At 39.6% G+C, this 144179-nt stretch overlaps 4 protein-coding genes across 9 annotated transcripts; 3 read left to right on the forward strand and 1 right to left on the reverse strand.

The window, feature by feature from the left end:
* Positions 1-14581: 14581 nt before the first annotated feature.
* Positions 14582-59776, reverse strand: ranbp10 (RAN binding protein 10). The gene is made up of 15 exons (XM_085360102.1): positions 59415-59776; positions 49525-49636; positions 42658-42710; positions 28049-28216; positions 27903-27925; positions 25507-25691; positions 24456-24568; positions 24164-24272; positions 23877-24025; positions 23578-23788; positions 22172-22311; positions 21869-22017; positions 20602-20713; positions 18616-18757; positions 14582-18292 (listed from the first exon to the last, which is right to left on the reverse strand). The coding sequence occupies exons 1-14, from the start codon at positions 59611-59613 to the stop codon at positions 18627-18629; spliced, it is 1854 nt and encodes a 617-aa protein (XP_085216228.1). The 5' UTR covers positions 59614-59776; the 3' UTR covers positions 14582-18292; positions 18616-18626.
* On the forward strand, positions 58366-67466 carry tsnaxip1 (translin-associated factor X interacting protein 1). Of its 4 annotated transcripts, none has more exons than XM_085360105.1 (10): positions 58366-60465; positions 60597-60705; positions 60891-61028; positions 61128-61221; positions 62125-62321; positions 62628-62769; positions 63584-63747; positions 63834-63947; positions 64226-64335; positions 64606-67466. In XM_085360105.1, the coding sequence occupies exons 1-10, from the start codon at positions 60410-60412 to the stop codon at positions 64703-64705; spliced, it is 1224 nt and encodes a 407-aa protein (XP_085216231.1). In that variant the 5' UTR covers positions 58366-60409; the 3' UTR covers positions 64706-67466. The 4 variants fall into 4 exon arrangements, 3 of the variants coding, with proteins under 3 accessions (XP_085216231.1, XP_085216230.1, XP_085216229.1); XM_085360104.1 differs by lacking the exon at positions 58366-60465 and having other exon boundaries at positions 60661-60705; positions 60832-61028; positions 64606-64667; positions 64945-67466; XR_014906425.1 differs by lacking the exons at positions 58366-60465; positions 60597-60705 and having other exon boundaries at positions 60730-61028; positions 64606-64822; positions 64945-65006.
* A 428-nt stretch (positions 67467-67894) lies between these two features.
* Positions 67895-75889, forward strand: nutf2 (nuclear transport factor 2). 3 transcript variants are annotated; one of them, XM_085358594.1, is made up of 5 exons: positions 67895-67957; positions 69072-69193; positions 71181-71252; positions 71564-71662; positions 75043-75889. In XM_085358594.1, the coding sequence occupies exons 2-5, from the start codon at positions 69095-69097 to the stop codon at positions 75154-75156; spliced, it is 384 nt and encodes a 127-aa protein (XP_085214720.1). In that variant the 5' UTR covers positions 67895-67957; positions 69072-69094; the 3' UTR covers positions 75157-75889. The 3 variants fall into 3 exon arrangements, with proteins under 3 accessions (XP_085214720.1, XP_085214722.1, XP_085214721.1); XM_085358596.1 differs by lacking the exon at positions 75043-75889 and adding an exon at positions 71969-72100; XM_085358595.1 differs by lacking the exon at positions 67895-67957 and adding an exon at positions 68126-68179.
* Positions 75890-76763: 874 nt separating this feature from the next.
* On the forward strand, positions 76764-108125 carry edc4 (enhancer of mRNA decapping 4). Its single transcript, XM_085360106.1, has 30 exons — positions 76764-76955; positions 78491-78650; positions 78764-78875; positions 79352-79451; positions 80774-80960; positions 81180-81327; positions 81637-81741; positions 81906-82018; positions 82136-82219; positions 82342-82437; positions 83108-83207; positions 83514-83694; positions 83845-83911; positions 84642-84733; positions 84980-85164; positions 86282-86361; positions 86740-86869; positions 86962-87257; positions 88174-88404; positions 88639-88740; positions 89209-89352; positions 90495-90531; positions 90759-90906; positions 91157-91312; positions 92700-92815; positions 92944-93109; positions 94407-94593; positions 95285-95504; positions 96393-96556; positions 106039-108125. The coding sequence occupies exons 1-30, from the start codon at positions 76868-76870 to the stop codon at positions 106220-106222; spliced, it is 4179 nt and encodes a 1392-aa protein (XP_085216232.1). The 5' UTR covers positions 76764-76867; the 3' UTR covers positions 106223-108125.
* Positions 108126-144179: the final 36054 nt, after the last annotated feature.

The following is a 144179-nucleotide window of genomic DNA, read 5'->3' on the forward strand; positions in this document are numbered from 1 at the left end:
TTGGTGCCAGGTGAATGAGGGAGACTTAAGTGAAGCGCGGAACAACACGCAGTCTTTTTTTAAAAGCCGGATTTCTCTCGGTCCTCTTCTCTTGCGCCGCTTTCCTCCCACGTGTGCTTCACCTTTTCCATATGTCGCTCATTTGAGCTTTAATCCCCACATAACACCTTTTCTTTCTCTTGCTCTCACTCCCCCCTTTTCTCTCCCCTCTCTTGCACCTCTCTTACAGCACTTCCCTCAGATCTCCTCTCCTCAACAAGGCACCCCTCATCCTCTCCTCCTCCCTACCTCCTTTCCGTGCATCTCCCCCGTTCTTTCCATTCGCGGTCCTTCCACTAACCCAATAACCTCGGCTCTCAAAGCTCCCCTCGCCTCTCCACCTCACCTTCCCTGCTGCTTTTCCAGCAACAACCAGCCTCCCCCTCAAGCCACCTGCACGCCGCCCCCACGTCTCTGGCTGCTTCTTCCCCTGCGGCGAGCCCCCATCTCAGGCCACGGTGTACAGGATGCTCCCTCGGTGAGAGGTCAGTGGTCTGGCTGTTTTTCCTCTGTTCTCCCCCTCAGCGTTTCTCCAGCCATGACTGCAGATCACACAGTCTTTCATTCACTCTTGAATAGCCTGCCAAAGGGTTACATATATATTTATATGTCCAATATTCTTTTCACAAATACAGTTTAGCTCATAATACTTTAGAAAGCTATTTGATGCTGTATTTTATAGTCAGTGGTAAGTGCGATCTCCTTGGGGATGAGGTGATTTTATAGCCACTCTGATGTGAATTATTATAATTAACTAGAGGAAAGATCTTACAGTTTAAATAACAAATTTTAAATATAGCAAAGTAAAGACAAGAACGTAAACCTAAAACTTAGCCAACGAAATAAAAATGAGCTTCTACATTCTAATCGTCGTTCGCTGCGATTGCCATGAAACAGGAGACGTAGCCTGAACTGATGCATTCACATTTCTGTCTGTCCTATAGGGCTGATTAATTGTAAACCAATTTAAACACTGTTTTCAGTTGCAAAGAGATGAGAATTACCTGAAGCACAAAAAAGAAGAGAGAGACCTAATTGCTGAACCTGCTAATTTAACATTCATTTGTTTAAATGTTCTTTGGCAAAATTTATCTCTCTATATAAATTATCTTCAGAATTGCAAATCATAATGTATGCCGGTGGACAACGGACAGAGAAATCTGTTCTGTCACCGAGCGAATAATGAAAATGTGTCATCTTGGACGAGGACGGCAGACGCACGGCGCTCTTCAGAGAATTCCATTTTCTAATTCTCTGACAGACGCAGAGGGGGAGCTGAGCACATGTAACTCCCCCTCACATACACCAATTACCGCAATGAGCAAATGAAAGGCTGTGTCCCATCAGGGCCGCCGTAGGGGGTAGAGAGAAAGAGAGGGAGAGGGGAAGGGAATGCATGGAGGGGAGGGGGGGGGGGGGGGGGGTAATACATAATTGCCCCCCCTCCCTGCACAGACACACATACATCACCAACAATCATTGTCTGGTGTCTGTGTTGTCGATAATCCCACAGTTGTCTGTTACAGCAGATCGGCCCTCCCCGCCTGCACACGCTCTTCTTGGGGTTTTTTTTACGTGTTTTTTTTTTATATTTCTGTCTCCATTTCTTGTCTGTGTTTCTCCATCATGCCATTTTACCCACTCCACAGATCCCTCCGTCTCCCCACCTCCTCCTCATCAACTGTCACCATGCTCAGTGACATTTTGCCTGCCTTAGTTTTTACAAAATAGCAGTCAAAATATGTAGAGAGAGTCTGCAGGGTCAATCAGTATTATCTGAAGCTTCACATCACCCGAACGAAAGACAGTGATTGACTGACTGAAGCTTAATTACTGTTAGTGCCAGTATCAGGCTTTAAAAATGCGTTTCAACACTCATTTTCAAGTACACGTTCCCGTTGCAGAGAGCAGGCAGACTCCTGAGCTGAAGGCAGCAAAATCAAACTTTTGTGTCTAATTTACAGCCGCTCTGCATGAGCCTCTGGGGTGCTAGAACTTAAACCTAACTGTAAATCTGAGAAGTGTGAAGCCCACCTGACTGCATGTTCTCACTGTGCTCGGCTGCAGCTCAGTGCCTCAGCAGGCTAATTGAAGTCAACCACAGGGCACTGCTAATGATCAGCCCACAGCGACCCTCGATCGTCTGTCACCTTTCTGTCTGCAGCCCTGTGTGGTATTTAGAGACATCCTGACGCTTGGCAGGAAATGAGAGAAAGGCAAAAAAGCAGTGTAGAAAAAAAAAAGAGAAAAGACAAGGGAGAGGTGGTGTCGGTGGTGTGGACAAATGACCCAGGTGATGAAATGACCATCGCGCTGCGTAGGAAGTAGCCACGTCCGCCTCTGCTCACTTCCGCTCAGTGGCCAATATCCATCCTCCCCCCTCCCGAGCTCCCCGTGGCTCCAAATTCACTAACACAAAATCGATACGAGCAGGTGGAGCAGGAGGTGGGAGGACAGGAACTGTGGATGAGGTGAGAGGAGCAGGAGGAGGGGTGCAATGAGAAGAGGAGTGCGAAGAAAAAGGAGATAAGGTAGAAAAAATGAAGGCAAAAGAAGAGAAAGAACAAAGGAGGTGAGGAGGAGATGGAAGGAAAGGAGATCATGCAAAGGAAGGGGAAAGGGGGGGATCAGAGTGAAAGGACAGAAGATGAGAGGAAAGACAAGAATGAAATCGGAAGAGGAAATTGAATTGAAGGAAAAACAGGAGAGAGGAGGAAATAAAATTAAACAAAGTAGGAGAACGAAGGTAGTGGGAGCACAAAAGGAGAAGAGCAGCAGATACAGGAAGGTAAGAATGGACAGTCAAAAAGAAAGAAGAAGAGAGAAAATGAAAAAGACAAGTGGTGGGAGAAAGGGAAGGAAAAGTGAAAAGGAGAGGACAGAAAAGGAGAGGACAGGGAAAAGAGGCAAATGGGAGATAAAAGACAGAAAAATGAGTGAAGCAGTAGTAGAAAGGGAAGTTAAAAGGAAAAAAGATGGTGAGCAGGTGCTATAATTTCTTCTTTCGTGCAATCATCTGAATAAAATCTATCTGACCCTTAAACCTGGAGAAGCTCAAGCGTGTGGAACAAAGGACACAAATCTGTTTTGTCCGTTTGGTGAAGGCTGTGCTTTTTTTACTGCCACCACAAAATGTAACCAGTCAACTGGAGTTTATTTCTGCCACGTTTGCCCCCGTGGCATTTGGGTTTATGAGTCGAGCCTTGGCAGTTAGATATAACGAGCGTCAAGGCTCCGCCAACCAGACATAATGTCCTGTATTACCACGAGAGAGTCCAACCTGAGCCCGAGGACACCAGAAAACCAGCAAATTATTGCCCACTGATGCCGTTTGCTTCTTTCATTCCTAATACCCAAATACAGTTGACTATTTGCAGCATTTTTGTATTTATTTTTGTACATTTCAGTCCAATAAAGAAAAGCAACAAAGCTAGAAATAAAAAATAATAAGACGCCTAATGTTTTGGCCAACAAAACAAAATATTTTTGTTGCTGCTTTTGGATCAATTTAAAAAACAAAACAAAACAGGAATTTAAAAGAAGGTTTGTGATTGATTATGCGTTTGTTTGCTGCAGATTGCAGCAGAGTGAGCTGAAAGCAGACAAATCTGCTTATATATATATATATATATATATATATATATATATATATATATATATATATATATATATATATATATATATATAGATATAGATATATATAGATATATGTACACACTGCACATGTGTGTGTGCACAATAACAGCAATGCAATCCAAAAGAACATCCCTGCAGTAAATATCACTTAAGCCTGAGCTTTAATTTTGCGTTACATTTCAAGCCATGCATGTTTTTTAAAAAGTTTTTCTCCAAGCATGCACACGGCCACTGCGATATCGCCACATTAAGAGCCTTGTCCATGTGAAGTGGCGGCACGAATTAAAATAAACTCTTGGGCACTACAGCAGCTCTGTTTCCCTCTCATGAAACCGTAACCTATTTGAATTCATCATCATGAGCGAATGGTTAATGATTTGATTAGCTTACCATACATGTAAAGGGAAATTATTCATGTCCGATATGATGGAATATGATAAAAGGCTTTTTTTTTCCTGCACTGTATAAGAATTACATTTCACTAACAGGCCTTGACAACCTAATTGAACATTAGTCTAATATAGAACATTACCAGAAGAGAAATGAAAGCCTGCTGTCCTTGAACACTCTGTCAGCTTCATTGTGAACACTACTGTCTTCTCCCAGTTATTTCTCTCTTTGGCTCTGAGTGAAAGGACCTTCATCCCAAAGTGGATAGCATAATTTAGCCTGCTCTAATGACATAGAACTATTCAGCAGGCTGCCCATAATTGTTGGACCAGGGCTTGGAGAATAATAGTCCCAAACTCTCACCCTCCGAGCTTTTCATCCGTTCAAGTCTTAGTACACGCAGTGACCTAAGTCCTCTAGAAAGACTGAGAGACTGAGATAACTAGAGCCAGTAAGTTATGTGAACTATGGAGAGCCCATTATTTCTTAATATGCTTTTTTAATGTGAAAATTAGAAGCAGGCTGGACGTGGAGCTAATACCTAATGTGTCATTCTCTGAGTGTGTGCGTTCATGGGTTTAACCAGGCAGCGTGCCCTTGTGTGGTGATCTTCAGTGTTCCTCGACTAATACCTGTAACTCAGTGGCTCATAGTGGACGTTAATGAGTACCGAGAAGGGCAGAGGGAGAGAGAGGGAAAGGGGAGCAGTGCTGGTCTAATGAACTCATAGCTCGCTGTACGCTGTCAGTCTCCTGCTCAGCACTGTGACCTGGACAATGCAGCCACATTGTTGCTCCGGCATTGTGTGTGCTAACCCAGGCAGCCAGCGCCCCATAGAGAATCAATAGCTCCTGTAACTTAAACTTGGTGGCGGTGCGGGCCAGCGAAGGCAGCTGTCACTCTGGCATTGTTGGCTCTGACAGCAGTCGCTGATGAGGGCATTGTGAAGAGAGAAACGGCAGAAAACTACAGACACGTTGTGATGAAATGTGGAGGCTACAAGTTCAACGTGAGATGATCAAGATTTACATCTAGAGCTGCAGCGGCGAAGAAAACGGCAAAGTTAGGGAGTGTGGAGAAAATATTTAGAGGAAAGCAAGGTCAGAAAAGGGGAATAGTTTTCTATTTATTTCCCCAGATCTACATTATATTTTTAATTAACGTAGGTTATACACGTACTGTCTTTGTACATGGACAGTGTAATTGTGGATATAACTTGATGCAGACATTATTTTGGCTGTCCAAATGTCTCTCACTAATATTATTGTTGAAATTTGGCCAGGCCAGTTAAGATGTTTTCATTTTTGCTCTAAAATGTAGGATTTATATTCATATTGTATTGTTCTTTATTATTTAGGCAGAATACTTTATTCTAAAAATACAACTAAGAACAATAAAATGAATTTTCAAAATTTGTATCTCACAGCTACACATGCATGAAAGAAGTAAAACATTCATGGGTTAGGAACAAATAAAAATACTCAAGGCTTCATTTGTTTAAAGTGGTCTAGGCGATCGAGCGTGCTGCTTCCATTCAATGCTACCGCTATCCAAAATAAACATTTAATGATAAAGCTTCAGATTTTGTGAAACATAATCGTGAGCCCCTCCCCAACTCGGTAATTTATTGGTCCAGAAACGTGGCAGCTGAAGGCTTTTTGCATAGAGAGAACACAAATTGTTAAAATAAAAGCAGCGTAACCAGGGAACTGAATCAGTAGTGACTATGTGACCAGTTTAGTTCAACAGAAATCCCAGAAATCCCAGATCCAGACGAAGACTCTTTACAGTCTCAGAAGAGAGGAACCATCAGGTCACTGAGGTATTCAAAAACTAACACATTTCTTCAGATGCATGGCAGCTTCCTGCTCAGATTCCTGATGCCTTGCTAGTGTTATGATGTGACGCTAGTGCAGACGTTGGTTGTGACCGAAAAATCGATGAACTGTCCAATCAGTCTAGAATTGAACCTTAGTAGGTCTGTTTTCCAGCTTTGCAAGACCATTTCTGCACATTATGACAAGCTGTAAAGTGCCACTTTTGCTGCGTTGTGTCATCGTTTGGGTATCAAAGTGTCAGGAAAAGTGCTGTTTACATTTCACATTTGCATCTGTCAGCAAAATGAGGCCATGCAGAAAGGAGAAGCTGAATTCTCACCTACTGTCATCACTCAGGAACCAAAATCACAATATTGCACATCCTTAAATCCTTAAGGGAGTTTTCATAGTGTCAACAACAAGGTTGTTTTTTATTTTTAAACTTGGCCTTCAGGTCTATAGCACTAACCACTAAAGCCCATTAGGGTTTGGTGAGTGCCGTATGTTTAAACCCCGTCTTTGTGGGGGCTATTTTCAGCCACTGATTAACAGGTTTAAAAAGAAAAAGCCAATTTTCATGATAACAAGTGCAACAATGTGTCTTTGATAGTTTCTGGGCAACAGTGGAGCTCAATGGGCCTCGAGGAATAGCTTATTCATATAAGCTATTCCTCGCTGCAGAGACAATATTGGTTTTGGTCTTTTTGTGCAGTGTGTTGACTCTAAGAGGGCTGTGCAAGAGAACCATGGAGAGGCAAAGAGGAACGGCACGATGCAAAGGAACACTAAAGCTTCAGCCAGGTAATAATCAGGATGTGAAAATCAATTTAAGAATTAAGAAAGGAACGTAGGGAGTTCTTCTTCTTTTTTTCACGTTCTTGCGAAAACTGTGATTTTACAATGGTGTTTTTAAGGTTGCGAAACCCATTTTCTTATGCAAACCGGTGAAAACCATTTATCCTATGCCGTGATTTCAGACATCAATCATGCATGTCATGAGCAAAATAAGAATGTGTTACTTAATTCCTGGAGAAAAAGGTGCCTCTATGAGATACGAAATTTTTTTCCTCCAGCTTTGGTAATATAAGACTTTTAAATTATACATTTAACAGCTCAACAGCCTCTGGTCCTGCTCCTTAATGGGCTTTAGACTGAGGTTTGATTGGATCCTGTAGTGCCTCGGCCCCTACGAGGACCCTGAAAGGCTCCGCGGAGCAGAGCACCCAGAGAGCAGGGATGTGAATAGAAAGGTATTGAAGCAGGTATTGAGGTCCTAAAGAGGTGTGTGTGTGTGTGTGTGTGTGTGTGTGTGTGTGTGTGTGTGTGTGTGTGTGTGTGTGTGTGTGTTCTCTAGGTGAACTGACCTGACACACAATGTAAAAAGATATATAAATATATCAGGAAAAAAAAGGGGGAACCACTCAAAATTGCTCTTTATTGCTTCGCTGCTGTCTCCTGCTCCTCAGCATGTCCATTGCATTAAAACCATCAGTCTGGGCAAGATGGCCGTCATTAGAAAAGTGGTCTTGACCACTTGAGGTTGTAATTAAAGAAGTGCAATTCGTCGAGGGTTGGAACGCACAAAACAAATGGTGGCGAAACAATATAGACATCACAGAAGCTCCACATCCCCAGTGCAGTTCAGAGAAGCCACGGATTCTGCTTGGATCCCGTTTCTCCTCTGGGACGGTAATGAGGAGGGAAAGCCACGGCGGTCAGCGTGTGGCGCGGGACCGTTTACCCGCCATTAAAGATTAATAGAAATAGAAAGAACGGCAGAGAGGTCAGCACGGCCGAAGCCAGCGATATTAACAGGAAATAGGATGGAGCAGAGCCGCTGTAGGCGGGCTACATCTAAACAAGCCATTATCATTCATTTACAGGATATTTGTCATTCACAACACAACCTGCACCCACAAACCGCGTTGCGCTGTTTGGTTCGAATTGCAGACAACCGCTGTAAACAGTTATCTCGCTGCTTTATTCACACTCATCTGCACTTTGCTTTTTTTTCCCTCCTTCCTCTCCACTTATTCCTTCTTCTTTTTCATTTCCTTTCCTCCCCTCCACAGCTCCTCTCATTCTCCTTTTTCCTTAATTTCCTATGCTCTCATTTTCTCGTTTCTTTTACTTTCTCTCCTTCCCCCCTCTCCTCGTCTTCTCTCCCAAATCTTTTACTTTCCTTAATCATTTTATCCAATTTTTTTCTGCTTCTTGCTTCTTATTTTTGTTCCATTTTGTCATTTTTGCATCTTTTACCTCCTTTCTTATGCTTTGTCATTCTTTCCTTTTCCTTTAATTTCCCCTTTTTTCCGTTTATCTCCTTTTGTCTTTTCCAGTGATGTTCACGTCTTCAGTTTCCTTTCCTTCTTCCTTTCCTTCCATGTCCTTTCTTTTCAACAACTGTCCCAATTTCTTACCTACTTCCCTTTCTTTTTCCTTCTCTTATGATTATCCCATCCCTTTATTCCTCCTTTTTCATTCCTCTCCTATTTCTTTTTTTTCTCCCTCCTTCTTACCACCCCGTTTCCCCTTTCCTTTAATTTCCTCTTTTCTTTGCTTTCATATCCTGTTTCTTTTTTACTTTTACCTTGCTTTCCTTGCCTAAGTTAACTTTCCTTTCCTTCCCTCCTTCCTTGACCTTACCTTTTTTCCCTCCTCTTGCTTCCCTCATCCTCATCCCGCAGAGATCCAGCTTTATTGGCAGAGCTTTACAGATCCAATACCAGGAGATTAAACTAGTGTCCTTTTCCTCTTCTGTTATTAAAACAGCCGCTCAGCAAAGAGGGATCCACGGAGAAACATCCACGGTGAGACTTGTGTTTCTGTGTGAATTGCATGTGTGCTGTACAGTAGTTATCGGTGCATTATTATCCTAGCAGCTCACAGGCCAGCGGGGATGCTCCCCTAAATTAATTCATCAAGGCTGCTTCATCTCTCCCAGAGTACGTTTTTTCTTTTCTTTTCCTGTTTGCATCAACATGAACAGATCCCAAGTGCCTTGATGTTCCTGGATGTTTACACCATGTGTGAAGAAGGAATAAAAGAATGTTGATTTATGTAATGAATGCAGTGAAATAAAGTGCAAACACATCTAAGTCAGTCACACAAGTGTGTGATTAGCTTGTGTGACATATTCATGTCATTTGCTGAACTGTGAGCGGTAACTTCTGCTCTTTAGATAGAATATGATCATTCCTCTTCACTGCAAATGTGTTCGTAATAACTCCTCTTTTTACACAGATTAAACATCACGACAGTGTAGTATGCTGTGGAAGACTAGTGATTTTGTTGTTGTAAATTCATGTTTTTGACAACAGAGTCACAGTCTACCTCGGTATTCCACACCTGGACATCTTTCCTTCTAATTTCCAGTCAGCCCCTGGATGTTTTTCTCTTTGAAATGTGAATCCACGTTGCTGATTCATATGGAAAGCTACACTTCAGGTTTGCTGTTGGTAATGTTGAGAATGCCTTGTCAGTATATACAATACACACCTGGATTATGCACACCAGCACTGGGATCAGTGGGAGATGGTTGGGGTGGATGATGGGCATATGAAGCTCCTGCATGTCCCACTTTTGCATTATACCTTTCTCTGTGTTTGAGATTAAAAGCACTGTGGTTCCGGTCTGGAAAAGACTGTAATCATTTAATGTAATGAAAAATCATGTGTCTGAGGATGTGTGTACATTTTTTTTCCTGTATTCTCCTCTGAACTGAACTGTTTGTCAAATATTTGCTAAAAGTTCTGCTGCCATTTGAAGAATTTTGCAGAGTGCATTCAACAATAGATGTCTACCACTGCCACGGTTAATTTGGTGTAGAATTGCTGCTTTTGGATTTAATTTGCTGCAGTTGCAGCTGAGATTTATTTATTTATTTTTAAACTGGTTCAGACGTGTTTTAGACCCTTAGTTCATTTCTAGTGAAACATTTTATTTTGGAGCAAGTAAAAATTTGAGTCTTTGCTGTTCAGATTTTATTATGGCCTTGTGATGCAGTCCTGTGGTATTTTAGTAGTCTCCCACGTGTCTCTTATTGATTGTTCACTTTGGCCTCACCATTGTGGTCACTGACTGAATTTGGGGATGTTTGCAAACACCTAAAACTTTCAGTTATATTTACTTGAAAACTTCAAGCAAAATACTTTTTGCTCTCCAGGTGTCATCTGCCTCAAATCTCCACCTGTTTTCTTGTAAGGTAAGTACTGTAAACATTTACAGTTCCTGAACTCGCCTCTTTGTTGTCCTCGTTGGGAAAACTGCAGATTAAATAAAATGTTGAGGTAAAAACTTTGCTCCCAGCATTAAAGTGTTTCCTGCGCACTCGCAGAGCAGAGAAAAAGTCATGTTTCTGTGCCGACACTTCTTGTACATGATTTGTACTGCCATGTGTACATTTTCACCTGTACCTGAAATAAAATGAGAGCCTAGAGCCCTTTGGTGTGAGCTGATTAATGTTCCGCGCTCTGCATATTCCACCCCATTGTACATCTCAGCCAGACTCCAACTGTGGCAATCAATTCAATCAGCAGTGCTTATGAACCCATTACAATCTAGCTGAGAGCAGGCGGGGGCTGCATCCTTCGACTGGCCTCAGAGTAATTACTATTTAGTCAAGCCAAAAAGGATGGATGGATGGATGGATGGATGGACTAATAAAACACATCCTTAATCACTTCATGTGACTATGAATATGCATTACAGTGACTAGGCAATAGGAGTGGGTGTTGTGATATTTACACCCCCTTTGAGAACGCCATAGCACGTTGCCATGGTGACTAACGTGTCTTCAATTCTGAAGGCCAGAGGTCTTGCGGTGTTGCGAGGATGCCTGCAGGCCTCCAGGGTCTAATATATGATGTTGGAAATTCACGGGCGGCAGCGCAGCCAGAAACAGCCGAACCACTCTCACCTCGCTCGTAATTACAGGCTCAGCTCTCGATCTGCACAAGAAAGGGTATTTAACAGCGCCGTGAGTGAAATTTTCAAGCATGTGTTTGAACCTCTGACCTCCCGATGACCAACATGCATTTCTGTGTCACTCAAGCAGGAGTCGTACTTCTAGGGGCTTCTGAGAGCCGCACACGTGGGAGTGCTCTGATGAGGCATTTATTGTTTACTGCTTCTTTTTTAACCCCTCAGCATCCACTTTTTAGACCTCTTTATTTCCCCTTAGGCAGCTTCAAGGCTGGCAAAATCCCATTCACGGCACTCAGTACTCATTTCACTTTGTTTCTACTATTCATTACGTGTTGTTTCGTGCATCACTTTATACAGATTTCAAACAATTTTTTTTGCACATAAAACCTGCAGCGAAACAGATCAGTGGGGTTAGAAAGGTGAAGTGTACCAAAGCAAAATTTACACTTCTTTACATATTTCTATTCTGTTCTGCTGCAAGGACACTACTCTTTACAAGAGAGAACCAAATGCACCCACTCCTTAATCAGCCTTGACCTAACAGCTACTGAAATTTTTTTTATTTGTATTCAATTCTTGTAGATTTAAAAGCCTCAATGCACAATCATCTAAATCAACATGTGGTGAGAAGAGATGAAATACTGATAGAAAAAAGTTAAAAGTTTGGTTGGTTTTAAAGCTTAGTTGAATATTTTGAGACCCAACCCTGTTTCACTGGCTCTCCAGCTTCAGAGTACACAGACTGGCTCGTTACAAAAAAACATTTAGTCACGCTGGAACAACACATCAGGAATCTAAGTGACATTTTTACTCCATATAATGATTATTTTGACCATATTGATGAGCATTAATGAGCACTACACTTACCTTTTTATATGTTGTTGTTTCTTTCTTTGTTTTTGGTGCTTTAAGCCAGCTATGACGCATACTGTAGGTAGTCTGGGTTAAAACGTATGCCTCTTGTGATTATGAAAAATATCTTCCACAGGAGAACATAAAATCAAACACCTTACCTGCAACTGTCTTTGTTTTCATTTAAAAGGGCTACTGCATGAACTGAGTAAAATATGTGCTGATCTGATTATGCATAAAGCATTCCCAGCCTTCTCCTGCCCTCTGCTGTTCAAAGACTGTAAAACAATGTGACCCAATTATAAAAAAAAATATCTGCAGACTGCTTGTACCACCACATATTTGCCATAAATGCTGGTTTGTATGATAGGAAACCAAGTAGTCATCCAGAGGGAACATATATTCAAGGTCTTTAATGTTTACTAGCTTAAAATGATGTTTTCCAAGTTTAAAATAGAAATCATGAGATCCTGTGAAATCCCTTCAATCATGAACCATATGGTAGCTGAAGGCAGAGGAACTCAGTATTGCCTTCTAAGAGTTTCTTTGAACCACTGGACCATCTTATCCTAGAGCTTCGGCACTTTATAGGGAATGACCAGAAGTTTATGAAATCCATCGTCTAACTCACATATTTTTACACATAAAGGAAAATGAGGTACAGTAGATATTACTGAGCCATAACTTTGAATAATGTCAAGGCTGAAGTTTTTCTCCAAACACAGGGGCTATTTCAAAGCAAAAAAGATTTCTCCGTGCAATCAGAGATATTCTCCTTAAATACAGTGACATGGTGGAATATCTTGAATATTTACTGCTTATTTGGAACCACTTAATCTTTAATCATACATTTATATATATTATGGTACACAGAGAAGACGTTTTGGCAGTATTATGATATTCCCTCCACCTGTACTTTGGACCCAGTGCAGACACCACTGAGTCTACCTGCTCTATGCTCCCTTATAGTTGACATCAACTCTTTCCTGGAAGCAGGATTGGTGCCTTCCAACATTAAAAGTGCCTCAGTCACTCCCATCCTCAAGAAGCCAGGTCTGGACCCTGATGACCTTAAAAATTACTGACTGATCTCCAACCTTTGTTCTTTAGCAAAATCTTGGAAAGCAGCCACCCAACTCAATCAACATATGTCCAACCATAAGGTGGCAATCTGTCACTAAAGCAGTGGGGTTTTTTTGCACTTAATGAACATCTCTTAATTTCGGTCATTGCTCACTGACTCCATAGCAGAGCCCCTCATCCATGCCTTTGTTACCACACAGCTGGATTACTGCAGTGGGGTCCTGTTTGGGATCCCCAGCAAAGCCCTGGACAGGCTCCAGTATGTCCACAACTCAGCTGCCAGGCTTCTAACACACTCTCTGCCAACATATCACCCCCACCCTCATAAATCTCCATTGGCTCCTGGTCAAGTCACACATCATTAACATCATCATCTGACTTATAAATCCCTCAATGCCCGGGCACCTCAGTACCTGTCCAACCTCCTTCACCTTTGGTTTCCTGAAAGGCGTTATACGAATCCAAGTCATTATAATGAGAGCCAAAGAATGTGAAAGGCTATAAATGACTTGATCAAAAAAACAAACTCCAGATGAGTCTAAACAAATTCATGGTAACATAGTTTGAAGAGTTTCATGAGAGGTGTTGTAGTCTGACTTGCACCCCATTTGAATGAATCCATCCTCTGCAGTACTCTTCATTAAATATGGAAACCTAAAACCAAAGAAATGCATTTAGTGAGTTTTAGTGTAAAACACTGAGACTGAAAGTCAAGCATGGTGCGCGCTTTATGGTGTCCAACTGTGAGCAGAACCAGGAGAGGGCGATGTAGCTCTATGTAAAGATCACAGCATATATTCACATAATCAGGAAGATAATAAGCTGACCTTACCAGTGCAATGAAATAGATGAAGTCAAATTATCTACACCGGGAGATAAACAAGACTCTTACTCTTTGAGCTGTGCAATGGTCATTGCTTCAGAGCCTGAAGTAGCTGAAGCCGACACTGCTTAGAAGAGGTAGTTGCTCTAATCACAAGTCAAAGAGGCCAGACTGAAAAACAAAATGAAGACCCTGCAGTCACAGTGGCAGGTAGGCTGGCATTTAGAAATGCTCAGTTAGTATTAAGGAGCTCAAAATATGGCAAGAAAATATCCCCCATAGCATTACACCATCAGGCTGAAAACAGATGGGTACACACTTTTGTGTTTATGACCCCACCATCTCAATGTTAAACCTGAGACTCATCACAACATTTTTACCAATCTTCTGGCTTCAGTTTGGGTGAGACCATGAAAATTCTTCTGCTTCTGTAGCTCATCTGCTTAGCAGTCCACATGTTGTGAGTCCATAGATGCTTTTTAGCATACATTGTTTACAGCCATTAACAAGGCATGACTATGCCTACATGCCTAAATGCACTGAGGTCAGGCCTGGACTGATAATCTGGCGTACCGGGGATTTTCCCCCGTAGGCCGATGCACTTTTGGGCCAATGAGCCAGTCTGAAGAGCCCCTGAGCAGTCCATTGGTTCATTTTCATGCTGACACTGGATTGCCCAATCAAATCTCTTAATACAACCAGCCCCTCTCCTACCTTTGCTGTAGGAAGACACAAAGAAGCCATTGGGTTGGTTGATTAAAGTGCTATAAAGTGCAGTTGAATAGGTTTAACTAATGAAGTATTTGGTGAGTTTATTATTTATAAGATAACAACAGTGAAATAAGCAGATGTGTCTAAATTTTTAGATTATACTCTACTAACATTAATGTTTTGTACAAGTGTTTACAGCTGTCATTGCCTCTCACTCACAAACGAACTCAAATCCTGAGAAAAAAAAGAAATGACACCAAATAAAAACGGGACACCGATCATATGCTTATGGATGTATTTTAATAAAAATAATTCTGTCAAAATTAAACAGAAAACATTTCTTTTTTTTAACATAGTTCCAGTACATAGTTTTTTTTGTAATTATCATTTTTCCTTTTTTTTTATATTGTTTTAAAGGTTTTACAAGTCATGCTAAGTAGAGGGTAACTCATTTCACATTTTTAAAACATTTTTATTTTTTTCCTAAAACTCAAAAGTGAAAATCTGAAACCAAAATCATGATAGAAGTCAACTGTGCACAGCTGCGGCGCCTAAATCAGTTTCTCCGGCCTCTCGGGAAGCCTCGGAGGCCTCGGGCTCGTTTCTACAACTGCTCGCATCTCCTTTCCTTCTAACGGTCACTGAGCATGTCAGTGGCTGGATAATGGGGATAATGGGGGAAAGCTGTGTGGTAACACCGCTGAGATGCAGCCCAAGTCCAAAAACAACAGGACAGCAGCAAGATTTTTTTTTCCCCCCCTACAGGTGTGTAACAGAGGTTTCTCTTTCAATAGTGTGTAACAGAAGTCCTGTACAGCTGCAGAGGCAGATGCTGTGGGTGTGTCTGTATGTGTAGTTATTAGAATAAATCCTACATTAGCAGAAGGTGTTTAGAAAAACAAAAACAAAACACCAGCTCCACTTTGTAGAAAAGAAATCATTTCATATGTTTACAGAGGAAAACATGTTTATCATTAAAACCAAATAATGAAACACATGTGACTGGGGTGGTAGTTAAACTTAATGCTTCCGACACACGGGAAAAATGAAGTGAATAATGCTGCAGCGTGAGCCAACTTTACAGAGCTAACATTGTGAAAGTAATTAACGGGTTAGTTACTCAATTAATGTTTTATTCTATTGTGACTGGCTGCCATTTTTGTTGTGTAGAAACAGTATCAACCTGAGAAAGTTGAGTTGATGAAAACAAAAAGCTTTGAATCCACATATTTAATAGTTCCTGTGAAATCCCTTCAAGATTTCCATTTTAGCTTTTCCAAATACTAAAGAACGGAAAAAATATCAGTGTTACCTCCAAATATATTCTAACTCAAGTGTGGCTCCTGTAAAATAAAAATGAAGCCAAAAAAGAGCCATTAAAGCATAAACGACTGAACTTCAACCAGGCCTGCTAACACGTTAGCTCATGTGTGTTACAGAAAGGAACACAGTGGCTTTTTGGTCTTTTTTGTTTTTGCAAACATTTAAGAAATATTTTAGAAATAACGTTTTGTACTATTCGGCTATGTGAGCTTAAAAGCAGCTGAGCCCGCTAGCAATGTAGCCAGGTAGCATGTGGTCTTGCTAAAACAAAGGCTAGTTACTGTACAGTGTGTTGAGGAGCAGCAAAATGATTGGCTGATTCAAAAGAATCAACCTCGTCAGCCACCAGTTAGTGAATTAGTTTGTGTTTTAGCTGCGTAGTTTCAAACAAAGTCCTTAGCAGACAAAATAAAGATGGCTTCTCTAACATGTAGGTGGTGAGGTACAGCTAGTTAGTAAAAAACTAGCTAAAGCACTAACCAAAACTTACTTGATGATATTAGTGAAGCCTAATAGGCCTTTTTCGTCCAAGCAGATATTTTAAGTTGTCATGAGAAAAGTTACTTTTGGACCAAGTTTTAATGATGGCTCAGTTCTATTACACATAAAAATGGAGCCTTGTCTGAGTGGTTTCATTTGTTTTCTTACAAATTATATCTGTGTTTATCTCATAATAACCCAGAGTCTCTGCTGTGGAAAAAGGTCTAAGGGTGCCGAAGCTGACATGAAAACTGTGAACTGACCGTGTAAAACTGAGTAATTTAAAGTCGTAATATCTTCTTAATTAATTTGAATATCAAGCCAAGTGAGAAGTGTCTGGAAGCGGTATTTTGTACTTCTGTTCGTACTGATCTGACTCATACCTGCCAGCATTTTGGTCTCGAACACCCAGAGATTTGTTGATGTCATGCACTGTATGACATCTACCACCGTCTACCTCGGATCATGGCTTGCTGCCCTACGAAACTTCTTACCCTAATGTTCTATTTCAATCTGCAGTGTTTGTACTACTGCACTAATATTGACTGCATTTACCTGTCACACACATCCTGGTTGTTATTCTTTAAGCGTGTTTTAAAGTGGTGCTCTCGTCTTTGTTGACGGGTAAAGCATTAAAGGAGCAACAGCTAACACAGGAATCCTGCCTCTGCAGGGAGCTGTTGCAAAGACACGCCTTGAATCTGTTTTGGCTGATAATATGTGTAGTATGTGGACTGCATGTAGATAGTAATTGAGAGACAGCTAAGAATACTCGGACAAAAAAAGCAAACTTATTATGCAGCTTTAAGTATGAGGGAAATATTGTAAAAACAGGACTGTTGGCAGGTATAACCTGACACCAAAACAGGAAGTAGCGGACCTGAGCACTGTCTTTACTTGCATGTAAATCTCATTGTGGCCAGCAGCTAGCCTGAAGGGTAAAATGACTGTTTTACCATCATGTTATTGTACATATTGAAAAGAACTCTGGGACTAATTTGTTTTACAAACCTAAAGGGCTCTGTGTAAGGCAAAAAGAGAGAAACTTTCCCAACAACCAGAACTGGTTTTCACAATCTTTAAAATCAAAACGAAAGATCACACAGTGCTCCCTAAAAAACTACACGTGTGTTCGGAAGATGGTTTTCCTTTTTTTCTGAAACAGTGTTTGCAACAGCACATGCACACAGCAGGTCAGGCTGTGGAGGATGGCGAAGGAAAAAAGGGCAGCAGTAATTAAATCTCAGGGGGAGTGCCCTGAATACATACACACACACACACACACACACACACACACACACACACACGTTAAGCTGAGTTTGATACTGACTTCCTCAATACTGGCATCAAGGTGGCCATTAAAATAGTGTAAGACTTGGTCCTGAAGGCGGATGTTTTCGGTGCAGCTCTTGCCGAGCTCTGCCACCTGCAACCACATCGCTGATTGGTCGACGTTGTGGTTGTTACGGTAAAATCAAGGCTCCAACACCTCCAATATTCCACTGTAGTCTCTTGTCATCACCCTCTCTCCCGGCAGCGTTCGCAGCTACAGAGGACCTTCAATTATGTTTTTTTTCTTTTACATGGGTAAAGTTTTAAGGAAGTCTCCTATTCTTTGGGTAAAAAATTGCTAGCTCGCACAGACATATTAGAGTATGACTTGGAAGCTTTGTCCAGTGAATTTTGATTTTCTTTGACTTTCTGGAATAATTTTCATGACGAGTTTGAACCCTTTTGTATTTCAAGATCCGCCGTGTCTAATTGAGAAAAAAAAAAGGCCTATAGGCGTCACGATGACTGTGGAAACCAGCTTTTGGGTATTGTGGTCTGTGATATGGTAAACAAGAACATCAATACTGACAGCAGGGAGAAGAAATCCACCCGTTAAAACAGAAGGGAAGAATCAGAAGGAGGTTTACAATTTCTTTGTTCCAGGATGAGCACAACAAACTGACACAAAAGAACTAAAAAACAAAAGAAAAAAAAGGCTAGATGAACAGAATAATAATTATCTTTAAATAGTGTCACACATTTATTTATTTTATAATACTAAATAAAAAGGAACCTTTCTTTTCTCTCTCTCTCCTCTGCCTCTCTTGCCTGTGCTGCTGGCTCGGTCTGATGGACAGCCAAATGCACCAACGCTCCTTCCTCCGTTGCCATGACAACTACCTGCTGGACATGTCTTCTCTCAGTGCTACTTAACAATAACCTGTGGGAGAGATGTGGGGTAATGAAATGAATGTAGCATGATTGATAGAAATACAGCGGGAGAGCATTTTATCCTTTTTTTCCCCCCCCATTTGAGGCATGTGTGCACATTAGCTGTAATTAAAGACAATAACAGATGGAGATGAAGGTTGTCCTCCATCCATACCTTTAAGACAAACATGCCAGTCACCATGCAAACCTTACTATGAGTCACATTCAGTGCCCCGTTTCAGACCTCAGATAATTACAGGATTTATAGGCTAAGCTTATTTACAATGTCCACCTCACATAAGGATGATTACTCCTAAATATGAATTTACACACCTGGACCTGGGCTAGTGCAAAAAGTTGTCTACTCTGGCGAAGGAGCAGGAACCAGACCGGACTCGGGCCATGAGCTGAACACACTCCGTGGCCTGACCGAGCGCTAGCATCAGCGGAGGCTGTTTAGGCAGATTTTGAGACTCTGATGAAGAAAAACACAAAGAATCACAAAGAAAGTAATCAAATATTCTTGCTCCTTTCTGCTTGGCTTGAGATAGTTTAGGTTTGCACTGATCATCTCATCTCATTTTTAACAGATATTACAGCTGTTTGTGAAAGGCAACATTTCTTACTGGTGGCAGAAAATGACAGCTCAATATTCATATTAATATGAACCTTTGTATGCCTTGGGGGAAAATCCAGTGAAAATATTAATAATGTCAGGATTGATTGATTTTTTATTTGTTTTTTAGTAAATTTGCTACCTATGGCTAAAAGCAAGGAAATAAAAAGCAGAATATGTGAACATAACAAAGTTATTATAGTTTACCCCTTTCAAGTTGGTTTTTATTTTTGGTTTTATTTCAGTTTGTTTCCAGAGTGAATTTTCTTGTTGTGGGTTAGTTTTTATTGTTTGTTTAGTTTAGTTTCTATTAGTTTCAGTGTTAGTTTTAGTTTTAAAGGAAAATCTGTACAGGTATTACAATAAAAACAGAACTTTCTGAAGGTGTTTCAGGGTATTTCTTCTATATTTTCATTTCATTTTAGTTCGTTTTCCAGGTTCAAAATATCATTTCAGTTAGTTTTATTTATTTATTTATTTATTTATTTTTTCAAAAGTCTAATTTCTATTTTTTAATTTAGTTAATTAAAATGTTTTTTTACACCTAGCTTTGAGCATAATAACCTTGGTACAAGCGATACACACTGTTCTAATACGTGAACATTAAGGGAATTAAGTGCTGACTTTCTTAACCACATGTCCTTTTGATTCACTGAATGCTTGTATAAATGCTGAGCTCTGTTAAAGATAGGAACCACCACACAATCTGGTTTGTTTACATTTAGCTCATTTAGCTAACATGCTAATGTTTTAGCATAATATCTTTTATAATTTTTAAAAACAACTTTCTTTAACCCTTTTCATTTATCTTTAATAAAAACAGTGCTCGCTTCCACTTTATGTGTATTCAAGATGTCAAGCAAACCCTGAAAATCTTGCCATACTGCAATCTGTCTATTGAAAGGTTTCTAGCCATAAACCTCTGTTCTTGGCTTTGAATGGTGTTTGATAACAATATTCTATAAAGACAAAGGACATTTTTTTTGGATTTCTATTCTTATATTCAACTGAAAATCCTTATTCTGTTGATCTTGTTGGAGTTGCATATGGAACTGCTGCAACAAAACAATGTCATCTAGCAAAAATCACTGTGTGTGTTGATTTAATTCTTGTAAAAAAGAAAAAAGAAAAAGACAAAAAGCAATCTTTGTAACATCAAATTAATTAGATGGCCACGAGACTTTATAATACCATCTGTTGCTGCTTTCCTTGATTTAGAGGTAAACATTTTTGGCTTTTAATCAAAGGCAAAACCAGAATGAAGGCATTCTCTTAAAAAGTTTGAGCACATACGGTACTGTGTAAAAGTCTTCTCCATCATGTAAATCAAACATTAAAAGTAATTCTGCAGGAGCTAAACATATTATTTGTTGAATAAAAGAAAACCTACTTTATAAAATGTATTAAATATAAAAACATTCTTGTATTTCTCCAAAGTAGGAAAGCTTAAAAGTGTACAGTTTAAAGCTTGTCAAATGTTAGAACTTGGAGGCATATTCGTACATTTTCAAGAGAGAATGAATAGTTTACTATGTTGTCGGGGCAATTTACTTAGGGGTCTAAATACCAGCACTGGCCCCTTCAGAGCTCTGATATTATCATCGTTAAGGTGAAGAAGACAGAAAGTCATATTTGTCTTTTCTTTGCACAGTTTTGTATGTATGAGCGGAACCCACAGAATATGTTTGTGCTTTGCTCTTTACCCAGTATGGCGCTGTTGAGGGCAGAGCAGAGTGACTCTCTCTGCGTAGGGTCTAACTGCTGGCCCACGGGGCAGTTCCAGGGATCTGAGTACGCTAGCAGGCTGAATGCATCCTACACAGAGACACAGCGAGAGACGCACACACACAAACACACACACAGATCCTTTGTGAATACAACACAGCTGAATCCCTGCAGTGCAGAACACTCTCCAGCTTTGGATTTCCTTAATAGCCCTAAAGCTACAAAGTATTCATTAACATTCTGGGCACCAGCTAACGAGACACAACTGTTTGGCCAGTATAAATTATGAAGACAAGTCATAAGAGCTACTGTCCTGCGTTTACTCATTTCATAGTCTTTCCTGTCATGTCTTTATCCTATTATACCGACAGAAAACTACTATAACACTTAGAGTTAGACAAAAAGAGAACAGGCGCCTTAATCTATCCTAACCAGGCTCTTTTCATTTTTTGTTTCCAATATTCACCAGTCCACAAACACTAAAACGTGGATAACCTAATGAGTGATCATAATATAAATAATACAAACAACTAATAATGCTATTCTAAGTATTCTTACTTTAATGAGGGTGATGACATGATAATGTTGCCTGCTGAGTATGCAAGTGGGTATTTAATGGTATATAGGCCTACATTTCTGCCCCCTGGTGGACAAAAATGAGAATGCCAAAACAGTGTCCCAGCACATCATTTCAATACATGCATAACCCTCTTTTGAAGTTTTAAAAAGAGGGGTATGTATGATAATATCAATACAAAATGATCAAATGATACTGGAAAAATGTTTGTTTTAAAACTCAAAAAAAAAAAAAAAACCTGAAGAAGTTTCACATATCCAAAAAAATCCAGAGATAAATGGTTTACTCTGGTCTTTTTAATTAAATGTTTTTTATTTACTTTTTCACCATTTTTATTTGTGTTTCCTTAAATTCTTGTCAGTCACCTGTAAAACACTTTAAACTGTAAAGATGAAGTGCCCTGCAAATAAAGACTGATTTAGGATCTTCCTGTACATTGGAAACTACTGCTTGTCAGAAATAACTTTGACTTTATCTGTTTTACAACAGCACATTATAAATCATAAGTCCGTCCAATTTCTGCAGCGTGCACAGAATACTATAACCAGGACTTTAACTGGTGCCAGCAGAAACAAATCTCCTCAGCCCACTCCTTGCATCACATCTGTTTTTTGGCATTGTAGCTGTTTGTTGAGCTCGAGCCCATGTGCAGTGGAATGTGTGTGTACCTGTAACATTTTCTTGTGTGTGGTATTCTTGCCGTACTCCTGACACAGCTGTTCGTTGAGCGCCTGCAGCTCCCGTCCAAACTGGATCATCCTCTCTGTGGCTGCTTGGTTCCCACCACAAAGCTGTCTGCTGTGACTACAAACCTCATCTGGTGGAGAAACACACACAAACGCACTGTAAAAACATCCTAAAGAAAGGTGGATCAAGTCTAAAGCAAGAGGAAATATAAAGGCTAGAAGCAGTATAAAGACCAAGACATTTTCAGGAGTGTGACTGAGTGCACGTGTGTATTCTTCGTGTACCTGTGACTCCATTGCCAATGCTGTTGTCGTCTGGCTGAAGGATTTCTTCATGTTTGTATGTTCCGTTCATGATCCGCGCCGAGGAGCCCTCAACAACGCCGTTGGTGTAGTGCTCTGCTTCGATCTCCATCTCACTGTCACTGCTCACACACACACACACACACACACACACACACACAGAGTGTAAAAGACAATATTAAGGAACATTTTAGGCCTGGGTAGTATCACAATAATGAACTATTTAGAAAACATGCGATCTTTACTAACACCCCCCCCCGTGCCAAACACCGCATTTGGAGCATCTGAACAAATATTCTGCACCCATTAACACCTTTATTAGCTTATGTTATCTATCTCTTATATTTATGCCTAAAATTAAATAATGAAGGGAAACATCCCCTGCCATCACTGAACGAACAACTGTCAGCAAACATAATACAACCTGCATCACCTCAATGTTTTGGTTTAACCTTGGGTTTGGGTTGGTTCACTTCTTATCATTGCCATTTTTAATCCAGCTGCACACCTAACCCGCTTCAGATTAGGTTACATTCAAGAACAACAACTCTAAACAAGTGCATACTGACCAGTTAATCTCTAGAAAATAACATCACCATTCCAAGATGATCCCCCAGACAATGTTATGCACATAGTCTATACTTTCTAGAGATTTTCTAATGTCTGTGTTTCTCTGATGAACATTAATAAGAAATATAGATTCTTAGCCATTTTTCCTCCTCCTGGCTGCAAGCGATTTAATTTTCCTGCAAGCGCTGCAGTCATCAAACAGGGCGGCTAAGCCTTTTACTTGTTGACCTTATATAACATTTGCAAGTAAGCTTACCTAATGGTTTGAATTATGCTTTTATATTTGTTCTGTACTTGCTCTCAGACCGTTTAAAGGGTTGTAGCTGAAAGAATAAGACTGATAGTGCTTTACAAGCCACTGTTCATTTAAATAGCACATTAAGTTTTTTAAGGTGTAATGACAGCCTTAACAAGCAAGCTGTTGGGTGCCCCAGCAACAAGTTAATTTAATGGAATACACAGCTGTAATTACAGTCCAATCTTCCTGTTTCCTAATGACAGAGCCGTGATACTGATGAGGCTATAAACGCACATTCTTGCCTCCTTCCTTTCTTGGATTTAAATGTGCTTAAATTAATATCATGTTTTTCAAGTCAAAGCACTTAAAGTGTTTGACTTTGACTTGCATGTAAGTAGACTTGCAGCTAGATTTGGTATCCCTGAATTATCGAGTTGATAACCACTTAGCTGGATTCCAAAAGTTAGGGTAAGTGAAATGAGATGAGGGAAAGATATCCTAGGCATGCTCAACTTGCACCACAGTACAGACTCCAGGTCTACACGTATCAGCTGTAAAACAAGCTGTCAGGGCTTCTCACCTGGTTTCCTGGGTGCTGTTGGCACTGTGCGGCTGGCTCTTGGTGGAATCGGAGGAATTGGACTCAGAGTAGTTGATGGATGAAGGGGAGGAGGAGGAGGAGGAAGAGGCAGAGGAGGATGCGCTGGGGTATTTGATGCTGCCGCTGCTGCTGTGGCTCTTTGACTTGTTCGGGGGAGTCACCCCGTTACTACAGGTGGGGCTGTCTGAACCTGGTAGTGAGTAAAGTAGGAGAGGAAACAAAGACCTATAAATAAACTTAAAGGTAGAGGGAAAGCCAGTCCTGTTTGTGTGATGTACCTCCGGTGTGCAGGTGTGTGTTGCTGGCTCCGTGGTGGGGGCTGAGGCACGGTGAGCCGGGGTAACTGTCCTGGGACTTTGGGGAGCGAATCGTCAAGCAGCGAACCTCACTGTCCGTACCGTTCACCATCTCCACAAACTGGCGACACCTAGAGGCCAGTTTAATCAGTGTTACTGGTATTCACCGGACAATAAGCCATTTAAATATCAAGCAGATTTTACGTCCATAATAGCTGTGGCGGCAAATTCATGCTTGCCTTTGAACCCACCCTATACAGCAGACTTACTTCAACATGAATAGTAGATTGGGGTTGCGTTCTAACAGACCGGGATAAAGCTGCTGAGTTGCTTCTATGGCCTCACCAACCCGCCCTGCCAGCACTAGCTTCTGTATTCCTATTAGATGAAAAGCAGAATGGTTTTTACAATATACTCAACATCTGGAGAATTCAAGCTTTCAAAACAAACATTTGAAAGAGGCCAATACATCAACAGAGACAAGTAACACCCCACACCCTCTAATATAATAGAGAAAAATCTAATGATTCCCTTTGAGCACACACTGCTGTGTGCACTCACTCTGTCTGTTCTTTATAGATGTCTGGTCCTCTTGTATCATGGTCTCTGTAGCTCTGGCAAAGGCTGTTGCAGTGGCACAGTACCCATGGTGCACCAAGTAGCTGGAAACCATACTAGGAAAAAACAAGGTATATAATACAAAATAAAAAATATCTTCCTTCTGATTCCTCCTCACTAACTTTAAGATTTTTATATCACATTTATCTTTCTCTGAAAATATCAAATTAGAAATATTTCATCTGTACGACGTTTACACCAAGAAAGGCAATGTGAATATGGACAGAATGGTTTAGGTGTCTTTAGAACTTTGTGACTGTGGCATACAGCTTGAAAACATCTGTCCAGAGTCAAGATAAATATTTATACACACATGTAGTATTTTCACTGTTTCATACAGGTTTAGAAATATAATGAAACCGCCGGCCAGCATTGCTTTTAACAAATATCAATAAAACAGGGGAAAAAAGTGTTTTAGAGATTGTTTCTCTAGTGGGATTTTTTTTTGCAGAAGAAGGAGAATGTACGTAGGATGACATGCCAAAGAAATATTCAGTGATATCAGTGTGGCTCCGTGGTGTGTATTTAACAGTTTTAGAATAACAGTGGAGCTCTATGGTTAAAGAAATAAGATATGCACACACAAAACTTAGTGGGCTGATTCGTTATTCATTGTCAGAATAAGAAACATTTTATTTTGTTTTCAAGAAGAAAACATCTTTCTGGGTACTTCCTGTTAAATATGAACTCAGCTGAGGGGAAATATTACATGATATCATTAAAAGTGCTAATGGCTCCAGAGAGACGAGCTCTCTTGAAAGGAAATATTACAATATGTTTTTATCCACTGGTCCTCCTCCACTGTAGATATGCTACTGGTATTTTTCCAATATTTTTTCTACCACCATCCTGCACAACATTGCTGCTGTCATTTTTATGGCTTTGAGATAAAGTATTATGGTGTGTGTGTGTGTGTGTGTGTGTGTGTGTGTGTGTGTGTGTGTGTGTGTGTGTGTGTGTGTGTGTGTGTGAAGGTGTTGGAGCTGAATCTTACTTCTGTAGGACGGCCTGCCACTCCCCCAGCCGCTCGCCTATGGGAAAGCGAGCGATCATGCCGTGGATCTTGGCCCGCCATTCGCTCATGTAGTCCTCAATGTCGAAGACAAATGGCTGCTGGCCAAAGTTGGCGTCTACGATCTCACCGGGGGTCTGAAGCCCCACAGTGGGGTACAGGTTGGGCTGGTAGAAACGTAAAATAGTAAACAGAACTGATTTGGCACTAAGCCACAATAATATTTACATATTATTAAAAAAAAAATGAATACATTACAGCGCTGCATCAAACGCTTCAAAAAACAAAGCCTGAAGGGGAATTTATCATATTTTCCCCTATTTTATAGCATATCTACACTTATACAGTTGTTGGTGATCATACTAACAGTGATGATTTCCAACAATCGGGTCAGAGTACCACCACAAATTTAAAAGGTTTGGGATGCTGTGCAACAAAATTCAATGATTTGCAAATCTCATACACCCATATTTTATTCACAATAGAAAATAGAAAACATATAAAATGTTTAAAGGCAGACGTTTCATTATTTAAAAAAAACCCAAAAAAAACCTAACTAATTTTGAATTTGATGGCAGCAACATGTTATAAAAAAGTTGGGATGGGACAACAAAGGGTAGTAGTACTTTATTTTTAGTAGTACTAAAAATAAAAAGCTCCAAATAATTTGATTAATTGGCAAGAAGTCAGTAACACGACTGGGTATAAAATGAGCATCAAAACTGTTTGAACAAATTATGGAACATTTTCAGAATAATATTCCTCAATGTAAAATTCCAAAGACTGACAATATATCAAAAAATTGAGGAAATCTGGTGAAATCTTTGTGCGCAAGGGGCAGTGTTGAAACTCTATAGTGGCCTGTCTTTAGTTCAAAAACTGAACACGTTTGGTGAATTGCGTCTTGATGCATTCTCAATTATCCAGGAAAGTAAAGTTGATTCTGTTCATCTGGACGTAGCGTTTTGTGGGAGAAACGTTTCGTCACTCATCCAAGTGACGTCTTCAGTCTCAGCTGACTGCAGGTTTCCTCAATCTTATAAACAGTACATTTGCATAATGACTGAAACCAGCCCACTGAAGGAACAATGCGCTGGGAGGTTGTTTATAAGACTGGGGAAACCTGCAGTCAGCTGAGACTGAAGACGTCACTTGGATGAGTGACGAAACGTTTCTCCCACAAAACGCTACGTCCAGATGAACAGAATCAACTTTTTGGTGACATTTGGTGAATAAAAAAAAATCAACACAGAAGATCCAGCACCCTGAATGCTACATCAGACAAGATTGGGACAATATTCCTCCTCAGTTTTCAGACTGTTGCTAAAAGAAGAAGGGATGCCACGCAGTGGAACATGGCCATGTCAAACTTTTTGAGAGGTGTTGCTACCATCTAATTCAAAATGGTGCATTTTGTCAATTTAAACATTTCACATGTTTTAAGTGTTGTGTTGTGAATAAAATATGGGTTTATATGATTTTCAATTTACTGCATTTCATATTTATTTGCATTTTACACTGCGTCCCATCTGTTTTGGAATTGGGTGTATACCCACCAACTCTGTGATGTGTGATGAGCTGTTCATGGCAGTTAAATTGTGACAGGATAGAAACACTGATGGTGTCTCTCTTAGGCGGAGCTTTAATGCTAACTAGCTGCACACGTCTGTATTTTAGTGGCTGTAAACAATCGAAATAGTTCTTACATGAAACTGCTCAAAACAAAGTCTGTGGACTTTTGATGTAACTTGGTCACAGTTTTTGAAAAGACATATTAATGCAGAGTTCCCCAAATGTATTTTTGTGCATTAAAGACCACAAAGTGCAAATTTGTTTTACAAAATTAAAAACTTGCTAACTGAGTAACCCACACCAAAACGATCTACATGGGTAAAAATACATAAACTTGATTTTGGGTTGTCCCAAAATCAAATGTCATCAAAAGCACTTTTGTTATGGAATACCTCGGGTTCCATAATAGACAAGAGTCACTGGACAAACAGCTGTTTGTTGGTTTTTGCAAAAAACAAAAAAACAACCCACTAACAGGATATGAAACTAACATCAGCACTCAGATGAAGGCTGCTTGGGTTAGATCCTGTTTGGTTTCTGCATGTACAGCTACTTTGAACTGTGGAGACTGTAGTCTAGTTTAAACCAATCTTTCCTTTTTGAAACATTCCAGTCATATCAGCCACTGGATCCAAAAACACAGAAAGGGTTTCTGACCCCAAATGGCAAAATAAACTGCAATTAGATGGGCAGCTGCACAGTTGATATCACTTACACGAAACAAAAATTATTAAAATTGGGCTTATTAATAAAAGGAAAGTGCTGAAGGGTTATGATGGGAAAACATGGCTATAATGAATACTTACGGGGAGGTCTGTGAAGGCAACACCTAAAGGACAGAAAGACAAACCCAGTTAGAGTTAAGAACGTACACACACATTGGTTCCAGTTGATGCTAAATGACATTCTATCAATTAATTTAAAATAAAAGGATCTTAACATGTACACCAACCTAAACTGATGCCATTTTTGGTGTAAAAGCAAGTGTTGTTAATGAGGTTGACGCAGCAGCCAATTACATCACCCGTGGTGAATGTCGGCCCGTATGGTTGGCCGGTCCCGGAGGAGCAGAAGGAGTGTCCGTCATCTCCATGGTAACCGTATGAGTGCTTGTCCCATCCTAAAATAGGACAAGGATTAGGATTAGTTCTTGCATCTCATACTTGAACCATGTGAAAAACGTGTCAGTAATCAAAACCTCGGTGACAAACACACAGTCTTACTGCTGCACGCATAAATTGGGAGCAGCTCAGTATGAAAAGTATAAGCAGCTGGGGTGAAGTGGCTTGCTTGAGGTCACTGCTAACAGGAAGGAAGACAGTTACTCATTGACTTCAGCAACTCAAATTTTCCCATCTGACTGCCGCTGCCTACAAGGCGGCTCATAAAAACTGACACTTTCTGAGTCTGCAGGCCGTCCTCCCGGATGGCCAGCAGGAGGACTTTGTCTGTGTAAAGAAACTGGTGAGTCACTGCCAACAGGAACAGCAGCACAGGAGGCTGCACCAGAAGACTAAAGGGCACCAGGGGAAGAGAGGAAGATCTCATGATGTACTAATTACATAAACCAATTTCTTGTTCCTGCTGGTAGTGATGCATGTGTATACAACAAAGGTGAGTCACTGGTAGCTTATTAAGGCAAATGAGTAAGAACTTAGCATACAGTGCAATAAATTCTATATTTGTTGATATTTTTCAAGTTTTTACAGATCTGGAATTTCTACAGATAAGCAGAGTGTTAAATTCCAGGCTGATAACGGTGCTTAAAACAACAGCCAAAGCTGAAACCGATGTTATCTTTATTTTTAAAGATTTTTTTTTTTATCCTTTGTATCAAGTCAACAAAGTCTGAAAATTTAACACAACAGATATGTATCTGCCTTTGTTATCGGTAAATACAATCTTATACGCTGATATCAGTCAATAAGGCTAATATCAGCCATTACTGATATTTGACCCATGTATCAGTGCATCCCAAGAAATTTCCTAATAACATGCTAAGAAACTTACAAAGAAAAGCCATCTACTTGAGTCCTAGGGATGGGGGAGACAGTCAATACAGCTTGTTGTGGTATGAAAACACAGGCATGACTGATCCCTAATCCCTCTTATACACTCTTGTTTTACCATTGTGAAATAATGTTTCCAGTGAAATAAAATACCAGTTGGTCACATTCCAATTAACTGATTCATTTGGACTTGAGAGCCCTTCGGATTAAGCAATATGTTCTTGTGACACAGCATCAACAGTTATAGCTATGTCCACAAGCTTCAAACTACATTTATAAACATTTAGCATCTTAGGCTTCTGAATTAGAAACCTAACATTTGCTAATTAGTAGTGCATTTACAGTTGAGGCTAATGTAACCACACTAAAAATAATAGTGCCAAATAACAGAATGAAAAAGACAATCCTGAATCAAATATTAAGTACAAGATGGTTTCAACTAAAATTGACTAGCAGTTGCTGACATACATTGTTATGGACCACAAAAAGACACATCTTATGCCTTCTAGGCTCATCGTGGGATCACTTGGGAGGATCCAGTACCCCAGGCATGCAACCAAATGTTTTAGTGTGTCTACAGCTGACCTCATAGACTTCTGTAAGTCTATATTCCACAGTTTTTCGGAATATTCAAGAAGAAACACTAAAAAGTATATGTGAAGGACACTTTACAGAAACCTTTATTAAAAACTATTATTACTATTACACATGTAATAGTTTTTAAATTGCAATTGCAATGGATTTTCTAGGGAGTCCACTTTTTTGTGTGTCTTTCCACATCATTTATTTCATCAGTAATGTCCAGACAGTTACTCCCACTTTGCTCAAGTCTGCCTCTTCTGTTGCAACTAAGACAAGGTAGCTTTCCTCAGCTCTTGTGTGTAGCCAAATATAGCACCACAGGGTTCTTGGGTATTTCATAACCTATTATCAATGTTAACGCTACCCATATGTCATCTGTTTATTTTGTAATTGTCAAACATTCACTTTTCTCAAAACAGCCTCCAGCGTGACAGTTGTATAGATGAATATCTACAACTAGTATTAAAGCACCTGTGTTATGACTTGCATCTTTCTAAGACACTCCATTTAGTTCCTGTCTTGCTACAGCTGCCCTGTTCAAAAATACTCTTTCCCATTTGTCTCTAACACACCGTGGATCCCACTTTACCAGCAAAGTTCTTGCAGTTAAAATAACTTAATGCAAGTTTTTCATGATAAAACTACAATTTGAGTCTGATTACAGTCTTAAAATTCTCCTAAAAAAGCAGCTTTTTGCTTAAATCAATCAGACATGTTTTAAGAAATGATGGGTATTCCCTATAGGAAATTGCCCAAGAAAACCTGAAGATTTCATACAGTGGTTTGTTCTACTTCATTCACAACCAGGATAATAGAAAGAGAAGTGGCACAGCCCAGTCCACAATTCAGAATGAAGACGTTGGAGATCAGCACTTCTATTTTGAAAAATAAACATAAAAACAGATGCTTCACAGATGTGGTATGAAGGTAGTAACTACGGTTGTATGACTTTATTTATTAGAAGATTGCTTTGATGAGTTTCCCCTTTTGAGGGAAATTTTTAAGAGTGCAATTGATCCTACCATGGATGATGTTGTCAATGCACATCAGTTATCAGCTGTACTAACTATTCAATAAGAATTATTAGATGATAAACTTGCACTAGTTCAGTGGTTCCCAAACTTTTTTGCGTGGTCCCCCTTTGTTTTACAAGAAAAATGTTCGCCTTCCCCCTCAAACATTTAGTAAACAATTAAGCAAATACAAGTAACCTGCAATAAATTACAGGTAGTAATAAAATAAACTACTAACTCTTTTACGCTACGTCCACACCTACACGGGTATTTTTGAAAACACAGCTGTTTCTGTTACTGTCCCTCCATTTAGAAAGGCAGAGGCATCACGGTGTAATTATTTTACCTGCAGTTGTTTTTTTCCCTGTGTAATAATATTCAACATTGCTATCAATACATTTTTCACAAAATGCCTCTCTGTGCAAAATGGGTTCAAAAACATAAACAACTGTGGGATACTGTTTGTCCGTGATTTGAACCAAGGGAACAAATCGTGGCAGGAACGACCTGATGTTATTTGTATCTGCTGTAACTAGAGCTGGGCGATATGAGATTTTTTCATATCACGATATGTTTTTTTCATTTCAGGCGATAACGATATCTATCACGATATAAGCCAAATAACTATATTTGTAAGATTTAAATGTGCCGTTGCTCACAAGTAAAATGTGAAATAATCAGCAGCTTGTTTTTATTTAAATATTTATTTCCCATAATAAGTTCAACAGGGTAGATGTACTTAAGGAACATGAGACTTTTTCAGATAAATAAAGGCAAATATTACAAACTACACAAAAGGTATGGAACGCCAGGACTGCCATAATGAATTAATTAAATACACCATTAAATAATTAATTAAATGTGGCAATAATTAATTAAAATTGGAATTAATTAATTAAATAAATAGTTATGATATATGTAATTAATTAATTATTGACACATTTAATTAATTATTTATGTATTTCACGTTTTAATTAATTATTGACACATTTAATTAATTAATTATTGACATATTTAATTAATTATTTATGTATTTCACATTTTAATTAATTATTGACACATTTAATTAATTATTGACACATTTAATTAATTATTTAATGATATATTTATTTATTTCATTTTGGCAGTCTTGGCGCCTGGCTCTCATCATGAAATAATTTTATCTGTCAGCCTCACCCATCAAACTCAGGGGGCGGGGTTAACGCTGATCGAGTCAAAACCATTGCTTTGGCCTGGTGGCCATTGTTTCTAGCACACAACAACCGGCATGTGGAAGCTAACAGAACTGAGCTTTGAAAAACCCTGTTTGTGTGTTACCAAATACCGTTTTAATATTTTTTTAGCCGAGAATGTAGTGGTTTAATCTTCATGTGTCTGGTCGGTTTGTCAAGATACAGCCTCTTTGCAAAAGTGTTTCGATGATTTCGGAGATGTCTGCCCAGTCTCACGGCAAAGCGTGGGATAGACCCGCTCGCCTCGCAAGCAATCCCACCGACAAAGCGCAGGCCCCGGTACACAGCTGTAGTAACCCCCGCTGACTTCTTTTACTGAGGTTATATTTATCGGTGTTTTATTTCCTGATGTTCTTATGTGTCCTACGTGTTTCAGTCGCCAATTCTGAATTATAACTAACATTAAAAACATGTTTAAGGAGGAGAGAGAGCAAATAAATCTGTTTAACATCTGATCTTTGGGTTTTTGTTCAGTAATCAGCCTGACCTGTGTATAAACACATAAAAGAGATAACGTTGGTGTTTCCGTCATGTAGTAACTGCTGGCTTTAACTGTACAAAGGTTGTTCGACACTATGAAACACATACAGACTTCATGATGTTCGGCTAATATTTTTATTGTGAATATTAATCATGCTGACCTCGCTCTGTACACCACGCAGCGAGGTCAGCATATCCACGATATCCTCAGCTCCATGAGTTAACACAGAGTTTCACAGCTGACTATCTAACTGCCAACTATTCCAGAGACGTGAAAATATACAGCATAAAGAAAAGTGTAAGAGACTCAGCAGCAGATTAGAATAACAGTTATACATTTAATAAATCACCAAATGAATCCAAGAAACGAGCAAACCTGTTCCGACAATTTGAATTTGTATTCCCTCAGCTGCAGACTCGCTGCTGTTTAAATGTTTGAAAAGGAAGATTAGATATAAACAAACGTCAAACATAGACTCAGTCTGCCTTCACATTTGATATGAGGCCAGCACGTATAGTGGCCTCAGCAGGCTATTACTGAAATACACGTGCTATATCTTAAACTATGATATAAACAGGGAGGTCCTATTAACATGTTTAGTTTTAAAGGACACCTTCCTGCCTTTAGTCTCATTCATGAGCAGTATTCGTTTTCTTCTAACATCCAGAAGTCTGCACAATGTGTTTCATAGTTTGTAACAAGCCTTTGACAGGTAAACATAACATGACCGAAAAAGCAAAAAAAAAAAAAAAAAGGGAGAGAGAGAGAGAGAGAGAGAGAGAGAGAGAGAGAGAGAGAGAGAGAGAGAGAGAGAGAGAGAGAGAGAGAGAGAGAGAGTGTTGACATAAGAAGAGAAAATGCTCTCAATTATGGAGACAGGCAAATGGTTCATTTATGTTTGATGTGTGTTTATTCCTCCCTAAATATCGTCGGTGAAGTTCGCCATGCACGTCAGATTTTCCTGCGCATTTTTATACCTCTGCCAACAGAGAGAGAGAAAAAATCACATTCTAACAGACAGCTGGTGCTTAGAATACAGTTGAATAACTATTAAAAAACAGATGATATTTAGATGATAGTTCAGTCTAACACATGTGCCAGTGAACCATTAAACGTCTGTGAAACTATGCAGTTATGAAACGTAACTTTAACCTCAGCCAAACCGATTTGCTCAGTTGTAAATAAAACAGCGAAGTAAACGTGACCCGACAGACAGAACCTGAGTGAATGAAGTCCAGCGTTTAACCACTGAGAGCTAAAACTCAGCTGAGGTTTGAAAGCTGTGTGCTGGTGATTGGACATCAGCCGCTGATAAAGCTGGCTCGCCTATAAAGTGCTCTGTAAGGAAACAAGCTCCAGCAGCTCTGCGCTCGGGGAAAATACTATATTTACTTATCTTGTGCAGAAAAATGCGCTGACATTGCGTTATATCGAGCACCGGCTGCCCAGTTAAACTGTGACTATCACCAGGTAACTAGGCGTGTTTCTTGAATTAGCAGCAGGTGTTAAACAGCTGACAGATGAGGAGGAGGATGCATGCAGGTAAACTGAGGGTCTGCTGAGCTGATCGCTGGTTTCGTGAGAAAAGTGTCAGCTCGTTCTTTATGTTACAGAAGCACAGAGACACAAGACCAGGCGGAAAGAGACGATCGTTCGGTGAAAATGAGAATCTGCGAATGCAACATGTGGAACACGGAGAGTGGAATATGTAAACAAACCGGTTAATGTACCCCCTCGGTGCGCTCTGCATGCTAACTGTTAGCAGAGCTAGTGAAATCTCTGAAAACATCTGAGCACTTTTGCAAGCATGTTCTATGTTGACAACCTGACCAGACATACGGCGCGACATTCGCGGCTAAAACACTGTTAAAAGTGTAGCTGGTGACAGAAAAACGGGGTATTTTAAAACTACACCACCACCATTGCTGCCTGTGATTTGATCTGCATTCTGGGATAACTGGCTGCCCCAAGTCTACACAAGCAATCGATTATCTAGGATCGACCTGTTTTGACTTACTTTGCACGGCAACCAATCAAATGTTAGAGAAGCTGCATGGGCAGCGTTAACCCCGCCCCCTGAGTTTGATGGGTGAGGCTGACAGATAAAATTATTTCATGACGAGAGCCAGGCGCCAGGACTGCCAAAATGAAGTAAATAAATATATCATTAAATAATTAATTAAATGTGTCAATAATTAATTAAATGTGTCAATAATTAATTAAAATGTGAAATACATAAATAATTAATTAAATGTGTCAATAATTAATTAATTGTGTCAATAATTAATTAAAATGTGAAATACATAAATAATTAATTAAATGTGTCAATAATTAATTAATTACATGTGTCATAACTATTTATTTAATTAATTAATTCCAATTTTAATTAATTATTGCCACATTTAATTAATTATTTAATGGTGTATTTAATTAATTCATTATGGCAGTCCTGGCGTTCCATAAAAAGGCAGCCGCTAAAGCGTTTAAGTTTCAAAATAGAACAAACGAAACAGACTACTAAATTGTCAATTCCACTTAGAAACAAAATATTAATTCTAAAAATAAATCTTAGTTTGTTTTACAGAAGAACAGACAAAATTGACTAACTTTTGTCAATATGAAATAAACTGAGAACTAAAAGGAAACTCTCAATCTCTCCTTGTTGTATAGCTTAGCTTTTCAAACAGTTTTAACAGTTACTTTAGTCTGACAAAAGCCGAATGACGAATTAGCGCTTCCAGTCAGAGACTGAGGCTACGTCCACACGTACACGGGTATTTTTGAAAACTGAGATTTTCCATTTTCGTTTTAAAAAATAATCCCGTCCACACATAAAGGCAGAAATGAAGGAAAACGCTGCTATGAACATGCCAAAGCAGCAGGTGGCGCTAGATTCCTAACCGTGCAGAAATGTTGGCCAATCAGAAGTCTAGAAGCCTCGGTGGGAAAAAGTAAACAAAGCTGGGGCATAGAAGCAGAACCGAGTCGTATGTGTGGAGGGACAGTAACTGTGTGTATATGTAAGCATTTAAACACTGCAGAGAGTAGAATTAACAGTAACAGTATTGTAGAAATTCATTTCACCGAAACAATAACGTGGCGCAGTGTGACGCATGCACCAGTTTATTGTATTTCCAGACTTGCTTTCGGCACAATTTACAGTGCACGCTACTCTGTTTTTTGTCAGACTTGAAATAGCCGAAATACCTTCACACTACGGAACTTCTATGGCTCTTCCGTTCGACAATCTCTCCGGCGTTGGAACCATCATCTGTTTTCTCTTCGGTCACGCTCGGTTGATTTTTCTAGTCGGCACACTCATTTCCTCCATTACGCGCTGGCTCCATTACCCGCTGGCTCCATTACCCGCTGGCTGCTCTCAAACAAACACACGTGCGGCTTGGCACTTGTGCTGTACGTAACAAGTGACGCTGCGGCTGTGATTGGTTCGGCTCTGTGCTACTTAATTTGGATTGACTGACCTTTTTTTTTTTTTTTTTAAGAGGACAAGAGCGGCGAAGTCTATCGCGATAGTTTAATTTCTCTATCGAGTAAAAGTTATATCGCGATACATATCGTTATCGTTCTATCGCCCAGCTCTAGCTGTAACTTTACTGTATAAAGAGCTAACATCTCCAAAATGACAGGAGTAATTAGTCATTACAACAAGTGTGTGTGAACTAAAAATCAAGAATGTGGGATACTGTTTGTCCGTGATGTGCAGAGCCCAGCGCGTGCTCCCCACGAAGGGAAACACAATTCTGCAGGGGAGACCTACCTCGGCACTTGTGCAGGTGAAACCAAAGGGAAGATATGCCTCACCATATTTTCTAGTCTTTGGCTTCGAATGAAGTTGGTTTGGAAACATATTCAGCGATGCTTCATCTCCTGCTTTGCGTTTGAGTGGGCGCCTCGTGCTAGCAGTGTCCAAGCGTTTTTGTTTTCCCCTTTTCATACCACGCCCCCCCGCAATGGCTCTGCACCCCCCCTAGGGGGAGGGCCCCACAATTTGGGAAGCTCTGCACTAGTTAACCCAGTGTGCTACCGGACAACTTGCTGAAAATGTGCTTCAGTACATTCCTATTAAAAATGTTCTTGTTTTTATGTTTTATGTGTTGTTTGGAATCATTACACAAGTAAACACCAATAAAATAAAGTGGTACAGTATAACTGACAAAAGTGGGACCAGCAAAGCCAATAATCCAAGGCAATAACAACCCGTATGACCCTTCAAAATAAAGGTATAAGCTTTACACACAGCTTGGCACAGTATGGAGTGCTACAGACTGCAAGATGCAACCACCATAAAGTACAGTTTAACCTAAATAATTCTATACCGCTCTTTGAGAGGATGTAAAACGACCATATAGGATGACATGTCTGTATTATCCTGCCTGTCTAAGACAAATAAAATGATACTAGTATCGATCTGTTATTAATTCCTGTATCTCTTCCAAAGCTAAAATGCAGTCTCATACTGTCTGAGTGAGAAAGTTACATAGATCTTCGCCTCTTTGCCCGAGTGAATTCATATCAGCTGTCTGGTTAATCGCACAGATTTGATCTAAAGTTATATGGAAGTATTCTTCTATAGCACAAGGGAAATCGGTAAACTTCACAAAATCAGACCTTGACTTTAACTCAATGAAACCTTAAGTTTTGCATGAATGGCTCACTGTGAACTGAGCACCCTGAAAGTGACCTGAACTGGACTGTGTTCAGCTTCAGCTCTGTTGTGTTTCTCCTCACTTGCAGCTTACATGTTGTTGCCAAAAAGCAAAGCAGGGTTAGGAAAAGTAGGTCATGGGTGAGCCGAGATATTAGATGCGTACTTGTATGTGCACATGTGTATCTGTGAGCATGTCATAAAGTACTAGGCTCAGCTGGACATGCATTTTTGTATCTGTATCCTGTGCATTGGGGCATTTCTTTCAACTTACACAACACATATTGTCCTCTGTCCCTCCATGTGTTTTTTGTGCATAAGTGTATATACACGTGTGTGTGTGTGTGAGCGTGTGTGCGCGGTGAGGTATTAGATTAATCTGCTGACAGGGATATTGCCTCTAAAGCCAGGCTCGCTGCTCCAACATGCTAATGAAATGGGCAGGCCTCCACAGCAGGATCAGGCACAGAGGTCAGCAGTGGAGAACATTGTACTATCACAGGACGCACAAACACATACACAAGGACAGTACTTTATTACATTTTTGATGTATAACCATAAAAAAAAGGGATGCTGTGTAAGATGTAAATAAAAAGAATGCAGTAAATTGCAGATCTCATAAACCTATAACACATCTGAAAAATTAAACAGAGATCTGTTATTATTTCATGAAAAAATTAGGTTGTTTTGAAAATGACGGCAGCAACATGAATGCCATGTTTTCTGATTAAATAGAAAAATGACCATCCAACTTGTTACCAGCACTAAGGTCAAAACTTATATCTGACTGTGACGAAATGCATTACTGACTATGGAATTGGCAGCTTGCACATGTGGAAAGACATTAATGCTGAAAGATATATACAGGTTTTAAAGAAACATGCGCTCCCATCTAAAAATGTGTCTTTTTTAGGAAAGGTATTTCATAATTCAGCAAGACCATGCTAAGCCACATACTGGATTCATAGTAGAAGAGTCCAGGTGAAAAATTGGCTTGTTTATAGTCCATATCTTCAGTCCAGCAGCTGATCCTCAGTTAATGTGTACGGACTGTTGTTAAAAGGAGAGGGGATGCTACCCAGTGGAAAACAAAGCCCCGTCCTAAGTTTTTAAGGATGTGTTGGTATCATTAAACATTTGATATAATTTTTTTAACACGCAAGTTTAATCTTCTATCATGCATATTACTGTATTCTGTGTTTATTAACATTTTACACAGTGCCCCAGTTTTTTTACTTACTCGAGTAAAATCTGAACTCACCTTTCACAAAATTTATTTCAAATCCAATAATTTTATAAAAATTTATATTTTACATCAAAACAGGAAAATAATATGATTTATGTGTAGTTCCAGATCCCATAAAAAATGAACATCCACAGTTGTGATGTAAAGAAAACCACAGAACCACATGACCCAAGGTAGCTCCTGCCGGCAGTGAGGACACAAGTAATACCTACACAACACTGGTTTTACTTTCATTTCTGAGCAGTTAAGAATTTTTTTTTTTAAAAAAGAAGAAACCAATTGACAAACATATATTTATTAACTTTCTTGGGCTTTTCCTCTGGCCCTGGTTAAAATTTCTCTCCTCTGAAAATAGAAAATCCCTAACTTAGAATATTTGCAGTTCTATAAAGATGCATCTTCAAAGATCTGAAACTTTACAAGCATGAAATACTCGCTCTTTTAACAGACTTTTCAGAGATGCTTGAATCTTCAGTTTCAGCTTTGAACTCTGGTACATCTGACAGGTTTTCTTTTTTTAAGATATTTTTTTTAGCACTTTGCCTTTCATTAAAGAGATGCAGCAGAGACAGACTAGAAAAGTGTTTTTTGTAAAGCAGACAGGGCAAAGTCATGCAGCAAAGGTTGAGCAGAGAGTCAGTTGCTGAGAGCATTTTTTAGAAAGTGGTGTGTGCCCTAGACAATCAACCATCAGGTCACCCCATCAGACAGAGTTTTAACAGGATAAATGAAACCAGGAAAGTGTGCTATTCAGCATAGCAATTTCAAGACCATAGCTTTCAAAACTTAGTTTTGAATCTTATGATTTATGATGGTAATTCCACCTCACAGGGAACTTATATAACACTTCAGCGCTTTAACTCAAGAAGAATTTCTGAGTGCAAGATTTTCAATTTCGCAGGTCTGATTCGGGTGTTTTTTGCCATTACTAGCAAAAACTAGAAAAGTTAAATACAACAACCTTGCTTAAGGATGTCATATTCAGTATTTGACAAATAAGTGTTAATTTAGCAGTTTGATCATTTTGGATGCTGCAGTTCGTGGGCTCAGTTCTATTGCATTAAAATAACCGGAATGTCTAATATTATCTCCATTCAAAATTAAAATAACAGAAACACATCTTTGCACAAAGACACCTTCACAATCACCATACATATACTCACAGCACATATAGAACATTATACACTTCACCAGCACACACACAACATGTGCAGCATGCTGTGAAAGGATGCACAGATGAGTGGGAACAAACAAACACTGAGAGATGCAATCAGCGAAGCCCAGGACACACAGAGATAAATCTCCACAGTTTGGGACAAACACACACTGGCACACAAATACGCCGAGTTAGTCCGAGTTAAGGCAATCATCAGTAATCTGTGTACCAGGGCTACACACCATCTGTAGTAAAATCCTAGTTACAAAAGATACTTTCATAACTGATCTGTAACCAGTTGTGAAAAAAGCATCCATCCATGCAATGCTTTTCCACATTGTTCCGGGCCTTTGTGTGACGTCTAACACATGCGAATCAAGAAGAGAGGAGAATGAGGGATCTTTGTGTATGTGTGCATCTAGACTCTGCTGAACTGGCTGCCACCAGCCTCCACAGCATTCCACAAACCTCAGCCACCGCACAGATCTTAACCATTCAATAAGCAAATAGCCCCACACGGGCCCTGAAAACCACAGGATATGATTGGTGGAAGCACATACATGTTCTCACTGGTTGGGGAGAGGGAAGGGGCTTAAGTGAGGTTATCGGCAGCTAAGTGGCCACTATGTTTCCCCCTGTGTCACCCGAGGTTGCTGGACCATTAACACACGTCCAGATAAAACAAAACAATACAAAATAATCAGTGGAAAAGTGGAGGACAAGGAATAAAACTGATATGTTGACCTCCCATATGAATGCATTGCCTACTGTCTATGTACAGCATTTAGACAATAAAATGTTTATGTGTTAGCAGACAAAGGCTTGTTTCTTATCAAATCTTTATAGCAGCACCTTTGTTCTCGGAATTATAGAAGTGACCGCTGTCTGAGCTGTTCACACAAGTAAACAAAGTTAGCAGAAGTGTAAGACAACTGATTTGTTGAGTAGGAGATTTTTATAAACAACTGATTTCATTAAAGCTGCAAGTGTAATTCTCCACAACTTTATTCATCTTTATTGTAGGAATCGAATTCTTCTCGATAGAAATAAATACTAAGCTAGGTGAAAACTGGTGGAAAATTCAGTGAGTAATGATGATTTTCATTGTGGGCTGACCAGAAATGTACATTACGTGACATGTCATCACCGTAACAATATAACCACTGCACTGAAGTCACAGACAGAATAGGCTCCAGTCACACAGGCCTAGAGACCAGTTTATGAGCTCAGCATTCAAAGTAGAGAAAAATGTGTATTCACTAACTGGTTGGCAAGTGGCTACTGGAAGTTGCTGGCTATCAATCAATGAAAGCCTTCTTGTGGTTGGGGTAACCATTCACTTTCAAAGTAAAAGCTGTACATTTTGGAATGTGTTGGTTGCAGTGGTAAGGCACAACTTTTACTCTGAAGGTAAGCATTCTCTGTTTCTGGTTTGCATTGCACTTTTTAAACTTCCACTGCGGCTTGGCAGGTAGTTGGCCAGACAAGTCGGCATGTTCCATGCAAACTATGGCCATCTACCTATCTTCTGTGTCGAAAAAGTGAAGCCAACACGCAAATGCTTTAAACCTGCATTCTTCTGAGTAACCAGCGGGGGGGATTTCTGTGTTTGCCATGAGTACAATGGTACTGTCTATGCTTGAAGAACTAGATTTAACTGAGAGGTAACTGAGCTAAACCAAATGCAAGATGGGTACAATTGTTTTTTTAATGTTTTTAAAAAGGGTCCAATCACTGCAGTTTCTTTATTATCTGAAAGCCCCATAATACATGATGTAAGGTGAAACTGCCTATGAGGACACCCTTAGATTGACACAAAACCCAGTCATTGAAATCTTTGCATATAGTAGTAATTTCACTGGGTGTTGGCTAAGGCTCTGGACCAAAAATAAACTCTACATAAAATACAAACCGAGCAATCTGTCATTACAAAGTAATAGGTGGATCACCACGAGGGTGCAATAAGTCCACGTCATCTGTCACTGATCTGTATGACAGCTCAGTAACATGTCCTGACATGTTACTGATCTGTATGACAGCTCATTATCATGTCCTGACATGTTCTCTACTGCAGCCGTCAGACAAACTGCATCTAATTACGGCAGAAACCCTGAGCATCATCATCTCCACCTGTTTTCATTCCTGCATCTCAGAAATGTTGGTACTTTTCCAGCTTCTGATTTATCCTCAAAAATCAATTTCTTCTTCATCCCTTTCATCCACCTTTAGTATATTCCCTCCACACATGCATCCACATTATCTCCACTGCTACTTTAACTCTAAAAATATCTCAATTTCCTAATAATGAACTCTTTACCAGGGTTTGCAATATACATGAGAAAATAGAAACAAGGCTAAAGTAAACAGTGTTAGTCTTTGATTGTAATCTAAGCCTGTAAGGGCTGTGGGTTAAGGCTGTTCGCCAGTAAGTAATTAGAAAGGTTCAAGGTTTTGGAAAGCCCCTCTGTAGCTGCTTCATTGTATTGAGTGTACTGTGCTGTGTGTAATCAAAATGGAACAAAAAAAAAAAAAAGAGTGACGCAGGATGTTCATCTTCCCAGCCAGCCAAAGCACCCGTCCACTCTGACTGCTAAGTGGCAGAAATGCTGGCATCAGATCAGCAAGCCAATGTTGTTGGTGAACAATGGCATGATGACGCTCTTGCCATACCATGAGTTGTTGAATAAACTAGGGAATCCTTATTTAACCCTATTTTGCTAACTACTTCTAACACAGATGCCAAATTGTAGGCCTACCATCTTTTCATTAGATATTCTGACAGCTATACGCCCACTATAACATTCATCCATCCATTTTCCTAACTGGTTATGCATCTTAGCTGGGACACATCCCAGCCGTCTCAAGGTGAAAAGCAGAGTACACTCTGGACAGGTTGTTGGTCCATCGCTAAAGTAAAGAGACAGACAGCCACACACACACCACTACATCTTCTGCCAATTTAGACTCATCAATCAATCAACCTAACATTCATGCCTTTGAAATAAAGACAATTTCAGAGCAGGATATTCAAACCTTGCATCTTCTTGCTAGCCACTGCACCACTGTGCTACCTTGACTATAATATATTCATCAATATATCTAAAAAAAAAAAAAAGGTCTCTCTTTTCAGCCTCCTACTGGTTATAATACAATGACATTATTCAAGTTGTACTCACCAGGCAGTCTGTTCATGTTGACTCCCTGAGCAGACAGGCCAATGCCCATGTATCTGCACACAACAAGAGACAAAAAAAATTTGATTTACATGTCATTACTGAGCGTCCAGCACATTTAAACACTCGGATCAGCTTCTTCTCACATCTTTAATCCAGCTAGCTTTGCAAATTCTGAGCTGATGCTCATATATTCATGGGGGTTGGCAGGAGTAGAGTGTCTTCAGATTCTTCTGACTAGTCATTGTGATTTACTGAGTCCATGAGCTGAAACATCCAAAGTGGCAAACAAGGATAAGCAGTTGGTCTGCATCATTTTCATGTAGACCGGCTTAAAAGGACAGCAAAAAATCTTTTTACTCATTTGAACAAGTCAGCATTATTGCCACTTGAATGCATTTGGCATATTACAAAGTAGTAATAACATAAACATCAGTAATAAATGGCTGCTTTGGGCCACGTGGTTGGTCTTATTCAAATGTTCCATGCTTTTCAAATAAGTTACATTTACAAAGTAAGAGGAGTAAAAGACACATCAGTCAAGTCTACAAAAACTCAGGGCTGTGTGAACACAGCTAGACATGCTAGCATCTCTGTGATGCTGGACTTTGTCATAGCAAGCTTTTGTGCTCAACAATAATAGCAGGTAAACTTAAAATGCACCTGATGCTGGCACAATATAAAAAATTAAAAGATCACCAAAGTTATTAAGCTCTCACTTATGTCTGCATTGATCTGACTTATCTAGCGTTGGAATAAATAATGAAAAAGACTAAAGGAATACATCAGCGGGTTTCATCTTCAAAAGATGAGAACAAAAATATCTGCACAGAACTTTGACACTCCATCCAACAGATGCAGAAATATTTCATCACCAAAGCTATGAACAAAAAGACTGATGCACTCTCTCTCTCACACACACACACACACACACACACACACACACACACACACACACACAGACACAGACACACAGACACACACACACACACACACACACACACAGCCGCTAGGGCTAACATGCAAATCTATTAATATGACTTATCACAGTAATGAAATAATAATGAAAAAGAAATACGTAGACATAAATTTTAATCAAATTTGCAGCAGCACAGCGGCCTACAACAAATAAAACATCTGAAGAGAGAAATCCAAATAAAAACAAGATTATTCTTAGTCAGTGCTCTACAATCATTTTTCAGTCAAATTAAACCAGTTGAGTGTCCATGTTAATTAATCCTCTCTCTGCTTTCTAGATTAATGTGGCCAATCTGCACAAAGTCAGCAGCACTTTTTTTTTTTAAACCAAAAAAGCTTTTTCCAAAGAGAGTTTAATAATTCCACTAGGATATGGCTAAGGAAGGTTCTGTAATAACCAGTGATGATGAAACCAGTGACTAAGCCATTGAAGCAACTCAAATAACACAAAGTAGTCTTTTACGGTGGCTCTATTTATACTTATTTTACCAATGCTTTTTCCTTTACCTCTGACAGATATTCTTCACTTCTTTCATTTAATTATTAGTGTTCAATTTTATGTTCATGCAAAATAGGTTAGCCTTAAGTTTCTGCAGTGGTATAGCTTGCCACTCTAGGCATGGTACCAACGGTTCACTGCAATATTCATGCTATAAAATATGCGCAATATTATTATTTTTAATTAAATGACCCACAACAACTTTTAATGATATTTATGATAATAAATTTTTTTTGAGTATACATAGACTACCAGTCAAATATATGAAGCATGTAGCAAAGAAAAAAAAAATGATAATAAATGTGTTATATTTTAGATTTCTGGCAGTAGCCACCCTTTGCTTTGTTGACTGCACTGCAAACCCATGGCCTTTTCTCAATGAGCTTCATGATGCAGTTATGCCTGAAATGGTTTCACTTCACAGGTGTGCCTTGACAAGGTTTCTTTGTGGAATTTCATAATAATGGGCTTGGGACCATCAGTTGTGTTGTGCAGAAGTCAGGGTTGTCAGCTATGTACCAACCTATCTGACAACTGTTACAATACATTTTATGGCAACAACCAATCAGCTAAGTAAAGGACAGGTGCCAGTTCAGCTCACAGGGATGAGCGGTGCTGCATGGCGGAAAGCATCTGGCCCGGGTTCGAGTCCGACCCGCGGCCCTTTACCACAGGTCTTCCCCTTTCTCTCTCTCCCTCTGCTTTCCCATCACTCTTCACTGTCCTGTACAATAAAGCTGAAAAAGGCCAAAAATAAGGTATTTAAAAAAACAGAAACCACAGGCCATTATTACTTTAAGAACTGAAGGTCTGTCAGTTTGGAAAATTGCTAAAAAACAAACGTGTGCCCAAGTGCAGTCACAAAAACCAAAAAGCGCTACGACGAAATTGGCTCACATGAGGACCATCCCAGGAACCTCTGCTGCTGAGGATAAATTCATCAGAGTCACCAGCCTCAGAAATCGCAAGTTAACAACACCTTAGATTAGAGCCCAGATAATTTCCACACAGAGTTCGAGTAGCAGACTCATCTCTACATCAACTGTTCAGAGGAGACTGTACAAATCAGATCTTTGTGCTCTGATAGTTTGGGATGAGATGGAGTGAAGGCAAAGGGGTCAATAAATACTCAGCATCTCTGGGAACTCCTTCAAGACTGTTGGAAAACCATTTCAGCTGACCACCTTATGAAGCTCATCAACAAAATGCCAAGAGTGTGCAAAACAGCAATCAAAGCAAAGGATCGCTACTTAGAAGACTCTACAATATCAAACATGCTTTGAGTTATTTCACATTGAGTTGTTGTTTTTTTTTTGTTTACTACATTATAATGCCTTCAGTGAGAATCTACAATGTAAATAGTAGAGCTGGGCGATATATCGAGTTTTTAAAACATATCGATATAATTTTATACGAGATATAAGATGTGACAATATCCTTTATATCGATATAGTCTATGTTACGTTATAATTATAGTTGTGGAGCCGCAAGTTTGCCTCTCTTTCGTCCACTTTTGTCTCTACGCAACGTTACTCCGCCTCGCCTTCACTGAAGACAACTCCCCCTCCTCCCCCATCGCTTCACGTGCAGGCAGCGACAAGATGGACATGGCAAATCTCCGTTAACGAGTTACTGCGCATCGCCCTATGCGTGGGGCTGGACGGCGTCAACGTGCTAACGAGCTAACCGCGCTAACCCTAAAATCCTTTCATTCTCTCAAAAGTTGATAGCGCGCCTTATGTATGAATTCTGGTTGTGCTTGATGGCCGCGAACCGATTTTATGTGGTACACGGCGCTCAGCAATCTGTCAAAAATGTTTGAGTACGACTTTGGTAAGCTACGGAGCTGCACCGCTTGATAGATTGTCGGCGCATTACGGCTACCGAGGAGCTTCGCGGAGTGATACGTACTGTGCTTCAACGTAATATTACCGTATTGTGTGTGTATAAGGACCATAAATGGCACCTGTAAGAGACGTGGTTATGAAGCGGATTTCAAACTCCAGGCTATCAGTCACACAGTAAAACTCGGGAACAGAGCAGCTGTGAAATCTGTCTGTCTTTGTTATTACGCTCAGCGTCTTTTAGTTTACATTTTGACTGCACAATTGTGAGCTCTTTGTTTAGCACAAAAACAAAATTGTTTTCTTTTATTTATGGAGCATTATTATTTAATAAATGCTCATAATTTAATTTTGAGTAATTTTTCATGTACATCTGTGCTGTATGTTAACAAAAGTGCCTGTGTGACATCTGGGACACAGCTTTGACTAAGAACTCTCTTTTTGTTCTTATTTTATGGCTTAAAAAAAAATATCGAGATATATATCTTATATCGCCATCCAGCTAAAAAATATCGAGATATGAATTTTGGGTCATATCGCCCAGCCCTAGTAAATAGTCATAAAAATAAAGAAAAAACATGAAATGCAACAGGCTAAAGAGTCACTGTAACACCAAATTCTCTGACTTTTCATGGTGAATTGCAAAACAAACCACTGAACTCTCAGAATATTTTCATTATGTCATTCAATTGGCTAACTGCTACACTAGAGCATTTCAGTAAAAGTGATTTAATTCATCTACATCTACGGCAGTGAATAAAAAGTTGGAATTCTATTTAGTTTCAGTGTAAGCAGCTTGAAGCAACCCAAAGCTACAGATCCACAGCTTAGTTCTGCTACACATGACGCCACCTCATTCAAACTGACGGATTAAAGAGCATTGAAGTCCATGTGATTTCTGCTTAAACCAGTTTAGATTGATTTAAAAAGTTGTAAACAAAAACTTTGATCCAGTTGATGAGTCAAATCATCGACTTATAGGCTGCAGCCCAACAAAACTGTAGAGATACACCAATCAACTGCCCAGGGACTGGAATTGGCTCATATCAGTGATCAGGAGGTGACCCTCTGATTTCTCAAGACAAATAGTCATGCACACTTACAGCCACATGCTAACATATTGTTAGCATGAAGGCTCTTTACTGTCAATGAAGACACAAAATCTGCCAAAGTAGAGTCCGTAGGGTACCAGTGTGGAAAACAACAACAACAAAACAAGCTAAAGCTATCCACATCTTAGCAGTCAAAGGGTCAAGGTACTAAAATTATTAAAGTGAGTGAAAAAGGTAAAAGAGCCAGTATCCTGTTATCTGGTAAAATAAGCAGCAACTCATTTTCAGTTAATTATCTGATCCCCTTTCCAGTGTTAGAGCACTTTATATTTCAAAGTTGCCTCAGTGAGAGAAGATAATGTAACTTATTACACTTACTGCATGGAAAGTTCAATAATTTATTTTATTCTGGAAATTGCATTGAAGAAAAGTTTGTATATGCTGTCAGTTCTCACAAAGAAAACTAGAATCATAAAAATGAGTATTTTCAGATTACACTAATACGAATCTGGACTTGGAGAAGAAAATTACAATCAAGATATCTCTACGAAATTTTAATGAATTCAAATTCTTGAATTTATGGCTTTTTCTCAGTACTGTCTGAGACCCGAGATGTGAGCTTATTTTTAAGTTTCAAAACGACTTATTAGCTTATGGGTGTAACTTGAAATGTATACACAGAGTACATGTTATTCCCGTGGCATTCCACGACACATCATGCAGCTTCTAGCTGCCTAAAAATGAAAGCCATACAAACATATTTTGCATCACTTCTTTTGTATGCCTAGCTGTTTAACTGGAAATAGGGAATGTTTACTGTGCAATTTGAATTTTTTAAATGGAGAGGTATTTCAGCTCCAATCAAGTCACAAAAGAGAATCTGAAAGCCAGACATTTAACCACATGGCAAAATAATTGCAGAGACTAACCTAACACTTACTCATCAGCAACCTCAGCAATCACTGAATTAGCTGAAAGGCAATGACTCTCTTTTGTGCGGTATGGCCTCATTTGACAATAAAGATCTTTGCATATTCATTTACATATGGAGTTCATCTTTGACTGTTTTATAATATAGAAGTAAATTTGCCATTCAGGTCCTTCCAAAGAGTCCTGTAATAACAGAACTAAACTGGAGGAACTTTCTTGCTGTTAAATTCCATGTGGCAACTTTTTCAGCAACAGTGCACAACGTTACCTATTCTAGCTGCCAAAATGAAGCAAACAATTCCAGACCCAGTTTATCTAGGAGGATACGCTTGGTGAAATAGACTTCTCTTAGTACTTTTAAAAAAAATGTATCAATTTGAAACTGTGTGTGTGTGTGTTCCTGTCTAGCTATCTTTGTGAGGACCGAAATCTGCATTCTACTATACTTGTGAGAACCAACAGTCACTTGTGAGGACACACTCACCGGTCCTCACAAGTTTGAAGGCCTTTTTGAGGCTCAAAATGTGGTTTTAGTGTCAGGGTTACAATTAGGTTATGGTTAGGGTAAGGGTTAGGCATTCATTTTTAATGGTTAGGGTAAGGTGCTAGGGAAACCATTATGTCAATGAAGGTCCTCACTAAGATAGCTGAACAGGCTTGTGTGTGTGTGTGTGTGTGTGTGTGTGTGTGTGTGTGTGCGCGCGCTCTGATTAAATAATCAATTCCCACAGGGCCATGATGAAGAGGCAGTCTGGGCTCAAAACGTTCCATATTTCCTAATTCTGGAAATGACACCCAATTATTGTAATTCTAGGGCAACTAAGAAGAATATCTTGACTATAAGCATACAGATCTACAATTTTCAGGTGTAGTCCCTCACATTAGATGACAGTGATGATTACTAAAACTGTACTTTTAAGGCTGGCTACCATTTTCACTGGTACAGCAGATGAACAAAAACACCCCAAAATTTTCCACTGATGTAACTCTCTCTGTCGTGACAAAGGATTTGGACAGTAATACGATAATTGATATAAAGACTGCTGTTTTGATACAGACTCAAGGTGGAAAAAACTTTGCACAACCAAGTTAACAGGTGTAAATGCAAAAAACTGACAAAAAGGAACAAAGACATTGTTACCGACAAATTTTGCACCAGTGCTACAAATGATTGTCATAAAAAATACTATTTTTATAACCATCAAATTAAATGTTTAAATGTTAATTAAAAATCGAATTCATGTAATTTATTTCAAGTTATTAAAGTTGGCTATTTTTTTCTTTAAAATGAAACAATAAGAGGCAGGGTTTTACATATACACACATATATAAAACCCTACTCCTCTGATAATATCCTCAGAAAACAGCCAGTGCAGTGACTCATGGACCTAAGCTTCAAAGTCAGAATATAATAAAAACTAACAGGAAATACACAAAGTTACTGCAATTTTATTTTTGCGTGGGCACACTGAACATGTTATGAATGACCCGAGGGGGGGCGCTAAGTCAGGTTACCATGGTAACATAGGGCACCAACTCTAAGGTTTTAAAAGTTGCATCTGCTTACCCATCTCGACCTTTGCTGACAATCTTGACTTCAAAGTAGTAGATCCCACAGGCAGCAGGGATTGGGTGTGTGGCTCGCACTGATGCTGCATCTTTGTGGTTCTTTCCATGACCTGATAAAAGAGAAATACAAGGTGTACATGAAGAACATGGTAGCCTAATACAAAAGGACTTTAAAAACAAAGAAACACTGGGCTTGCATTTGACTCCTGATTGTCTACCAAAGTCTCATGATATGGCACTGACCTGGATTCTTAGTATTTACATAGTTTAATTAGTCATAAATTTGCTATCTGGTCAAAAGAAAAAAAAAAACACATAAAAAGTAGAACCTGACATTTAGAGACAAACACACTGACAAATAAACTTAACTTAGACTAGATGTTAAACTTAACATATAGTCTAGTAACTAGTAGTGCAAATGACGTTTTCAAATGTAGATAAATAACTAGGTAGAAGTGTACAAAAGGCCACCCCCAAACACCAGGTATCCATGGACATTGCCCATGGACTAAATTGCCTTTAAAAAGACACTGGTTTACATCTACATTTGGTTGAAACGTGGCCTGTTAAAAGTTGACCAAATTATGTTTATTTTTGTGACCAAATCAGTAGATTGTCCGAGGCACTGTGGAAGTAGAGCGCCCTTTATAACTTTTAAACCTTTTAAAGGATTTAGATGTAAAAGGATGTCTTTTTGTAAATGTCTTTTGAACAGCCTCAGAAGCTGACTTTTCACCTTCAACTTTTTAACCTAATCTCAGCATTCTTCAGACATCAAAGCTTTCTTCAATGTCTTTTCAACGTCTTTTTATTAAGGGGTTTTTTTCTGTGGAAGGAGGACTGGATAATGCATAGGCACATCTCTATAAATATGACAAAAAAAAAAAAGAATGTGTATGCGCATATCTGCCTTAGTGTATACACACAGTTTTGGTTGGTAATATAAACAGAGCTTTCTGCATCTGGCCCCAGGTCTTTTGCAATAATGTGCTCTGAACAGACAAAAGATAGAGTGGTGTGGCCAGAGTAACGGCAGACATGTTTGATGAAGACCAAAGGCAGCTTTTCAGAAGAAGCTCATCTAATCTGAATATGGCAACAGAAACAGCTGTAGGTTTGATAACTAACCTAACTGCCATCAGTTTTCTTATTTATTCCCCCTACATTTCCACAAGGCTGTGTTGGGCTTGCACCACAAGGCTGAGTGATCAGTGAGGCTCAGATTAGGCTCAGATACGCGTGGATTTCTCAAATAACATTCATCTTTTTGTTAAGGTGACTTTTCTATGAATAGGTTATACAGGACATTGATTTAACACAGTCTGGTAAAGATGTAGACAATGAGGTCACAGGGCTCATGTATTTTGTCTGGACCAATTAGATTTGAGCACAACACATATTACTGTCTGTCATTCTATATTCAGATTATATTATGCAATCCCTCGGGTCATGAGAGAGAGAGACTAATATGTTCAGTACTGTTGTATAACTGCAATCTAGCCTCTACAGTAAGCATGTGCATCTCTTTCTGTTACATGTAATCGCACCATTGACTGAGCTCACCTGTCACCACACATAACAAGTCACTGAGAGCTCTGTGTGTGCATGAAATGTAGACATGCTGTAACCTTAAACGAAGCAGCTGGCTGTCAGCAGACACCTTGAGGCTGTTGCTGTTTGTTGTGTGTGAGGGGGACTTAAGTGTGGTCACTAAAATAAAGTTATACATACTATAGAGTAGAACAGGAAGTTAGAAATATACTGGCTCGATGTGTTTTCATTTTTTCAAAAAATACTCTGTAAAATACTCTTAGTATAGCATCACTTGTATAGGTTTACAGTAACAACACCTCTTTAACTGTGATCCTAACTCTTTTAATGATATTTGTTTTATATTTTTTTAATAAGGGTGCAACTATGACACTATTAAAAGATCACAGTGCCATAATTAATAATGAACTAAAGCATGTTAGAGTCTGAATTACATTAACACTATATAAAATATCCACATATGCTAGCCCATTAGTGTTTTTTAGGAAGCACAAAGTGACAGGACATTCGCTAACACTCATTTTTGCATCTTTTTTGACCCACAAATCCACTATGCATGTTCTATCATGTTTACACATGTGACTGGCGTGCCTGTGCGTGTCTGTGTGTGTTTGTGTGTGTGTCAGCCAGTAGTCTAATTTTAGACCTCAGTAGGCCAGCAGGTCTCTTTGGGACTACATAAATGGGTATGTGAGATGGTTACTACCGTTAACCAAAATGTCTGGTTTATAATTCTGCATTCATGCTGATTCATGCTGATTAGGCCGTTGTGGTTTTTTATTTGTATTAGATAAGAAACTTAGAGTGTAACAGTGTTGTAAAGTTTGAATGAAAGGCCATGTGATTTAATATTAAAGCCCTGGCAGTATTAGACATTTCTGCTCTTGTGCGACTTTAAACCTTTCCACAAGAGTTCAAGGAGCAACTGTTAATGTCCTGTTCCTCTTCACCCACAGCACTGTGTGGCCTTAATTGCTTACTAGAATATCAGCAGTCTGCCTCCAGGGTGTATTTTTGACCACTAGCAGAGGCAAAGTGCAAAATCTATCTGTTCAATAATAGCAAGCACAACAAAGACCAAAGCAACACGTTGCTAAATGCCTCACAGTGTCAAAAGAAGCAGAGTCCATATCACTATGTCAACATCATAATAAAATTAGAGGATTTATTTATAGTATGAGGAAGTACAAAAATTCTTATAGGACTTCATGAGGGAATTAATGCCATTTATATTAGACCCTAGCTGACAACACCGCCACCATATACTCAGTTATGATACTACTAAGCTACAGACCTTGCTAGGTATTAAAAAAATGAATTCAGAGCTGCTTTCCTGTTCAGACTCTTTGATTACATCTTTTATTTAACTTACTAAAAAATAACTAAAATTTTTTGGACTGGTATAGACTAATACATTGGTTATCAAATGTGTCTAAACTAAGAAAATACTTCAGTCAAAACAAAAGTGAATATAACACTTTGGGCATGTGGCCATACAGCACAAGGCTACATATTACTTGTTTGTGTGCACAGATACACCTGGAACTTGTGCTAAAAGGTTTGTATCTTCTGTTTTGGTCTCCCTGAGGCAGATTATGCTACACAGCAGCACTTCATCACTGTGGCCTCTAAGAGATATGATGGCCTAGTTAATAATAAATGGAAATCTGGAAATGGTATTTTTCCAAGTCAGTGATATTAAGGATTTTTAAGTTACTTTATTTCCCATCTGATGGGAATGCTGATAAAATCTCATACAGTTAAAGTTAAATAAAATCTCAAATTAAAGATGCTATAACCTGTTTGTCTTAAGTTAGCAATATACTACAAATATACTATGAGATAACAACATTGTTACCATTCTACTGACAATACATGAATGCAGCACAAAGGTTAGGGCCACGTGACCTTTGAAAACATTAATCTCTGAACTTTAATTATGTGTCTTCTGCCTAGATAAGAGCTGAGGCAGAGGTATGTTCTCATTGCGATTTATCTACCTTTCTGTCAGCGGGATTATGCAGGTCAAAGTTAACAAAACTTGGTGGAGAAGCTGAGCATGAGCAGAGAAGGAAACTAACTAAATTTTAGCCTGTATCTAGATCACGTCCTTCCTAGTGTGCTGCAGGAATGAGTCTTAAAAATTCATAAATGAGACAGGATTTTTCATTTCTGGTTCCATTTTCTGGATCAGATTTTTGTTTAGATGCTGCAAATATGATAACGAGATGCTTTAAATATTTTCACATTTTTTTCTTAAAACACAGAAGTAAACTGAAGGTATTACATGAACATGTGTTAGCACATAAATGGCTAAATAAGGCTAGAGACTTCAGGGAAATTCAGCACCAACTGATCACGCTAAAAACACGTTCTTAGTAGTGTTTATATGAACGTCATGCAATTGATGTGTAGTTTGTTTATAGCCTAACAATTGAGTTCTGTATCTCACAATTGTATTTATGCTAAAGAAATTTTTAAAAAAGTAGCATGACTGTGGTATTCCAGTCATATAAAGCTCCAAAGTAAGGCCAGAACAGGCAGTTATGACTCTACAGAAAAACCAAGTACAACCTTGACGGTCCCTAAGAACTAGGAGATCAAGTAGCAGCCAAGTGCTGCTATTCAAATGAACTGGTTTAACTAATCGTTAAGCATGAACATCTTTATGAAAGCAGATGTTTTGGCAGTTTGCTGGTCTGGAGCATTCATTTGTGTTGTACATATTAGAAATTGATATTAGATATTAGAGAATGAACTAAAACAGGAAACAATTCTTTAAGGTATTGTTGTTCTACAAGCTACTGAACCACTGGATTGAACTTACTCAGACTTTTTCAAATCACAATAATTCTAGTTTGAAAGCAACAGGTGTCTAGTTTCAATATAGATGCAACTTCATACTGAAGCATAATGACCAAAAGTATAAAAAAAAATACCACATATCGTGATATATATACACACTTATTTTCAGTTACCGTATGTCTTATTACACATCTTCTATCCATTTTTAACCAAGTTTAGATGGTGACTAAATGACATTTCCTTTACTCACTTTACTTTTGTTACAGTTAGAGAATTTACACCTTTCTTTCTTAGGCAATAAACCAAAACTAAACAATATTAGAGTTTAAATTGGTTTGTGGCACAATTTCTAGCACACACTGACAAAGCAGATTTACCATAAATGTGTTTGGCTTCCTGGCTGGTAGCAGCCGGCATTCCGAGATCTTCAATGAAATATACATCAACGAGTAAAAGGAGGCAACAAGCCAGCTATTCAACCTGCTAAACCTCCTGAGCCAGAGCCAACTCCAACTCTGTCATACATAGAGTTTGGGCAGCATAGCTGTCCCAATTTTCATGGTGCATTTGGAAATTTCAAAAAAATTATGATGGCACTCATTTTGGACCACTTCGGCCAATTCCAATTACCATGACTTCATCGTGATGGCAACAAAAGTTAGCATAATATAGGTTCTGAAACATGTAACATAATGATGCTTGGCAGGCTATTATGCTCATTTTATAACTAAACAGTGCTGTAAATATTTACATGTCACCTGTCGTAAGAAGACAATTGAAAATTTTCAACCTCTGAGTTGAATCAGAAAATCAGCATTAGCGAAAGTTAAATCAAAATGTAAAAAACAAACCATTAGGTCTTTCTGAAAATACCAACAAATTTGTCTTTAAAAGTGTCAGTTCAAAATATGTCAAAAGTATTTAAATACCTGAGTATGCAGATCAAATACAATATAAACCAAATATATAAACCAAACAATATAAAACCTTTAGTAGACCCTTTAGTAGACTCACTGCACAAATGTACAGTGCAATAACAAATAACCTCTGAAAATGACGGCGAAGTGTATCCTTAATGAACTCTTATCTAAGATTTCTACCTTCTGTATCTTCCAGTAACTTTCCTTGTGATTTTCCACTAAAATTGCACTGTGTTTAATAGACTTTGCTAGTTCAAGTTGTCCTGTAGGAGCAGCTCTTCGGACAATTATGAGCAATTAGGTCCTTGTACAGTGGACTCAGGGCCTTTGTCTAGTAAAGTATGCAGGGTGTATGCCTCCACAAAAATCTGCACAAATCCACCTATGCAGACAACCAAACTATAAACAGTAATGTCATCTTAGGCTTTTGAGGCTCTGGATAACACCAGGGTGGTGAGGAGTGACTATGGAATAAGCTCAAGGAAGAATGCCCATATGGAAAAGATGTATATAAATCTTATAAGGTTTGCATCTGTCTTATGTGAAACTTGTATGAAAAGCATACAAGAGTGAAACCAGACATAAGATCCCTTGAAAAATTATATAAATGAAACTTGTACGTTTTGGATACTTACTAAAACAATATATGAAAGTAATGAGAAAGTGTCCACTTTCATGAGTAAATCATATAAGCCTTATATGATTCACTATATGAAGTAGACCACATCTTATGCAAGTCTTTTATAAGTTCTTTCTATTTCTTTTCCATATGGGTGTAGTTGCCACACACCTGTTCGTGTACAATAGTTTGAAAAAGTTATTGCCCTCTAAACCTAATAACACTTAGCAGCAAAAATTGCAATCAAGTGTTTGCAATAATGGCCAAGGAGTCTTTTACAGCACTGTGGAGGAATTTTGGCCCACTCATCTTTGCAGAATTGTCTTAATTCAGCCACATTGGAGGGTTTCCCATGATAAACCGCCTTTTTAAGATCATGCCACAACATCTCAATCAGATTCAGGTCAGGACTTTGACTAGGCCACTCCAAAGCCTTCATTTTGTTTTTCTTAAGCCATTTAGAGGTGGACTTGGAGTGTTTTGGATCACTGACCTCTTCCAAAACCCAAGTGTGCTTCAGGTTGAGGTCACACAGATGGCCAGATATTCTCTTTCAGGATGTTTTGGCAGACAACAGAATTCATGGTTCAGTTTACCACGGTAAGTCTTCCAGGTCCTGAGGCAGCAAAACAGCTCCAGAATATCACACTACCACCACCCTGTTTTACTGGTGGTATGATGTTCCTTTTCAGAAATGCTGTTACTTTTACACTAGATGCAATGGGACACACAACTTCCAAAAAGTTTAAGTTTTTTCTCATCAGTCCACAAATTTTCCTAAATGTCTTGGGGATCTTCAAAATGTTTTCTGGCTAAACTGAGACGAGCCTTTTTGTTCCTTTTGCTCAGCAGTGGTTTTCATCTTGGAACCCCGCCATGCAGACCATGTTTGCCCAGTCACTTTCCTTAATGTGGAGTCGTGAACGCTGACCTTAACTGAGGCAAGTGAGGCCTGCAGTTCTTTGCATGTTGTTCTGGGTTCTTTTGTGACCTCTTGAATAAGTCGATCTTGCACTCTTGGGGTAATTTTGGTCGGCTGGCCACTCCTGCGAAGGTTCACCACGGTTTCATGTTTTCACCATTTTTGGATAATGGCTCTCACTGTGGTACGTTGGACATCTAAAGCTTTAGAAATGGGTTTATAGCCTTTTCCAGACTGATAGATCTTAATTACTTTGTTTCTCATTTGTTCCTGAATTTCCTTGGATCGTGGCATGATGTCTGGCCTTTGAGGATATTTTGGTCTACTCCACTTTGTCAGGCAGGTCCCATTTAAGTGATTTCTTGATTGAAAATGGGTGTGGCAGTAATCAGGCTTGGGTGTGGCTAGAGGAACTGAACTTAGCTTACCAAAGATGTGATACACCACAGTTCATTTATGTAATAATGGGGAGGTACGCTGGGGTCTAAGTGACGTAAATGTCATTATCATCTGATTTCAAAGACGTATAACAGCAATTACTACTCCAGCTTTTGGTGTCTGTACACAACAGAGAATGACTGAGGCCTTAGTTGCGACTATTCCGCAGCAGCATCTAGTGCAGCCTGTAGGTTTCTCTATTTGTGCACTTTAATTTCAACATGGCTCAAACAAATGGATTGCAGTTTGAAATAAATGAAACCCTAATAAAAATCATGATCCTATTTAGATAAATGCTTTCCTTTTGCTCAACTAAATTTCGTAAAGTATGTGAATTTGAAATCCCGTACTATTCCTTTAGTTCCACGTCAGTCTTGTTATGGTTATTCACAGTATATATTAAAGTGCTTCTCTCAAAGGTCAAAGAAATGATTAGTTGACTTTTTTGAAACTATTTGCTTGCGAAAAGTTTTGCTCAGTTAAAAGTTTGCTTGGTACACTGACATTGTGATTACTGTAAGTCATAAAACATAAATCTACAGCAAAACAATTAGTATTCCAACAAAATCCTTAGTCAACAGCTTGGTCTTTCATCAGGGTGCAGCTGAATTTATTATGTGTGTAAAAGTGCAAAGAAAACGCTATAGGGTGTGTTACAGAACATTAGATTTATTCCTACTATGTATTCCTACTATGCAACTGTAACCCTCTCTTTATTTCTAAGTTAATGATAAAATTATCTTTGCATCTGCAGAGGTGTAAAAATTAACACCATTTGCTGCATTTATTGGTACAAAGTCATTAAGTTTGTTTAAGTATCTATCTTGCTGCTGAGGCTGCGAGGATTAATCTCTGTCAGTGCGCAGCAGGACTAGGTAGACACTGCATGGCCTTGAACAGAGAAAATTGGCACGCTGGTCAAAATAGCATCCAAACCACAAGGGTGAGGGAACAGAGCAGGAACAACCAGGAGCAGAAAAAAATATCTCACACACTCCAGAACAAACCTATTTATATGTCATGCCTTAACAATAGTGCAGTGTCACTGAATCTGTGCACCTTTCATAAACATAATGACTCAATGTCCAACATAACCTCAACAAGAACCCCCCCCCCCTCATCCTCAGCAATACACCACTTTGAGCCAGTGCCAGAGCTGTTAGGTAATTCTAGACTAGAATACAATTATCTTAACAGTACTGATTATAGCAAAAGGTAAATCAACATTCTCAACATAACAGATAAACTGAATGGAAGCTCATATTCAACTGCTCATCAGCAGGGACCTGATCAATTATGCATTAAATGATCTGCGGTTGTATCTGGCATTAGGCCCGAGTCTACAAATAAGAGGCCCTCCCTGCTATTTCCAAACTGTAGGACCACCACTCCATCAACCTCACAAAATGGATTACACAACCTTAATTTTGAATTACACATCTTGCCTGTATCCTCTCACCTTCTACACGGGGCCCAAAGGAGCCTATCAATTGGGATTTTTCACAGTGTGTGATTAAAGTCTTGTAGTGTTTTCCTGTTTTGGTGTGTGTGTGTGTGTGTGTGTGTGTGGGGGGGAGGTTTGTCTGAACAGCACAGAAGCCGTCACACGGATGTCACCTTGTTTTGATATAGGTGGTTGCTAAATTGAGACGGCTAAAAGCCCTGCTGTCAGCTTTTATCCATCTGAATGAAAGACTGACTGAACCGTCTGGTTGCTGTTAACGTTAAAATGCCAGAGCCCGTCGATACTCCGGATTTATTACCAGAACGGTGCATTTTGGCCTAATGTAATGCGCAGAGGCCTTCCTCTCACGGCAGCACCTCTGTTGCCTGCTAGAAACTGGACCTGAAACTGTTGTTAGGCTCGGGGCACGCAGATCTGAATGGAGGTGGACGGGAAAATGATTGGAAAAGACTTCTAGAACACTGCTCTGAAATCACATGAGAAACACAAAACAATGCCATTTTATCCTGTTTGCTATAGCACTGTACAGCGTTAATATTTCAACTGATACTGCACTGGAAAACAACAAGTTCTGTTGGTGTCCACCTCGGAACCTACTGTCCTCAATTCAATATTAGGAACAGCTAAGTTGGCTAACGTTAGCTAGTTAGCCACAAGGCTAAGTAATGTGTTTGGTTAACAGCTTTCTGTTAGCAAGCTCCCGTAAGTTAGACAGGGGTTTGCCAATAAACTATGCGTCGTTACTGCTACCAGTGTCCCCTTCCAGTACAAAGCGAGGAGAACGTCAGATGCAGTGAGTTTACTCCAAAGCAGTAACGTCATAAACAGTAAATAAACAAAGAAGAGCCATGATATTGAAGATTTCAGTGTGACGGTAATGAGACCGATGGCCAGGGTTAGCGAGTTCACTGTCACCCATCTGGGCATTCCTCTGCTCATTCGTGAAACAAAGCAAGGTTACAGGACAGGAGAGGCAGCTCAGACTAGATTTACCAGGACTGCACACGCACATACACAGTCAACATAATCGCATACTGAGTGTGTATGTGTGTGTGAGAGAGAGAGAGAGAGAGACCCCCCCCCCCCCCTTCGGCAACAACACAGACAGATTTGAACTGCTGTTTTGACTACACACTTAGGCCCATCAGTGATGAGGCAGGTCTCTAACCTTTGTAATGGACCCGTAGGTTGTTCTGTGACAGCCCAATGTAGCTGTATTTATCCTTGGGGCTCCAGGATCGGGGTAAAGGGGTCTCTTCCTCGTTTACAGCCGGGTAAAGCCGCTTCAGCCTCTCGTTAAGCTCGTGCTCCTGGTAATTAAAAGCAGGATCTCCCAGCGGCAGGCTTCCCGCTCCGAGCTCTGTCATTTTTTTTGGCCTCCTGTTTTTGTATCTTATTGTTCGTTTCTTTCTATCCAAAGCCCAGTGTCAGTCCGCTGGAGCTGTAGGCTGAGAGTGAGAGGGACTGAGGGGAGAAAATAGCAGCGGTGTGACATCCCCGGATAAGCAGCAGAATGTACTGTAGGCTGAAATAGTGTCGTATGGGTACTGTAGTTCAGCTGCACGCTCGCTTTTATGCTAATGTCACTAGAAATGACTACAGAGTTCCACTACTGTTAGACGGGTTTAGGGCCTTCCAGTGAGATAGGGGCTAGGAAATGTAGTTTTCGTCTGTTAAACTTACACACGTTTTCAGAATGTTATATAATTTAAATTTGAACTTTACATGGTAAAACTTGTATTTATTTGTAAGTTAAAGGGTATTTTTACAGTATTAATAGCAGTGTTATTTCCTCGGCGAAATATGTGCCTGTTCATAAAAACACTGTGTTGTTTACTAAGTTTTATTATATTGTAATTAATATAGCAGATATGTGAAATAGCCTTTATAAAACACGTTACCATATATTAGTTATTATATATCAAAGTTAATGATTGAGTTGAGCAGATAAAATCATTGCCATTTTGAAAATTAGTTAGGCGCACACCGGGCAACTACGTGGGGTCTTGTTGCGTAGTCAGTCGTCGTTACCATGGAAACCCTGCTTCAAATGTTGTGCTGTGCGACGCTAAAGCCGATCTCATTGAGTTAAACTGACGAAATACAACAGTTTCAAACGGGCTAAGTGTTTGTTATTGTCTACCCCTTATATCAAAGCTATAAATGTCACCAAACAAAGATATAAAATTTCCACCTCTAACACCGTCACAAAAAACAAGGCAAGTGATGAAATGACTTCCATTTACACCAAAAATCATGCTACGTTTGTTTTTATGTATAAATACATTTGTATTTCAAAGCTTATTTAAAGTACGTTTAAGGCAGACTGACTTTGTTGTTTGCATATTAGACTTACATATGAATACAATCTACAAAGTTACACAGCCCAGACATCAGAGGAAGGACATGAAGAGGAAAGTGCTGGTGGTGTATCTGTCCAACCATGTGCAACGAGAAAGGTACGTAAATCAGGTAACATTACACAAACAGCAATCTGACTTTGTCCTGCCAACATCTAAAGTCTTTTAATTGGTATAAAGATCATCTAAGAACTTCATGGCATCTTTATAAACTTTATCTTTCAGTGTCACAGGAAAGTTCCTTTCACAGTACTGTGTGTGCTTTTGTGTGACCAATCATGTAGTGCTGGACAGGAGGCAGTTACTTTTATGCAGGCCCAAACAGAAAGCCACAACTTCTGATGCAGCTGGAGAACTATGTGAGCAAGGAGCTTCATACTATCGACCCACATGAGCCAAAATTTCAGGAGCTGAAACTTCAGGTGAAATGTTTTTGTTGATTGTATTTATGTTTAGAAGATATATACGTATTTTCTTGCTGCAGTCTAAGTACTTACAATCTTACTCTACTTTGCCTACAGGTCTACCGCAATGCATTTGAATGTTTCATCACTGCCTTCAAAACTTACCAACCCCTTCTGTCTGCCATTAAAAAGGAATATGAAAACACCTTTGGTCAGTGAGAAAGCTAGTCTGATTTGTATAGATTTTATAAAAATGCTATTTAAAAAAACAATTTATAACAGATTTGACAAGGTTTTGAAGCAGATTAGAAATGGCGTCCCACAAGGTTTTTGGGAAAAACAGAAAAATAAAACCTTTGGGTATAGAATTAAATAAATTAAAGTTTTATATTTACAATACATAAATATCAATATTCTCTCACATCTAAGTGGTAAATGTCTTACATCAAACTAAATTTATTGGTTCAAATGAACATGCAAAGAGAGGGTGTATAATAGTAACAACAATGTAGATATCTCTTTAGAGACAGAAAAATATAATTTGATTAGCCCTTTCTTGCAGTCATAATACACAGCAACCAGCGTGGTTCCATCCAGCCTTGCAAAGTAAGGCAATATATTTCTTTGTAAAAAAAAATGTATTATTCTGAATTAATTTCTCAAAACTTTGTGACTTTAATATTCAGTAACTATATTAATAATTTTGAGTCTTCTCCAGGTACTATTCTGTCTCTTTGCCATTCACTTTTGAGTGTTTTCTTCTAAATCATCCTATACATAGTCATACACTTTTCTTTGTTGTTTGTTAAGGATTCAACTCAGCATTTGTGAGAGCAAATCTGGGTTAAGAAGTTAATAAAATTAGTGGAAAGGATTCCACTAGATTCCAATAGCCTTCTAAAAGGTCCTAGCAGTTTGTGTAGGCAGTAAAATGATAAGTTCTATTGTAGCATAGAAAGAGTTGGTTTCAACATGTTATTCTCACCTAGTTAAAACTAATTGTCTATTCAGTAAAAAGATGAAGTTTGTAGAGGTTAGCTTTTCTTTGTATAAAGACTTTATATCAGGGAGTTGATTATTTGTTGTAATGCATGCATTGTATACATCTTTTCAGTTCATCAGGGAGAACAAATCAAAAAGCTGGAACCACTGCAGTCCCATCTGAGGCTGGTGACAGAGGAATGTGACAGAAAGATTCAAGCTCGCTGGGCAGAGGAGCAGGCTGAGATTGCTGCCTTGAAAATGGAGAAGCAGAAGCTAAAGGAGGAGATTGAAGCCATGAGAAAGAGAGAGAAGACAGTGCAGGCAGTGGTAAATGGCATACTTTTAATTTTATTTTTGTTTAATTAATCATGTGACTTTTAGTCACTTGGATGAGTGACAAAACGTTTCTCCCACTGAAAACGCTACGTCTAGATGAACAGAATCAACTTTTGGAGATTTATTTATCTGGATGATTGAGAATGCATCAAGACATGTGACTTTTAAGGCCATGAAAGCTTTTATGAAAGCATAAAAGCTTAAGGGCATGAAAGCATACACACAACCCTGCGCATAAAGGAAATGCATCCATCAATTATCGTATCAGTCACCCCATTGCCTGTTGTTCCTCTTAAGGTGGATCATCTGCAGTCAGAACTGTCTGACCAGTATCTGCAGTACCGGGAGGAGCGTGATGCTCGCAGGTTGCTGATTTGGCAGCTCAATGACATGACAAGAAGTAGTGTGAAGGAGCAGCGTTCTGCAGACAAAAGTACAGGTATAACAACATCTATTACATCTTTAACTAGTTAACAGTGAACTGAAAATAACTTAAGGTCCTTTTTTTTTTAAATGTGAATTTAGATGTGATTTCTTCCCAAAATAAACATGTATGGTTTTAAGACAATATAACATATTCTTTATTGGGATTAATTAATTAATTAATTTTATTTTATTTATCAAAGGGATTACTTTCTCACACGCTGACCAAATGATTTGAAGGTTAATATGAGGAGTCACCATAGCAACAATATATGTACGATGGAATTAAAGGAAAAACAATTGATACCCTTTAAGTGATACTGAAAATAATAATTTGTTTAAACGTTGAAACTGTCAGTATCTTTATTGGATGGTATTCCTTAGGAAACATTTCCAGTGACTCACTAGAGACTCTCTGTAACTATAGTAGTAATGGAGAATAACTCTGTAAGTAACTGTGTTAAACTCCATATTTTGCATTTGAAAGTTAAAGTTAAACTCCATAAAAAAGATTATTTTTGAGATTGAAAAAATTGCAGAAGTAGTTTGCAAATTCTGTTCGTTTGAGTTTTATTTCACTACTTTCCAACTTTTTGTATTATTATTATTAAATAATTGATAAAAGATGGTAGCGTGTGATCAGCTTCTGGTGTGGGGCATGCCAGAAAAAGTTTGAAAACCTCTTTGATGGAAAAGGCCCAACATTATCTATATTTGAAAAACCCAAGTACAGTAACCTCTAGAGCTCAGCAAAACATATGTTTTTATGTTTATAAAATATAAATGTCTATAGGGAAGTGTGTCATGCTCTTACATGTGTTTCCATTTAGATTGGAAGGATCCTGTGGAACTGCAGCTCGCTCTAAAGGTGTGTCGAGAAGACCTGAGGAAAGCCCAGGAGGAACTGAACAGAATGAACGCAGAGTACTGGGGTGTTGTGCCCCAGTGTGACTGGGACGCCCTTGAACAGAAACACCAACGGACCGAGCTTCAGGTATCTCATGCTGGATACTATATATAGACTTCATGACTTAACATCTCAACAGTCTTTGGTGACTTTTTTTTCTTTTTATTGTGAAGTTGAAGACACTCCAGGATGACTTTGATCAGTTAAAGAGTGAGTATGACACACTGCTGGAACTCCACAAACGAGGCAGCATGCAGGCCAAGACACACGTCTCAACCTCTGTCCAGGTACTTTACGTATGTAGAACTTGAACAGATTTTCAATTCTATGAATATTCTAATAAATGTAATGTGTGTGTCACTATCTGTCTCTAATCTAATAAATGTCACCTGATAAAGCTGATAAAGAGCCTAAATATGAATAAATTAGGGTCCAGAAGCTCGATACTGCTATTCCAGCAATAGAGACAGCTTGACAAATGTCATCGTAAACTGACAAATATGAAAGTTGGATCAATCTTCTCAGCAAAAGTAACGACCAACATTGCCACCAAAATGTTTTTCAGACTGATGAGAGTGGGTCCCAGCAGCAAAGCCACATTCAGTCCCAGCAACAAGAGGAACCAGTCACCTCTGATGCCCCTGAGAGCAACATGTTCCCTGTCCATGAGTCTAGGTGATAAAAATAGATATACATTGAAACACACACACACACACACACACACACACACACACACACACACACACACAGTCAGTTTTATTTATACTGCATAAAGTCATAATTTTGCCTCAAGGGGCTTTAAAATATGTGCAGCATACACTACTGCCTAGCCTTATACCATCAGTTCAGATAAGCCTTGAAGGTTATGAGTAATTTTCTGTCTGGTTCTGTTTTACTTTGTCAAATGAGAGCCATGTGTATATATGTGTGTGTTCATATGTATAGGGAGGCCCAGAGGACAACATATTTTGGAGAGGAAACGGATCCACGTTTGGCCTCATCTCAAGGTGAAGCAGGCAACAGTGGTGATCCCATCTCCTCTTAGAGCCTGCGTTTAGTGGCTGGGGTCTCAAGTTTGAGCCTTGATGTAATTCACAACATGTGATCAAAATTGTGAAGATGCTGAATTAAATATTAAAAATTGTGGCCACTGAGACCACCTGTGAGTTTTCAAGCTTTACCTTCAGTTCCTTGACAATTCAGTGGAAAATGTACCATCAAATCTTAAAACCACTTTCCTAACAGTGAGTGAAATACTCGTATCGTATTTATTCTGTATTACAGAAGCCTGCTTAAAAAAATACATTCATTTACAACATCCAAGTCACCAGCTCTGACGCTTCTTCTCCAGCACACCACAGCAAAGTACATTGTGCTCACTACAACTGGCTGATGGAAAATCCCCATGATTTTACTCTCATTTTGCTCTCTTCATTAGGAAGTAGAGCTTGCTCATCCTCTTTTTGGATACAGCTTCTGTGTTGGTCTTCCAGTTCAACCTGTTGTTGATATGGATGCCTCTGTATTTGTACTCCTCCACCACATCAGCATCCTATCCCAGGATAGACATGGGTCAGTTGTCCTCTTTCCTCTGAAGTTGATCACAGTCGCTCTGGTCTTATTCACATTTGGAAGCAGATGAATCCTCCCAGGCCAGTCCAGTCACCCAGTAGTGCTCTGTGCTCCTCTTCCCACCCACAACTAATACAACCAACAACCTCAGAATTGTCAGAGTATTTCTGTAGATTGCATTGACCACAATTGTACTGAAAGCCTCAGGTGTACAAGGTGAGCACAAATGGAGATGACACAGTTCCCTTTGGAGCTCCTGTACTGTACCGTCCAGTCTCCCAAATTGCAGTTTGTCTACATGTATCAGGTAATCATTAATCCAGGAGATGGTGGACATGTTTGTTAATATTTCTGGTAGCTTCTGTATGCAAACTGCAGAGGGTCACGAGATGTTTTCATGTTGGACAGTACTTATCTCTCGACAATCTTCATTAAATATGATGTAATGGCAAGTGGTCAGTAGGCTTTAAATTCTTAATAGTGTTGAGGTTTTTGGTACAGGAACTAGACAGGATGTTTTCCCTAACACTGATATCATCTCCTGTTTCAAACTTTGGCTGTAAATGTGACTCAGGATCACAGGCAGCTGGCTAGCACAGGTCCTCAGCACCTTGGGGTTGATGTAATCAGGCAGTTTTGTGTAGCCTAATAATGGGAGAATTTAAGTATTTAAACATGTGTTACTTATAGCTTGAGAGTAGATAGCAACACATGTAGTAAACTTAATTTCTTGCAGGACCAAAACAAGGAAAGCGGTGAGGCTCAGTGACGTTGTAGCCCATGCTCTGCAGAAAGAGATAAGTTAATGTGCTGCTAATGGTAATATGTCCACCCCAGATAAGCACCTTTCTCTGCCAGTTTTATATTTCAAATGCTGATAGCATGTTTGAAAATTTCTTTGACTGTTAAAAAATGCTTTGCAACCTAAGGCTCAATAAAAGATTCCCTAATGACCTGATATTAACTGGGTTATTATATAATCTCAAGGATTTATTCTAAGAAAGTTCACAACCCATATAAGCTGCACTTCATTTGTAAAAATAAGTCAGTAGATAGATAGATAGATAGATAGATAGATAGATAGATAGATAGATAGATAGATGCTAACTATAGAAATTAACTAAAATAGTAGGAAAATACATTTATTTATTTCTGTGTCAGTGGTATTCATCAAGTGTGCATTTAAATGCCTTTTGATTGACTGTACAAATATAAGGAATCCAAGAACTGGCAACTGACAGTAACCCTTTATATTGAATAAAACTCAAACAAATTAGTATATTTTATTTAATTATCGAAACCTATTTTGTGCAATGTAGGTCTGATAAAACCACCCGCTTGGCTGAATGAAACCACCTGCGCTCTCAGACGCAAACGCCGATGTGCAGAGAAAAAATGGAAAAAAGTGTTAGACCTAGATCCACCTCGGTTGTTTTTCAGCAGTTTTTAACCTTTTCTGCATTGAAGGAAGTACTTGATCACTTAAGACAGTCTAATTCCCCACAAGATATTCTTCCTTCTCTCCTCCTTAAAGAAACTCTTCATGTCATTGGGCCTGGTATTTTATTTTAAATACTTCAGTGTCATCAGGTTGTGTACCAGCTGTTTTCAAACATGCTGTTGTGCAACCCATTATTAAGAAGAAAAATCTTGATCCAAATGTGCTTTCTAACTTCAGGCCAATTTCTAAACTGTCTTTTATGTCCAAAATTTTGGAAAAAGTTGTTTTCAAGCAACTTCAGACCTTTTTACACACTCGTGGCATTTGTGAAGTGTTCCAGTCTGGTTTTAAATCTCGTCACAGTACTGAGACTGCGCTTTTACGAGTTTTTAATGATCTTCTTTTAACTGTAGACTAAGGTTGCTCTGTTGTTTTACTCCTTTTAGATTTGACTGCCGCCTTTGACACAGTTGAACACGTAGTTGGTCTAAAAGGCACGGTTTTATCTTGTTTTAAATCATATTTATCGGAGAGGTCATTTTCTATTAAAATTGGGCAATACTCCTCTTCCTCCGCCCCTATGTGTTGTGGTGTGCCACAGGGGTCTGTTTTGGGTCCAACTCTGTTCTCCTTATACATGCTGCCTTTGGGATCTATTTTTAGGAAATACAACATTCCCTTTCATTGTTATGCTCATGACATCCAAATTTACTTCCCTTTGAAACTGGGTGTCTTTGTCCCACTGCAGCCTTTGCTTAACTGTTTACATGATGTTAAAGACTGGTTAACACAGAATTTTCTTACACTAAATGAAAATATGACTGTAGCACATTTAATCTTTGTACATCAAATAAAATAAAACCATTTTTGACTTACCATTTTTATTGTCTCTTACTCCATGGGTTTTTCTTGTTTTTTTCACTTCAGAAATCATCAAAACGTGTGATTTGGACATAATAATAATAATCATAATAATAATCATAATAATAATCATAATACATTTTATTTGAAAGCGCCTTTCAGAACACTCAAAGACACTGTACACAGTAGAATAATAAAAGCAACATAAAAGCAAGCAGTTTACACAATCATAAATGACATGACACACTTCTGAATATAGTATGTATCAGAATGTGGCTGTATTATGTAAAAGGCGACAGACAAGAAAATTGAGCATACTACAATCCCCATAATGCATCGGGCCTTTTACGGCTTTTTGTACGTACCCTCGTAGCGGAGCAGACATTGCACTGTGCGATCGTGCAGCCGGCCTCGGCGTAAGAGGTAAGTTTTTATTACTAGTTTTTATGGTGCCCGCTTACAAAATAGTGAATGGAAACATGCTCGAAAACAAAAAGCACTAGTTTAATCTGACATTCGAAAAAGCCCGAGGCGGTATAAGTTGTTAAATCGGTTGCTATTGGCCGGTTTGGGGCTAACGGTGGACACGCCTATGTAGAGTAGCTGCTTCGGTGTTCCAGAGCTGTACGCGCGGGCCCGCAAGAGGTATGAACACTCAAAGCAGACGGGGTATTTTTAGCAACTGGTGAACAGGCCACTACCAGCTGGCCGATCAGCTAACGCCTGGAAATATAATTTATCTGACGCCTAACATTGGCTGGCGAGGAGACATGCTACGTATGTGAACTGTCTGTGCTAGCACAGGCTGAGTCAACATTAGCAAACATGACACAAGCTAGCAGCAGCTAGTTAGCTAGAGTTAAGTAGTTAAAAATTAGCTTTTCCGTACATTAACGTTACTTGCTCATATTTCCTCAATCCCCCCTTACTTCTGACTATATTTACGGGGGCCCTGAACAACTTATGTGTGGTCGCAATTCGGGGTATGCTGCTCGCAGTCTACTGCTAATGTGCAGAGCGCTCGGATTGTTCCAGTAGCAGCCGTGTATCGTTATGTGGGAGCACATGACTTGGGCTGTCAGTGTCACCCGAGCGGAGGGATCCGTTGCAGTAAAATATACTTTGGCTTATTCAGTTAAGTAATTTTAACATTTATTTTTCTCAATGAAATGGGATCTATATGCTATTTTTTTTGGAGTCTTTAGTTAAAAACATATTTTTCTTTAAAAAAAAAAAAAAAAAAAAACAGAAATCAAAACAATGTGTGTACTGTACAGTTTATTGTACTGTTTGCTGCTTTAAGAGCTTGATTCTATAAAACATCCCAGAATACTGTCTTGAATTATGGTAGTGAGGGCTGTCCAAGAGTTTTTTCAGAAATCTGAAGCTTATGTTGACATCTGGTGACTATAAATTAGTTTTGATATAAGTGGGAGGCTGCTGCTGGTGGTGGTGCTGTTGTTGTTGTTTTTTCTATGAATTGCCCCTTTTCTTATCTCATTACGTTTGTCTGATTCGCTCTCTCCCACACGCTCAGTGTGAGTTGCAGGGTGATTCAGGATGGTGGACCAGCCTTTGTGGGAGCAGATAGGATCCAGCTTTGTGCAGCACTACTATCAGATGTTTGACTCTGACAGATCACAACTGGGATCTATATATGTGAGTTGGACTTGTCTTATGTAGGTGTTTATGAGTAAACTTTTGCTGTAATAATCTCACTTTCCTTAATTTTGAGTTTATAATCCTAATGATTTAGGTATTGTCCAGTCAGGTCACTTTATGTATATGGCACATTTTAAAGTGTTTTACAATTACAAACACAGCTTGCATAACAGACAGGGAACATATTAAAAATTATAATTGAGAAATATGTCAGACAACAGTTAAAAAATAAATAAATAGAAGTGGCAGACAGTTCGAGAGCCCAGGGGCAATATTTGCAAAGTTTTGGTCGTTTTTAGTTTTTATGTGAGAAAAGGACACCAAGAGAAGTTATTGTGATGATGACCTCAGTGACGTGATGTGGAGTTAAAAGATCTGTAATATATTTGTTGAGCTAATCCACAGAGGGCTTTAAAACAAATAATGTTTAAATATATTTAAAACTTTGCAGGTTGCCAGGGCAGCTTAGCTAAAACAGCTTTGCTCACTCTTATGAGATGAGCAGCTGCGCTTTGAACCATCTGTAAATGAAAGAAAGTGCAATTGGGCAATCCTACACACAGGGAATTGCAGTAGTCCAGCTGAGAGGTGATAAAGGCATGGATAACGCTTTAGTTCTTTAGATACAAAACTAGTTTTCGTTTAGTGATGGTTCTCAGTTGGTGAATGTTGTCAAGCAGCTTTTGACAGAATTCCTGATTTGATTGTTAAAAGTTAAGGAAATTAAAGCACCAAGATTTTTAATGACAGCATCGACATATCTGGATAAATGAACAAGTAACTCAATGAAGATGTTTGTGGGGCTGGGGGGGCTGAATAAAATAGCCTCAGTTTTGCTGTCATTTAGTTCTAAACAATGCGACAAGACTGATTCAGAAAACATGGTTAATGAAAAGAATAGTGTTTTCTAAAAAGTCCTTCGTTTTTGTGTTGATTTTTACCCCAAATCCCTCCTGTCTACGTAGTAGCATGTTTTGTTTAGTTCACTTTTTTTTAATATGCACACATGAAATACATTTCCAGTTTAAGGGAATTCACTGTTAGGAAGCATTTTAAAACATAAAGGTGTAAAAGTTTCTAGAGCCAGTGAATAATTGTCCAATATTGACCAGAATATATCTGGATTTTGATAATCGAGCAGGTCTAGACATCAGCCTTGCATTGTCAGACTTACTCCTGAAGTTGTGATGATGCTTGTGGTCATGATGATTATTATTTGGAAGCATGTTGTTTTCACTCGCACATACCATGCACATTTGCAAGCCATGGATCTTTGGATTGAATTTTTTTTCCCTCTATAGTTGAGAACTTGTGATTATATAATTACAAAGTGCTGCCAAAAGCACAAAGGTAAACAGCTTGTCAATAAGTTCTTAGTTTAGTTGACAGAAACTGTCACATTTTGTGTTCTTTGACTCCATCTTTTCAAATGTGTGGAACTTCTGTTGAAAATGTTTTTATTTTTATGATGAAATTGGTTTGTATATAATAAAATCTGTCTTGAAACAAAAATAAGCAGTCTTGTCTATACATTGTACAGGTATTATTCAATAATCAGAACATTGAGTAACCCCTAGCTTTAGCCCTGTGTCATTATATGGCCCTCAGGGCACTCATTCTATGAGTGATTTAATGAGTAGGAAAATGAGTCTTTTTCTATGTGCTGTGTTCACATTCCTGATTTGGGGAAAAAAAGGTCTCAAAAAGGAAAAGTCATTAAACAAACCTACTTATTAAAATGATTGTGCAGGTTCCGTTTTATGAATCAAAGCATTTACATAAGGCACTTTTTAACATCAACGCAGCCCAAAAACCCTGACAAAATAATTACGTTGGTTGTAACAATCTGTGATTTTAAACTGTACATGTCAGTGTCTAATTGATGATGTTTAAGGAATCTGCTGAGTCATGATGTGGGTTTTCATCTGCACATTACATCCTCTTCCACTTTTGTGCTGATCACTCTTTCCCACTGTCTACACAGATCGATGCATCATGCCTTACGTGGGAAGGACAGCAGTACCAGGGAAAAAGAGCAATTGTCGAGAAACTCGCTGTGAGTACATTTGCTAACCTATTGTCTTATACAGAGGTCACATGCATGCAACAGGTGGTTAGTGGCTTAAGTGAGATGTGTAGTGGCAGTGTAAGCTCATGCACACTAGAAACCAGGTTAAACTGTGATATGTGATCATTAAAAGAAGATGGCTAATGTACACAGCTGTAGTGATTATCAAATCTCTATATGTAACATTTATATCAAAATAGTTTGGAATACTTCAGACACATCTTAAGTAAATGTTTTCACTGCCTGATATACCTGTATTAATCTTTCTCTTGTGTATTTTCATTATCTGTTTGGACCAGAGTCTCCCATTTCAGAAAATAGCGCATAGTATAACGGCGCAGGACCATCAGCCAACTCCAGACAGCTGCATCTTGAGTATGGTTGTAGGACAGCTTAAAGTAAGTAGCACTATCATGATGTCATTGAATGGAGCGTGACAGGATTCACTGTTTTACAGCTAAATTGTCACACATTGAGCTATACAGTAAATGAGGTTGTTTCCCTTATTCTTCCAGGATCTGATCAGTGCTTCTTAATTTAAAACTACAATTTATAGGTTGAACATGATGAGAAAGATTTTAGTGTGTGAGCGTGTGTGTGTTTAATGTAGAAACTGGATTTGAAGCACTTTTTAGGCAAAAATGTTAATCCAGTAAATGATAACGTAACTTTCAACTGACTTTTTGTTCCCATCATGTTGGCAGTTGGTGGTACCCCAGTCAGTTTTCTTCATTCTCTTCAGCTGAACTGGGTTCAAACTACGGATCTTTTTTTTTCTCTCTCTTCTTTTTCTTAAGGAGAAGAAATGAGACTTGTCGATAAGTCTAAAAGTAAGAAAGCGCTCAGAAAAGTAAAAATTGAGGAATATTTAATTGTTGAAGTGAAACATTGTCCATACAAATATTACATATAGTATCCCTAAGAGTAATTTGAAACCATTTACCGCATTCAGTTCAGATTATAAAGGCCACTTCAAGAAATATTAATATAGTTCCAGATGTCCCCTAAATGTATATTTCAAGTTTTGGTCCAAAATACAATTCTGATTTTTGTTTGTTTGTTTTAGCCATGATATATGCCTCTAGTATAACTAATTTACTCCCTAAAGAGCTCAGTCTTTAACAGTGCATGTCAGTGTCTGTGTTTTAGTTTTTCTGTTGTCCGACAACAATAACAGATATTTTTAAATGAGAAAAAATTTACTGTGAGTTCAGCTGTGTTAAAATGAGTGTCGGATGTAGGACAGAAGCAAACCAATGCACATGGCTAACAGAAAGCCAGCTAAGTTTACTGGCACTGAAGCGCATAAAACCACATAAACTCAGAAATACACACCCAGTACCTCTCTGCTGGTTATAAATCACTCCTTGCACAATTTGTGCTCAATTTATAGTCCTCCCTCAACATTTAATTTTTCCTCAGAGTGTGTGTGTGTGTGTGTGTGTGTGTGTGTGTGTGTGTGTGTGTGTGTGTGTGTGAGATCAAAGTTAATAATTATGTTAGCCACATTAGCCCCACTAGGAAACAGCAGGGTGGTTCTACTTCTGTGGGGACACTTTGATCTAAAGTATTTTATAGGATTTTCAGTTCTTCGGGTGATGGGAAATTTGGTAATTTTTCTTATTTTTAAGCTGTATTTAGCATATCTACACGCCCAGGGTATCTTTGTGTTATCTGGATTCACTTACCCTAACAATGGCAGTAAGGATGACTGATCACAGAAAGCTGGGCTATTAACACAGTGTTTACCAATTTAGACTGTAATTACTTGAATAGGATGGTGTTGGCAGCATTTGATCAGACACAATTATGGATTAAGTGTACTGACAGCAGAGTGTCTGATTTAAAAATAAATAAATAAATAAAATATAATATGGGGAAAAATATGAAGAGGTTAAATACATATCACAGACTGAAAGTAACAGCAAAACAGTGCTTTGAGAGGAAAAGCACTGTACAGTAGTTTAGCGTTAAAGAGGAAGAATCAATGTATGAGCTTTAAGTGCTTTAGTCAATAAAACTGGAAGACTGCAGCTATATTAATAAAGTTTTGTTATTGTTTGTTATTTGAAGCCATGAAAGAATGATGACAAAAATACACCCTGTGCAAATTACCAAACCCATCAATATTACAACTTTATTATTAAGACATGGGATGATCTGATGGATCATAATTGAGTATTTAATTAAATTAATATTTTAAAGGGCAGTTTGTATTCTATAAACGGAACAGTCAGAGTAAAAAATTATATAGGAAAAACAGAAATTGAATTCAAATGTAGGCTTAATCTATGTGTAAATTTGATATAAGGTCATCAAATGCATATAGGTGTAGATCATATATTAATGCTTATGGAGCAATAAAATAGTTTTAAAATTGCTTACAGGTCACAAAAAAGATCAAAGAATAAAGTTGGGTCTAACCTAAAATTCATTACTTAGGCTTATCAAGAAAAGATTAACTTTAGATGCCATTTTAAAAAAGATTAATAAATTTTTTTTAACTCTCCTATCTACTCATTGAGGTCTGTGAAATCTTCCAGCATGGTGACACTGCTTTTAGGAGAACTGATTTTTCAGAATGTTTGGACATAGTATGGTGATATACACTGGTAAGGAGTTTACAGCCCTCACTGTACAAAGAAATCCAGGGTTAACCCTGATATTACCTGGAAAACTGCTTGAGGTACAGGCCTCTTGACTCCACTAGCGAAAAATGAACAAAACACACTGACTTTATCTCAGTTGCTGTATGACAATAGTCTGGTTTAACTTGGTAAAATACCAGTCACACAAACAACAAAGCCTAGAAAGGCAACAACAGGTTGTCTATTCTTTAAATACATTTAAGGCATTTACATTTCTTTAAATCTGCTTGGATCAGGAAGCAATGATCAGCAAGGGGGAAGGCTTATGGTTCCATTCGAGATTTAAACTTTCCATAGTTCACACTTTATACCTCATGGTAAAAAATACAAAAATAGATTTTTAGGATAGTTTGCAAAGTGTGGTTAATGTTAGCAGTGCTAGCACCGGCAGCCTTCTTTTGCGGGTATGCATACCTGCATTGCTTCAGGCGAGTGATTATATGGCAGGTTACTTTGACACAGACATGCATATGAAATGGAGAGAGACGTGAATAGATGTACACTTCTGACATATCCTAGACCCAGATGTTAACTGTGGCTATAGATTATTAAAATCACAATAATTTTGATGACTGGTATTTCTGTTGGCCTCATTAGTCAGTAACAAGTATCTAGATGACTGGGTACACACCACACTAGAAAGAACTGTTGAAATTTTTAAGGCAAAGCTAGCTTTCCTGTGAACAGAGTCTCTGTTTACATTCTGAAAAATCGTTTCTACCTACTCAAAAATGTTTCTTAAAGTGATATTTGTAGGAGTATTTACTGATCACCATACACTGTACCGATTTTACTGTTCCATTGGTGTATTTCTGTAATATACTTACATATCTATACTATTGCTAATATATATTGTAATATATCTATATCACTAAAGCACTTCTAGATGGATGCAAACTGCATTTCGTTGCCCTGTACCTGTGCATGTGCAATGACAATAAAGTTGAATTCTATTCTATTCTATTTCTGCTGTGTCTGACAGTATGAAACGGAGGCATCCAGTTCAATAAAAACCAATACGAATAACAGTATAATTTTGTTGTAGCAGGTGTTCTTTACTCTAAATGTGTACCTTTTGATGAACTAGCCTCAATCAATAACAGCTTTGACATCTGTGTGTGTGTTTGCAGGCAGATGAAGACCCCATTATGGGTTTCCATCAGAGTTTCATCCTGAAGAACATTAACGATGCATGGGTGTGCACCAATGACATGTTCAGGCTGGCCATTCACAATTTCGGTTAACCTGCGTCTCCACTTTGGCGGGCAGGGGCAGCCATAGTGAAGGTCACTGTGTGAAGTATGGAGGGAGGAGAAGAGAGAGCACTCATCCCTCCCTCCCGGCTGTTTCATTCACGCCTGTGTTGACAAACAAGCAAACACCAGATTCTAGATGTCAATCACTGAACCTCATCCAGACGGGTTTTCAGACCAGCCCAGCCTGTAGAACTGCAACGTGTTTCTTTGCTGAGAGCCGGCTGACCAATCAAACGCCCCTGTCTGCCACTCTGCTGATCTGCATGATGCTGGGAACCCCCTCATTACAATACTCAAGCCACCCGAAGGACAAACAGCTGACCGATGCCATTAACTCCGCTCTGCTCGCCTCTTTACTCTACTCTAACCCATTCTACTCTACTGTTGACTCCACTGCTGTCAACTCAGTTCTGTTAGCACTGTTGTTGACTGGTTTGTAGTCCCATGTTCGGGTTCAAAGATGGCTTCTTCAGTTTCCTTTTCACATATTTGTTTTTAGATGCCACTTGTGTGTTTACATTAGCTCGCCTTAGTGTGTTAAATAGAGTTTTATCTTCCTTTACACAACTGTTAACTTTGCCATGATTCATTTGCTCATGGATGACAAAGGTTGACATTGCTGTGTTTTGCTCTGACCCCGCTTATTTTCTCTCTCTCTTCTCTCTCTTTCACACACATCTGGCAGTTAAACATGGACTACAGCCACGATACACAATAAAACCTGGACTTTTTTTCTTAATGGTGTGACCTTGTCTTTCCATATCATGCTGTGGTGCCTCTTTAATTATAAACTTTTCGTAAATGTTAATATTAGTTTTGTCCTTAGGCTGTTTTTTTTTCTTGTTTAGATGATTAATAGAAGGTCAGCTAGATGCTCAGTGTCCATCATTTTATGACTTTGTTTTTAAAAGGGGACCATGTCGTTTCAGTGTAAATTCACATTTCAAACCATGTATTTAAAGTCTGCACAGTCTAAATGACGGTATGTTTTTACTACCAAGAAATAACCAATTAACCAAACTAGCAAAATTCAGTTAAATTTGGAAGGATGTTTAAAAACAACACTAGGAATTGTAAAAACAAATTTAGCACGACCCTGGTTCGTTTTAAGACCAGCCCAACGAAATTATAGATATAATTTGAAATTATCGGTCATCTGAGGAAATGTCTCATTGTGAGATTATGATGTTTAGTACACCCTGAGTTAAAGAGACAGATTCTGTAACACCAGAGAGCCTCAGTGAGAAACCCTCTTTCAGTCATTCTCGCAATGTCATGCATACATTTATTGCTCATTTTGACATTTAGGGACCATAAAGGTTTTATTAGCTGCCGCCTGCTGGTCTGATATGATCAAAAGCGTTATGTCACAACACAAAACCAAACCAAAAACAGCTGCTAAAAGGAGACATGTACGACGCCGTTGATAAAACTAACAAAAAATTCATAAGGACAATAATAATAATTCAACTCAAATATCTAACAAAGTTAGTGACTGGTGTCTTCTCGTGGAAAAAATGAACGTCAGTAGCGTTCGAGGTGGGAACCATTGACCTGACACAATGACAAGTCGGAATCCATTGCGCGGACGAAACGGAAGTTTAGACGGTTGCTCGGGGTGAACAGTGACAGCAGCATCGCAGGAAACAAAATTCATCCTTTCCCCCTGAACAAACCCGAGCTCCCCTTTCCCTCACCCATGGCGTCCAATACTAATATAGACATCGAGGGTGCAACCCAGCATCTTCGGGACATCCTCAAGCTCGACCGCCCCGGGAACAGCACCGGTAAGTGGGGGCCGTGAGCGAAAGCGCCTGCGCTGGTTTAGGCCGCAGAAGCTAGTTGAATGCTAGTTAGCTGGCTAGCTAAATAAATAACTTAGCCAGCGTGATGTGTGTCGCTTAGTTGTGTTGAAACGAAGTCAGGGTCAACTGCAGCTTTTGCGTGAAAACACAGTTGAATCACACTGAATCTGTTTTAACACTAATTTCCGCGGAGCCGCGAAAGTGTATCGGGTCGTCGTAATGTTGGAGTGCTAACTGCGTCGTAAAGTATTTTATCATCCTCAGTGTTAGCTCGGTTAGGAGCTTAGCGTATGTGTGTATCTGTTTTTTTGGTGTAAAAAAGCGTGTCTTAGGTAAATATTTCGTCTAGTAGAAATTAACTTGCTGTTTTTACTTCGAAGCCATAAAAGTGGTTATACCTTTGTCCTTAATTAATGTGAGGCATTTAACTGGTGTGAACAAGCCCCCACAAACTGCGCAGAAGGGTGGACTTACTTTACTAATTTGGGAACACCAATTCACGTGTGTTTGTTTGTCTCACTTGCGATGTATTGCATGGCAACTTTATCATGTAGTGTGAAGAAGACATGCTGATTTTAGGAACTCAGTATCTTGCACCTGTGTTAGCCTTAATTATCTTTACGTCATAGTATTTTATGTTGGGGGTAGGTGTAGAAATTGGACTCTCAGACCAGTACACTACTTGTTGACCGTTTCGGCACACTTTGAAGTAACACCAGAATGGAAAAGGAGCATATATTACGCCTTAACGTCTCTTTACTTTGCTGCCTTTTTCATTAGTAAATGCTTATAAACCGTGGAGAATCAGAAGTATTAAATACATAACATACTACGACCTGAATTCTTTGTTTGTCTAAAACTTTAGGCTCTGTTTCCCAGGGATGCTTTAAATCCAGTCCTAGATTAAACATTTCTTTTGGTTTAACTTTTCTTTACTAAGACTCAGTTTAATCTACATGTGGAAAGTTTTGTCTGCTTTAGGCTTTGTATGATGTCAGTAGGAATGGATATTTTTAATATGGTAATATCAGACACACGTCTTGTTGTGAGCACACAAACCCCATTTGCCTGCTGTTAATTCTTCTGTTTGAGAGGAGCTGCCAATCATAAGAACATTGCCTTAAAATGAGGGGAAGATTTCTTAAACAGCCTTTTTCTCAGACAAATAAAGTGAGGGTCTGCATCAAGGCTCTGTATAAGATAAATAAGCATAATTTTAGAGTGCCTTAAATCCTCAGAAAAATATGTGCTGGAAATGAGCCTAATAGATCGCCATTGAAAATATAGGTTAAAAAAATATTGTCCTACACGTTGTAATGAATATTGTGTGTATCACTATGAGACTGCATGTGACTCATTGTTTTGTTGCAAAGTCTAAAATCACTGTACAATTGTGCATCAGTGACATGATTGTGTCAGGCTCTGAGATGAGTCAAAAGTAAGCTGGTAAGGAAGACCCAGAACAAACACAAGCTCTTTGCAGCTGCTGGATCTCCTACTTTCATTGTCTTTCTCAGATGGAAATTCAAGTGAAAGTGGTAGAAAGCCATCTTTTAATGGAGAGCTGAATGGGCTATTGGGAACAGGCCTTCTGGGGAGCACTGACCGGTCAACCATGTCAGAATCGACAAGACCCATCTCCACAGATCTCAGCAGTGCTCAGGAGATTCAGATAATGTGAGTTTCTCATTTAACCTGCTTAGTGGTGTCATATTTATAAGGACTTTTGAGTTTTTTGTTTGTTTGTTTTGTTTTATTTTTTTAACTGAATCAATGTGCTGCAATTTCAGCTGCCTTTCTGGTGATGATGGCTCTACCTGTATTCCAATTACTTCTAACAATGTGGAGATTGTGGCAAGCCAAGACTCTAGCATCAACAGCAAGGCTCGAGGCAGCAACAAGGTAAGAAACCAAATCATCAGCTACAACCTGGCAGCTCTGGTGAAGAGAACAAATGAGAAATTTGGAGACAGTCAGTACTTCTGACTGTGGCTGTTATTTTTATCTGAGCCTGTATCTGTGATGACTCAACATGGTGTTTTGTTTTTTTTGTTTTTTCTTTTTTACAAGTGATAAGCTACAGTATTTATCTAAAGATATCTGAACTAATTTTTATGAGCACTATAGTCTCCTATTCTCTTTTTATAACATTTCATAAAATGTCATATCATTATCAAATGATATGGTTTTCACATAATTTGAGAAAATGATATGATGGAAAATGGAATTGTACAGTTATAAAAACACAGATCATCTAAAGCATCATTTAGACTTTCTTCAGCTTTTGAGGTTCTTTGCCTTGTCAGTTTTTAATTCCTTATTAACTTTGTTCAGAGGTTACTCATCTGTTTTCAATGTTTTTTTTGTGATTCTTTCAGGTGAAGATTCAGCCTGTTGCTAAGTACGACTGGGAGCACAAGTATTATTACGGCAGACTGATAGCTGTGTCCAATGCCTTCCTGGCCTACGCCATCAGAGGTACAGTGTTTTTGAGTGGCTTCAGCTCCTAAAAGTTAATCATCATAATCATCTTTAAACTCAAGAGGGGTATAATAATCCAACACGAGCTTCTACCACAGACATTTAGGATATAACATTATTGTATGTGGCTTTAGAATACAGACCCAATTTAAAGCACAGTATGCGCAGTCCCCCCCCCCCCCAAAAAAAAATAAAATAAATAAATAAATAAAATAAATATAAATAATGATAATGTATATATTACACACACACACACACACACACACACACACACACACACACACACACACACAGGTTTCTTCTTTGTTCCAGGTTGCAGAGCTTTTAATTTAGTATCCAAGCTCATTTTGAAGTAATGAATCCCAAAGTTGCTCTTTGATTGGATTTTTTGAAGCGCTCTGTGAAGTCTTCACAAGATATTCTTTGGTTGGAGGTTGAACATTTCGTGTGATTTCTTTATAAGTTTGCATTCAAAATCCTTCTGTATACTTCAGACTGTACTTCAGACAGAATATTAAACTTTACTTTCAGAGCAATCTGATATTCTGTCTGGTTTGACTGAACAGACCTACCTTTATTCCTATGAAGGCGTAAAGGTCTACTATGAAGGAGTATGCACTCGAAATCTCCAAAAATCCTTCTGTGCATGTTCATTTTAAAATTTAATTTTAGCTGCCAAATTGTTTGTCCTTATAAATGGTTTCCTCAGCATCAGTCTCCCCTGTACCCACACTGCTTGACAGTGATCTGGTTGTGGTCTGGTTAAAGTAATTGGTCTCTGTTGCTGATCCCCGATGTTGTTTCTTGCATGTTTTTCTTTTTGCTTTCCAATCTACTCTTGGTTTTTCTGGGAGTGGTGTGCACACACAATTTAGAAATTTTTCACAGCATAAAGACTAAAGATAAATTTTTTTCCCCTCCCTGGTCTGACAGATCTAAGGATGTCCTTTGCTGTGCAGAAAAAACAATTCTTCTCCTTTTCTGTGTCATTTAAAAAAAAAAAAAAATTTTGTTTTAGCTAATCAGCTCTTTGATAATTCATGTTGCTGCATAAAGGCAGTTACGTTCTGTAAGTGCATAATGGGAAACTATGAACGGTCTGATCTCAAGGCTCAGTTGAGCTGTTTCATATGTTCCACCAGAATTACTATGCATTGTAGTCCATTACTTTAAAGGGCTGAAAATGTTGCTCATACCACTTATTAAACTTTTATTTATACTATGGTTGTTTACAACATTGTTCAATGGATTTGCTGTGTATTCAATGCTATAATAACAAAGGCTCCTTGGTTTATCTTTGGGCATTTTTTTCCCCTCAGGAGCCAACAATCATGCTATGGTTCGTGTCCTCAGTTTGGAGTTTGGTGAGCGTTCCTTACTGAAGGGATTCACCGGGGCCGTCACAGATCTGGCTTTCGCCCACCTTGATTCATCTCTGTTAGGTTGTGTAGATGAAGCGGGCAACCTGATGGTCTGGCAGCTCACCTACACTGCCAACAAGATACTGTATCCTGAATGTAGGAGAAACTGAATGCGTGTGTGTGTCTGTGTGTGTGTGGATACTGCCAATGAAGGCTGTATCTTCACTACCTAGTTACCTCTGTTTGCTTCTAAACTAGCAAGTTAAAGATTACACTGATCTTCACCTCTGCTTTTGTCACAGTTACAGAAGGAATTCCAAAACTATTCTTGTCTCCCATTTTCCTTAACCCATGTTTTATATAGAGATCAGATAGTAGTTCATATCCGACGGCCAGAAAACACTCCACTGAATTCTCATCGTCGCCTCATCTGGTGTCCATTCATCCAGGATGACAATGAGGAGAACCAGGATGATGCCAGTCAAACTTTGGCTCTTCTACATGAAGACAGGGTATAAATGTTTGACACAGATATGTTTGTCTGAGCTGGATGAAAAGCCAATGAACTTTGACATAGAATAAAACTTTGAGTACTCAGTTGCCTACACTAGGACATTGTTATAAATTTGATAAATATATATAGATTTACATACATTAAAAAGTAGTGTGATGTTGCCCACAGAGGAATAATGATGTCGTTGTTCATTCACTGATTTTTAGCTGACAGAGCAATACAATCCTGTGTCTCAGCTAAAACACAAAACACTTGCAGAAAAAGCAGAAATGTTTCATCTCTAATTTTACTGTTTCCCCTTTTCTAGGCTGAGGTATGGGATCTGGAGGCCTTGAGAGCCAACAACAGCAGCTGGCCTGTTGATGCCACAGAAGTAAAGGAGGGCCTCATCGCAGTCAAGGGGCATACCCAGGTGGGACTTCATTTTCATATGAAAAACTCTGAAATAAACATGACACATTTCATTGTCTTGGTTTGTACAACAAAATGTCTGGAACTAATGTACTTAAGGTCTCACGTTTCCTGAGAATTGTTGCATTATTGACTATGAACATTGTTTAATTTTGGTTTATCCAGAGAGTCAGTGAAGGCGCACTCTCTCCAGATGGAACCGTGTTAGCCACAGCCAGCCATGATGGATACATCAAGTTCTGGCAGATATACATAGAAGGCGGGCAAGACAAACCCAGGTAAGCAAACCAATTAATTAATTCTTAAATGGTTTACCACTTTGTTTTTTCCTTTTCTTCTATGTGGTTTTCCCACCTCTGCCCTTTATTCACTTTTGCATTTTTCCTTAAAAATAGATGTCTTCATGAATTGCGGCCTCATGGAGGACGTCCTCTCTCCTGTCTTCTTTTCTGTGACAACCACAAGAGGCAGGATCCCGAGTGAGTCTGCACACACAAACTCAAAGTGCAAATTTATCACAGGCTGTCCTGGTGGGTTTTTATTCAAGTGTGTCTTTTTTCTTCTCATTGACAATTCTGTCCCCTTTTACTTTTCATTACAGGGTTCCTTTCTGGCGATTTCTGATAACTGGAGCTGACCAAAACCAGGAGTTGAAGATGTGGTGCACTGTTTCCTGGACCTGTTTACAAACCATCAGGTGTCTATTATTTGAAATACATTTTTTAGTGCTGCCAGCGTTAATTTTGTTAAAATGATGTTAATGTTAGCTCGTTAACGCGTTAGTGCCGCGCAGCCCCTCGCACGGGGGGAGCCGCATTAACTCGCTAACGGAGATTTGCTGCGTTAATGCAGTTATGTCGTTAACGTCATTTTAACAAAATTAACGCTGAAAGCACTAATTATTTTTTAGTCATTTTATATTTTTCTCAACCGTTATTATAAATGTAGCATGGGATGGCAGAAAGCATGTATAAGAATAGTTAGTAAATGTAACGTGAACAGCTGTGAGTTCTCTTTTTTTTTTTTTTTTCTGCTTGCACCCTCAGTACCTCAGCACACCTCCAGTACACCTTAAAGAAATCAGGACATGGTCAAAAAAAAGCTCACGTCTTAAGGGAAACATTATTCCAAACCAGTATCTGGCTGGTTGGCCTTGGTGTACAAACCTGGTCTAACAGTAATGCTCTGTAAAAGCAAAAAAATGTCTCCCAGGAAAGGCCCACAAAAGGGGTTTTTACTAGTCCCAAAGTAAAATGATTCTTGTACTGAAGACATTTGGTGATGACTGTTGTTGATATTTTAGCTGAAACCATTTGTTTAAGGACAGCATACAAAGATACTAATTTCACAGTACTTTTCTCTTAAAGGTTCTCCCCTGATCCATTAAACTCATCGACTCTGCCAAGCCTCAAGGCCAGCCTGGACCTCTCTGCTGAGTATCTGATCCTCACTGATGTGCAAAGGAAGGTTAGCACAAATGTTTTAAAATAGGTTTTAAGCAAGTAATCATTGTGAGAAATCATATTGTGCAACCCCCTTTTTAAAGTGCTCACTTTTCTATCACTTTGTGTAAATTAATTGGCACACTTCATCAATACAAAAGATACAAATCCTGAATTAACTACCTTTCTAGACACACTGATCAAAGACCACGCATCAAGTGTACAAGGAAACCTGCTCTGTTTGTGAAAGTCCCTGAATAATGCCACTTTCTTGGCTACCAATGTTACCACTTCCTCCTAAGCTTAGTTTCATACTTGGCTGATGTTGCAGGTTTTATATGTGATGGAGCTGCGACAGGACTTGGAGAAAGGAAAGGCAAATTTCACAGCTGTGTCAGAGTTCCTGCTGACCCACCCTGTGCTCAGCTTTGGGGTACGTGATGTTACCCAGTGTCGATTGCGGCACACTGAGGTCCTTCCTGCTGAGGAGGAGAGTGAAAGCATGACAACAGGTACATAGACACATGCATGTGCATAGACATGTGCACACACACATTGGAATTGTTTTTTTTTTTTTTGTGCTTTAAGCCATCTTCAAAGTTGAAATTAAATATGTTTGTTCCTCATTAATGCCACATGTTTTTCATGTGTATCTTTTCCAGAGGGCCCTCAAGGACCCACAGAGTCCAAATCTGGAATCCAGATTAAACTCTACTGTGTCCACACCAAGTGAGTTTTCTTCTTTTCTTCCTTTTTTTTTTGGTGAAAAGTGTTAAGATTGTGTCACTTTAACTTAACGCTTTAACAGGACATCTTGGTTTACAGGCAGTCAGTTATATGCACACTGAATGACCAAAATGTGCTTTTTTTCCTAGTACACACCAGTGATTAACTTTCTTATAGGACTCACTAATATTGTTGTGTTGTAATATTTTTTTCTTGAAAATAGAATAGAATGGGCAACCACGCTCAGTTTAACATATTCATAATTCTGCTGTCAGCCAAGTTTATTGGATTTCTTCTGTAAAGGAGCCTTTCATCCAGTCAGCAAGCTCCGTATATTTCCATGGAATTGCTTGCAGATGTGCACACTTATTGTGTACTTGGTGACTAGTGTCAGTCTCTTGTGTTGGAGCTGACATTTCTTTCCAACACTGGGTCGGTGCTGTGGAAAAATCTACTGTACTGGAAAGCTTCTGTAGAAGGACAGGACATATAGCATGTAATTGTTCTTTGTTAAAACAGTGCTGTATACCACGTCTCTCTGTACCCACCCACCCTCTGAAAGCAGTCAACCCAAATGAAAGACTGACAAGTGTGCCATTTTCTATTTGGAGTAAAGATACTATAGTCGTCAATGCAGAGGCAGCTTGCTGCTCATTTTACACATGGTATGATATGGCAGTATCAGTAATTATTAGTAATTTTGTTTAATGTCTCTACATTTATATGTTTGCAGGAGTTTGCAGGATGTTCAGATTTGGTTTCAGCCCAATGCTGGTTCCAACTCTGCGGCCTTCCTTCCTCATTCAGATTCTCAGGATGGTCTGGGTAAGATAGCAGTTTCTTTAACTGACAGGATTTAGTATTTATGCTGAGAGGGACGAATTCAATGAAAATAAGGCAACTTGTATGATTACTCCACATTTGGTCCACCTCTAGTCTTCTCTCATAAATAATTTACTTTAGTTTTGAAATCAAATTTATTTATATCTGCTTATACATCATTTAAAAATTATTTATTTTAGATCAAATTCTGCCACAAAATGGAAGTAATTTCACTTTTTATGTCTCCAGCTGGGTTTTCAGATCATCTCACTGATCAAAGCTCTGACAAGGATTCAGGAAGTGGCTCACAGACTGATCTAAGGAAGATCCCATCACTTCCTGCTCCCTCAGACTTCCTGTCAAATTCAGGCACCGGCAGCGGAGTGATGCCCAAGCTGATGACTCCTGATGCCTTCATGACACCGAGCACTTCAGTATGAACTTATCCTTACGCTGTAGTCAGAAAGTTTTCAAACCTTTTCCATTCTTTTTACCTCATCTAACTAGACCTAATACTCCACAAGATACAAAAAATGTTTAAGTATTACATTTGCAAAAGTATTATTGCAAATTAATACCTTTCAGTTCGTTTTTATGAAGTGAAATCTATTAAAACCTTTCACTTCATAATTGATTAAAGCACCTTTGGCAGCAATGACAACAGCAAATCTTCTTGAGTCTTTGCCCTGACACACCTTTGTTCTCAACCACACAGCTTGGTTCTGTGAGCTATAAGTTTTAAACTCATAGGTGTTGAATGTAGTTAGGTACCAGTGGGTTCCAGTCAGTTTGAGGAACCATCTCAAAGACAATTGATAACCATCTTTGGGCATTGGATATTAATTGCAAGTTTTGTAATATAGATTAGTTATGTTAATTTGTATTAAAAAAGCTTGTATTTGTTCATTCTTTATGAATATTCTGTGTAGATTGATGAGAAGAAAATTGATGAGTCTAAAAAATTTCTGAAGTTTACAGAACGACCAAAACCGTTACAGCTTCAGCAAATGAACACCATGTGTCTTCTTTTGATTTGTCACACGGTGAATAGCACCTTCGCCCACATATTGATCTATAGTTGGCAACAGCACTCAACACCCTGTTAATACACACTAGTGCAAACTAAATAGGACTAGTTATGCACTGAAAGAAAAGCTGATAACATACAAAAGGACAAATTGTTCCTTATTAGCTCTTTGCTTTTATGGATGCTCTGGTTTTCTTCCATAGTCTCAAGATATGCATGTTGGGTTAACTGGTGAGTCCAAATTAGCTGTAGGTTTGAATGTTACACTGTGTTAGCCCCTTGATGGACCAGTTACCCAGTCAAGGGACACCCCTCCACCGTCTCCCAGCCTTCTACAGTCCCAGTTGAATAAAGTCAATAAAATATTGGATAAATATAATCATTGCGAATGGGGTTCAGATGTGAAACACCCAACTTATCTGCAATGCGCTTCAGTTAAACCGATTTATAAACACTGAACAGTGATTATCCAAACCTTCTATCATATTTTCTGCCTGAAGATCATCTTTTTGTCATCCTTTCAGGTACCAGCATCTCCGGGGAGCAGTGCCAGCAGTCTGACCATTGTGACAGCTATAAGCAGCAACTCTGACTCAACAAACAGGTATGGAATTAAGAATTCTCTATATATTCATTTGAAAACGGAAAATTTTAGTATATGAAAGTGTGAAGATGATATCACAAATGATATTTTATCATCTGTGTCCTTATAACATGCAGTTTGGGTTGGTGAATGCTGTTCTTACAGATTATGTTTACCAGGATGTGGAGTTTTTAGATTTGTACTTATTTCAAATAAGCCAGGGATGAAGACAAATGATTTTGGGTTGTTTTCTATCTCCAGTTGTTAATTATAAAAAATAAGCCTCTGTTATCTTTTGTTTACTTTAAAGACTCCATTTATCTCTAACAGCTGAATACAAATAATTCCCTACTGTTTTGGTTTTGGTTACATTTGGGAATATGTATGCTTGTTTTTCAGAGCTATGGAGGATGCAAGTCAGAGTCCTAACAGGGCTGACAACAGCAGTACTGGGCTGCCACTCTCTGCCTCCACCAGCAGCCCAAGAGCTGCTTCCACTGTGCTACTTCCCGGACTCGAGAGCCTGCAGGTATGATCTAAACCACTCTCCTACTTCAACTAACCTTGCCCTTTTCTTCATGACATGACTTATTTTAATAAACTCTTATTCTCCATATCCAGGCTTTGGCAACCCCTAGTGGTCCTCTGGTACTCGACAGCTCTCAGGTTCTAGATCCTCCACTCCTGCCACCTTTGGCATCTCCAACTAGAGCCCGCTCCCCTGACGTCATCTCCTCAGCATCCACAGCCATGTCCCAGGACATGCCAGAGATCGCCTCTCAGTCCCTGCAGCTTCAGCGTGGACTAGTGTCCAGCTTGGATCCCTTGCCTCTTTCTGCCCTCCAGACAGACAGCATGGCCTCTGCCGCCTCTGCACTGCACTTGTTAACCTCACCACGCTCAGCCAGCAACAGCGGGTATGTAAATTAAAAAGCGATTAGGAGTATTAAAAAGCATGCAGAAATAATAGTGTTGAGATTTTATGATCCACTTAAACTAAAGTTTGACACTTTTTATGTTTACTACTCCATTTGATTAGGGTAGTAGCACATTATGTAAAACCATCTTCCTCACTGTTTTAGAGCACAGGGTGTGAGAAAAGACAATCTCCTTGTATATTTTCTTTTCCACATGAATCCTACAATTTCTCTCAATGAGCCACTCATGTTTGCAGCCATTTGTGACATCAAATTCAGATATAAGCAGCCCCTGACCAGTTCTATTTCCTCACTAGGGCTGCTCTTGATAACTCCCTGCAGCAGATGCTAACTGTTCTGTCGTTGGCTGCAGGGGGATGTTTCTGCACTGCCTGCATCTGTGCAACCCTGCTTTTATTTTTTGATGGCATTTATTATACTATAAGAAATGTTTTAGTTAGGACATTGATTGGCTAATGTGCGTAATGTTAGATTAGCTTTGGTTATATGTCAGTGGAGTCAGAGCTGTGTGGATGTTGTAATGATACAGAGACAACAAAAAGTTGTGGAAACATTTAAAACTATTTTGAATCCACTTAAGTGTTATCATTTGTGCAACGCAACCTCAGCTCTTTCTTTTTGTTTCAATGGTAATAATGTCAAAGTTAAGATCACTGTGCAAGCGATATGGTAAATGGTAATGTGTTTGTAATGGGAAAACATTGTACATGTCACCAGTTTGACAGCTTGCTTATTCCATAACCTTACATAACCATAATTACTGTTGATTCTGATTCTGCAGTTTCATTTCACTTTCTTGTTTTAATGTATGTACATTTGTGTTGGCTTTATATTTTATTTTCCCAGTCCAGAAATGCTCTCTAAATTACATAAGCCAATATATATTGTGTTGCAGCTTGTTGGCCCTTGAACTTGGAGGTGCAGAAGGGCCTGTGGGTGGGGCAGCAGAGTCTGAGTCCAGACTGAGTCACACACCATCTCTGCTTGAGAATGCGCTATCACAGGAAAATCCTGTGATAGGAGGAGGGTCCTCAGATGGCAACGTTAGCCACACACCATGGCCAGCTGCTCCAGATATCACCAGAGAAACCAGGAACAGTCTCAGGGACAACGGACTTGTTGACTGGTGTGTAATCTAACATATAAATACTTGAACCCCCATCCTGTGTGAAACATTTCACAAGCCTGTTTTGATTTCTCTGTGTATAAAACATTCAGAACCCCTGGTTTTTGTTCAGGTAGTTTCACGTACACATCAGGTTGTCATGCTATGTTGCAATGAAAATGGCATTGTGAAGATTTTTATTTATTTTTTTATTAATTTAAGTATTGGTGTGTTTGTCTCATATGCCTGCTGCAGTTCAAGAGAGGAGTCACAGGACAGACACTTGAGCTCACCTTACCATCGACGCTCATATCACCTGCCACAGAATGACAGTCAGGACGCTGGAGCCGAGCAGAGGTAACATACATTAACCCACCATCTATTTGTTTATGCAAATGAAACAGGCAATAGAATGGACTTTATCATGAGCAACAAACTCATGATAAAGCGCTGCACATTCAAGGCGCAGCAATGGTTTGATTTTATTGACTTTTTTTTCAGCTGATTCCACAACAAGTGGTCTAAACCAGGGGTGGGCAATCTCAGTCCACGAGGGCCGGTGTCCCTGTAGGTTTTAGATCTCACCTTGGGTCAACACACCTGAATCACATGATTAGTTCGTTACCAGGACTCTGGAGAACTTCAGGACATGTTGAGGAGCTAATTTAGCCATTTAAATCAGCTGTGTTGGTTCGAGGACACATCTAAAACCTGCAGGGACACCGGCCCTCGTGGACTGAGATTGCCCACCCCTGGTCTAAACTCTGCTTTAGAGGCTACAGCAGCTGACTTACTGTCTACATTTCTGTGTTGTGTATGACTCAGTGACCCTGATGATGAGGTGGCCAGTCTGGCGTCATCCTCTGGAAACTGTGGTTCTCGATCTTCACATAGACTACCGGTGAATGATTGGAAAACCTCACCACGAGGATCGCCAAAGCCAAAGAGAAAGATCAAGAAAGACGACAGGTTTGTTTATACTTTGAGCATCAAGATGTTGCTGTTTTCAGAAACTAATAAAAAGGAAAACAACGAAGAGAACCCTTAGATTAGTAAGTAATTAGATGGCGCCGCTGCAAACTATCTTGCTTTTTGATCATAGTTTGGTGAAATTAAAACACTTTGTTCGACCTTCATGAGGTATATATGGAAATAGGAAATGGCTCAATCATCCCAGCATCAAATCAGAGGACTAATGGGTTTAGTCTCACTATGAACACCTTTCACACATCTGTAGTCAGCTAATGGCTTTAACAGAATCATCAGTTTGGAAGCATTAATCTAAAAATAATCTCCATATATCTTAAAAACCGTACAGATTCAGAGCACAGATCAACAGGGTTTAAAGCTAAATTTCACACGCACACATATTTACATCTGCGTCACATATGTCACAAGAGAGCCAGAAAATTTTTGAATACAGTTTATCTAACTCCCGCACTTAAGTAAACATAGTAAAATTCAGTGGACTACTAAAATTTGTAGACATGATCTTGTAGTCTGTGTATTCCCTTTTTTATCCCAGAAACTATTAAAGCTGTTGCTGTTAATTGAGTTATGACTTACATTCATTTTGGGGTTTTGGTAAGGATGTTTTCATAGATCAGCACATTTCTTTAGGCCACACTTTTTAGTGAGGGACTCAAATGTTGAATTAGTAAACCAGAGCCAGTCAAAATGTGGTATGGGGGACAACAGATCAAACTTTTGGCAGCTACACGTCATGCCCGATCGTGTAGCTGCAAAGTGTACCCTTTTTTTTTCCTGCATGTCTTGCGTCTACATTGGTCTAGACTTGACCAGTGTATGAGCATTTTATAGGGTGTTGACTAGCAAAAGAAAGTGATTACTCACACTGAATTACAGGTAGACTGATGCTTTTTTTCATGTCTACATCAAGTAGCAGGATTGAGTTATTTGTCTTCTTTAGCATTATTGCATTTAATTTAAGCCAAATATTATTTTATAATAAAGTTCTTAAAACTAATAAACGTCAGAAAATAAGGAGTTTAGGTAAATGAAACAAATTGATTTTTATGCATTAATGTAGTATTAAGTGTGCTATAAGTAGTATTGAGTACTTAGTTAAACATTGTTTCTCATGTTTACAGTGAGTCATCACAGTCCAGGCAAATGGATTCTGGTCAGGTAAATTCCTAAAAGAAAAATTTCCTTTTTTATGTTGGTTAGATGTGTCATGCCTTTATGTGCAGTAAGTGCATTATTTTATTTTATTTTTAATTTTAGAAAGTTGATTGTTACTGATAATGTCTTGTAAATTATTACTATTTGATAACATGTTGTTTGTTTCAGCAGCTCTTTGGTTTCTCATTCTTGGATTCTTTTAATTCAGCTTTTCTCCTCATCTTTAAAAGTTTAATGCAGAAGTACAGGACGAGTTGATGATGCTGTTGCGTAGCCAGCAGAGGGAGTTAACTGAACTGCGGGGACAGATTGAAACCATGCAGAGCTCCATTATGGCTCAGGTGGAACATGTCCTGACAAATCACCAGGAGCAAGAACGTATCCTTCAGTAATCTCTCACTCACTCATGATTGGGTTTTTTTGGGGTTTTTTTAAAATTATGTTTCCAAAATAAATGTTTTGAGAAAAAATGTATACCAAAGGCTCAGTGAACAGCTGTGACTGTGCAAAGATTTAAATGTCTTTTAGCCACATCTTTGAAATCGTTATCATTACAGGATGCTTGCATTTTTAGCAATGAGCCGGTTACAATCATATTCTTGTGAGCCTTGACCTGTCTTCACCTCAGACCGCAGACTTGAGCGAGTTCTGGCAGAGAGTCAGAATCATCAGCAGCAGCTTCAGGAACAACTCAGCCAGCATCTCAGCCATGCCCTCAGCTCAGCTCTGACCAACAGAATGGACAAAGTGCTTCGGGACGAAATGAAGAAAACAGTCCCACAAAGTAAGAAAACACCAAACACACTCCCAGAGCATGATGGGTGCTATTCACTGCTAAGCATCACTGAGATTCATACATTTAAAAAGGTCACATAAAGGAAATGAATTGTATTGATAACACATTTTTAAGGTGTTTCTCATGATTTTTTTTTTCATGTTTTTCATTTCTTTTGAATTGTACAGATGTTTACTTTTAAGTGTCAGATGTCTGTTCAAATGGGATGTTAATTATTGTTGTATACCAATTATGTCTGTGAAGGGTCTTAGACATCCAGGTCATTGTAGTCTAAGGAGCTTGGAAGGAAAATCATCTGGATTTTCTGAAGATGTTTAACTTCGCATCTGAGAAGCTTGTTCAGTTGCAAGAGCAATTGGTCCATGTGGGACTCTCCACCAATTGCTCTTAGAACTAAGGAAGCTTCTCGGGTGAGAAGGGAAGCGTCTTCAAGAAATTAAAGAAGTCCAGACCCTTTTCCCCCTCAACCTCCTTAGACCTACAATTGTCTCTAACAGCAACATTGAAAACCGATAATACAGTCTGAGTCAGACTAAATAGATTCACCAGGCAATCGTTAGATCAGTCACTTCTCTTTCCAGATGATGGTGGTATTGAGCCATTTTAATGTTTGTAAGTTGAGGAGCAGGAAGATCTTTATGTACTAAAACATGTCCAGTCTGCAAATGCTGCAAACTTAGTTAAACCCCTGTCCCACCCTCTGGGGTCTCTTATCAAGTCTTTCTGTTATTGATATACAAATGTTTATTGTAGGTATATTTAATAATATTTAAGGTGTTTTTTCCGCAGTGTGTATAATCTAAGTTGCACAAATGTTGTGGTTCAGCTTAGTTGTCTTGTAAGCTTAAAGTTTTAAGAACTTAAAATTTATTTACTTTCACCTTTTTTGATCTATTGGCATTTTGATCAAAGAAGAGCAAATGGTTTATGAACAGAATAGCTCGTATTTTTCCTTGCTAATAACCAAATATCATGAGGTTAACACTACAAATCACTGATGAATATAAATATGGATATAGCAGTTATTAACAAAGGCTACAATTTCTGTGAAGCTGCATTTTGTTTGTTTTTTTTCCAGCTCTGACAAAAAAGCCAAGCTCTAAGTGCACACCAGGTTGTACATCAATAAATTACTGTGTTATTTAATGCTTGAGATCATCTTGAGGCATAAGTAATGTTAAATATAGCAAAGGCAGCTGAGGTGTGTTGGACTGAGACACTAAAATTAAGCAGTCTCTTGAGAGATGTGTTCCTGCCTCGCCTCTCCTGCCCTCGTATTCGAGGATGAGATGTTCCTGTCTTTCTTTGCCTCCAGCCTCGATCACATGCCTAATTATAGAGGGGTTCCTGCTAATCTGTCTTTTCCCCTCTCTAGCAATCTCTAAGACTTTGGAGCCAGTGACAGGCCAGCTGAACAACACAATTGCTGCTAAACTGACTGCTGTGGAGGTCACCCTGAAGGACAATGTTGGCAAAGTGGTGAAATCGAAGGTAGGTGACTGCCTTACTTTACCACTTGTCTGTATTTTTTTCCTCACTGCTATGCAGGATGGGCCTTTTAGGATTATTTACTGTGTATTTTCTACATCAACCTATTCTCCCTGCCTCTTGTTCACCAGAACACAACGGATGCGATTGGTCGAGCAGCAGCAGAGGCGATGCAGGGCCCCATCCAGGCAGCATATAAAGATGCCTTCCAGAGCATTGTGCTTCCTGTTTTTGAAAGAGGCTGCCAGTCCATGTTTCAGCAAATCAATGACAGCTTCAAACAAGGCACACAAGAATGTAAGGAAATGAAGGACGATGATAAACTTGTACAAAACACCATACAAATATCAAGCTATGTAATGATCCACTGCAGGACATGTTGTCTAGGTGCACTAAAACATTAGATGTACAGTTGCTTTAAAAGTTTCTGGACGCTCTCTTAAAGGCATCCCGATGGCTTACAATGGCTGATGACCTTATTTGGATACTTAGCATTATTGCTTTCTTCATATTGAATGTTCTCAGTGTCTAGCTCTGAAATAAGGAGCTGTATGTGGAACTCTAATTAAGTAAGTGTCTCACTGAAAGATCTCAGGGACAACTTTTGTACTGATGCCTTTACAGACCTAGCCAGTCCGCTGATGTGCTGAAAAGCAGTCTGCTTATTCTGAGATTGTGCTCACGCCCACTCTTGGAAGCCGCAACCTGATCTTTTTTAAATTTATAATGTGCACAGAGAGGCCACAGTTCCGCTCCTCTAATTTAAAATTAATCCAAGGTTTGCTTTGTAAATATTACCTGCTTTGGTGGCAAGCAGTTCTGGGGACTACCTGTTAAGTAACTGCTGTAAGGTCCCCAGGTAACTACATAACCTTCCAGCCTCCCCCCCACCACCACCACCACCACCACCACCACCAATTCATACTGCTAATAGAAACTCTTAAGTGATTTCATAGCTCACCAGTGGCTAGTTAACTCAGTAAGAAAAGAAAATTCTGTACTTCACTGTTCACTTGAATTTGCACATGGTTTTCCTCCATTTAAAGCTAATATTAATAAACATGTTTCCCAAATGTTAACATCTCTACCTATCCTGAGAAAGTATACCTACTCCATGCCAGAAAGAGACTTCTGAGAACTACAAGTGGGGGGAAAAAGTGGGTCTGCCTCAAATAGTTACCAGGCTGTCGTAACTGTGAAAGTGGCAATTGATGCGCTTTTTGTGATTGCTGTACTAACATCTGCACTGCTGTGTTATCTGCCTTCAGCAGTGTTTTAATGCCCAAATGTTACTCGCTTAAAATGGTGCAATAACATCAAATGTATAATAATTATTGATACATAATGCTGTAATCCTCCTGCACTAGTCATTCTAGCAGTCACATGTAGGGTCACATCTGCACACAACACTTGCATCTCGGCAAACTAGCTCCAAATAAAATGAGCCAGTGGAAGCAAGTAAGAGAGCCTTTTCATGTTGCACTGACTCATTTCATATCATTATGAAAAATGTTGCTCACTAGAGTTGTGACAGTATTTAAGATGTGTTTGCTTGCGTGATGAGAGATTTTGTTCTTGACTTTCATCTTTGTAGACATCCAGCAGCTTGAGACTCATATGAAGAACAGAAAGCAGAGAGACCAGGATACACGAGACCCCATGATTGGCCAGCTCCAGCAGATGATCGACAACTTCCAGAGCTCCACTGATCAGCTGGGCAACAACATCACAGCTAACGTCCGGGCTGAAGTCCAGCATCAGATCCAGATGATGGTGGGAAAGTATGTAACTGAGCTGTTCCTTGTTTATCACTGTGTGAGCCGTGTGTTACTAGAAAAGTGAAACTTTTTTCCCACATAAAAAAAGTAAATGAATCTTCCCAAAACTGTTTACTTTACCTTTTACTTTTCTAGTTTGTCACTTAACACTTGATTATTCTTTTACTTCCGTTACAGCATTAAAAAAAATATGGTCTTGCAAATCAGTATTTAAAACAGTCCTGTTGTTGAGTGATGTTGTTCACATTTATTGATCTTGCAGCGTTGACTTACATACCAAGTGGACATTTTGAACTTCAGCTACGCATACCAGCAAATACCTATGTACCACTATGGCTTTACTTACTGCATATTGAGCAAGTGTGTAATAGATTGGAGAGTAAAAACAAGCAAAGCTTAATCCTGGGGCTAATGTAAGAACATCAATTCGATCAGGTCTCTTGTTCCCCCTGCAATTAATTTCAAGGCCTCTAGAGTTTATAGATTGTCAGGAGCAGAGCAGAGAGAAAATAGCTGGCCCACTAAAACTCTTGAAAAGGAAATGACAACGCCAAACTGTGCAGAGTCAGTTTTTAAGCCAATATCTTGTAGGTTAAGGGCAAGGATTTTCCCCAAAGCGCAAAAATAGACTGCAGCGTATTTGTTTAAGATTCATGCAACTTGGAGGATAACTGTCCTTCTTTTCCCTGCTCAGCTTGCAGGAGTCTATTCTTAGCCATGTGCAGCGGATTGTCAAAGGTGAGGTGAGCCTAGCGATGAAGGAGCAGCAGGCAGTGGTCACCTCCAGCATCATGCAGGCAATGAGGTCGGCGGCCGGCACACCAGTTCCCACAGCACATTTAGACTACCAGACACAGCAGACGAACATCCTGCAGCTCCTCCAGCAGGGCCAACTCAATCAGGCTTTCCAGCAGGTAACACGCACACACTGATGTAACCAGGCTTAAAGGTTGCACTGCAGCTTCCTCTGCAGCTGAGCTGTGTTTTCCAACTACTAATTAATGCAGGCAACAACTCACTATAACTCTCATATGCATGTATGTCCACCAGGGCCGAGAAAGCCATTATCCTGCAACTACTCCACAGTCCCACTTGCAAACCCCACCAGTGCATTAGTTGTGCTGCAGGCATTCATTATGCTTGTATTTACTCCTAAGTGACTTTGTATGTGAAAATGCTTTGAATTGTGGTAAAACACGTTTCCCCTCTACTTTTAAGCTGAAAAACTACCCCGTCTAAGCTTACATGCTAGTTAAAATTACTAATTTTCTGCAATGTTTAAAAGATTTTGTGTTATAAACACATCTAGTAGTTTTGTGGTTGGAATTAATATTAAATTTTAGCATGGAAAGCTTTGTCTGAGCTTGGTCATGCCATCTCATTTGGTGTAGCTGATGCAAAGTACCTCCAAACTGCTCAGCCTTGATTGTTGGCTTCCTTCATATTATGTTAGATCTCTTGCTCACAACTTTTGAGGATCTCATGTTTTGGAAACGGAAAATGACGTAGAATTGAAACTTAAAGAAGTCCAGGCGCAGACGACGATGACCTGGATGATTGAGAACCTTCACAGACGACATAGAATTGAATTGATCGGCCCATTGTTACCTATTCTCAATCCAGCTTTCAAAGTCAGGATGGGACTGACACTGAAATGCTGCATTAATAACTTGCTTGTTGATGGAGTGCACCTTTCCTTAAGAGGCTTATTGTATGGAAAGAGATACTTAAACTTAAATTCAGGTGCAAATATTTATATAAGTGGTTAAATTGGTAACCCCCCATCTTGGTTTACTCTACAGGCTCTGTCAGCGACTGATCTGAATTTGGTCTTGTATGTGTGTGAGACCATCGACTCTCAGCAGGTGTTCGGACAACACCCCTGCCCTCTAAGCCAGCCCGTGCTGCTTTCTCTCATCCAGCAGCTTTCTTCCAACCTCACAACTCGCTCTGAGCTCAAAATCAGGTGAGTAAACAAAGGTTGTCATTTTTGGCAGCTAGGTACAGATTTACAGTAGGCTTTTCTTTCTTTCTTTTTTTTTCTGGAGTCAAAGAGAACACATCCTTTTTCATTAATTTGCATGTAATATGTAAACAGACACAGAAAGCCAGAAGACGGTAGACACAGTTGGGCTTACACTGTAGTTGTTCAGTGAGATATGACCGTTCACAGATTTTAGTGGATGTGAGTCTTCTCTGTGTTTGGGTTTGGGATTAGACTAATGTCATAATGACTGAACAAAGGCTGAACCATTAAACAAAAAATTGGAAGTGAATAAAACTACACTGAAAAAAATGATTTGCTTTCATGCTTGCTCAGAACAGACCTTAACATTTCAGTTTCAGGTGTAACACAAAGGTCTCTGGGTAGATGTTGTGGCATCCCCATTGGCCTGTTGTTTCTGGGCAGACAGGTTGGTGGATCATATAAAGTACAGCAGGTGGTATTATACCAAACTTTTTTCCACTAGTTGCTCTTGTTTTTCTGAACTGGCAATCACAATACATGTTAAGAGTCTTTATTTATTCTGGGTTATTAGGAATATCAGGGTAATCACTTTCAGCCTAAGAATAGGTAAACTCAGCAGTGCTCAGGGCTGCATGCTACAGTACACAGGACCAGGCTCAGCATGACTACAGTATCTCTGAAGGAGGCAGATGCTTCAGTAGCAGAGAGATTTGTGTATTGTCAGTCAGAAAATTTAGCTTTATGTAACTGGCAACTGATCAAGGCTGTATTTTTTCCAGATTCATAAATGTTTATTTGTAATTAACAGTAACATAAGATGAATAAGGAAGCACTTTGTCTCCGGTTATGAAAAGCAGAAGTAAAAATGGGACAAATGTAAGTTTCAACCAGTTGTTGAACTTCTGGACTAATGATCTCTCCATCAAAAAGAATCGGTGCAGCATCTAGCCCAGGGGTGGGCAACTCCAGGCCTCGTGGGCCGGTGTCACTGCAGGTTTTAGATGTGTCCTTGAACCAACACAGCTGATTTAAATGGCTAAATTAGCTCCTCAACATGTCCTGAAGTTCTCCAGAGTCCTGGTAATGAACTAATCATGTGATTCAGGTGTGTTGACCCAAGGTGAGATCTAAAACCCTGCAGGACACCGGCCCTCGAGGCCTGGAATTGCCCACCCCTGACCTAGCCACATGAATTCTCTTTGACATCACTGAAACTTAAAAGAAAAGGGGAAAAAAAGAAGACCTCAGGCCAGATCAGCAAGGTAAAATGTCAAATCTAGCATCTTATATAACTTTAAGGTGTGCCTTCCGGTTTATTTTTATTAGATTTAGGCGTCTAATGTGAAGCTACCCTCCAGTAATTGAAAAATGATGACGAAGGAAACTCAAGCTGAAGGTTAACCTTGGGTTTGCTACCTCTATCAGAAGCACTGAGCCTTGTTCTCAAGTCCACTCGTTCCTAAACATAAAGACGACTAAATATGATTCATAAATTCTCAGGAATGTTGTGCTATTATTTGCACTTTAAATATACCGTATTTTCACGACCATAAGGCGCACTTAAAAGTCTTAGATTTTCTTCAAAAAGTACGGCGCGCCCTATAGCGCAGTGCGCCCTGTGTGTTGTAAGGAGGACGTAGTAGAGAACACCATGAGAACGCTAAAGGGTGAAGTGTGGGCGCAACCCTGAAAATGGCAAAGAGACACGCTTATGAAGCACAGTTTAAACTGAAGGCCATCAGCTACGCGGAGGAACATGGAAATCGAGCAGCGGCGAGAGAATTTAAGATTAACGAATCGATGGTTCGCAAATGGAGGAAGCTAGAAAACAAGCTCCGGCAGGTCAAGAAAACGCAGCTGAGTTTCCGCGGACATAAGGCGAGGTGGCCCGAGTTGGAGGAAAGACTCGAGTGGTGGATCATCGAGCAAAGAACGAGCGGGAGAAGCGTTTCGACGGTCACCATTCGGCTAAAAGCAGTTTCACTTTCACTTTTTATGAAACGGTGCCATTTTTCCATCCGGACCAGGACTACGGTAGCGCAGCAACTTCCAGCGGATTATAAGGAAAAGCTGGCCATCTTCCGCTCCTACTGCAGCAAACACATCGGCGACAAAAACATCCAGCCCAGCCACATCACAAACATGGACGAGGTCCCACTCACTTTTGACATCCCGGTGAGTCACACTGTGGAGGAGAAGGGGACCAGCACGCTAGCGATACGCACAACGGGGCACGAAAAGTCTTCTTTTACTGTTGTGCTTGGCTGCCATGCTAATGGACAGAAACTGTGGTGATTTTTAAGAGAAAGACTTTGCCTAAAGAGAAGTTTCCAGCAGGAATCATCATTAAGGCAAATGAAAAGGGCTGGATGGATGAGGAAATGATGAAAGACTGGCTGAGGGAGGTGTATGTAAGGAGACCAGGTGGTTTTTTTCCACGCATCACCATCGCTCTTAATCTCAAATTCAAATTCAAATTTTATTTGTCACGTACACAGTCATACACAGTACGATATGTAGTGAAATGCTTGGACAACTGCTCGTGACCTAAAGAGAACAAAAAAGGAAAAGGCTATGAATAAGATAGGAAATAAATATGAAAAATTAAAAAGGGTAAATTTAACTAGGAAGGAATAAAATATAAATTAAGGTTAATTAATTAAGGTAATCTGTGACTCTATGCGTGCCCATCTCACAGCCGATGTGAAAAAACTAGTGAAACAAAGGAACTGTGACCTTGCTGTCATTCCGGGAGGCCTGACAAAGGAATTCCAACCGCTGGACATCGGTGTGAACCGCCCGTTCAAAGTAAGGCTGCGAGCGGCCTGGGAGCGATGGATGACCGATGGAGACCACAGTTTCACCAAGAGTGGAAGGCAGCGCCGGGCGAGTTACGCCACAATTTGCGAATGGATTGTAGATGCTTGGGCTAACATGTCTGCTGGCACTGTTGTTCGAGCTTTCGCAAAAGCCGGCATCGTTTCCGAGGAGCCGCACAGCACGGAAAGTGACTCTGACGGTGAAGACAGTGAACCTGGCATGTTTGATGGAGATTTAGCGCAGCTGTTCAATTCAGACACAGAGGATGAGGACTTCCATGGGTTTGATGATAAAAATGTGAGTACCAAACTTCGTTTTGCTCCTGCTTTATTTTTAAATACGCACACTTGTATGCTTGTGTGTTGTTGATGATGACGATTACTGGTAATAAAAATGTGAGTAAGGTACCGAACTCAGGTTTGCTCCCGCTTTATTTTTAAATACGCATACGGTACTTGTATGCGCCCTATGATCCAGTGCGCCTTATGTGTGTGTTAAATACAGTAATGGCACACATAACTGAGACTGCGCCTTTTAGTACAGTGCGTCTTATGGTCGTGAAAATACGGTATGTCTGTGAAGGTTCTCAGTCATCCAGGTCATCGTAGTCAAAGGAGCTTGCAAAGAAAGGCGTCTGGACTTCTTTAAATTACTTGAAGACGTTTCGCCTCTCATCCGAGAAGCTTCTTCAGTTCTAAGGTCAAATGGTGGAGAGTCCCAGATATAAACCTAGTGGGAGTAACCCCCCACAGAGGGACAAAAGGACCCCCTGATGATCCTCTAATCGCCTGAGCCAAGGTGTGAAACTGGGTGTGGGTCCCAATCAGCCAGAGTTTCGGGTGAGTTCATTGTGAAACCTGGCCCCACCTTATCATGCGAATTCCTGAGATCAGATGGCCCAGGATGTGAGTGGGCGTTAAGGCGTCTGGGGAGGCATCTCAAAACTGGATTATAGATGGCAGAGAGTTGGTGTCGTAAACCACCGCCTCTGTTCAAAGATGGTCGCTCACAGTGGACATAGATGGCTTCTTTCACTCCTCTTTCAAACCATCGGTCCTCTCTGTCCAAAATGTGAACATTGGCATCCTCGAAAGAGTGTCCTTTATCCTTAAGATGCAGATGGACTGCTGTGTTGTGCCATGCGCTTGTGAAGTGGCTGTTTGGTCTCTCCAATGTAGAGGTCTGGGCATTCCTTGCTGCACTGTACCGCATACACCACATTGTTAAGTCTGTGTTTTGGCGTTTTGTCTTTCGGGTGAACCAGTTTTTGTCTGAGCGTGTTGCTTGGTCTGAAATGCACCGGGATGTCATGCTTGGAGAAAACTCTCCTGAGTTTTTCTGATACACCGGCTACATAGGGGATGACAATGTTGTTGCGTCTGTCCTTCTTATCCTCCCTCGCTGGTGTCTGGTCTTCTTTTCTGTGCCTCTTTGCTGACTTTAAGAACGCCCATTTAGGATAGCCGCACGTTTTAAGTGCTTCCTTTACAATGTGTGTGTTCCTTCTTTTTTCCTTCAGGCTTAGAGGGAACAAGCTCTGCCCGGTGGTGTAGGGTCCTAATTACTCCAAGTTTGTGTTCCAGAGGGTGGTGGGAGTCAAAGAGGAGGTACTGGGCCGTGTGTGTGAGCTTCCGGTAAACTTCGATGTTGAGGTTGCCATTCTCTTCAATGTGCATGGCGCAGTCCAGGAAAGGCAAACAGTTGTCCTTTGTGTCTTCCCTGGTGAACTTGATGTTTTTATCCACAGCGTTAATGTGCGCAGTGAAGGATTCCACTTCTTGTGTCTTGATTTTGACCCAGGTGTCGTCTACATATCTGTACCAGTGGCTGGGTACTCTTCCTTTGAAAAAGCCAAGAGCCTTTCTTTCCACTTCCTCCATGTAAAGGTTGGCTACAATAGGTGACACGGGGGAGCCCATGGCACAGCCATGTTTTTGTCTGTAGAAACCCTCGTTGTATTTGAAATATGTAGTGGTGAGGCAGAGGTCTAACAGTGTGCAAATCTGATTGGGTGTGAAGTTGGTCCTGTCCTCCAAGGAGCTGTCTTCTTGTAGTCGATCAACATTGAAGTTTACCGGAAGCTCACACACACGGACCAGTACCTCCTCTTTGACTCCCATCACCCTCTGGAACACAAACTTGGGGTAATCAGGACCCTACACCACCGGGCAGAACATGTTCCCTCTAAGCCTGAAGGAAAAAAGAAGGAACATACACATGTAAAGGAAGCACTCAAAACGTGCGGCTATCCTAAATGGGCGTTCTTAAAGTCAGCAAAGAGGCACAGAAAAGAAGACCAGACACCAGCGAGGGAGGATAAGAAGGACAGACGCAACAACATTGTCATCCCCTATGTAGCCGGTGTATCAGAAAAACTCAGGAGAGTTTTCTCCAAGCATGACATCCCGGTGCATTTCAGACCAAGCAACACGCTCAGACAAAAACTGGTTCACCCGAAAGACAAAACGCCAAAACACAGACTTAACAATGTGGTGTATGCGGTACAGTGCAGCAAGGAATGCCCAGACCTCTACATTGGAGAGACCAAACAGCCACTTCACAAGCGCATGGCACAACACAGCAGTCCATCTGCATCTTAAGGATAAAGGACACTCTTTCAAGGATGCCAATGTTCACATTTTGGACAGAGAGGGACAGATGGTTTGAAAGAGGAGTGAAAGAAGCCATCTATGTCCACTGTGAGCGACCATCTTTGAACAGAGGCGGTGGTTTACGACACCACCTCTCTGCCATCTATAATCCAGTTTTGAGATGCCTCCCCAGACGCCTTAACGCCCACTCACATCCTGGGCCATCTGATCTCAGGAATTCGCATGTTAATGTGGGGCCAGGTTTCACAATGAACTCACCCGAAACTCTGGCTGATTGGGACCCACACCCAGTTTCACACCTTGGCTCAGGCGATTAGAGGGTCCTTTTGTCCCTCTGTGGGGGGTTACTCCCACTAGGTTTATATCTGGGACTCTCCACCATTTGACCTTAGAACTGAAGAAGCTTCTCGGATGAGAGGTGAAACGTCTTCAAGTAATTTAAAGAAGTCCAGACGCTTTTCTTTGCAAGCTCCTTTGACCACTTTAAATATAGCTTTATTATTCTTGCATTTTTCCAACATCTGTAGTGCTGAAAAACTTTAAAAAATCTTTGTTTTTCCTATTTATTTTGATCAAGTACATAATATACATAGTCATTTAGGAAAAAATAGTAAAGCATATAAAAATAAAGCAAAATACACTACAGTGCTCCACTGAATCTGATTTAGTTTACGTATCCAAAAGGAGTGAGAACAAGGAAACACTTATTTAATCCTACCCCTTCTTTTTAAGTTATCAGTTATAAAATTTATCCAGCTTACTTATTGATATAAACCTCAATAACAACAGACACATTTTTAATAGCATGGGATATACACACTACATTAAATGCACATTTTTATCATAACTCCCAAACATTACTTGGCCTTGCTGTGTGGAGGTAGCTCCAGTTTTGGAATGCTAAGTCTAAATTCTGAATAACCATTAAGTAGCATGAAGTTTAACTAAAAGGAGACATTCACTAAATAAAAGTGAATAAAAAATCCTGTGATGTTTGAATACTAAAAATCCATGCACTGTCTCCACTTTAAAGACAATGCACAGTTTGAGCACTCTTACTCTTCATTGCAGGATATCATAATTTCATTATTGTCTCACACCATTGTAGTTTGATGTAAGACCTGTCCTGTGATACAGCAGGCATAACTTGTAATTTTGGAAAACGTCATAGATTTTAATCAAAAACCCGTGAACTGTGCAGGTTTATGTCATCACATAACGTCTTAATTATAACTTTTGAATTGCATGCGATGTCTTCTCTCCCACACACGCCGGCTCTTATGCTCCCCTCAGTCAGTAATAAAGCTTGTCTTTGTCTAAACTTTTGCTGCCCATCTAATCTGTTTTGTATGTTCATTACTCCCCATCTCCCACGTGCTAAACGGTGCTAAAGTGCTGACCCCATCACCCGGCTCCGTCTGTAGCCCTGCTGCATGGCTATCCTGGGAACGCCGATGATCCCATGAATAGCATCGCAGTTTTTGGATGCACTCTATTGTTCTGTTCTTGCTGCGTCCTTGTATCTTCCCCCCCCCCCCCATGTAGTTCAGTTTTGTACTTTTTTTTTTTTTTTTGGTCCTCTTTTTGATTTTTCTTGTTTCAGTTTGTCATATAAGAAGATGAAAGGCAGATATGACCAAAAAGCTCATTCTGCAACTGCTTCTATAGGCAAAGGTTTGGATACTTGCACATCACAAAGTTAGTGAATCAATTAGGTTAAGAATAGAATATATATTATATTCTATTATATTCTATTAAGACTTAACAGACTTTACTTGCACTTTTTCACCTGATATCTGTATATTCTGCAAATTTAGTAGGATAAATCCTTCAGCTCTCTCCCTGTACACGTGGTATTGTATCTTGTCTGAAGCAGTGAGAGAGACGCAGCTTTCCCCACTGTGCCACACAGCATAAAGTATCAGAGGTGGATTATCCTCTTTCAATGCCCCTGGCAACTTTTTTTTTTTTTTGGTAGAAACTCAGCTTTTGGTGCAGCTCAGAGCAAGACAGGACCCAGTAGTGCTGCTTTTTTCCCCTCCTCGCAACTGAATTATAGTTTTTACAGTCAAATAGCTGATTTTTTGTTCCCTTTGTGATTTTTATCATTTAGAATATTCATGGATAGCCCGACATCAGAAAGCACTCTCACTGTGCCCCTCTCTTCTGAGAAGAGCTTGTCCTCTCATACCCATTTCTCCCTGAAAACCTCTTTGTCTCTGAGTCCCTTTACAGCATCGTGCTGTGTCCACATCATCTGTTTGTTTCTCAGTTTACACTACAGCTGCTAATGTGGACCTTTGTGTGCCATCAGCAGAGAAGAGTGCACTATAGAAACCTTATTAAGACTGAGAAAATCATAGCTCTGAGTTTTATTTTAAATTTAAAAAAAAAAAAAAAGATTATAAGCAGTTAACACCATTGTTTCTGGTGTTAACTGCTGGCTAACTTTAATTATGAAGGAAAGCTTTCACTCATGAGCAAAAATAAATCAGACTGTTAAGTACACAGTATATGTGGAGTAAATTGTAGTTCACATCCGGGTAAAGATACCACAGAGCTGTCTTCAGGCTTCGTTTTCAGGACTTGTGATTAGAAGTATTTCAGAAGAAGCTCATAAAAGATTCCCAAAGCACAGCTAGGATTGTTGGGACTACAGAGGGTGTCATTATGCACAAAATCTGTGCTCTTAGCTGCATCATTAGCTAGCTGTGAAGTACACACTGTTGCACAAATGAATACGAGAACAATTGAGGCAGCGTGGAAAAACAATTAAATATGTGGTTTTGAGGTGTTTGACAAAATGCAGTTACAGCCAAATTAACTTCGGCAAGACATTAACTTTCAGAGAGACATACGGTATCTGTGCTGATATGTGCAGTGACATTAAAAGCCCCTTTAAACAGTGTGCTGGCAGTGCTGAGGGGGATTTGATAGACCTGCAGTGTGTGTTGTGGGGCTCTGGCAGGAGACCAACTGGCGACATGGGAACAGCTCTAATGTTAGACTGGGATCAGGTAGCACTCCGGACACTGTGATGAATGGTCATTTCCACTGTACAGCTGGACACTCTCACCACCAGATGTCTGACTCTTACAATTAATTCAGGAGTTAAGTGTAGTGCATCCCGAGCGAGAGGACAGGAGGCAGGTGATGCTGATTTCTGCTGGGCAGTTTGATGAAAGCACAATGTTCACAGGCTTGACATTCAAACTTTGAAAGCAAAATGAGAACTCGGCTTGCTCTCCTTCTGAAGCAGGGGTGTCAGACATAAGGCCCGGGGGCCAGAATTGGCCCATTAAAGACTCCAATCTGGCCCACTGGACAGCTTTACAAAATGTGGAAGAGGGCATACATTTGTTTTTACTTTTAATAGTATTTTTTTTGTTTTTACACGTTTTGTAGCTTTTCGTGCTACTAAAGACCTCTCTCACGGCCATGCATACTACACCAAAATAAATAAGTAATAGATGACAATTAAATGACAGAAAAGTTTTACTGTCATTACTTTAGTGTCTACTATAGAAATTTCAGTTTTAAAAACAACAATAATCAACAAAAACTGTTTTATAAATATGGGACAATCTGGGTTGTGAGCTACCAGAACCCTCTGTAATTTTACACATTAATCATGTAGAAAAATACTCAGATGTGCCATTTAAATTGTACTACTTTGTCTTATATTAAGCTATCTCAGGGATTAAATGTGCAGTTAAACATGTTTTACATTGTCAGAAAATGCATTTTCACTTGTCTGGCCCACTTAACATCAAGGTTGGCTGTATGTGGCCCTCAATGTTAAATGATTTTGGCATCCCTACTCAAAAGCCCCAAAATTGTCATTTGTGCAAATTGTCCTTCTGGTGCTTTTATATGTTAATAACTTACTGCTGATGGAATGAAGTTTCAGGTTGTATATGCAAACCTTTAAATTTTCCAATTTTTTTTCCACCAAATGACCACAAACGCTTTCTTTTCCTTGAGCCTGCCATTGCCTCTGTAGGTGTTCATTGTTATCTGACCTCTTTCTCTTTCCCTCCTTTTTAGCTACCTGGAGGATGCGGTAATGAATCTGGACCACAGCGACCCCCTGACCAGAGACCACATGTCGTCCGTGCTGGCCCAGGTCAGACCAAAGCTCTTTGCCTTCCTGCAGCAGGACCCCCACAGCCCGCTCAGCAAGAGGGCGCGGCGCCTGATGATGATGCTACAGGGACTCGTCAACCACTAGTTGTCGGTTTAAAGGCTGCTGCCAAAGAGTGGTTTTCCTCTTGATACCGATCATATGTCCACCGTTTTTTTGTTGTTGTTTCCCCCCCCTGGTAGTGTTTCAGAGGAGAAAGCACCAAGGACAGCTTCTCCAGTTTCTTGGATCCTGATCAGGATGCGTCTCTCCTTGTTTCATTTCTCCTCCTTCCCCCTTTTCTGCACCAGTGAAGTGTCAAGTCAAGAAATGGACAGTTTTTAGTTTCTCAGTTTTTTGGTTCTTTTTTCTTTTTGTTGTTTTCTTCAAGACAATAATGGTCTGGGGTGAAAGCTTACTGTTGATTTATGTTCAGAGACTCTTAAGTTCACTGTAGCTACATCCAGACCTTTGTTACAGCTGCTTTATTGACCCAAGAGACCTGGTGGTCGTCTCTTCCATCAAGACTGTCTCAGCCATGACAGCAAGAGAGCGCTGAGATTCTTTCATCCCCCTTAACAACAACAACTGAAAAAACAAGAATGAGAAAAAAACATACAAACAACCTGACACAGTTTGATTTTACATCATCCAGACGTGCATAAGACTTGAAGAATGTCCAGCCGAGTGGTCCATGTGAGGCCAGACGGGGCTGTTCCTTTTGTTGTGCTGTTTCCTCTAAGCTACCTGCCAGGCATGTTTTGGGATGCTGAACAAGTTTTGATGCAGGGGGCTACTTCTGAGCAACAGAAAGAAAACATGCTTTGCCTCAAAATGTCGCCTTCTATTTTGGCCTTAAGAGCAAACAGCAGGCTTGTACACATTGTTACTTTCTTCCACACAGACCAGCATCCTTCTGCTAAAGCCTGGAATTTGGTAGTCGTAGGATTATCCTCCCTTAGTTCAGTTTTTCTTTGCTTTTTCTTTCTTTTCTTTTTTTCTTTTTGAAGCTAATCCTGGCAACCAAAAGAATATGTACCACCCAAAGCCAATTTTCTTTTTCTTCGTTGGTGGCATATTTCCTATGAGCTGTTTCTTAATAGGTCTCCAACCTATTAAGAAATAGGTCTCCTATTTGTTTGGCCCTTGCCAGACTAGATCTTTGAAGAGAATCAACACTATAAACCTTTTTGATAGACAATAATGCAATTTGCTCATGACTTTTTCATCTGCTTTGGTTTTAGAAATCACTCTAAAGAGGATTTTCTGAAGGATACATTGAGTGTAAGAAATGTTTGCAGAGGTCTTCCAGGCTGTAAAGAATTCCCCTTCAAAACCTGAAATGTTTGGAGCTCAATATTGAAGCCGGCAGCCGTCCACATGTACAGCTCTGTCCACAGACTTCTCCCCATGTTTTTTTCTTCCCTTTTTTATATAAACATTTAGTATTTGTAAGCCATGTACCGGTATACTTGCGTTAAAACTTGTCAAAGTAGCTTAATAATTGGAAAAAAAAGGAACCTTGGTAAACATTAAATGTTACAGATCCTGTTGTTTTACCTGGCAATTGCAAATATTGCTTGTAAACTCAATGTGCAGTGACTTCTCTTAGGCTCTAGGAGGCAGCACTTGGACATCCATCCTGCTTGAAATTTAGGCTTTGAATCCAGAAGTCATTCCTGCTCTTTCAGTATCAATGAAAAGCCCGCCTTTAGATTGTAAGCGCACCATTTGTTCACATTTACACTGAGTTCAAAGTGTATAATATTTTGTGTAGATCCCATTCACACACCTCATTGTTTCATGACTGGGTGGCTGCACTGAATTGCTGATTGTAAAATAAAAGTTCAGTTCATTTCAAGTGTTTGTTCAGAATCTGTTGGGTTTGACTAGCAAAGTGCCTTACTGTAATTTACCTGTTTTGGATGATAACTTGCGCGCGCGCGCGCGCGCGCACACACACACACACACACACACACACACACACACACACACACACACACACACACACACACACACACACACACCCCTGATCCATCTAAGTTTTACAATCATTTATGTCACTGAAATATGTGGGAAGGCTCAGGCACCACAGCGGAGGAGAAGCTGTATGTTTTCTTTGCAAACATTTGTCCGGAGGCAGGTGATCAGTACGGACATTTGAACTCTCATTTCAGTGTTTGAAGAAGAAAGAATTTTGACTACTTAGCAGTTCACTGGGAGCTCTGCATGAGAAACAGAACAGAAGTTCATGTGGATTTTTTTTTTTTCTCTTTCCATTGTGTTCATTTCCCTCTGCTTGGTTAATTATGTTGTATCTTTTACGGTTTGTTTTACCCCAAACATTTTGGAATAAAAAAAACAAAACGTGTTCAAATTCAGGTGTCTTGGTGTGTCTGTGGGAAGGTCAGGCTACTTCCTATAGCAGATATATACCGTAGTGATGGACCTCCAACAAAAGTTAGCAGCAACCATTAAATTACTGTTGGGGGATTTTAAATGAGAATGTTTCAGATTTTTGTCACTTTAATGTGAAAGTTTAGTAGGAAAAAAAAAAAAAACCTGGGATAAAAGACTTCATGGGTTTTGGCTCATAAACCTGTACAAAAACATGTGACCGTTTTCCATGAGTTTTTGCTGTACCGCTAGAACAGGGGTGGGCAACTCCAGGCCTCGAGGGACGGTGTCCTGCAGGTTTTAGATGTGTCCTTGATCCAACACAGCTGATTCAGTAGTTCTCCAGAGGCCTGGCAATGAACTAATCATTTGATTCAGGTGTGTTGACCCAGGGTGAGATCTAAAACCTGCAGGACACCGGCCCTCGAGGCCTGGAGTTGCCCACCTCTGCACTAGAACAAACATCCTTCCCTTACTAGATTGTTCTGTTAAATCACGAGCCTCATGAAGACAAAATTGTGCATTACTTTACAAAGTAAAGAGTTGGAAATCATTAATCATCTCACAGTTCCTCAGCTTCTGAGGATACAACCCCCCTTTGGCTGGGAACCAACCTACAGCTGTCTAATAATAATAATATATCACATCGATTGCTGGGACGTTTTTCAGATTACTGATCACTGGCTTTAATATTGCAGTGACACTTCTTTTTTCTTTCAATTTAAAGAACTTTTAAGCAGATAATCTGTCTAAAGAAACACACCAAACCAGGAATTTAAACTTTCTTTCCCTCCTTCACTAATCTTGGCCCTTCACATTTGTCTCCTGGCCTCCTAGAGAGCTCCAGCCCCCTATGTTGGAAACCACTGAAGTAAAGTGTATAGAAAGAAGTTGGTAGTGGTTCCTTGGTCATTTTAAACGCCTTGTGCTGATAATTCAGAGCATCCTTGCACCTCATCGGGGACTCTGCTGTAGACCTTCCTCCTCCTCCCCCTCTTTTACACGGACGCGCCCTCCCCTTCAGCGCAGCGGATGAGCGCGCCGTGGATGCTCGCTGGAGTACAGAGCTGCAACGAGGACGGGAGGAGAACACTTTGACCGGCAGCGGGGGAGCGACATCGGGACTCTTCTTTTCTTTGAAAAACTAAAAGATAAAACAAAGGAAAACTTTAGAATTTCCGGTGCAAACTTGAAACTTGTGAGGTCGGAGGACGAACTGTGGGGTCAGCATGACATCTCTGATGAACTCTGCGTGCTTTCTCTTCTTGCCTGTTGCTCTGCTTCTGAGTGAGTACTGAAATTTAAGTGACTATGTCGCAACTTGTGTGCGCGAACAGTGTAAAAACTTGAGCATTGCATTTGGGAGAATTTTGAGTAATTCGAGAGGGGATTCGAGACTCTGTGCGTAACAGGACGGCACACGTCCTGACTTTTTAGAGCTTTAGATTAATGATCTTAGGTGATGTGGATGTATGTAGATGTTAAGCTGTTAGAGTTCTCTGTATGCCTCGTGTCTGATCTTAAATGAGGGGGTCCCGTAGCCTTAACTCGCTCATCTCGAGCATCCAGCAGAGCATGTGCTGCAGCTGCGGGAGCGATCTGCTCAGAGAGAGCTCGCAGCCGAAAGCTTGAATTAGTGCTGCTTAGTGAGAGTATTTTTCCCACAGCTGGATAAGGGTTCGTTACGCAAACTCACATCGTGCAATGAGTGAGGTCTGGGTGCATCTCTCCATTTCTTTCCACCCATTTAGTCCCCTTAGCTCAATCGGGTTACTTGTAAAGTAATGCAACGGTAGATATTTAAGATAAATAATAGTTCCCATGTTGTAAAGTGAGACATGTGCAAAGACTTTTAAGTACATTAATTGGGAAAATATTAATTCAAAGCGGCTATACTAGAATTTGTTAAGGAAATTGCAAAGATTGGTAAAACAGAATTGTCCTTAATGCAACATATGCTATCTTTTATTCAGCATTACTTGTCATGTATATTTAATAAATTACAATCCACAGTTTGTAAAAAGACATATTACAGCTGTTTTCAAACCCTGATTGGGAAAATAGGTGGATTATCCCTTTAAAGGGGGGCAAAAGTGATGTCTTTGAATTAAAGCTCTAAAATGTTTTAATGGACTACAGAAGGTCAGCTTCATCAGCGATTTTTAAAGCTCTTTTATAAATGTCTGGCTTGGACTAAATATAAATGCTGCTTCTCTTTTTCCTCTTTCAGAAAAATAATTAATAGTTAGATTTTTGTTGTGAGAGCAAAATTTCATTCACCTATTCTGAATACACGTTCTGTATATGTGTTTTGTTGTGTGGACCACAGAACTGAGTCAGACCGCTTCCTCTTTTCAGTCCAACAATAAAACGTTTTTAGGAGCTATAATTCAGACACTGTTGATCTAAATATAGCTCTCGATGTGCACACACCTTCTCTTTTTGCAAACTTATGATCATCGTCATCATCTTTATCAGCCTTGATCATCTCACGCTGCTGCTGATGTCAGAGAAAAATAAAGACCAGGAGGCGGATGGGATGAGGTTCCCGTGGGAGTGTAACACAGTGGGGTAAAAGGGACAAAAAAAGTCCCACCGATGGGGATAAATGATAAATGAATCCCATCTGTCCCCTTACTCTGCTCAGTGGAGTCTCTGGAGACTCCATTCAGCCCTGCATACTAGCTTACCTGACCAGGAATTACTTCTATGTTGCTGCTGCTGCTGTCTGTCAAACTGCCTCCGCAGTCACTCAGTGTGTGTCACAGCTCATTCATGTTACTACAAGGGGACAGAATCAGCTCATTATATATTTATATGGTAGGATTTTTTTTTTATACTTGCAATTGCATTATCTATGAGCAGAGCTTCCAGGCCCGGCACCTTTGACTCACACTGTCTTACACATGCAACCAATTATGTTGCAAACTATTTTTGAAATATGTTTTTGCATGAACATTACACATATTGTAGCAACCTAACAATCTACAGGGTTTTATCTAACCTGCATGGTATTTTTAGTTTGTTGTGCACCTTTACACAGCCCACGGTGCTGTGTCATCCACCGGTGTAGAAAGTCTTCTCAGTGTCTCCAGGAAGCCTCTGCCGGGAGAGTTTCACAACATTTATACTAATATTTTTCACACGAAATACGGCAAGCTTTGATAGCCAAATGTAGACACAAAAAGGCTTTGACTGGCAGCAACACTGGATTGCAGTGTACTTCAAGCACTGGCACTTTTCTATGTCTGGATCAAGAGATTCTGACGTGTATCTAGAAGCTATGTGATGATAACTGAAATATCTGAAAGCTGTGGATACAAAATAGTACAGAAGTTTCTGAAACAAATACCTGAAGTTGTACAAAAGCTTTTATTATCTGCATTAACTACTGCAATCACATGCCAAAATGTGTGCTGAATTATTTTTTTAAGCCTTGGTCACTGCTTGTGTCCATGTGTTTTCAGTTTAGAGTATCCTCACTCAAATCATGATCTCACTAAGAAATGGAAAAACAGTGTTTAGTTCCGTCCCATCTGCTTTAATGACAAATAAAGTGCATAGCAGCTCCATAATATTGCAACAAGTGTGCCCAAACAGCTCGACAAGAGGCAAAATTTACTGTTTTTCTTAATTACATTCAGCCATATGTAGGCAACAAGATATTTAGTTGCTTTGTAGCTACAGGAAACAGCAAAACATCTTTACAACTGTAGAGACAGCCTAACCAGGGTACTGGCTCATAACAAGGTGCTGATAAGATGCTATAATGCCAGTCAGAAAAAAGTGCAGTGATGTAATACCTGATTTAGATCATTGTAATACATAAGAGAAGAAAAAATGTGAGTATGAAGCCACGTTTTTAAAGATATGGACGTATAACAACGATCATTTCATTACACTTCAGTTTTTCTGCTAGGAAACACTGAGTCACAGTAGCATGAGCATGAACGCAATGTTCATGCTCATGCTACTGTGACATGTACAAATCAACTAAACACTGTTACAACTCCTAATGCAAATGGACTTTCATAGACTGTATATTGAAGATGTCTGTAGACAATGCATTCTGTTTAATGCCCAGCAGGGGGCAACCTCTCTAGGAGCAAAAAGAAGTCTGTACAGTTTATCAGGAAATGACAGCTCATTTTGTTCTATGACGTCAACAAACACATTCTTGATGAGTCAGTTACTGGTTTCATGTTTTATTTACTATAATATGATGTTCATATTGTAAATTATAGTCACCAAAAGAATAAAAAAGGAGGATAAAGTGGTATTATTAGTTAGAGTGGGCCCCAACTTCTGATAGACAGGTTGCTACAGAATGACCAGTGACCTTGCAGGACACATGTGAAATGCTAAACTGGACTTCACAGTGACTATGTACATCTTTCATATACAGTACATACACCACAAAAATGTCAGATGTAGCAAAAATTATACTTAATATTTTATTTCTTCTTTCAAAAATTGTCAATAAGCACTCCAGTTTAAAAAGAAATAAACTTTCTAGCAAATATTTAATAGTTCTGGCTTTACAGGGTCAAGTATTCTTCTTCGTAAGTATCCTGGTCCTTCAAGATGTGTTGCAATGAAATACAGGTGTACATTTACTCAGCTTCAAGTCTGAAAAAAGGCTTACCTTTCCTTTTATTTCAGAACACACACAAAACCTGCTCCCTAATTTTTCTTACAGTTTATTTAATGTGCCAGTTAGCGTGTCTTTAGCACACCTACAATTTACTGTTGTGATTGAAAGTGCCAACGAGAAGTTTTGGTAAGAGCGTGAACAGGTAAAACCTCATCTCAAAACAAGTAGAAGGAGTCAGCTTTAATACGATAAACAGCATTGTTAGAATGCACACAGTGTCTTCTGTTTGTCTGCACTCAGAAAGCTTCAAAAGTCAGGACCAGAGAGGGGGAGAGGTTTCCCCTGGGTGCAGAGCTCCTCTCTGCGTCATCAGCGCTCCAATATTCACATTAAAAGCTGTCCATAGGCAAGAGGGAGATTATATTTGGCTTTTAATTGTTCTCCTCTGGAAACACTTCTTAACTCGCTCCCTCACTCTCCAAGTTCCCTCTTGGTGGGTCGACTCGAGCATTTTCTGTTTTTTGTCACTGCAGTACTGACACATGAAGTGGAATATTCCTCATTAAAATACATTTAAAAGTATCTTGAAAAATTGCCGGTGCCTGCCATTCGTCCTTCCTTCCTTCATAGCCCCATTTCCTTCATCCTTCTCTTCATTCACTCCTTACTTCTAGCAAACCTCACTTCTCCGTTTCCGCCTTGCATGTCTTCGCAGTCATTTTGATCTCTATGCTGTCCCCCCAATCTCTTCTTCTTCTTCTTCTTCTTTTTTTTTTTTTTTTTAAATTTCAGGCTTGCTCTATCTCTCGTGTCTACCCTTCCTGCTTCTTTAATCACCCTCCCCCCACCCCAACCATTCCTCCATCCTCTCTCTGTCCTTTCGCATTAGGGATTCACCAATATTGATAAATCTGATCCCAAGAATCCTGCGTCACATTTTTCAAATCAAAGCAAAGCCATTTCTAGAATTTTTTTTCAGAAGTTTTAAAATATACATCATGTACCCCACTGTTTGATTTGGTCTCATAAGATCAAAAGCAAAGAAACATCACAGAAACTATTGCTTTCATTTACTTACATTGAGGCCTCTGGAATGGACATATTCAGGGATGTGTGGCTAGCTTGTCCTCTTGTATCTTCTTTCTCATAATTTGAGAAATATGTATGTCAGTCCATTTTTTGGTCTTACTCTACATCCAAAACCATCCATTCCATCCACCTCTCACTTCCCACATTGACTACTGATGAGTAAATGCAGTGTTAAATCTGATGTCATTTGTTTCTAACCTTCCCCCTACACTGACTGCTACCAGCTCACCTGGGCATGCTTGTTTGGCTGTCTTTGTGAGGACATTCATGGACATTTCCTTGATTGTTACCCGCAAGTTTAACTATTTTAACTAAAACATAATACTAACTTTAACTAATATCAAGTTTTAACCTTCAAACCACAATTTAAAAAATGTTTTAACTGTTATTTTTCTCAAGAGATGTTTCTATTCACTTTTTCCTTTGCCAGGTTTCTTGTGACAAATGACTTTAGTAACTCACTCATGTTGTTTAAGCACCTCTGGAGAAAGCTGTAACCCAAAATCTTCACAGCACTGAACAGGCAGAATCACTTTATCAGTGTGTGTTGTGTATATATCCTTACATCCTTATAGAAGAACACTGGAAAGTTGTTGCTACAAAACTAATGTTGATTTATTAAATGGGAACTGAATAAGTGTGTGAACACAAAGAACTCAGACAGTCTTGTTCGGCACTACGCAACTAGTCGCAAGAATGCAGTGTGAATGTGTGAAAATGTTAGTAAGCATGGACAAAAGTGCTTGTATGAATGGGTGTGACCCGGAACCAGTTCATTTACCAGTTCCTATCTACGTCATCCCAAATTGGAGCTTGAACACACAAAAGCTCTAACTAAGAAGTAAGTTTATGTTATGTAACCAAAAAAGAAAATGACCAATCAGAGAGAGAGAAACAGCAAGAGAAGGAAAACAAGCTTAAAAATTAATCCGGCCAGGTGAGGTGAATCTGCCACCTGGGTTAGGCTCTCTCAAACATTCACGCACCTCCAAAGCTGATTATTATGACACTGACGCAGGTTTGGTCCATACACCCACCCTCCCTTCCCTCCGCCACTGCCACCATACTGTAAATCACAAGTAACGCAACTAAATAATTCACAAGCACTTAATCTGTCCAAAGTCTATAGCAAACACGCGGAACACAAAAAGACACGCACACGCAAGCATTTGTGTCCTTTGTGATCTTCACCAGGTGGGTTGTTGGTGTAGGTGTGAGGGTGTTTGTGTAGCCAAAAAGTGAAAGTTTGTGTGTACTCCCTACAAGAATTGGATTAAGACTATTTAAACAAGCTTTGTGCATTTGTGTGAGTTTCTCTAACAAATCCAAGTAATGAAGTACCAGCCAAGCATGACTCCTTTCTCCTTATCCCCAAATATGCCTGAGCATGAATATTCATGGTCACACACATACATACGGTTTGTAAGAGCTGTATTGCATCGTGCTCAAGCACACTCACTCACACACACATCCAAACTACAAAGGAGTAACTATTCCTTATTGTAATCACTCAATTGAAATTCATCCCCCACTCTGACTGTGGTCATGTGTGGGACTCATGTAATGGGTGGACGCAGATGGAAGTATTGTAATAGATATTGCCCCCCCCCCCCCCCCCCCCCTCCATAATTTCATGCGTTCTTATCATTGTTACGTTATGAATTCAGTTCTTTATTACTATTTCTGACACATACTGTGCTCACTGGCAATCCAGCTAGGATATTCTGATGAATGATGATTCCCACGGGTGGTGCTCATGCAGGCACTGAATCAGGCAGCTTTGGGGTCCTGTGTGTTCTACTGCACAGATAGCCTGCAGAGTGCAGCTACGTTGAACTGAAGTGCTTGTGTTTTGTATTTGCAGTTTCAAATGAGCAAGTAAAGAGAACGATTCTGAACTCATGCACGCCTGGAAGTGTCATTTGTCCAAGTGTGCAACGCATGCGTGCTGATATGTGGCAGCTAAAACTGAAGTTTTTAATCTGATAGCATATGTTTGAGCTTTTGTTAGCCTTATATTTGTTTCATGGAGACCTTACCCATAACCACCACACACAGAAATTTCAGCTTTTAAGTGGCTGTTACCACATGAGACTGAAGCAAGTACCAAACTGCAATAATGAGCCATGAGTGCTAACTCCAAAATCAAGTTTTCTCATGAAATTTATATTCATTCATATTTCTTATTGTATATTATTGTATTTTTCCCATTGTAATGCCACTTTTCTAATCCTTATGCTTGTGGTTGTTTTATAAAAATTCTGTAAGTAATCAGCCAATAGGTCTTATAGAGACTTAATAATTTTGAGTTCATTTTATCTATGGCTTGTTGTTGGGCTCATTATATTAGGGAGTGCGATTTCCATTTTTTGTGTTTTTTAAGTAAATACTTTTTTATTTTTTTAATGGTTTCCACTTTTAATGCACTCTGTATGTAATAGTGTGCACAAACTATCATTCCTACCACTAACATACCAATCATGTTGTCAACAAAAGCTATGTCCTCCAATCAGATTTGATGTGCGACTCATCTTGGCTTCAACTGGAGGAGATAATATTGAACATAAAGGCATTTTGTACAGCCTTGATGATTCTGCTTGAGCTTAAACTTTGTCTTATAAGGACTTTTTGTTCCAAAAGGCAAGCTGATCCCCAAAGTGTGACTGTGTTAACAAATTAACGCTCTCACACGAGTCACACAGGTACCCACACAGAGAGAAAGAGGAGAACAATGGGTGTCCAAGGTCAGTGGAGCTTCTTTTTTTATCCTGTAGTGTGCATCCACACACACACACACACACACACACACACACACACACACAACCTTCAATTTTAATGATTGATTAAAAAAAAGTTTTTTTTGTGATGAAAATTGAATAAAAACTAATACATGATGACAAAATCTATGATGTTTTCATCAACGGAAAAAAACTAGCTGACAATATTCTGGACAGACGAGATCCAATCAGACGTAATCTCTTTGTGCAGTAAAGTTAGACATTTAATTTTTTACATTTTCTTTGCAAATGGTAGAATTCGTTCCTGTACTCCTTGCTTGTTCCTGTACTCAATGAGCTCGTCAATAGCTTCAATGCTAACATGTTAAATGTAATGGACACTATTGCTCCCATTAAGGTGAAGGTTATCTCTGGAAGGAAAAAGTCTCCATGGAGAAACTCCACACTGGTGAAAAATGAAAAAAGAGAGTGTAGGAAAGCTGAGCGCAGATGGAGAAAAACAAACCTCCAGGTTCATTATGACATTTATAAAGAGAAACTTCACAATTATAATTTACAACTGAGGAATGCAAGGAGGTCCTACTTCTCTGACATCATCACTAAAAACAGCCATAATGCTCGGGTCTTATTTTCTACAGTTGACAGGCTAACAAACCCTCCTGTGCCAGTGGCAGCTGAACTTCATTCAACCATGGCCTGCAATGACTTTGCCAAATTCTTCACAGACAAAATTAGACAAGCAATTGGTACATCAACAGCAGATCCAGGATATGTACTGTGTCCACCAAAAAACTGTTTAAACACCATGAAACAGTTTCAACCTATTAACAGCAAAGACCTGGAGGACATCTTAGGTAAACTGAACTCCTCCTCCTGCTGTTTAGATGTCCTGCCAACAAGTTTTTTCAAAAAGGTCTCAAAGACTTTAGAGTCAGACCTGTTACAGATCGTCAACTTTTCTTTATTATCAGGTGTGTTTCCAGAATCACTAAAAACTGCTGTAATCAAACCTATACTGAAAAAGGACAATCTTGACAAGACACAAATGAACAACTACAGGCCGATCTCAAATCTCCCATTTTTAAGTAAGATCATTGAAAAAGCAGTTTCTCAACAGCTCAGTTACTTCTTAAAACAGAATAATTGCTACGATGCCTTCCAGTCAGGTTTTAGACAGAACCACAGCACTGAAACCGCTCTGACCAAAGTGTTTAATGACATATGTCTGAATACAGACAGCGGAAAAATGTCAGTCCTAGTTTTACTGGATCTCAGTGCAGCATTTGATACAGTTGACCACAACATATTACTCAAACGACTGGAGAACTGGACAGGTCTTTCAGGAACTGTACTAAACTGGTTCAAAACATACTTAGAAAACAGGAAATACTTTGTATCAATAGGTAACTTCACATCTGAGCAGACAAGTATCACATGTGGAGTTCCCCAAGGTTCCATCTTGGGACCCCTTCTGTTTAACATCTACATGCTCCCACTGGCACAGATTATAAACAACAACAAAATAAACTATCACAGCTAGGCAGATGACACACAAATATATATCACAATGTCACCAGGAGACCGAGGCCCTGTACAGGCTCTTGGTAAATGCATTGAGGAAATTGTGCCACAATTTTCTCCAGCTAAACAAAAACAAAACTGAGGCAATAGTCTTTGGCGCCAAAGAAAAACGATTACAGGTCACCAGAGAACTTCAATCTATACATCTAAAAACCACAAACCAGGCGAGAAATTTGGGTGTAGTGATGGATGCAGACCTAAACTTAGAAAAACACATTAAGACGATAACAAAGTCAGCTTACTATCACCTCAAGAATATTTCAAGGATAAAAGATCTGATGTCTCAACAGGACCTGGAAAAACTAGTCCATGCATTCATCTTTAGTAGGCTTGATTACTGTAACAGCATCTTTACAGGTCTACCTAAAAAATCTGTCAGACAACTACAGCTCATTCAGAACTCTGCTGCTCGAGTCCTCACTAAGACCAAAAAAGTGGACCACATCAGTCCAGCTCTGAGGTCTTTACACTGGCTGCCTGTCCGTCAGAGGATAGACTTTAAAGTTCTGATGCTGGTCTATAAAGCTCTGAATGGTTTAGGACCAAAATACATCAGTGACCTCCTGACCCAGTATGAACCATCCAGATCCCTCAGGTCATCTGGATCCGGTCTTTTATCAGTTCCCAGAGTCAGAACCAGACACGGAGAAGCTGCATTCAGCTTTTATGCTCCTTATATCTGGAACAAACTCCCAGAAAGCCTCAGATCAGCTGAAACACTCAGTTTATTTAAATCCAGGTTGAAGACTCACCTGTTCTCAGCTGCATTTGAATAAAGCACCAAATCCACACTTTTAAGCTTAAATTTCAAAACTTACATTTAACTACTGATTTTATCTACTGTTCTGATTTTATCTGTTTTGATTTTATATACTGTTTTGTTTGTTTGTTTGTTAGTTAATTAGTTAGTTAGTTTATTTGCTTGTTTTAATCAATTTTAAATCATGCTTTTTATTTGTTCTTGTTTCTAATGTCTCTGTAAAGCACTTTGAATCACCTTGTTGTTGAATTGTGCTATACAAATAAACTTGCCTTGCCTTGCCTTGCTTATCCTGAAAACGTGACCAAATGTCAACACTTGGTATGAATGAGACGAGTGGACATATGGACGCATTTCACACTTGAGTTTATAAAGCATGTGGAGCAACTCGCACTCAAAAACATGGGAAACTTTTACACTTAATATTTTTACCAAATGACTCAACTTTAGACTCACTCTATGATAATCTGATGATATTTAATCGACTAAACCTAAACAAATTTGGATCCCTAAATTATGACTAAAAGTTCATCAAAATCAAAATCTGCTGTCAAAACTAACATGCTAACACACAACAGGGGAGTCCCACAATGCTTACACACAAGTGAGTTACACCAACCCTTGCATAAACCATTATTATATACTTAACCCTAAAATCGAGGCTTCGAATAGCCCCTTGACGTTATGTGAGAAAGTTAGAACCAGCCGAAACGTCCTCTCTGGCAATGTCAAAAAACTTATGGTGGTCCTCACAAAGATAGCAAAACACGTCTACACACACTCAAATACACAAGTCCTCTGGGAAGAGGTGCAGAGAGACTTGGCTCTCACTGAGAAAGAAGCAGAGGTAAAAATTGCAATGCAGTTTACAGAAACACAATACAAGAGTAAAGTAAGAGAAGTATTATGGAGGTGAGAGGCAGAGGACAAGTAGAGAGAGAAGGAGGAGGATAGAGGAATTGAGAGGCACAGAGAGATCAGGACCTGTATTTATCAAGCCTGTCAGAAAAAGGCGAACCATCATGGATCACTGACCGCAGCCTCCGGACAATTCAATTTAATATGATCTGAAGCCAACAAAAGAGGTCCTGCAAAAGCTCTCCAACTCTGGAAACTTTGACTAAAAGCCAGCACAGGGAGAAACAGAAAGACAGAAATGGAAGGAGAAAATGTGTACAGAGAAAATCTTTTTCCCACAGGTTCAAAGGAAGACTTCTTTGACATGGGCACATTAGCAGTGTAAACAGAGACAAGGAGGCGCGAAGTGACTGATGATATTGTCATTAGTCAAAATGTAATCAGGCATCCCCCTGAATGGGCTGAAAATGTGATAAAGCCTGTTAGTGTAATAAATGGCCAGATTATGTAGCATCTTTAGATTGATAATGTTCTCATCTAATCCCTGATGGGGAGGACATTACACAGCAATACTGCAGTCAGCTGCTGATGTAAAAAGCTTCTGTGACAGACCTCTGCAGCAGCAGTCCGAAATCCTATGCTCAGTACTTTGCTCATTAGTGACCTTTTGTAGGATGCTGGGGATACCTCCTCTAATGCATTCTGTTATACAAAATCCCAATTAGGATTATTTACATGTAATAATTTACATGTATTAAGTCAAACTAATATCTAAAGTGAATATTTCTGATTTACATTCAGCAAGTCTTTTGCAGGTTTCTGAACAGTTTTGTTAGTTTGAAGCTTGCCGTGTGTTTTGAGTGTCTGCATGGTGCTGCAGATAAGAGAGGAAGTGGTTCGAATAAATGTACACAAGCTGAGGATGAGAAGTGACTTGAGCATTAATAAAAGATGTGCATGCCTCTGCGGATAAACATATATGCAGGCTTGCAGCTGCCGCGGCATACGTGTGTGTGTGTGTGTGTGTGTGTGTGTGTGTGCGTGTGTGTTTGCATGCATGCATGAACGCCTGCGTGTCTGTGGGACGGAGGTGAAGTGGACAGAGCTCAGGTGTGTGTTTGCGGGGCCAAGGGCTTTGAGGCTTTGAGATAGAGAAAGAAAAGAATTGACCGCAGACTCCTTTAGAAACCAGTCAAGATGAACCTGACACAGGCGAAGGGAAGCGAAAAGCAAGCCGATCAGAATTTCAAACAAAAGAAAATCAAAGTTTTGAAGGTTGAGGAAAATACATCTGTCTGTCTGCTTGTCGACAAGTGAATCATCCTACACAGACATTTAGAAATATATAGCTGTCTCAGTGTTGGGTATTTAATAACTTGTCACCCTAACATAACCTAAACCTATGATGCTTTGGTTCTCAACCATTTTCTTTTATATTTCATTCAAAACAGTCTTTGAAATATGCTTTAGTCTGGCACAGTTTATGTAGTGGTCTTTTGTATGTAGTATTTTCTCTTCACCTTTTCAACTTCTTGTCCTCAGAAGCAGTACAGTATCCTCTGCACATCTGAACTTCTTCCAAAAGATTTCAGCTCTCGCTTAATGTTCGCTTTTTCCTGAATGCTGATCGTTCTCACACAACATTTTGGACACGATAAAGGTGGTTACAACATGTGGCTAAGGCAGGAAGCGTGGGTGTGGGTGCCTGGCTGGAATCGAACAGCATGGAGGCTGTCCTCCCTGGGGAAAAAAACGTCAACAGATCATTTGTACAAGCTACTATAGCTCATACTTAGATTTTAAAGCTGGACATCACATGGCTGTGTAATAAGATACATATGAAATATGAACTGGTGTCATAACATTTTGACTGGGTTTAACGCTGCACACTGATAACCAGGAAAATGGGGATTTCTAATAAATGTTTAATATTTGGACCCCACCAGGGATTTTTTTTCTGCCTAAACTTAACCAAACTACAAGTAAAAGGCAAAAAAAACATTAATTAAATTTTTATCAAGTCCCCAGAAGAGACTCTGATCTCCTGATGGGAAGTTTGGTGTGTTTGTGCCACCACCAGCCTACTTACCCCCTGATGTTTCAGTCTATTAAAGTCAAACCCTCTTATAAGTCCTTTTAGGAATGTCTGCATTCTTATACAGCAGGAGAAAACAACAAACGTAATTACTAATTGTTGCTTGTATGTCTGTACATTCCTGTATTATACTAATATTTAATTGTTGCTGACATAATGTTAACAATGAACAGTGTCAGACATTGGGTGTGAAGCTGACATAAATTTACTGAAAAAAGGAAAATCAGAGGAACAATGTACTTGGTTTTTATATAAACAGAGACTCATTCACCTCATAAAAACTTGTGAAACACTCAGGCTGGCTGCATGTACATACAGTCAAAGCAGGCCGAGCTAAAGTCCAGGTTTTACATGCCACGTGGGTAGAACAAGATCAAAAGCGAATACCACACAATGCATACAATAATAGTAAGAGCAAAAGAACAAAATAGCCTGTAGAAGTGAGAGAATTCACAAGTAGTTTAACTATAAAATCATCACTAAAAAGCAGATGAAAAAGTTGCTTTTCCATTTAAAAACACAGAGAAAAGGAGAAGAACTGATAAGTGAAAGATTGAGCGGAGGACCCTGAGGGAACTTATCAGAGGATCTTAATGGCCTGGGAGTAGATAGGAGGAGGCTGACGGGCTCTGGTAGGTTTGTGGGTGCCATACCATAAAGTTTTAAAAACAAAAGCGTCTTGAATCTAGATGATAGTCGTCGTCTTTTTCATTGACCTTTTTATAAGTCATTGCTTAGTCAATAACTGCTTTATTCCAGCAATGAAAGGATGTTATGCATCATCACTAGCATAAAGCTGTGATCCCAAGTTGATGTGAATGTACCTGCAGAACAACTTCAAGAACTAGTAGGTGTAGCTTTGAAACCTTAGAAAAGATCATTTAAACACCATTTAATGTAATCAACCTACAGATTTTAGCTGCTCATCCATTAATGGCTATAACCAGGAACTATATCAGTTTAGCTTTTGCTGAGCGACTCTTGAATTGTGTATCAAATGACGACCACTAAAATTTTAAACAAAAATCCCAGCTTGTGTTAAAGTAATCCGTCTGAAAGCTTAAACTTCAGTCTAAATGCTTTTTTAAACTCTTGACCCTGCATGATGTCAGTGAGAGGGGATATCCCTAAGTTGGTCGTCTCAGGCACAGAACTCTTACTTGGAGCATAGAAGCCCCACCCATTTGAAATCCTTTGTAGGTAGCCAATCAGAAGAAAGGTTGCTTAAAGGGAGCGGAAAGGAGCTATAACAGCTTATTTCATGAACTCCAGCAAGGCCCAGTATGAGATAACAATGATTATTTTGACCTTTGAATCATGCAAAGCTACACTGCTAGAGCCTATGAATAAAAGCATGAAGGTGGGAATTACCATAATAGGTCATCTTTAAAAGTAAACAGATCAGAGTTACTGATATTTGTGTTATTTAACTTTCCTCACTGCTTTTACAGTAAGAATTATGGCCACTGTTTTTACCTGTTTTAAAATAAGTGGCAACCATTTTTAAATGGTTTGGGGACTGTTACATGGCTAATATTTACACATGCACACAACTACATATACATGTAAATGAATGCTAACATATTTATCAGTACAATTCCAGGTTGTCACATTAGAATCACAGACGCACTAACAGAATCGAAACAAAACTATTTAGAGTTGCGCAATTTACTCGTGCATTCGGTAATTGTAAACATAAACACAACAACAGGGACAGGAAGACTGAAATTAGGGATTTATATGTGTCAGCTGAAGATGTCAACTGACTCTTAGTAGAACGGATCATTTAAACTTAAATAAAAAGCAAATAAAGTTTAAATGTCCATTTAATTTGACAAATGTAAAATAGAGACTGAAAGATTAATAATTCAGTCGATTGTGCATTATGGCAGTTATGACTGTGTTCGTCCTTACCTGCTACTGAAAACATCATAATCAGCATTTCAACTTGGACATTAAATTTTAAAGCCATATTGTCGGGGTTGGCTGGTGTTGACAGGGCCCAAGTGCAGGACACAGAGGAAGGTGAACTAAGCAGAAAATGAGCTTTTATTTAGCTGATGAACAAAGAATTACGATTCGGAAAAAAATGAGGAGCAAATACTGAGAAACAGGTAAGAAGAACAGGAAAGAGGCACAAGCAAAAGTAATCTGACAAAGACAGGACACAAAAATAAAAACAGGACATGGGAAAAATATTCAAAATAGTTTTAATTAAATTTGTAACTATTTTAAATATGTAAAAAGACAAATAATTCACACTGAGACAAGATTAACCCTGAACAAACTTGACAACAGACAGTGGGACATATAGTTACGGCAGAGGGAGGCAAAGATGGGGAAACATCTGCAAGACTGGAACAGTAACGAAATCAACACTCAAAAGTAGAGCTCGGGAACTGCAATATATTTTGGGTAGTCACCGCCATGTTGATAAGACAAAACCAAAACAATGATGAACAGCAACAGGTAATAATGGGGAAAAAACGCTGAAAAAAAAAAGAATGCTAAAAAAACATCAAAATAGAGAGAGCAGATCAGAGATACACAGAGAAACTAAAAAAGAGTGTTAGAAGAAAGGGTTGATACGTATGAACCATATGAAGATTGGATGCTTTATGTTTAGGATTATCGATGTTCAAGTTCCCAGAGATTTTCTCTAAAACCATGTGTGGTGAGTATCTACACATCTAACAAGTTAAGAATGATAAATCGCATGATTTCTCATCTGTCCAACAATTTGTTTCATTTTTATTATATGTTAACTTCCAAGCCTATCTATTTGGCTGCAGGGTAATTGGTAACCCTTCTATAGACTCTGGACAAAGTTTAAGCTACGGCCTAAACATAAAAACTGTTGAAATGCATTAGTTTAAAAAATTACAGTGACTGCCAGGAAACAAAACAAACAAACAAACAAAAAAAGGCATGAAAATTCATGCATTAACTCAAAGTAAAAGATTACTTTTTCACCAACTCCTTCACATTTGTGACACAGCTTGACAGCATTATCAAGTCTTTTAATCTAGGTCATCTAAATTTTGAATTTTATCTATTGTCTCTTAACAATTTAAGTGCACGAGTGGGTTGTGCAGAGTTCTGGTTATGCATTCTCATGAAACAGTCTTAAAATTTCTTTCTTTCTCTTGGTTTGATAGTTTAATTGAGTATAGTACAGTGATTGAGGTTGTCTTAAAAGTAGGATTAGGTAGCGTGAAGTCAAATTCTTTCACCAGAACATCCAAAACTGCACCGCATAATTTTATAGTTGCCGTTTTCTAAAGGGTGTTTCTGCATTTAGGTTGAGTGACTGCAGTGTATCATGCTCACTATTGTCTTATGGGTTTGACAGCAGCTGTAATGGTTATGGACTGGGAGGGGAACCAACTCAAGGCGGTGGGCAGGTGCAATTACACGTCATGTCTGACCACGTCACCCATTTAAGGCACAAACCATGAAAACCTGTTTGTGAGTTTGTCTACTTCTGAATCCCAGGAGACTCTGCAAGAGTACAGGCTGCAAGCTGACAGTGTGTGTGTGTGTGAGTGTGTGTTTCTGTGGCTCAGTGGATCTTTCCGCAAACAGATCGTATGTGTGTTTGCTTGCTTTTGTGTATGCACGCTCCCCTGTGTGCTGTGCATCTGGGGAGCGGGGCGCTAACAGTGATAAGTTACAGCAGCAGCTCCAGGTGCTGGAGTCAATAAAAGCTCATTAACTCAACAAGAGGGTCAGTGGTTCCGTCCACCGCAATATACCTCCCACTTTGTCTTCTTCACAAGGTGCAGAGATGTGTGTGTGTGTGTGTGTGTGTGTGTGTGTGTGTGTGTGTGTGTGTGTGTGTGTGTGTGTGTGTGTGTGCGAGAGGGTGGCTGCGTTTTCCTTTGCATATGTGTGCATGTGTAAGCTGCCGGATCAATGATACTGCACGATTTGTTTCCTCTGACTTTGCAAAGATGGAGAGGGAGGAAGTGGAGGATGGAGGAGAGAAGGAATGCAAGCAATTTGACCAATAATAACAGTGATCGTGAGAATTTCTCATTATGCGTTGCACCAATTTACGAATTGGTTTCTGACAGAGTTTTGCGTCACTTCATTTCAGCATGAATTTCAGAAATTGTTTAAGATAACTAAGATAACTAACATTCCTTTTTGTGCTATATATATATATATATATATATATATACGGAGCGATCGGCGGTAGCTCGTTAACGGAGATTTGCCGTGTTGTGGCGTTAAGGTCATTTCAACGAGATTAACCTGAAAGCACTAGTGGGAACACAACGAATATGACTGCACATTTACACCGACATCATCCTAGTGCAAAGACAAAAACAACAAGCATGCTACTAACTTTAGCCGAGTCATTTAGACAGCTGTTAGTACGTGATTCTCCTTATGCTGCTGAGAATATAGCCCAGAAGAAGCGGATAGTATAGCTTTTATTCTGGAAAGAGCCATTTCTCTGTAATAAACTCTCTTTTCCAAAGATGAGTGATTCCTCAATCAGATACAGGGCTTGCAATATCGCTAGCCCGACGTCCGGGAGCTAGCGATTTTTTTTCGGGCTACCAAAATCTATCTCTGCCCTGCCCGTCGGGCTATTGTAGGAAAAATATATGTCAATGCTTTTGCATTCTTTCAGAAATGTAGCTGGGTAATTATGTCATTGGCATCGGTGAGCCACTGTCAATATGTGACATATTGAAGTCGCGTTTGAATTTGCGCTCGTTTTTTTGCTTTCACTTTGCAATCGTGCGAACTGTGTATAGAGAGCGACAGCACTGATCTGTGAGTGATGATAATTTGTGCACCAATTCCTCTGACATCGTCTTATTAATCGTTAGCTTACTATGCAAACATGACAAGTGAAATCTCCCGCAGCAAGCTTAAACATGTGAGAGGTTGATCGCGCAGAGAATCGCTGAGCTTATGTGAGTGAGTGTGTAAAAGCATTTCAGTTCTGCTGAGCCAAATAAGACAGGTCAGGGTGAAGAAGTGACAGCCAAAGAAAAGCTTACCACAAAACGGAGAAGTTATGACAAATCAGACTATAAGGCAAAAAGAAAGTGCAGCTTTATGGTTTCATGGACAAAAGAATTTCTGTGGCTGCAATATGACGAGCTAAATAACCAGGGCTGCACATAAGTGGTCCGCAGGTGTGCATTCGCTGTCAAAATAAAAAACACGCACAAGGGTTAGGGTTAAATTTAAAAACTGTACTTTTGAGTTAAAATATATATTTATAATTTTAATAAATGACAAATTAAAAATGCATGAACATTTTTTTGTATCGAAAAAATATCGAACCGTGACACCAAAGTATCGAACCGAACCGAACCATGAATTTTGTGTATCGTTGCACCCCTAATATATACATACATACATACGTACGTACATACGTACGTATATACATACATACGTACGTATATACATATGTATATACATATGTATATATATATATAGCGGTTCCGAATGACAGCAATATCAGGAAGAAGGAACACGAGAAGCTGGAGAAATACCAAGGGCTCAGAGAAGAGCTCGAGAGGATGTGGAGGGTGAAGGTAATGGTGGTCCCCGTGGTAATCAGAGCACTAGGTGCGGTGACTCCCAAGCTAGGTGAGTGGCTCCAGCAGATCCCGGGAATAACATCGGAGATCTCTGTCCAGAAGAGCGCAGTCCTGGGAACAGCTAAGATACTGCGCAGGACCCTCAAGCTCCCAGGCCTCTGGTAGAGGACCCGAGCTTGAAGGATAAACCGCCCGCAGGGGCGTGCTGGGTGTTTTATATAGATAGATAGATCGATCCTGTGGGACTTCCAGATACAGACGGACAAAATGGCAGTGGCTAACCAACCGGACATAGTGGTGGTAGACAAACAGAAGAAGACGGCCGTAGTGATCGATGTAGCGGTTCCGAATGACAGCAATATCAGGAAGAAGGAACATGAGAAGCTGGAGAAATACCAAGGGCTCAGAGAAGAGCTCGAGAGGATGTGGAGGGTGACGGTAACAGTGGTCCCAGTGGTAATCGGAGCACTAGGTGCGGTGACTCCCAAGCTAGGCGAGTGGCTCCAGCAGATCCCGGGAATAACATCGAAGATCTCTGTCCAGAAGAGCGCAGTTCTGGGAACAGCTAAGATACTGCGCAAGACCCTCAAGCTCCCAGGACTCTGGTAGAGGACCCAAGCTTGAAGGATAAACCGCCCGCAGGGGCATGCTGGGTGTATATTTATATATATATTTTTTATCATGGCCAAAGTATTTAAAGTATGCGACTGTAGTCTGTGTCTATTTTTTCTACTCTTGCCTCTATGTGATGTCAGTCTATTTAAAAAATAAACATAAAAGGACCACCCACCTGCTCTATGAGGGACAGCCAATCAGAAGAAAGTTGTTTTAAAAGAAGGGCAATACAGCTAAAATGACTTATTTCAAACAGTAGATGAACTGAGGAGCTACATCAAGGCCTCATTTAAGATAAATAAGAATTGTGACTCATATGAAGCTACTCTAGAAAACTCCATGAATAAAAGTAAGAAGCTGACAATGGGCATACAAACTTTTTCCCAGGTAAAGAAATACCACCAGTTTGTCGTGGTATCCTGTTTTTAAAGTCTCCGTCTGCTTCTTTCAGTTGTTTTATCTCCTTTTCTGTTGACTGTTTCAATTACTACATAACGACTTTCTTTATCTAAAGCTAAGCTTGGACAACAAGATTTTAGTTATATCTATGCAGCAGGTTTTCTTTTTCCACACAAACTTTTGAGCTTAAGACAAAAGCCCCAAATGTGGCCAGATCTTATCACTTTAAGAGATAAGATAGAACTTTATTAATCCCTCGGGTGGGTTCCTCTGGGAAATTCGATTTCCAAAAAAGCACAGCACCGACAGAAGTTAGAGTTATACACACACACATATATATAAATACAGAGACAATATAAATAAAATATACGAAGGGGATAAATAGAATAAATAGGAATAAAAATAAAAATACAAGTGAATTGCACATTTCAAGTATTGAGTCTATTGCACCGTTGACTATTTACAAAAGTATTGCACAAAAGGTATTGCACAGTGAGGTGAAGAGGCACTACAGCTTAGTTGTTCCCTCCTTTGTCCTCCTGTTTCCCCTCCCTCTCCCCTCCAGAGAGGAGTTAAACAGTCTGATGGCGTGTGGGACAAAGGAGTTTTTAAGTCTGTTAGTTCTTGTCTTTGGGAGAAGCAACCTGTCACTGAACAGACTCTTCTGGTTGTTAATGGCCGTGTGCAGAGGATGCCCAGCATTGTTCATAATGTCCAGCAGTTTCTTTAATGTCCTTTTCTCTGCCACTGTCACCAGAGTGTCCAGCTTCATGCCGACCACAGAGCTAGCCCTCCTGATCAGTTTCTCCAGCCTGGATGAGTCCTTCTTTGCTGTGCTGCTCCCCCAGCACACCACAGCATAGAAAAGTACTCCAGCAACCACCGACTGGTAAAACATCCTCAGGAGCTTCCTGCAGATGTTAAAAGACCTCAGCCTCCTGAGGAAGTACAGTCGGCTTTGGGCTTTTTTATACAGGTGCTCTGTGTTGCATGACCAGTCCAGTTTATTGTCCACCCACAGCCCGAGGTACTTGTACTTGTTGACCACCTCCACCTCCTCCCCCTCTATCTGAACCGGCAGTGGACCTGCTCTAGACCTCCCGAAGTCCACAACCAGTTCCTTAGTCTTTGAGGTGTTGAGTTGCAGGTGGTTTGTGTGACTCCATGCGACAAAGTTCCTCACCAGACTTCTGTACTCCTCTTCCTGATCATCCCAGATACACCCCATGATGGCTGTGTCGTCTGCAAACTTCTGAATGTGGCATAATTCAGAGTTGTAGCAGAAGTCAGAGGTGTACAGGGTGAAGAGAAGAGGGGACAGCACAGTTCCCTGTGGTGCTCCTGTGCTGCTGACCACTGTGTCAGACGTGATGTCCTTCAGCCTGACGTACTGTGGTCTGTCGGTGAGGTAGTCGGAGATCCAAGCCACCAGGCAGGGGTCCACCTCCATCCTGTTCAGTTTTTCTTGAAGCATACAGGGCCGGATGGTATTAAAGGCACTTTAATACGCGTTTAGGTCAGAGCAATGAGAAAAACACAACCTCTCCTGCTCAGGAAGTCTCTCCAGAGCCTCTAATATTTTGTATTTAGCTTGGCATTGTTGTCAAAATAGAAATCAAAGGTGCTCTAAGAGAGTGGTTTGTAGTTTTAATCATTGAGGAGCATTTTGCTGAAGAGAGTACTTCTTGATGAACTACTTTGCCAGCCCATTGTGGTATATTTTAGCATGCTGGTCTGGTCTCTACTGTCATACCCTGCGTTCTGCTGAGTTGTGTTTGGTCTGAAGAGGTTGTATCTTGGGTCTCATATGGAGATGTTGGCGTCCGCCTCAGGGAAAACTTCGTTAATTCATCAGAGGTCTCTCTCTCTTGCTCTCTTTATGTGTACTAGCTTTGCTTCTGCTCCTCCAGCTCTTTCATTCTCTGGTTTTCTCATCATCTCCGTCCTTTTCTGCTGTTTTTTCCCCCACTTTCACACTTATTTCTTCTGCTCCGTGTTGGTGTGTTTGTCCTGAGTCTATCCAGTAATGCCATCTTAACTCTCTTCCCTTCCTCTCCCTGTCTTTACATGCCATCACCCGACCGCTGCTTTATCACTTTACATAACACCAGCAAACTAAACTGTTTTTTACTCATCAATGTTTCATCACAGCACCGTTGTGAGCTCTCTTTAACAAGCTTTTAAGCTGAATAATGCACCAACTGGTGGCCAGTGGCCTCTGCTGCAGGTCCATGAACATCAGTTGTCTGTGTGTCTATAACGGGGCATTCACATTCTTGTAGGTCAGTTCATTTCCATAGCAAACTGCAGTCACTCCATTGACCCATCTGTAGCTGCCATTGCATTGAACAGCTCTGTTCCCCTAAAGGGAGGTTGCAGGGTTAAGTGCTTGGCCTGAAGGGAAAAGTGGATAACTTGTGGCACGCTGTACCACATTGTCGCTGTGGCGTGAGCTATAATCTGTTAAATTAGGCTACATCATCATTGAGAAAAATGAGTTGAGCTTGGAGGTTATTAGCAAACATAAATGCACTTTGTTTTGTTAGCAAGGTGCGTCTGTAATTCAGTGTAATTTTAAAATGAAATTCTAATTTAATTAAGATGAATATTCAGATAAAATAAGCACTTGAGTTTCTTTTTAGGATAGAAGAGCTCTCAGCAAGACAAAGTGGCCACTCCATTAAGCATAACTTTGGACCGTAATTCAACTACATGGATAGTAATGTAAGACATTATCCATGTATAGCTGGTAAATGGAGAGGTTAGCTGTAGAGTCCACTTAAGCAGTTTCACAATAGGCTTATATACTGATATATTTGGAAATCCTGATGGTTTTCATTAGTATAAGAAAAATACAGAAACTCCTCTTTCTGTTAAACTGATATGATGACATGATGCTGACTGAGCCACGATAGCCAACTGCTGAGCTCAGTCAGATGTTAAAAATGACAGCTGTCCTTATTAAAAGTGAACTCCGTAAAACTGGTTAGAAATGAACTGTTTGGGTTTATTAGCTATGATAAAGGCGAACAAGGCAACATGGAGCTCTGTGCACTATTTAGCTTATTCTGTTTAGAAAGATGAGGCTTAAGAGGGAAACAACTCAAAGTGCAACTCTCCTGCACAAAAAGTAAAATATAAATTGCAACATTGGGATGTAGGTATGCCCAGTTATTAGATTAGTAATTAACATCTAAGATTCATTAAAAAAAACAAATAATTTTACCTTTTAATTTTCACCTTGTATAGTAAAATAGATCCCTATTAATCAGTCAAGGTTAATAGGACACTCATTAGCCAGTCACAGCAACCTTAGCTTTGACTGAATCATGTTTTTGGCTACCTGATGAAGCCAAACTCCAGTAAAACTTCCTTTTGTATCTGTATTGGTTAGTAAAACATCAGGCTGTTGACTGACCGTAAATGCACCTAGTATAAACGTTAATTTGTCACTTGATAAATAGTTTAAATTAATGAAGCAGTGTTTGTTTGTTGTACATCACGGCTTATTACCCCCAAATTGCTCTCTGTTCCTGCAAATTTTGTGGGTTGTTCAATCTTAATTAGTTAAGAGCTGCTAAAGTGCTTCACAGACCTGCAGGAATAGACAAACTTTTGTCCATAGTACGAGTGACACCTAACCTCGGACTGTAGAAAAATAAAATTTGACAGTAATAGTTTAAATCACAGTCTGCACTGAACAAAAGTCTCACCGAACTGAATGTGATGTACCGAATAGTTCAGGACAATTGCATCCCTTCACTCCCCTGATGTTGTGGTTCAAGCATTTGATATTGGTGGACATAACTGATAGTGAATTACAATTATGAACAAAGTTGCAGTTAGGAGAGAATTTAAACTGCGATAAGGTCTGATTGTGTGTACAGTGGAATAAACATAGTGAGAAATTCGGCTACAATTGCAGTATGGATCCCTTAATCTTTGGCCTCAAGACTGACTTTAAGACTGACTGTGACTCAGACTTGTCTTTAGATCTCTCTCACTGAGCCATTTAAGATCATTAATATGAACATGATTGTTCCCCGTTGGTCGTATTTCATCTCGGGCATCCAAAAATCACACAGTGTGTGGCCGAGTAATTATACTGTAGTGATATGACCAAGTGAAATCCAACACTCCAAATCAACACCTGTAATATGTCCTATAAACAGTACAGTGCAAATGTCTTGAGACAGCACACATTTCTTTATATGTCACTTCCAGGAAGCTAGACTTCAAAGCTTTTCAAGTGTTTCTTTGCACATTGGCTGGTTTTTCAATTCAGTCCTTTACTTTTACCGTATTATTCAGGCTATAAGGTGCACTTAAAATCCTTTAATTTTCTAAAAAATCAACAGTGCCCCTTATAATCCAGTGTGCCTTTATGTATGAATTCTGGTTGTGATTACTGACCTCGAACTGATTTTATGTGGTACACGGCGCTCAAAAATATGTCAAAAAATGTTTTAGTATGACTTTGGTAAGCTACGAAGCTGCACCACTTGGTGGATTGTCAGAGCATTACGGCTGCCGTAGTCAGGAGCCTCGAGGAGTAATCCGGGTCCAAACTCCACTTCAGGTCCCAAAGTCAAATGAACACTGCGGCATCACTGAGAGTTAAAAACTGTCTAAATTCTTCCATCTTTAGTAAAATGATCAAAGTTGCTGCTTTACCAGGTGTAACAATTAAGTTTAACATCCAGGCATTAATGAAAACAGAATTTATTAAACTTAACGGAGTTAGAAGTTAGTAGGGTTGCCAACTCCCTGAAAAATAAATAAGGGACACCTCGTGGCCAGGGCCGGGCAACCCAGTTGTCTTCACCCTTCCCAGTGTGGTATCTCTTTTTTTTGGTGTGTGTGAAATAATTTTTTAACCATCTGACTTGAATTTGATTTAAGCAGATGCATATTCTTTGTGATATGACCATATGGGAAACAAATGATCATTTAGCCATTTATTTTTAGCTCAAAATGACAACATTAACACAATAAAACAGGTCTCTTTCTTAAACAGAAGCCTGTCATGCTTAACTTTTGAGAATATAAGTAAATCTTTCTTTAAACGAACTCTGTCCTGCTTAACTTAAAATTATATAAATTAATAGAAAGCAATAGAACGAAAAATATTCTTGTAACAGTGCACATTTAGTGCATTTAGTACAATTGGCTTCAGTTGAGGTATTATTTCAGCTTTTCTAATGCTAATCAGCTGCTCCTGTTTGTAAACCCGCTTGTTCCCATGATTACGCATCATAACTCATCATCATTATTCATCTATGTATTACTTTTATGTATTAGTCATCTATTTGTTGTAATCATCTATCCTTGCAGTTGTTTATTACACAAAATAAATGATATTATCACACTTCTGGCCACATAGCGCTGATATTCACTGCACATGCCCATAATAACCTTAACCAGAGGGTTTAAAAAAACAAGCCAGTGTTTACATACCATGTCTGCTTCTGCCGTGGCCTGGTGGACAAAAAATTGGTGCGCACAGTGCAGTGCGCTTTATAGGTGTTATCGTGCACTTTTCCAGCCAGGTGTTTCCCCCGTACTTTTGCAGCCTTTTTTTTTTCTTTCTCTGAGCGAACAAACATTGCTGCTCTAATGCTGGGCTTACACTGTGCGGTTTTTGGCCCATTTTGAGACGATTTTTGAGTCGTGCGACCGATTTGGTGATCGGCCCGATTTTGGCCTTCATCGTGCATGGCGTAGTATACGTGGGGTAACGAGACGGCTATGCAGCGTGTGATCTGGACACAAGCGATGGAACTTTGGAAAGCTCATCCGAGCCTTTTCGATGTGGCATCACAAAATTATCACGACCACAACAACCGTGAAAATAGTTGGATGTACATTGCTGCTCAATCACAGCTGCCTGATCAATGTTTTTCATTAGCAATTTAGCAAAGTTGATCGTATGTGTGTCTGTGTGAGTGAAAGACAGAGAGAGAGCGCGACAGAATTTCTGTTATAACCTTCATTTTATGGAGGCACAGTGTGAGCACTCAGGTCGCATCAGAGCATCGGGCGGTATAGTGTGAGACCCTGCAACGTGACCTATGAACTTCTAACCCCTGCGAGTCAATCATGCAGTTTGAGCAGGAGCTGAATAACGTGACTGAAAAAAATCGCACAGTGTTTGCCCAGCTTTAGGTGTACTGTCGTCCGAGACTTGCACCGCAGTGTCGGCGTTTGTTTCCCTGTTGGCCATGCTTCTTGTTGTGGTCATCTGTTGTCTTCCGGTATTTTCTCCGTAAGCGACCTTTCCTCGACCAATGAGATGAGCGGTAATCTGAATTGTCATACTCGAATTGTCATAAGTGTGCTGTCAGCTCATTGGTCACAAAGCAGGAGAGGGGCTGGGAATTATGCTTTCAAACAAAGCGTTAATTCCATTAACATTTATAGACTACTTTTGATTCTCACTGTATTACGGGACAAAGTGCGTCCCTTATTAGCTCAATACGGGACGTGTACTTTTGTTTCGAAATACGGTACGATTCCGTTTTTTAAGGGACGGTTGGCAACCCTAGAAGTTAGCAGGAAGTTAGCTTGCTAGTTTTTACCTAAACATGATATAGCATGTTCTGACTGAGAGATTTCTGAAAAAATTCAAACGTACACCTCTGCTATCACTTCCAACATAAATGAAGATAGAAAACTAAACAGCAGTGACTTTTTTAGGGTTACTGAAGTTGGACTAGCTGACATATAATGAACAGTGTTGGGCAAGTTACTTTGAAAAAGTAATTAATTATAGTTACTAGTTACTTCTTCAAAAAAGTAACTGAGTTAGTAACTGAGTTACAATATTCTAAAAGTAATTAATTACTTGAAAAGTAACTATTGCGTTACTTTAAAAAAGATGTTTAACCCTCTGGGGTCCAGGGTAGAATTGGCCATTTTTAACTACTTTTGATTTTACCTCCACATTTCACCTTTAAAAACTATTTACTTTGCCTTGTTTGGTATCATCCTTTTCAGCACAACCTCACATGTCTGAATTTACAGTTATGTTTTCATTTTGATGTACTGTATTAACACAATTGATCTAAAATCAGTCAAAAAACAAAATCAGAGTAGAACAAGTGATATTTTTTATTGTAAAAATCACAAACATGTTTAATGAATCATATTTCATAACTTTAAATGCAAAAATAAATTGTCAATCTTAAAATCCTATGCTCAAGTTCTGCAAACAACAAAATTATTTGCATCCATTTACCTTTTACCTTGATTTTTTTTAAATAACCATTTCAAACCATTCACAGAACAATCAGCTGGTTCTGCATTCAATAAGATGCCACACAAATTATTTGTGCCACTCCAAAAAAATAATTTCTGTCCACTATGAAGGAGAACATCACAGCCTGATACCTGCAGGCCTGACAGCAGCAGGTGTATCACTCCTCCTGTTTTCATTCAGTAGTGATGTGCAATACCACTGATTTCCTTTCCGATCTGATACCAAGTAAAATTCAGGGTGGTATCGACAATACTGATCCGATACCGATACTTTTCACAAAAACTTATTTTTTTTACTGTATCTTTTATTGTATCTCAAATTATAGCTTCATAATGATTGCAGGACATCAGATTACTTCTTCTTCTTATCACTCAATATGCAAAATTATTATATGGAAATAAAAAAAACTGAGGTTGTGCGCTATTTGAACACCTTGCCTGCCTGGAGCACTAAAGGACTCCGTGAGAGACGTCTGTCTCGCCCTAGCAGCACCTGTCCTTCTCGTCTTCAGTTCGCCTCAACATACACTCATCATATTCTGTGATATGATTTACTGTGAGGTGTTTGAGGAGGTTAGTGGAGCTGCCACAACACCTCACTTTCTTTCCACATGTATCGCAAACTGCGTCTTGGCTGTTTGTGGAGGTAAAATACGTCTGTACATGACTCCAATTACGCTCAGCCATTGTTGTGAGTGTGCACGCCAAGGGCTGCGACACATTTATACAGCTGTATTTCGCACATGACTATGAAAGGCGGAAGAGGAAGTAGTTCCTTTGAATGTAGACAATCCGAATGATATAGTTTCTTTCCACTGTGTTCCTGTTAATGATAAACTACAAATTTACTCTAAATTACTAAAATATCTATATTTTAATATGAGAATCGATTCTAGCCCTTGTGTCATCCTTTAAAAAACTTACGTTGATCACCCTGGGGACCAAAAAAGGTCCCGCCCCAAAAAGTGCAATAAAAATGTTATATACTAATATTTTTTACCACTTTAAATGAGTCAGTCTTTTAAGACTACTTCTGCCTGAAATATTCACATAAAGTTTTAATTATATTTTCGTTGTTTTAACCCTTTAAATCCCAGTTTTATTACATGAACGCCCTGTTTTTTTAGCCCCAAAAAAAAAAAAACTAAATATTTTCAAAAAAAAACATTTGAAGTAATATTTGATTGTTATTATAATTAGGCCTTTAGATGGACTAAAGATTGGCACCAAGAGTCATTTCGATCGCCTTTTATTTTTTTTCCAGGAGCGCATTTCATAAAATGCACACTATCGACCACGCCCAAAAAGTGCAATAAAAATATTAAATATTAATTTTTTTTTTCACTTTAAATTGGTCAGTCTTTTAAAACTACTTCTCCCTGAAATATTCATATAAAGTTTTAATTATATTTTCGTTGTTTTAACCCTTTAAATTACAAAAAAACTAAAAAAAAAACTAAAAAACTAAATATTTTCCCAAAAAAACATTTGAAGTAATATTTGATTGTTATTATAATTAGGCCTTTAGATGGACTAAAGATTGGCACCAAGAGTCATTTCGATCGCCTTTTATTTTTTTTTCCAGAACCAGAAAATGGTCTCCAGGCGGCAAATGCTGCTCGTTGAGGCCGAAATGAGTGAATTCTCCCGGGTTAACTCGCGACGATGATCGGGGCATGTTGCGTCGGACTCCTTTTTCCAGCGCACACTTCCGGTACCACGTGACAACAAATACGTCATTTCCTGTTGACTAAAAAAAAAATGCACCCTCTCATGGTCCTAGGGACCAAAAAACGGTCCGCCCGATCAGCGGGCGAAGCCGCTGCTGCACGCCGGAAAAGAGGCGTCATTTCCGGCAGGTCTGTCCAAGCAGCCCGCTGTTTTCCAGCAGAGGTCAAATGTGAAGCAAGGGCGCCACCCGGTGGACAAATAAAAAAATTACAACTCTAAGGCCTGTAGTCCAAAACGAAACCTAAGCTGGAGACCTGACGATCCCTTTGACCGTAATTTTTCTGGCGTGAAAAATAGCGTTTATAATGGAAGTCAATGGGCCCAAAACGGTCCCTAGGGTGATCAGTGTGAGTATTTTTGCTGCTCAGCCGTGTTAGGCTGATTTAAGAAAATCAGACTGGAATTTTAAATATTTTACAAAAACGAAGCCGTTTGGCAAGTTTGGCTATATTACACCCAACACAGTGAAAATGGCTTTCATGCAAACAAACAAAGGGACCCAAAAAGGGCCCAGTATGACACAAGGGCTAGAACATAAATGACTGGTATCGGAGGAATCGATATTTCAGTATTGATCCACACATCACTATCATTCAGCAGTCACCTCATTGTTCTGACACACAACACAAAACTATCCACAACACTACACAAGACAATACATTGACTACACACTCCAAACATGCTAAACGTCACAGATCTCTCACATCTCTCTCTTTTTCTGCTCTCTCTCTCCGTCACTCCTAAAACTTCCCCTGTTTTTTTTTTTTTTTTCTTTTGCTCATAAGCAGAGAGTGCTCGCTGCGCTGTCCTTAGACAGTAAACGTGACGAAACTATTGAGGAAAACACAGGCGTATATATTGTTTATCATGACTCTGGTTTTACGTGGCCTATCGACACAATTTATAAACTGGTATATATCACCTTGTTCCTTTGTCTTTAAGTGGTCATGTGATTGGCTTACCACGACTACTTTATTCTTCCTCAGTCAAACAGCAGCACTCATGCGATTGGTTTGCCCCATTAGCTCCAGGTGTTGTGCTAGACAGTGATCGTGATTACCGTCCGCGGGAGCGCGCAGCTGCTTAAAGCTGTAGCGTCTAGATTACTTACACCTACTTCCGTGCAACTGATATAAGATGCGGTAAGCTGAACACAGCTTCAACCGTCTGTTTGTTGAAAAATAGTAACGGGCCGCATTTCCTTGTCAGTAACTGTAATGGCGTTGTAACGATAGGAATAGTAATTAGTTAGATTACTCGTTACTGAAAAAAGTAACGCCATTACTTGTAATGCCGTTATTCCCATCACTGATAATGATTTGCTACGTTAGCATAACATAAACACGTTGAAGCTGGAGGATGAATGCTAACTTTTTTCCACTCGTTAACAGAAGGGTTCCCGATGGTTAGGGACGAATGCAATCGCATGGCAGGATGCTGTAAACGGACCAAACTTCAGTCCAGAGAACAACTGAGATAATTCATCCACAATACGAGGTTAGAAATACTGCAACAACACGGGAATAGAGCAGCTGTGAGAGAATTAAACATTAATGAATGAATGCTACGGAAGTGGAGGAAGCAAGAAGAATCAGTAAAGTTTGACTTATCTGACTGTTTTGTTTCGCTTAATGCGCCTTATAATCTGGTGCACCTTATCGTCTGGAAAATACGGTATTTGTTTATTTGTTTGCACAGGTCACACTGACCTAAGCATAAATAAAGCACCTAATTTGTTTCCATTTTTTTAGTCGAATCCTTGAAAAATGCTAAAGACAACACAGTTTGACTGGCGTAAAAGTACAAAGTATTTTTTGCACCAACGAGGTTATCCAAGCTATTAGCTGAAAACATCTCACCATGGTTTGCAGTGTGTCCTTCAAAAGAAAGGAAACTGGATAAGTAGAGGACAGAGGAGAGAAGAGTGACAGTGGAAAGGTGCCTATTAAGAATCCACTCTTAAGGAAAGGAAACAGGGAGGAAAAGGCTATGGTATGCCAATTTATGCAAGAACTCAACTGAATATCAATGGCAAGCAATCTTATGGAGTGATAAATCCAAATTTGATATTGACATTGTGATTACTATGTACGGAGGAGGTCAGGGGGAAGGGACAACGAGTGTCTACAGTCATTGTAGAACACAGAAAAGTACAGTCTGATTTTTAAAACACCTTGCAAAAACATCTGGAAAGTGAGTGGCAACAGCATCATTTTTTAGCATGGCAATGAGCCCAAACTGCAGTCAAAACATACCTGATAGAAAAACACAATATGGAGGACTGTCAATCATGGATTTGCCTCCCCAGAGGCTGGACTTCAACATTATTGAAGCAGTGTGGGATCATCTTGACAGAAAACAGAACAAAAAGGCAGCCAACATCCAAAGAAGTGCTTTTGATCCTTCAAGAAGCCTGGAGAACTATTTCTAAAGACTACTTGCGGAAATTACAAAAAAGCTTGCCTATGAGTCAAATATTGACTTTCAAGCTTGCGTCATATAGTGTATTCTGTTTGCATGTTTCAATAATTGCCAGCACCTTTTTCTGATTTTACTAGCAAAGATAGAGTTTTGCACTGCACTATATCTATAACAAATCTGTTGGTAAACGCAAAAGATTACTGGACAGCTTGTCAGTTGATAATATTTAACATGTTCTAAGGTCTTCTAATGCAGCGGTCCCCAACCCCCGGGCCACGGACCGGTACCGTGAGTCATTTGGTGCCGGGCCGCGAGAGTTGAGGCTCGGGTGTGAAATGTATGGTTTTCAGGGTTTTTATCGGTTTTCAGCGTTATTTTGTTATCGTTTTTATCGTTAACTCTGTTTTCCTGGGTCTTTTCACGTGTGTTATGAATAAATCTTCTTTTTTTCGGTACCGGTACTAGTTTGATTTTGTTGTATTTATCCGCGACACCTTAAAGGCCAGTCCGTGAAAATATTGTCGGGCATAAACCGGTCCGTGGCGCAAAAAAGGTTGGGGACCGCTGTTCTAATGTCTTTCACATTCGCAGGTTGAACGTTATTAGCAGATTTATACTTCAATATCTGTGCTGACAATAACTGCAACACAGAGGATCATCACATTGTGTTTCAATGTGAAAAGCCAGTTTTTGTAGCCGTCTCATTAACTAAATCTGCTCTTTGTAGCTAAAGATGAGGTTTCCTGTCTGTGTAGTGTAGTCTGGAGTGTTATCTGTGCCATTTCAGTGCTCTCTGATAGGCCGTTATGTAATGAGTGTATTACTCCACACAACACTTTGCAATGCCACATGGAGACTTGCAAATAACGCACACATTGTAACTGCATAATTTTCACAGAAACTGTTATAATTATTTTTAGTCCATGACTACATTTGCATAAGCTTTGAGTGGAATCAGAAATGGGCACAGACGTTGGATTATAAACAAGGTAATTATCTCAGGGTATCTTAGCATGAAGGAACAAAAACAAAGTGAAGTTTCACCGCTCACAGAGAGCAACTCTGAGTCTGACTCTTGCCAAATGGGCTTCCCAGAGGTGATGTCAGTCACAACAGGGCAGCCAGTAGTTCTAATTTTGTATTTCTAGAAATGTTTATTTTACGTTTTTCTTTTTCATGTTACCTTGAGGTGACGTTACAGTTAAACACCCACAGAGCTGACTCCGCCATCAGGCAGAAACTGCTAAAAGCAACAATAAGTTTCAGAAAAAAGTTTGCTTTAAATGTCTAAGTACCTGCCAGCTCGGTCTAAGGCACAGGACAAAGTACAAAGGTCAGGATGTTAGCGAGCCAAGATTTTTCATTACAAAAAAAGCTATCTGTATTCCATGATGATATATACTTCTGCCAAGAAACAGCTGATGCTTTTATGTGATCTTTTGGAAGAAGACTTCCTCTAATGGCTCCCCTCTCTGGTCTCCTGCGGCACCGGTGCGTTTGTTTTATTGTCAGGCCCCATCCCGACGTGCGGCAGGGCCGATGGGAGCGAGTCTGCTGAATAAAACACTGGCACCAACGTTAAAAGCTTCCTGCCAAAATGATTAGATCCACCACCTCCTGAGGTGCAACAGTCACTGAGGTGTGCGCGCGTTTGTACGGCTAGAGGCACATTCAGCTATTTAACGCCTGCGGGAACCCCGACCACTTTGCATCCACGCGCATAGATATTCCTCAACAACAGCATTTGCTCAGAGGTCTTTTTAATCACCCCGGTGTTCCTCTGAGGGGACTGAAACTGAGGCGTGAGTGTGTGCACTGTCAACACTCACACAATGGTGAGCAAGACCATTAGGGAAATCACCAAGAACAATCATGGCCACACATCGCTGCCTTCTTTATTTTATAGCAGAGACTGACAGATATTTACCACAGCAGAACAGCTTTGTCTGTGTCTCATTTTCTGTAGCTTTCTGTCATTCTCTTTTTGCTTCCTTGTCTACTTCCTCTCTGAACTTTTCCTCCTTCTTTCCTGTCCACAGCTGCAACTCCGTAAGGTTTATAACTAACTTCCAAACAGAAAACTTACATCTGAGTGGACTGGCTGCATTTTCCCTTCAATGTCAGTCATTTTTTCCTTTTCTTTTCTCAGTCTCAAGGTGTCCTCTTCTTCTTCTTAGCCACCACTATAATTCATTCATTCATTCATTCATTCTTTCTTTCTTTCTTTCTTTCTTTCTTTCTTTCTTTCTTTCTTTCTTTCTTTCTTTCTTTCTTTCTTTCTTTCTTTCTTTCTTTCTTTCTTTCCTTCCTTCCTTCCTTCCTTCCTTCCTTCCTTCCTTCCTTCCTTCCTTCCTTCCTTCCTTCCTTCCTTCCTTCCTTCCTTCCTTCCTTCCTTCCTTCCTTCCTTCCTTCCTTCCTTCCTTCCTTCCTTCCTTCCTCCCTCATCACCCTAGCTGTCCCCAGAGTCTTCTCCAACTTTCCTCCCATTTTTTGGTCCTCTCTTAAAATTCTTACCAGCTTTCCTCTTCTTCTCCTTGTTTCTCAGATAAGTGCATCAGTCACTCCCACTCAGAGGACTGCCGATGTTAGATCGTCTTGTGTGAGAGAGAGGTTGTACCCATCAGAGTCGGTCTCAGGAGGAATTCACTTTACACATGTGCTGCTGCAGTTCAGACTGAGCCTTATACATATTCATCAGTGTAACTCAGCATTTCCAGAAATATGGAAAGTCTGATGCATACTGTCTAAGTTTATTAAGCTAAGTTATGTGCCACTCTGCGTGATGAAATGATACAGAGGAGGCTCAGGGAACCCGCACAAACTACATTTTTTACCCCAGGTTTGATTCAGTAAAAGTTATAATAACTCCAGGTTTTCAGTTTTCACTTACATAGTCAAATTATCATAAATTTACGTGTGTGTCTATCTATCTCTATCTCTATCTCTATATATATCTCTCTATCTCTATCTCTATATATATCTCTCTATCTCTATCTCTATATATATCTCTCTATCTCTATATCTATCTATCTATCTCTATATCTATCTATCTATCTATCTATCTCTATCTCTATATATCTATCTATCTCTATCTCTATATATCTATCTATCTCTATCTCTATATATCTATCTATCTCTATCTATCTATCTATCTATCTATCTATCTATATCTATCTATCTATCTATCTATCTATCTATATCTATCTATCTATCTATCTATCTATCTATATCTATCTATCTCTATCTATCTCTATATCTATCTCTATCTATATATATATATCTATATGGTGTTGAGGAATCAGGGCACCCTGACGAAAAGTGGGCTACTGGAACAAGAAGGCATCGGTGGGCAAGAGATGAAAACAGGGCGTTGTTGGAATGCTACTACGCAAGTAACCCCGGCGGAAGGGGCTACATGAATAGGATGAGGGACCTATGGATTCTTCGATACCCAACATCCACAATGATGGCGAAACAACTAGTAGCTCAGTGTTCCAACATTCGAAAGAAGGGACTGCTCTCACAGCTAGAGATTGACGAGGTACAACACAAATGCTACGGCAAGGAGGAGTCAGGACGCCAGGTCAGGGGGGAGATATCATCACCCCCACCCGAGATTGGGTACATAGCCCCAAGTGCGATAGGAGAAGGATCGTTGAGTGCCAGAGGAACTGACCTGAAAAATAGGATCATGGCCAAGCTTGAAACCTGGATCCCCCGTAGCCGTTACCAAGATTACGTGAAGTACCCTCAGAAGGTCTGCTAGATGATGTTAATGCAGCACTATGGACAATACCTACAACCACGATTACCGACACTAACAAGCTGATCTACAATACGGCAGCAGTGATCAGTGAGATGCTTGGCTACAAGTTGAACGGCTACAAGTTGAACAGCCACAAGGGGCAGTACCCTCCATGGAGAAGGAGGCTAGAGGGCAAGATCAAAGTAGCACGGAGGGAT

Source organism: Diplotaxodon limnothrissa, linkage group LG7 (assembly GCF_057381915.1).
Source record: "Diplotaxodon limnothrissa isolate DT_005_m linkage group LG7, D_limnothrissa_male_GT1.1, whole genome shotgun sequence".
Taxonomy (NCBI): Eukaryota; Metazoa; Chordata; class Actinopteri; order Cichliformes; family Cichlidae; genus Diplotaxodon; species Diplotaxodon limnothrissa.

Bases quoted from the DNA above. Each gene is read 5' to 3' on its own strand.
- edc4 (XM_085360106.1), top strand. From the start codon at position 76,868: ATGGCGTCCAATACTAATATAGACATCGAGGGTGCAACCCAGCATCTT. The intron at 84,734-84,979 runs GTAAGATAGCAG...TTATGTCTCCAG, and splicing joins AGATTCTCAGGATGGTCTGG to CTGGGTTTTCAGATCATCTC. The intron at 90,532-90,758 runs GTAAATTCCTAA...CATCTTTAAAAG, and splicing joins GGCAAATGGATTCTGGTCAG to TTTAATGCAGAAGTACAGGA.
- nutf2 (XM_085358594.1), top strand. From the start codon at position 69,095: ATGGTGGACCAGCCTTTGTGGGAGCAGATAGGATCCAGCTTTGTGCAG. The intron at 71,253-71,563 runs GTGAGTACATTT...TGTTTGGACCAG, and splicing joins CAATTGTCGAGAAACTCGCT to AGTCTCCCATTTCAGAAAAT. The intron at 71,663-75,042 runs GTAAGTAGCACT...GTGTGTTTGCAG, and splicing joins TGGTTGTAGGACAGCTTAAA to GCAGATGAAGACCCCATTAT.
- ranbp10 (XM_085360102.1), bottom strand. From the start codon at position 59,613: ATGACAGAGCTCGGAGCGGGAAGCCTGCCGCTGGGAGATCCTGCTTTT. The intron at 49,637-59,414 runs GTTAGAGACCTG...CTCTTTTATCAG, and splicing joins CCTACGGGTCCATTACAAAG to GTCATGGAAAGAACCACAAA. The intron at 25,692-27,902 runs GTAAGTATTCAT...CGTTTCTACCAG, and splicing joins TTGCCTTCACAGACCTCCCC to CCCAACCTGTACCCCACTGT.
- tsnaxip1 (XM_085360105.1), top strand. From the start codon at position 60,410: ATGTCACCAAACAAAGATATAAAATTTCCACCTCTAACACCGTCACAA. The intron at 62,322-62,627 runs GTAAATGGCATA...GTTCCTCTTAAG, and splicing joins AGAAGACAGTGCAGGCAGTG to GTGGATCATCTGCAGTCAGA. The intron at 63,948-64,225 runs GTACTTTACGTA...AATGTTTTTCAG, and splicing joins ACGTCTCAACCTCTGTCCAG to ACTGATGAGAGTGGGTCCCA.